Raw genomic sequence first — 140,811 nt, 5'->3', positions numbered from 1 at the left:
CTGTGAGCGAGGTATTATAATTACCATTGTACAGATAGGAATACTAACAGGTGAAGACATTACATTTTCCTAAGGTCACAAAGCTGGTAAGTAGCAAAGTCCAGATCTGAACCCAGATCTGTCCCTAGGTCTATCTTCCTCCAAAGCATAAGTGCATCTCAAGAGTCAGTAAACTTTTTCTGTAAAGGGCTAGATAATAAATATTTTATGCTTTGTGAGCCATAGGTTCTCTACTCAATTCTCTTATTCTACCATAGGTCACATCTACACAATTCTGCAATTGTAGCATGAAAAGAAGCCATAGTATGTCTGGGTTCCAATAAAACTTTATTTATAAAAACAGATGGCAGGCTAGATTTGGCCCATGAGTCATGCCGTGTTTCCCCGAATATAAGACCTGGCCAGACAATCAGCTCTAATGCATCTTTTGGAGCAAAAATTAATATAAGACCCAGTCTTGTATTACATTATATAATACCCGGTCTTATGTTATAGTAAAATAAGACTGGGTCTTATATTAACTTTTACTCCAAAAGATGCATTAGAGCCGATTGTCCGGCTAGGTCTTATTTTCGGGGAAACAGAGTAGTTTGTCAACCCCTGTGCTATTTCATAATGTATAATCTCCAACCAGTAACAATTTTGGGTTTTATACTTACCAGTTCTAAAACTGGCAGAACAATACTTGTTTGCAAAAGGACCTGAAAGCAATGATAACAGATCTTGCATACAGAACTTAGATCCATAAAAAATTAAAGAATTTGGAAACTCATGATGTTTTTATTTAGTACTGAGAAACCATCACTCTCAATGGGCTCCACCACATGGTATACATTTATGGTTTGTGTACTATATTTTTCTTTTCTTTTCCCCACTCCTATATATTTTTCTTTTTAACTTAATCTTAACTTCCAGAGGTTAGCCAGTTACTAACAGCTTGATGTGTATGGTCCTAGATGCTATGTGTGCATGAGGGTTTTCTGTTTTTATAAAAATGGGATTATGCCACATATTATTATTCTACAAATTTTTTATTTAAAAAAACAAAACCTTAATATGCCATGGATTCTTTTGGAATACATAATTAACTCTCTCTCTAATAGCTGTATACTGTTCCAGTGTATGAATATATCATAACTGACATATCCATTCCCCTGATAAATATTTAAATTGATTCCTATTTCACATGCTGATTTGTAAAGTTACTTGACTATAAGTATTTCATAAAGTACTTCGTTCAACAGATTTACATCTCCGAGGGTCCAACAAACATAGCCTACATATTTGGTAATTTGCTAGAAGGACTCACAGAACTCAGCATGATCACAGCTATGATTTATTATAGCAAGAGCAAGGACACACAGCCAGATCAGTAGGGGAAAAAAAGGTAGGTGGTGCCTGAAGAAATCCATGCGCAGGTTCCCTATGTTCTCCACTCCCAGTCCAGGAAGAGATAACACCCTGAATCCTTTCTCTAGTAGTGGAAATGCAGCCAATTGTGCAATGTTTCTGTCCAGGAAAGCTAATTTAAGGTTTAGAGTTTAGGGTTTTTACTGAGGGCTGATCATGTTGTCATTCTCTGCCTAGCAATTACCAAATTCCAAACTCCCAGAAGGAAAGTAGGTGTTCATCATAGATCCATTATTTGTACAGTCTCAGCACAGTGAAACAACTTATCAACTGGTAACTTTTCCTATTAGTGTAGGGAACAAGCCAAGTTTCTAGATGCCAGGCAAGGATGAACCTTGTAAGCAGACCCTTCCAAAGAGAGAAGCCTCAGATGTTTGTTAACTCTTTTCTGAACAATCTTTCTACCTTCTGAAGTAACAAGTCTTAAACAGGAAGAATAACTATAATATTTCTGACTCTCAGAGCAGAAATCAGAATGTGAAGGTAATCTTAGGAAGGGAGGAAAAACCCTTATGTTTTTCAAAGCCAGCTCACACTATATCTTCCAAGACAGGATTTTTTTTTCACCACTCTGGTTCATTCCTCTTTGTTCATACATACTCTTATGTTTCATAGAATGTTCTTTTTTTCTTTGTCTAGCAAATTCTTATCCATTATTCAAATCCATTGTTTCACCCCTTCAGAGTTAAATCGTTCACTCTGTGTTCTTGTTGCACTCATCTCCTATTGTCATTCAATTGTTTACTTGTATATCTTTCCCACAGAACTCTGAGTTCCCTGACAGAATGAAATTTCTGTCTCACCTTTGTACTCCTAAGGCCACATACATAGATGCTCCATTTAGTATGAATAGAATGGTAGGGATACACCATATGATACATTAGAGTCTCTTTAAAAAGATTTGGAAACAGTTTAACAGTAGGTTTATGGCCATATACTAAAAAAAACCCAAAAAACAAAAAACAAAAACAAAAAAAACCCTATCTTTTAAGATGGAATTATGACAGGATTAACAACAAAATCTAACTTCACATCTTTTATATAAAGAATTTTTAGTGATCAATGTTATATATTTTCTAAATCTCATTTCATAAAAGCAAAATAAGGTCTAAAGATCAAACAATGTGCAAAAGAACACACAAGAGTAACAATAAAACAAAATACAATAAGACATCAATGAGTTCAGAATCAACCAGTGTAATCCAGAGGCACTGGGGTCTCTGTGAAAGAAATTTATTCAGTAATGATTGATTTCTTATTTTGAATTAACCTACATCTCTTTTAAGCACAAACGATCTATATTTTTTATCTTTTAGAACTGTCTTCCTTTTAAATTTTGATCTGCCACAAGTAACTTTAAAGGTAGTTCATCATTAGTTAACAGTCTCCTGGTAATCATCCATTCCTGCTAGTAAATAACCATATATGAAGGTCATATATCTGAAAACAGAGCACACATTTCCTACCTGGGACCAACTCGTTTAAAGAAGGTTAGCAGAGCAGGCTCAAGTGACTGTGTTCACCAAGAATTTTATTTTGACTAATGGTTAACTAGCTCAATGTTTTGTTCATATGAGAAATAACTCTCTTGACTCTTTCTTGGATTTAGAAGGTTTAACAATTTTAGACACAAATTAGTAGGTCTGCATATTTGACAATTCTCTGTTCCATTAACATTTTGGTGAAATAATAATTTATGAACGTTACCAGCTACATAGTACCTGAATAGGAAAGAAATATTTACCCAGAGAAGCAAGAGCTGACTAGGAAAATTAAAGGTTAAAATAAGTTTTTTATCATTTTATTTCCAAAATGCTAAAAGCCTTGAATTCTATGATATGAGGAAAAAACAAACCCACAGTTTTACACAACAATACCAATTTAGAGCTTCGGTAACCAAAGCTCTAAATTTCTTAAAACACAAAATGTGAAACTTATAAATGGTAATTGTGCTCTGATCAACATCTAGCCACAGAGGATGTAATTAATCTACATCCTAGAGAAAACCCTCTTGGGTGTTACCTTAGTTATTCTATATAACCAGGTGCAAGTCTTGTGACTTCTGCTTTTAGAACCAAGAGACTATTATGGGATTATTCACAATTCTTTGTCCAGGAGTCTCTAAACAGCTATCTATTTTTAACCAAAAGACTAAGAATAACCTCAACTATGCTATGGCTACAAGGTGATAGATAAGTCATTAATAGTTTTCAGTTGCCATGAGATATAGCCAGCATGTCAAACTCAGTCGAAGTCACATTTCATTGGATTTAATGTATATTTAATATATATATCTACTACTGGCAGATATTGGTACTAAAAATACTAGCAAAATTTCAGCCAGCTTTAAAATATTAACTTAATCAATAGCAGAAAGCTATTTTAGATAAAAATTATTCATTAAGGGCAGCCGGTTAGCTCAGTTGGTTAGAGCGCGGTGCTCTTAACAACAAGGTTGCCAGTTCGATCCCCACATGGGCCACTGTGAGCTGCACCGTCAACTAGATTGAAACAACTACTTGACTTGGAGCTGATGGGTCCTAGAAAAACACACTTAAATAAATAAAAGTTAAAAAAAAACCAAAACAAAAACACCACACCAAATATAAAAAAAAAGAAAAAATTACTCTGAAATTTCACACATGAGGAGGAATAACAAAAATCTCTTTTATGCAAAATATATATTATGATTTTCCCCATGATGTAGATGACCATACTTAGATTATGAGAGTTTAAATAACCTATGCTAGGTCATGTGTTCAGTCAATTGTCATGTTTTGGCTCAGATGAATAGATGTTTGACTCTAATGATAGTGCAGCATTTGCTCTGGATGTCTTGGAGTAAAGCCCTAGTTTAATGCAACGCACCCTCACCTCTCAAATACCCACATTTCTTGTTAATTCCAGCTTAACTTCCAGTATCTGCCTGGAGCCTGCCATTAATTTTATATGTACCCAATAAGGCAGTATTAGCCTAAATAAAATATAAATTGTTGAAATTAAAAAAAACAACTCTTTTAAATATGACTAATGAAAAAGCAGAACTGTTAGGCTGGTGCAAAAGTAACTGTGGTTTTTGCAATTATTTTTAACCTTTTAAACCGCAATTACTTTTGCACCAACCTAATATATAAACGTGCATTTTCACTGGCCCACATTACTGAAACTAAGAGTAGATTTAGACTTTATGTTCAAAAATACATGAGGATTGAGGTTTTCATCTTACAACAAAAAACTATTATATAGCTAGAATGGGAGATCTTTTTCAATCCTTAAAAAAAAGGGGTCTACATTAGATAGATATTTGACTTTTCTAGGTGTCTTGTGATAGCTTGTTATACTTGAGCAATTTATAAATGCAAGGATGTCCTCTGAAGAGAAGTGGATGGATGATAGATAATCTCTTGCTCTACTACAAAAAAGGAATAGCTGGACCTTAGGCTCTAGAAGGTCTTTAATAGTTCTCATATCCTCAGCTTTTCTTTGACATCAGTAGATGGTCATCAGTGGCAGTGAAAAAGAGCAAGTCAAACGTGATTAAAGTTGGGGTGGGAGTCACTGTGTACCAATAGCACTTAGCATTTATAATATCTATAATATCATAAGACAAAAGCTACTGCATGAAATCCTAGAGTTCATTCTTTCTTTAATATACTTAAGGAAACCTCACAACTTCACCTGAACTTTTATATACATGTACTCTACCTGACAAGTTGGATCAAGATCCATTTTTCTTCTGAGGAATTTTTCTACATGCCCAACAGTTGCTTCTCCTGAAACTCGGACAAACTTCTTTTCCAATGGCTAAATAAATAAATAAACAAATATTTTCAGATGAAATATATAAAAAATGTATAAACCTTAAAGCAAATTTTATAGCCAAGACGATTCAACAGACTTATGAAAAATTACTATAAAATTTGAGTTAATTTACCTATCAAAGAAAAAAAATTCCTGCTTAGCTTCCCCTTTCTGAAAAGTATGTTAACAATTTTTTTACTAGAAAGGCTTACTGATTTATTTTAATATCTCATCAAAAATAAAACAGAGTAAATTTATTGACAGAGAAAGATTGCGGAAGATTAAATGTCTAAAACAACCTGGTTTCTTTAACAAAAAACTGCAAGAAAAAAAAATGACAGAGGAGGAAGTGTTAAACTAAAGAAAGATGTAAGGACTATAAAGAGATATATGAACCAATTACAATGTGTGATCTTATTTGGATCCTGATTTAAAGAAACGTATAAAACAATTTTCATGAGACAATCTAGGAAATTTAAATAGAATGTGAATATTTGATTAGGGTATTACTGTAAATTTTAAAAATTATAGTATTATTATTATGTTTGTAAAAAGTCCTTATCTTTTTTTTTTTTTTTTTTTTTTTTAATATACATAATTTTATTACAAAATCTTTTTAAAAAACAAAATGCAACAGTCTAAAAAAACCAAAAATTTGCTATTGATACTAATTTCTATAAGTTTGCTGTGCTACCATACACAAGAAATTAAGAAACCATTAAATATTTAGAAACATTTAACATCAGAAGCCTTAAAATCTAACTGTATGTAGTAGCCCCTCAAAAAGCTACAACCTGTATTTTTAAAAAAGTATTTTCTCTACAAAGAATCTTATCAGCTATACAAAAATCTGTACAGTTTTTATACTGAAGCTAATATTGAGCTGCACTTGAATTCACATTCTTAGCAAAACAATTGCCTGAGCGCGCACACACACACACACTCCACACATCATTACAGGACAGCCATTTATTCTTCATCTTCCTCCTCTTCCTCATCATCATCATCTTCATCGTCCTCCTCCTCATCTGGTTCATTCTTCTTCTTTGAGCCTGTTGGCCTGCCAGGGCCCTTCTTTCCCGCTTCACTTTTGCCCTTGGCACGGTATGCAGCAATATCCTTTTCGTATTTCTCCTTTAGCTTAGCTGCTTTCTGTTCATATGGCTGCTTATCTTTGGCTGACTGTTCAGACCACATTTCACCCAATTTTTTTGCAGTATCCCCAATGGATAAGCCAGGGTGTTCACTTTTGATCTTTGGGCGATGTTCAGAGCAAAACAGGAAGAAGGCAGATGGAGGCCTTTTAGGAGCATTGGGATCTTTTTTCTTTCCTTTCTTATCGCCTTTGGGAGGAACGTAATTTTTCATCTCCCTGTCATAGCGAGCTTTGTCACTTTTTGCCATATCTTCGAACTTTGACTTTTCCTTTGCAGACATGGTCTTCCATTTCTCCGAACATTTCTTGGAGAATTCGGCAAAATTGACGGAAGAATCTGGGTGTTTCTTCTTGTGCTCTTCCCGGCAGGTCTGCACGAAGAAGGCGTACGAGGACATCTTGCCCCTCGGCTTGTTGGGGTCTCCTTTACCCATGGTGACAGACGGCGTCTGGTGGTTTTCCTCGGTGTTCCGAAGAACGGCAGCACTCCACAGGCGCTGCCTTCGCTGGGCTCCGGTGTAAACTGGTTTATCCAAAAGTCCTTATCTTTTACAAATAAGTTCAATTTTTACTGACACACAGTCTGGGATTTGCTTCAAAATTATATGGGAGGAGAAGTGGTGAAGGCACAGATGAAATGAGATTGGCCATGAGTTTATAATTGAGTGATATGTACATGGGTGTACATTTTACTATTGTCTCCTTTTGAATGAGTTTGAAATTTTCCACAGTAAAAGACTTTCTTTTAAGTGGAAAATAAAAAGATTAACATCTAGATATATGTGGCTGGAATCTGAGCCAATGGTCTGAGGTAGCAGGTGGAGAGACCACAGGGATTTAAAGTAGAAACTAATGCTTGCTCAGCCACTCTCTGAGGCAATTTTAAGGAGGATACTGTCTAATGCAAATGAAAAGCTGAGGTAATTGGAACTAAAAGAATATCTTTCAGGAAAAGTTGAGCAGTGTTTTTCTAACTCTAGCAGAGAGGGAACCTAGAATTGTTACCAAGAGGATCTAGGAAGCTGAGGCACACATTTGTTCCATAATAGCACTCAGCTTTCTTATCTGTAGTTTGGTTTCTTAAGACCTTCCCTTAAGAAATATGGAAAGGAAGACATTTTGATGACATTCAAGACATCAAGGGTAATACAATGACAGTTCTGATGGCCATACCAGAAAAAGAGTTCCAAAATTGCTTTGAAGGGTAGATTAGGCACTGGCGTCCATGCATACATAGCTTCCCAAGGGGAGTACTCTGAAGGTGACCCTAGTGATATTTAGCAATGAGGTATGTAGCACTTTTTCTAGGATGAGTTTGTGAACTTAATTGTCCTTGTGAACTTAATTGTCTGATCTTGTGTGTGTTTGTGTGTGTGTCATATATATTAACATACATACATACATACTCTTAAAATATGTATTCCAAAACAAAACAAAACAAGACCTTTCCTGTCCTTTATTACCATAGGGTAGTAGATAGCATAGGTGTTAAGCACAGGTATTCCAGAGACAGACTGCCTGGTTTAAACCCTGGTTTTGCCACTTTTTCGCTGCAAGTCTTAGGGCAAGTTGTTGAACCTTTCTGTTTCTCCAGGTCCCTATTTGTGAAATGAAGATAATATAGCACCTACCTCACAGAATTACCATGAGGGAAGTGACATAATGTATAATATATGTAAACAATTATTAACAATCCTGGCACATAGTAAGCACTTAAGAGTTATTGCTGGTGTATTGTGATAATTTTGCTCTTTATGTGAAGGAATTTAACTCTTATAGAGAGCCTAGTTGTTACCATGGGATACCGATATAATCCAGGTAAAAATGGCAGTTTCCCTTTCTTTTAATGCAGATGTAGAAATCATCTCACATAGCTAAGGCCCTCTCAAACAGGAAATATAGCAGTGCCCCAGGTTGAGTCCCCAAGAAGATATCTCTTTGTAGATGGCACTGTCTGATTAGCATAAGAAACCAATCAGGTGCCCTGAGAAGCTGCTCTTCTGAATCATCTAGATAGATGTCAGTGCATTTCTGAAGGTCAATTTCCTGGGCTTACCATCTCAAGAGCAGGCTTCAGGAATACCAGCAAAAGACAGTCCAATTTCTCTCATTTCTAAATTCCTGGTGAGCACTTTACCCCAAGTGTTTGTTAAAATTAATCCAACTTAGCTAAAGTTATCACTACTGTACTTTTTAGATAACCTAGAACAGAATTATGAGGTCTGCCAATACTCAAAAGAAAAAAAATTGGTCTTGGCTTTCAAAGCTAGGGTTTCTCATGTGCTTAACCTTAGTCCTCAGACCCCAGATTTACAAGTTAACAGGATTTTCTTCCCCATACAAATCAGATCCAGCTTTTTTGCAAGACAATTTGTTTTTTGTTTTAAGGCTTCAAAACAAGTTCTCACCTAAAGAGTTAACTCATTATTTTTTCTACTACACCTAACAACCTCCTATCGTCTGCAAGTAAACAGGAAAAAAAAATTCACAGGATTATACTTCTTTGAAATGAAGCACAGCAATCTTCCCTGCCATCTATAACACAAGAGGTCATTTGATAAGTTAAAACAATAAGCTAGTTTAAGATCTTTAGGGAAATTTAAGACATTCAGGTATTTCCTGGCTTTAGATAATGCATACCACTAAAACGGTCTTTTGAAAAGATAGTATCAACCCATAATTATATTTTACCTAGAAAAAATTCCTACCTCTGTCAACTGAAAAGGCCTAGAAACAGTTATCAACCCAGTAGCAAAGGGAACCCGTAGCAAACATTGTGATTTTGAAATAGCACCAAAAGGAAATAGGACGCCTTGGAGAAAGGACTGATTTTGTCCATGTGTAGGGCAAGAGATGGACAAGTTGAGCATGAAACATCGTGTCACATCAGACAGCAAGGAAGCTATTATAGACTATGATGTCTATTATAGGACAATTTGAACATCAATAAGGATAATAGCCACATGTTTAAATCCATGAGTTCAGGGGCGGCTGGATGGCTCAGTTGGTTAGAGCACAAGCTCTGAACAGCAGGGTTGCCGGTTAGATTCCCACATGGTCCAGTAAGCTGCACCCACCACAACTAGACTGACAACAACGAGCTGCCGCTGAGCTTCCGGAGGGGCAGCCAGATGGCTCAGCTGGTTAGAGCGTGAGCTCTCAACAATAAGGTTGCCGGTTCAATTTCTGTATGGGATGGTGGGCTGCGCCCCTGCAACTAAAGACTGAAAACGGCGACTGAACTTGGAACTGAGCTGCGCCCTCCACAATTAAGATTGAAGGACAACAACGTGGAGGTGATGGGCCCTGGAGAAACACACTGTTCCCCAATATTCTCCAATAAAATTTCAAAAATAAATCCATGAGTTCATATTAAAGTAAAAACAAAAGCAATACCTAAGTCGGTTATGACTGGAGAATGTTAATGAACCAACTCATTTTGTTGAACTTGGTAAGTAAAGGGAAAGAACCAAGCATTTATCCTGCCTTTCCCATATGAACCGTACACTGGTTAACCAAACAGATGAAGGGAAGTTTCTTTCTTTAGAAGTTATTTCAACTAATAAAAGAAGGAATGATAGCAACATTTTTCAAACCCTAAAGTTAATGGACTTAGACATTGAGCACCGATGGCTACTAACATTACAAATAAACATGACAACCAGACATTATATGCCTTCAGATGGACAAAAACAACACTACCTATGAAGTATCCTTGCTCCCTTTCGAATTGTACCTGCTGATCAACACTCAGACTTAAGTACCAGTGTATGGGAAAGACAAGGGACAGAAGAACATGTTAAATTATACCACAGAGATGCAACATCAAAACCCAACCTGTCGGAAACTATAGGACAAATGACTTAGTTTTGTCAACAATGAATTGCGAGAAAAAAAGGAAAACTTACAGATTTAAAGACCTATCAACCAATCACAACGTGTAAACTTTACTTGGATCGTGACCTAAAAAATGTTAAAAAAAAAAAAAAAAAAAACGAAAAACACCCACCACAATTGAGACAATTAAAATTTTGAATACTGGCTAGATATGTGATAATAAATTGTTAATTTTTTTCATTCACCACCTTCAACCTTTAGAAAAATGATGAATTTACAAAGTTGTAGGAATAGCACAATGAAGACCCAGGTAATCTTCACCTATTTTATGAATTGTTAGTATGTTGCTGTATTTGCTTTATCTCTTCTAATGTATGTGTATATATGTATATATATGTATATATATACACATATACTTTTTCTTAGACTACTTCAGATTTATTTGCAGACACTGAGATATTTGACCCTTAAATAAATCAGCCGTTACCCTCTCAGGATAATGGGGTTCTCCAATATAACTACAATATAATTATCAGGAAATCTATGGAAGTATTCAGGAAATTTAACATTAATACAATGCAATTATCTAAGCAGATCCAAATTTAAATTTCTCCAATTGTCTCAATAATGTCCTTTATTTAAGTTGTCCTTATTTCAACCCAGGCTCTAATGAAGGATTACACATTGCATTTTATTGCCATGTTACTGTAATCTCCTTTAATCTAGAACAGTTCTGCCACTTTATTTTTATCTTTTATAATATTGACATTTTTGTAACTTTTTGGGGGGTAAGATACATGGTCATTAAAAAAAACTTCATCTTTTTAGAATACTGAAACATTTACAGATGAAGTAGCAAAATGATGGAATATACTTCAGAATAATACTAGAAGAAAGGTAAATGGATAGAGGTATAAAACAAATTAAATTGGCCATTAATTAATTGGTAAAACTGGGCAATGAATACATGGGGGTTCATTCTGTCTACCTTTCAGAATGTTTAAGTTTTAACAAATGACTCCCGAGAAAAATTTTCTGGACTATATCTCTGCTTTGTGAAACATTTTTAAATTGAATGTAGGTAGAAACAGGGTTTACGATTTTCATGCCACAGATTTACATGGTGAAAAGTTTAATAACCAGGAATCATCCTAGTCAGACATATTTATTTGAACTCAAAAATAAGGTATAATAAACACAGCTGTTTAAGGAGAGAATACTAAGCTATAATATCAAAGGCTGTAACTAGAACTCTATCATAAATACAGAATTAAAAGAAAAAACAATAAGCTTGCCAATTTGTTAACTAAGTATAAAAGACTGTTTCAGCAAAGTAAAAACAGTCACAAAATAAATTAATAGGATCAATTTGCTTCTGAAATAATACATTCCTCACCTCTCACAGACATAAATCCTGCAAATTAACATCTGTATCATCAGTTATATCTCAAAAACTGTGAAAGAATAGTATAATAAACTGCCACATACCTATCACCTAGCTTTATCTACTCAAGGCCAATCTTGTTTTAAATACAAGCCACCCCAACTATTTCTTGGCCCCCACGCCCCACATTTGTTTTCAAGCAAACCCCAGAGATATCATTTCATTTGTAAATACTTCAGTATGTATCTCTAAAAGAACTCTTTTAAAAATGTAACACCATTATCATACTTTAAAATTTCTTGATATCTAAAAATATCTAGCATATGTTGTTCAAATTTAACCAATTGTCTCAATTTTCTTACCTAGCAGAAAATGATTTTATTATTTTTAGAGCTGACATTACAGTGTCATTTAACATATTTCTTCGTGTCCTGGATTTTCTGTAAATTAGTAATTAAATCTAGGCATGTGATTAGCTTCACATTTTTTAGGGGGGCAAAAACACTTCATAGGTGGTATTGTCATCATGTTTTTGATGTGTAAGCATCAGAACTACATAAATATTCTAGGTGTACATGTGCTTTTGTGGAATTCAATAGGCTAATATTTCAATTTAATTTCTAGTTCTTTTTTCATGAGGTTTTAATCCTCTGTTGGCTTGTCTGGCATACTGTCCAAGTCTCTGGACAGACAGTTTCAGATAATTCTGGGAGCATATAACACTGTACTTGCCCCATATACGAACTTACATGCCACTTCCCCACCCACCACACTACTCTGAAAAAACTTCCTAAAGTTAATCACCTTACGTTTGATATTTTACAACTTAAAAGAGGTTTAAAGTCACCAAACTTAACACTGCATTTCCTCTATCACGCTGATGCCTGGGAAACATCTATAATACACTTCATCCATAGAAGTACCCATCTGTTCCTATGCTTTAATTCACGTCTCTAAACCACTGTATACACAAAACAGTATACCCAATCAAATGTAACTTACCCAAGTTTTAGTATAGACTGAGTCACTGAAAATCTAAACAGATCAAAGTCACCCATTTATATATATATATATATATATATATATATATATATATACACACACACACATACATATATATATACATATACACACATACATATATATATGTATATATATATATATCCCCAAGTAACTATAAGATCTGATTTATCTCTTTTAAAAAGTTACCTTTTCTGAATGACTAATGCTATAGAAGCTACAATGTGTACAATGGCACCTGTGATATTGGAGCTTTTAAGACAACTCTGAACTTAAGTATGTTACAAAGGAGTTCATTCATAGCTCTACAAGTTCAGTAAATGATTGAAGTAACAAGTTGAGGCAGGTTAACTTGAGACAAAAATGTTACATGCAAATAAAATTTTAAGTTCATACTTAACTCTAAAAGCCAACTACGCAAAACATGCTTTGAAACATTTTTTTGTCACAAAATTAACATAGCTTTTAGCTTTAGACTTTTGAAAGTTACTCACTCACTTATTTTCCCTTAGACCATTGTTCTGAATTAATAACAAATCCCTACGTAACTCTTTTCTCATAAACCTATTATGAGAACATTATTGAACGTACTTCATATTTCAACAACTTTTATTTATAAAACACTTATTATAGTTGAAAAAAATCTCCATGTGACTCTTAAATTTGTATGCTACAGGGTTATTTTGTAAAATAAATGAAAAATAAAAGTAAAATACCTTAAAATGTCCTGTGCCTTCATTAGCACTGAAATGTGAAAGCAAAATTAATCAATAAAATATTTTAAACTATATATTTAATCATATAACACAGAAAAATAACATTTATATATTAGAGGAACATCAATTTAATTTTAAAACATGGTCACCTAACCCTGTATTTAGGAAATAAACAAAAAGTAGTTACTTGTCATTTCTGCCACCTAGTGGTAAGCCAAAGACAGTGTTATTTAGTATTTTATACTATGTATATACTTCAAGAGATAAAAGGTATATTCTTAATATTTACATTTCCCCACATGTAGCATTCTAGTGTTTTCCAGTTTAAAGTAAACCTTCTTTTTGTTTTTTATTGTATCACAATTAATGTGTTTTTCTCTATAGTAACCTTCATAAGATAGATTTCCTACAAGAAGGTGGCTATACTTGTTGTTTTACTTGTAGCATAATCAACAGGCATGATTTACTCAGTTTGTCTTTCACCTAGAAGTGAAGAGATTTTTTGATTAAATCAATTACTTTTATATCATGTTGACCATTGACTATATACCAGGCCTTATATTAGGTCTTCATATATTATGCATGTTTTCATTTAGTCCTCACAATAGCTCTGCAAATTAGGCATTAGTGACCCCGTTCTACAGATTAAGCTCAGAGAGGTTAAATAACTTGCTTAAGGTCACAGATCTTGTAAGTGACAAAGCTGGGATTCAAACTCAGGTGCACCTAACCTCAAAGCCCATGTTCTTTCTTCCCTATCATGTTGTGAAGAATAGGTATCATCTACAGAGTATTCTTATAATACAAATATAATAGAGAAATACATTTAAATTTTTGTTCTATTATAAATGTATTTATATAAATACAAATATAAAATATAATTTACATGTACATATATATAAAAATAAATCTAAGATTATAACATAATCTTCTTAAAAGTTATAAAATAAAGTATCCTATCCATTACAAGAATTATCTCTATAGAATTCATGATGTATGGGCATGTGGCTTCTGCTTGAACACCTTAACAGACAGAGAGCTTCTTAACTGACAAATCAGTCGATTCTATTTGTGGGTACCTTTGTTAGACACTGCTTCCTTGCACAGAATCAAATATGTTTCTCCCTGTAACTTATAACTACTGGTCCTAGTTTTACCTTTTGGTACTCTTATGAAATAGATTCAATCTTTCTTTTATGTGGTAACACTAAAGATCTGAAATTAATTTGAGGGGCTTATAATTACTTTCTCTTTTTCAGACTAAATGTTTTTGTTCCTCTGCTACCACATGACACGGTTTTCAAACCTTTTACTATTCTAGTTACACTTCAGTTTACCAACATCTCTATTAAAATGTAGTGCCCAGAGCTGAACATATTCCAGTCAGACTAACAAAGCACACAGGCGGATTCCACCTCCCTGTTTACTAAACACCATCCATCGAGTTTAAGATTGCATTAAATTTTTGCCATATCACACTTATCTCATGTGAGTCCATTTTCTTTCCTAGGCAGATATTGTATATGCTACAGCACTATGAACTACTTTAACCTTTATTTTTGAATGATCCTATATTATTTTAATATTCATATAGTGATAATAGTTTAGACATGTTAGAAATACCATGTTGATTCTTACAACAATCCTGTGAGTTGCTCTTATAATCCCAATTTTAGATATATAGAAACTGATGATCAAAGAAGTTAGGCTACATCCCAAGGGTTACATACTTTGAGTTAGACTCTTCAAAGCCTATGCTCTTTCTATACACACTATACAGTCTGGCTGAGGTTGTTTCTTTTACAATCGTCTATTTTAAACATAGAAATGAAGAACAAAAAGGAGAAGTACAAGACTATCTTAAGATCACAAAACATGCATATCCAATTTAGGGGGGAAATCTAATTTCATATACCAGCGGTTAAAAAAAAAAATCAGTCCACCAGCTGACCTACCTCAGTTGTTTCGCTCCTCCAATTCAAGAATATGATAATATGGAAAAATCTGCAAACCACTTGTTCCCTTTCCTGAAAGAGCTTCCTTTGGGTTACCCTCAGTAGCCTGACTTTCGTAGAAACACAAAAGCTTCTCCATGCAGTGAAAATGTGGGGATTTAATTCTGGGGACTGGGGACTTCAAATGGACTCTGCCACTGGAAACTCTCTTTCAGAAGGACTCCCTGCCACACTGCCAACTTTCTTCCCCTTAACAGCTTGAAACCAGATAAAGGACTATCACATGAGGCAGACAGACCACTCATCATAATCATCAAGGTTCAATTCTCGTTTTACAGATAGGGAAGCTGAAGCTCTAAGACATTCACACTAAAGGGCCACGGTCATGGATGACTTACTCAACTGTATTCCCAGCAACTAGTAGAATGCTGTGCTGGTACATGGCGGGACTTGAATAAATACCTTATGAATAAACAAAAAGCAATCTAATTTTACAAAGCTAGATGACTGAGGAACTAGGACGTACATCTAGATCTCCTTATTCCAAATGAGGGCTCTTTTTTCTACAGCAGGGAAGATGTTATAATGTACAACTTTGGCAAGTGGTAATGACTGCCTTGAACACTGTGGTCAAGTCTCCCTCATTGGGAAAACTTGCCATGACTAATTATTGATTCCTGCTGTGGGCACAGAAAGAGAGAATAGCAGCATACCCATCACAGGTTTGCCATCTTTGCATTATTGCCATTTTTCAAAAGTGGCAATACTTTTTAAAAAAAAGTATAAAAATACTGATTGTCAGTTCCTACTGTGCATTAGGGGAAAGGTTACATTCCCCCAAAATAATTTTTTAGAAACATAAATCCTTTCAATTTTCAACTGTTAATTAACTAGATGTATTACATATCAAGTTACATGGTAAAAACTCAAATACAACGTAAGTAAAACTTTTCCCATCCCTGACTCAGACTTCAATGTCCTTTTCCAGAGACAACTGCCATTAACATTTCCCTGGTTGTCCTTTCAGGAATGTTCAGTGCATGTAAAAAACATGTATATGCACATATTTCCCACCACCATCTTTTTAGAAAAACATAAATGGGCACATGCTATATATTCTCTTCCGCATCTTGCTTTTTTCACTTAAGACAATTTGCAGATTTTTCCATATTATCATATGTTATTACATTAGGACATATTTATATGCTATATATCAGTTAACTAGTTCCCTTTTGGACATTTAAGTTGGAACACATTCTTTAATAACTGAAATTGCTGGCTTAAAGTTTGGTATTACATGGTTTCTTCTCATTCTTCCAAAGAGAGCTTTATTTCATTATCATCAGCCACTACTATGTGGGCTTTGAAGAGGCAGAAGAAAGATTTCACACCTCTTAGAAGTCCTGGATTTCATTTGAGAACACAGGATGAATGCATAAATTAGATAAATACAACATAGCACAAGCTAGGTATTAAACGATACAGGCAACCTAGAGTTATAAAGAGGAAGTGGCTGAGAAGTAAAAGTTATCCATCAGTGACATAAAATGGAAAATCTAGATTTTCCAAGAAAAGAATGTATTTTATTCTGCGAACTATGTAAGTATTTTGAAAACTACAGTTTGATAAGCGCCAACTTTGTGACCATGATAGGCTGTTTTTATGAATTAGAAAGATGCCCAACTACTTTGGAAAACAATTTGGCAAAACCAGCTAAAGTTGAAGACAAACATATCCTAAGACTCAGCAAATTTACATTCACTGTTAGAGAACTGTCTCACATATATACAAGGATATATGTACAAAAATATTTAAAGCAACATTGCATGTCACAGCAAAAAAAAAAAAAAGGGAAAAACTTAAATGTTCAACAGTACAGAAAAAGATAAATTATGGTCTATTTATTTTAAGGGACTACCAGGCAATGGTGAAATGAATGATCTAGAGCGATGCATTACAACATGGGTAACTCACACAATGTTAAGTGAAAAAAACAAGTTGGAAAACTCAGTATGATCATGTAAAGTTCTTAAACGGGCAAAAACAATTCTACTATGGCTTAGGAATAGATACACTTGTGGTAAACATAAAAAATGCAAAGGAATGACAATCATTACTTTAGGAGTGTGGTTATTAAACTCTAAGGGAAGGAAGAGTGAACGGGAATAGGTAGCCAAGTGGCTTCGGCCATATTAGCATGGTTTATTTCTTAAGTGAGATGATGAAGATATAAGTGGTTATTGTACTGACCTTCAGATCTTTTTCTAAGTCTTAACTATTTCATAAATAATTTTTAAAAGGATATCAGAAAATTTTGACTTTATCTGAGTTCAGAATGATTTCATAACAGTTGGGACTTTAAACATTCTTTATTTTAAGGGTAAGAGGTAGTGAGGTTTAGGGTACTCACCCAATGAACTCTAGTAATAAAGACGTGTCAAGTTCAGGTGGAATCCGAAACACTGATTCTAAGACTTTCTTAGATCTTCCTTTGCTTGAAGGGACGGGCTGTGGAACAGCTATTTGATAGCCAAACAAAAGAGTTGAGTTAGAACAAAAATTTCATAAACTGAGGTCTTTGAAAAATAATTACACAGATATCATAACTATGTAGACTATTTAAAAGGTCAGAAAGCACTCAATCTCCTTTTCTTTAGTAACATCAGCTAATCTGTCACAGCCAGTGAAATTAGAGGCAAGCCTAGGGACCACTCCGCAATGGAAGGCAGACAAGTGTGGCTGGTTTATCAGGGCCACAGAGAGAGCTCATCATAACAGCAACCACAAATAATCCTTAACAAGCGCTATGTGCCAGGGCTCGGGGCTATTGCTCAACACTTTACATGCACCACCTCATTTAATCCTTGTTATAATCCCACAGCATAAGTACTACTGCTACTTTCTTTTTTCTTAACTGCAAAGAAACTGAGGTTACAGTTTAGTGAGATTAGGCAATTTGCTTAAAGTCACCCACATAGTAAGTGGAAGAACCAGGATTTAAACCCAAATCTATCTAACTTCCATCCTGTGACACTACCATCATCAAAAATACTGATGTTTGAGCAGTTACTATGTTCCAGGCACTGTTTCAAGTGCTTCGTATTAATCAATGTATCCTTACAACAATTTTATGAAGCGATATCATTATCCCTACTTTATAGATGAGGAAACTGAGACATAGAATTTACCAAATTCGTACAGCTAGTAAAGTGGTAGAGCTAGGACCAAACTCAGATAATCTAGCTCCAAAGCCTGTACTCTTTAATTCTTATAAATAATTAAATTGGATTACACTACATCATTATCTTCAAAACCTTTCTCTCTTTGATCATAAAATAACCAGCTACCACCAAAAAAGAACCTCAAAGGGAGTAAATTTTATTGTTAGTATTCTTTAATCTATAAACACATTATGATATACACCCAAACTTACCAGGTTTAGGTACTTCTAGACCTCTTTCTTTATAGAAATCATGCATTTGCTTTTTTTCTCCTAAAAAATGATAAAACATAGACTAAATTACACTTAAAATGTAACTGGTAGAGTCAGCAGAGATTCTGGGATTCATAACTATGTAATAAAATAAACTTACTTTCCTCTAGATTGATCACTAATTTGTACACTATGTCTTGTAATTGTCGGTCCAACCTAATAAAAGGAAAGGATGGAGAATACCTCAGAATTCAGAAAAATGCATTTGGGTACAGAAAGACTAACGCTCTTTGTAAGTACTGTTTTTCCTTGGGAGTAGATATCTCCTTTCTCAGAGGTGAGTTACTTTTAGGTAGTAGCACTCATAGTTCACCTAAGAGAACCTCAAATAATTATATGTAATCATAATTATAAGTAATCAGAGACTCTTGAATGGTCTGCTAAATTATTTATGTCCTGATTCCCTTGATAAGAATGTGCGCTTAAAAGCAGATACTGTATTTTGAACTTCTGTGTATCATCGGCAAAGCACTCGTCTATGAAGGTAGTAAAAATAAAATAAATGAACAAATGAAAGCAATGCACTTTTAGTATTTTTCTTCCCTTAGGAAACTGAGCATGAACTGAAAATCTGATTAATAAGCCACAATGACCTATGAAAGATAAGCTTTTCTAAAGAGGCCAGTTGTTTCAGGTATTACTTTCAGAAAATAAAATTCTAAATATACTGAAAATGACAAGCTTAAACTGGCCTCATTAACTTGATGAAATTAAAATCCTCAGGAAAAAAGACCTGTGCCTCTTTTTTTTCTTTTTTTTTTAAATCCCCAGCAGATATCACAGTGCCTGGTACACAGTAAGTACTCTGTAAGTATTTCTTTAAAGAATATGTAGTTCCTTTTCTTCTAATTTTGAGATAGGTCAAGATTTTGGTTCCCAAAACACAACTTCAAGCTTTCAGAAAAAGTATACTTAAAATATAAATTTTACTTATATATTCCTCTTACCTTATATTGTAAAGAGGCTGTGTCTGATGGACTACTATGTTGCATTTTGGACATCTGTTGCTATAGTAAAAATGTCTTACAATGCAGCTTTTACAAACTGTTGAAAAAGAGAATGCTTAAATCAGGATGCTTTCGAGACATTTCAAAAATTGAATGTATTATTTGGAAATGTGCACTATATGCTTACATGTATGAAGACATTCTGTAATGGTAGTTGCGTCTATTAAGTAACCTTTGCAAATGGAACACAAGATGTATGGGGTCAGCTCAGAGAGATTAATCAGGCGCTGCAAATGCAATGGAAATGATTATAAAATACAAGTGCTTGCCTTGTCAAATTTTTAAGCCATAATCCCCAAATTTTACAACCAATATGTAATTTACTTTGCAACACAGAAACATGTTCCAGTACCTCCAACCCTTCAAAATACTGCTGCAAGTTACAACATGGAGGTGGGAGGGAAAAATAACAATGTTTCAAAAACATCTCATTGTTTTGGATATACTGTATATTGCCAGATGAGGGGCATTTCACTTTATGAATTACTTACGAAATGGGCAAACTTCCCAGATATTGGTGTTTAATACATGAACTCTGACCGGCCAGGTGTTTTACCTAACTTGATGAAGTATGCGCTAGCACAGTAAAAAACGAAACCCAACCGAACTTCCCAATTCGAGGCTGACTCGGTGGGAAAGCGTTTACCACGCTCTCAACACCGCGTGGAAACGGACAGCCTCCCCCTGCGACTGTCCGCTCCCGGAAGGCAGGAGCCCGGCACCCTCGGCGCCTACCCGCCTGGCACCCAGCTGCGTCAATAACTGCTGACAGAAGGAGTGAGTCAGACCCGGGGAGCCCGAGGGTCTGCGGGAGCCTCACGACATGAGTCGGCAAGGACGCGGGGCGGGACCGCAGGCCGGTCCCCGCCACCCGCCTCAGCGGACCCGGCGGGCGGGGCGGGGGTGGCCGCCGGGGGCGCCGCGGGGGCCGGGGCGGGGGAGGCCCGCGGGGGGGGCGGCGCCCGTACCTCCTCCTCGTCCTCGGATTCCGGCCGGCCCCCCTCCAGCCGCAGCGAGAAGTGGCTCATCTCTTCCTCCTCCTCCTCCTCGTCCTCCTCCAGCTCCTCATCCTCTTCCAACTCCTCGTCCTCGTCCTCGAAGCGCCCCCGCAAGCGGCCCAGGCTGCGCTCCGGCTCCAGCTCGGGGGGCCGGGAGCCCGAGCAGCCCGGAGCCCCCGCCTCGGGCAAAGGCAGCGGACCCTCCTCACCCGCTGCGGGCGCCGGGGTGAGGGCAGGCGGGGAGACGGGCGGCGGAGGCGGCCTGGCCGCGGCTCCCTCCGCCTTCGCCGCGCCCGCGTTGCCCGTCGTCACCACCGGGACCCCCTCCATGCCGGGGTCAGAGACAAGGCGAGGCGAGACCAGGCGGCTGGTTAGCGCGGGAGTTCGGCCAGCCTGCCTTCCCGGCCGATGCGCAGGCGCGGCAGGCCTGCAGGGCCCGCTGGGAAATGTGGTTCGCTGAGTCTCACCTAGGCCACGAGGCCGCGGGGCCGCTCAGGTGTGGGGGGCGGGGCTTGCGCGCCGCCGCTGGGCGGAGTCTCACCCGGTTTGTCCTTTGTAAGGGCGGACGCTCTCTTCGCTGCCTTATAAAAACTACAAAACTGGTACCGTTTCAGACAGCAATATTCTGTCTGCATCGATTGATGCGCAGGGCTCTGCAATAGGTGCTGTAATGATGATGTTGCGTTAAGAAGAATCATGCTTTCCATTTGAGTACCAGTTACGCGTGTCTTCCATCCAAGATTATATACGTTAGAAAGTATGAAGGTTCTATTTTGAAGTATGTCAGTTTATTTAGCTGGAGGAATTAAATCTATTTATTTGGAGGAATTAAAAATTTCCAGAGTGGAAATTTAGTCGCCATTTGAAGATCATCCATGATTCCCCAATACATAACGGAAAGTCAATTATATTTAATTCAACAAACATTTATCGAGGGTCTTCTGTAGCAGGAACTGAGACCTACCCACGTACCCCTCCCTCCCACACACAATTTTATTAGGAGAGAGATTTGGAGTTGGAGTACTTAATCCTTGCTGACTAAGATAGTGCCAGCTAATATCATGATGCTTGAAAGCCAGATTCAGGAAGGAGTCAAATGCTTCTTAACGAAATAGTGCTGGGGGGAGGGGCGGGGTCATATTTAAGAGACAATGTGTTGTCATTGAATAAAATGAATACTAATTTGGGTGTACATACTTCTTAGGGAACTGGTGAAGAAATCAAGTCACTGTGCTCATTTGGGCAAAACTGAACCAGATTTGGTGCACACCCATTCATTGCTCCTGGACTAGACCTCGCCTCTCCTCTGCAGTCTCTGAAGTCTGGTCAAGCCTCAGATAATAAAGTTTGCAACATCTAAGAAGAAATGAAAGGAAGGAAATGTGTAGATCCTCCCTAGGGGGATGGGAACTGGACTAAGATGATTGAAGAGAGAAAGAAATTGAAAGAGACAGACCTAGACACCTGACATACTCTCCTTAGAAAGGCCTAAAACTGTAAGTGGCTCTACATAATTACATTAGATAAAGTCATAGCTTCTAATCTCTCAACATTGTAAGAGCTACCTGACAAAAGAATTGCTTGTACTGTGCATTTTAATTACATAATTTTGAAATAGTATGATTTGAAAATAATATGAACAAAGTTCTATGTAGAGAATGTGGAATGTTGAAAATCCCCCCAAAATTTAAAAAACAATCAAGAATTGCATATTTTCAAAGCTGGCAAGCTAAGTGAATTATGAACTTGCATTACTGCCACTGGGTGGTGTCATTGTAATTAGTAAACAGGAATACCTACAGGTTTGTCAACCCTATGGTATGATGGTTAGTTTTAAGCATCCACTTGGCTATGCTATAGTACCCAGTTATTCAAGCACGTATTAGCTGTTGCTATGAAGGTATTTTGTAAATGTGATTAACATCTATAATCAGTTGACTTTAAGTAAAAGACATGATCCTCTATAATCTGAACGGATCTCATCCAATCAATTGAAAGGGCTTAGAAGCAAAACTGAGATTCCCCTGAGGAAAAAGAAATTCTTCCTGTGTATTGCAGCATCAGCTCCTGCCCAGCAGTTTCCATACCAGCCTGCTGGCCTGCCCTACAGGTTTCAGGCCTGCTATCTTATACTATTTTATAATAGATTATATATATCTCCTACTGGTTATGTCTCTGTAGTAGAATCCTGAGGTATATGTGGTGACATGGCTTAATTATGTGATATTTATAATATGCGATGACTTCCAGAATGTATCTTTCATAAAATGAGAATTTCTTGGATCTCCATTATGATCCAGGTGTGTTACCATATCCAACTTATATTTTGGGCACTTATCTGGGGTTTTTACATTTTGACAAGGCACCAGCCTTGAGTCATGATCTGGATTGAGCCAGACATTCACTCTCACCTTGGATGCTAACTTATTAGAATGATGTAAATGTAAAATAGCAGAAGTGGATCTAGCACAACTAGTAATTGTACTCTACATATCATGATTAGACTGAGAGAGATGCTGTAGAAAAGGTGAAACTTCAGGACTAGATGATTTTTGGGGGGGGTAGTTGCTTCAATATTTCAAACAGAAAGTCATATCTAAAAATTGTTATGTAAATTTCATACACTAATTCACTATCTACTTATAAGTGAATATAAAAGAAGACATAGCAGAGGCTGGTTGACTGCTATGAAGGATAGTAAGTCTCTGGGCACCACATTTTTAAAGCAGATCCATGACCAATATGGTGGGACCAGTTGGGGAATCAAGGCATCCATAAATGCTCACGGGACTTGGAAAGATTTCCTGGTACTCTTTGCTAATAAATAAATAATTCCCCAAAGACTTTAATTTTTAAAAGCAGATTGAAAACCAGAGAACGTTATGGTACCAATATTCATTTCAAAGAGTATTACTAAAACAATTTCAAACCATCAAATAAATATGCTATATAAATAATTACTAATATGTCTCTGACCCAAAATATAGATTTTTTAAAAAGATTTTATTGGGGAAGGGGAACAGGACTTTATTGGGGAACAGTGTGTACTTCCAGGACTTTTTTCTAAGTCAAGTTGTCCTTTCAGTCTTAGTTGTGGAGGGCGCAGCTCAGCTTCAGGTCCAGTTGCCGTTGCTGGTTGCTAGTTGCGGGGGGCGTAGCCCACCATCCCACCGGCAACCTTTGTGGTTAAGAGGACACGCTCCAACCCACTGAGCCATCTGGGAGCTCAGGGGCAGCTCAGCGTCAGCTCAAGGTGCCATGTTCAATATTAGTTGCAGGAGGCAGAGCCCACCATCCCTTGCGGGACTTGAGGAATTGAACTGGCAACCTTGTGGTTTAGAGCCCACTGGGCCCATGTGGGAATCGAACTGGCAGCCTTCGGAGTTAGGAGCATGGAGCTCTAACCGCCTGAGCCACCAGGCAGGCCCCCAAAATATAGATTTTAATCAAGGTCTAGGCTTGATTTCTAGAGAACTATTATTTACATCTATTCCTTATGTTGATTTGCTAACATAGCGAGGGCTCCTGAAATTCACAGCTTTGTCTTGATTTCAAAGATCATATGTTTTGCTTTGTGGGCCATGTAGTTTCTTTTGCAGCCACTCAACTCTGATGTAGCACAGAAGGAGCCATAGATAATACGCAAATAAATAACTCTGACTATGTACAAATTTTATTGGTAGATCAAATTCACAAGCCAGGGCCTCTAGAGGGAACACAGTTCTGTTGACACCTTGATTTCAGATTTCTGGCCTCCAGAACTGTGAGAGAATACATTTTCTGTTGTTTAAAGCTACCTACTAGTTTGTGATCATTTCTTACAGCAGCCCCAGGAAACTAATACAGGAGGTAAGAAAAGAATTTGGAGACCCCTTAGGAGCCGACTGCAATAATTCAGATGATAGATGTTAATGGTTTGGTCTAGGATAATGGCAGTGAAGAGGGACAGAGTTTGTCAGAATAGAGATCGATTTCATACGAGGACTTGGAGCAGATTGGATATGGGTTTGTGAGTACTGTGTTTCTGGCTTGAGAAACCTTGGTGTTGGCAATGCCAACTTCTGAGACAGGGAAGGAGCAGGTGTGGAGTTCAGTTTTAGATATGTTGTGCTTAAGATGCAAGAGCATCATCAAGAGAAAATGTAGAAAAAACAATTCGAGATAAATGAGAGAGGTACGGGCTAGAGATAAAAATTCGATAGTCCTTGGTATTTAAATCCCATGGAAATTGGTGAGATAACCTGGGAAGGAAATGCAGAGAAAGAGGAGAGTCCTCAATTTAGCCCTAAAGAACATCAATGCTTAAAAGCCAGATAGATGCAGCAATTTCAATTGTGGGCACATATACTCAAAATAATTGAAAATAGGATCTAGCAGAGATAGTCATACAACTATATTCATAACACCATTATTCATAATAGCCCAAAGGGGGAAGCAACCAAGTGTCCATTAATGGATGATGGGAACAAAATGTAGTATATACATGCAATAGAATATTACTCAGTCTCTCAAATATATGGTGATGAAAGGAGAACTGACTCTGGGTGGTGAACACACAACATGATACATAGATGATGTATTACAGAATTGTACACCTGAAACCTGTGTAACTTTACTAACCATTGTCACGCCAATAAACTTTAATTAAACGTTTTAAAAAAGTGATTAGAAAAAAAAGAAAAATTAAAAGTATTTATATATCACTCAGCCTCAAAAAGGAAGGAATGCTTTTTAAACATTGCTTCAACATGCTACACGTTAAACATGGATGAACTTTGAGGACATTATGCTAAGGGAAATAAGCAGATCACAAAAGGACAAATATCATATGACTCCACTAAGATGAGGTACCTAGAGTAGTCAAATTCCTAGAGGAAAGAAGTAGAAGAGTGGTTTCCAGGAGCTGGGGAGGAGAGAAGAATGGGGAGTTGTCATTTAATTGGGATGGAGTTTCATTTTGGGAAGATGAAAACAGTCTTGGAGATGGTTACACAACAATGTGAATGTACTAAATGCCACTGCACTGTACACTTTAAAATGGTAAATTTTATGTTATACATATTACCACAATAAAAAAGTAATATTACATACACATTACCACAATAGAAAAGTAAAAGTGCTCAATGTGAAGAATTAAATCAACACAGAAATGTATACGGTAAAATAGAGAACTCCTTCCCCATAATTACCTTCTGCATGGACTTTACCACACTTATGCTTATAAGGTACCTGGCATTGCACTGTCATATTCTTCAGGGGAAATCCTTGTACACTCACACCAGATGATTATTTCCATAATCCTAGCAGTGGAATAGATGGGTCAGAAGGTAAAAACATTTACATTTTGGTTACATGTTGAAATGGATTAGTTATTATTTTATTTTAAGCCATGGTATACAATAAAAGGATGCAGTGAAATGAGGCCCTTTTATTGTTGGTAACAGTTTAACACAATCTTAAAGAATTTATTAACATATACCAAGAGACTTTAAAATGTTCACACCTTTTACCTTATAGCAATTTCACTCTGAGAGTCTCTATTCCAAGTAAATAGATAAATTAAAAGTAATATTTAGCATTGTTTACAAGAGCCAAATTTGGGCATAACTTATTCTTCAGTAAGGGAATGATTAAATAGATCGTAAAAAAATTATGACCAACTGCCCATTGGAATATTATACAGCCATTAAAAATGATGATTATTAAGACTGTGATCATATGAAGGAAATATATTTACAATTGTGTAAAAAGAATCAGTCACAAAGTGATATCAATGGTTATGTTAGAATATTGAGATTAATGTGGTTTTTCTTTGTCATCCTTGATGTAATGAATGTTCTGTATTTTTATAGAAGAAAATACATTTGTTTAAAGATTGGAAAATAAATAAAATTTTATTTCCTTTATTAAATCAAAAAGAAAAAAGTTAGATATAAATAAGCTTCTTTATGGAAATAAACATATCAATACTAAACTTCATGTAGAAAAATAAACATGCAAGAATAGCCAGGAAAGCACTAGAAAAGAAAAGTTGCAGGGATGGACAAGCTCTACAAACATTAAACATACCATAAAGCCTTTTTAATGAAAACACTGTGTGTACTCCTGCAAGAATAAATAGAAAAACCATAAATAGGATAGAAAATCCAAAAATAGATATAATTACATAAAAAATTTCAGTATCTGATAAAAGTGGTTTCTCAAATCACTGGGGCAAAGATAAACTTTCATAAAGATGCCCAGGAAACTTGGTTAGTCATTTTGTAAAGAAAGAGTTAAAATAGCAGGTCTGGTTGCTTTTTCCTTTCTGTCTTCAAGGGAACTGAGAACCTGACTGACCCTTGGCCAACCCCTGGAAATATTGCCTTCAGAATGTCTTGTTTTGTTTAATGTCAGTGATTGATGATTTTGCTGTGTACACCTGGAGCATCGGACCATGCTGTCCCAGCTTGTCAGATTGCTTTGCACAAACATCAGGATGATATCTTTGCACCTGATTTCATTGTTGGGGACCTGAATTTAAGTCTCCATGGTTGGCTGTGTAGCAGGATATGCTGCCCATATGACCAGGCTTCCCATAAAAAACTCAGATCCTAAAAATCAAACAAGGTATTTTGGGCAGAGACATACCACATATGTCTCTGTAGTTTGATTCTAGAGAGAAAGCATATCCTGTATAGGAAAGATGCAAAAGTCTGTGTTTGGCCTCTCTGGACTCTGCCCATGTACATTTTCCGGCTGCTTTTGATCTTTATCCTTTGCTGTAATAATCTTTAGCCTTGCAATTGAGTCTTGTGAATACTTTTAGTGAACCGCCAAACTTGAGGTTGTGTGAATTCCGAGACACTTTTGAAAAAGATAAAGTTAGATCCATACCTCAGACCATTGCTGAAAAAACATCCAGCCTAAAAAAATGTCTTATAAGAGTTTATCTGAGCCAAACTGACAATTGCTGGGAAGCAAAATCTCAATGGATTGAGAAAATGCTCCGGAGAATGGCAGTTTTGCAGCTAATTTTATACATTAGAATCAAAGGAGGAGATATATAGAGGGTTACATGAAATTCATTGGTGGTAGATTAGGGAGGAAGGAGAAAGCAAAGAGGGGGAATCTCTGAGATAGAAAAAAAAGTATAACGCAGAGACCCATAGTTCTTTTACCTCGGTGGATACAGGATAGCTAACATCTACAGAACATAGAGATAGTATGTGGGTAACAAAACAATATGTTCTGCTCTGGTGCCAGTGGTTGTGCCTTTAAGGGGTCTGGAAAAGATTACTTTGACATTTCAAAGGTATGTTATCTTAGAGGCACAAAGACAATAGAAAATTTCAAAGTTAAAGATTGGCCTTTGTCAAGGAATCTACAGGCTTAGGATGCGATTGCTTATCAAAACTTGCTTCTAGTTAGGGATTTTGATGTTCAGACCACCCTGTGTGGTTACTTTGGTTTCTGGGTTTGTAAGGCCTGCTAGGCGGGACTCTCCTGAGATTGTCAGGACGAGCATGTGTTCTCTTTTTTGTCCATATCATATACCAGATTCAGTCCCAAACTGATTAGAGAGCTAATTGGAAACTATACAGACTTTATAGGCAAACATGGGTGAATTCTTCTTTAACCTGAGTGAAAGGCTTTCTATCTATGATTCAAAATCCAGATGCAATAAAATAAAGATTGGTTAGTTTGATTTTATAAAAACAACACTTCTGCATGGCCCCAAAATTATAAACAATGTTGAAAGACAATGCACAAACTGGGAGAAAATATTTGCAACACATACCTCAGATTAAGAACCTAACAGATAAAAAAATTCTTAAACATTAGGGAAAAAAGATAAAACTTAATGCCCCAAAGTAATATACAAACAGCTCCAAAATATGAACAGATGTTCAAATTCTCCAACAAGAGAATTTGAACAAGAAGCTCTTCGCTCTGTATTTCCCAATGAATACAGGTAAAGACCTGGACAGAATGCATGGAATAGCTAGCTGTCTGAAGACTCTAGAACGCAAATGGTAACAGGCAGGTAAGGGAAGGAAACAGAACTCAAAGTACCTCTGAACCATCACTGCGTTTCCCATTTTGTCTTTCCTCTGGTATTTCCTGGCCTGGTCCCCAAACAAGCTGAAACTCAGAACTATGCACCAGTTGTGGACAGATAGAATCTCAAGAGGTATCTTCTATTCTGGTCTGAGGGGCAGGAAAAGGGGCATCTGTAGGTGATAGAGAGTAAGGAAAATCCAAAATTTCCGTTGTATTTTCCCATTCTCTCTCACATAGTCCACAGGCAAATCCGTAGTGGCAATGGAAAGAATACTAGCAGTGGAAGCCAGGCAGGCACCTAAAAACTCTGAAAGGAGAACTCAGATCTCAAAAGCAAGAGAAGATCCCCACTGTTGTTTTCACTGCATATCCTCTTGCCTCTTTGCCCCAAAGCAGTTGCATTTGCAGGGAGTGCAGAGCAGAGCAAGGAAACTAAAGTTTACTCCCTTTTCAAGCCAGAGGACCAGAAAGGGAAGTCTGGGGAGGCTAAGGAGATAGATAAAATGGTCCCATAAAATTGTATATGAACTTCTGGGCTCATCCTCAAGCTGCATATACATGGATCTGAGCCTAAGCAATGTTCCATAGTTTTTGAGAACTGATATACAAGGTAGACCACTGGCCAAAAATTTTCTTAATTTGATAAAAGGCATTTACAAAAACCCATAGTAAATATCATACTTAATAGTAAAACAACTGAGTGCTTTCTCCCTAAGGAACAAAGTGAGCATGTGCATATCCACTTTTATCTCCCCATATTCAACACCATTTTGCAAGTCCTAGCCAGGGCAATAAGGCAAGAAAAGGAAATAAAAGGCATACAGATTTGAAAAAATATAATAAAACTGTGACATAATAAGAAATATGTACTTGGTCTTGTGGGGGGGGGCATCCTTTCCTGGTATACAGGAAATCTGTGAAGTGGTGTCTTTTTGTAGGATAATGAGATGACTAGTGGCTGGGGACTCCTGGATAGCCTCAATATGGGGTCTGGTTGCCAAGGGAACCAACCATGTGATAGAGGGTTGAAACTTTCAGCCCCACCCTGGTATATCTGGAGAGGGAAGAGGTGCTGGAGGTTGAGTTAATCACTAATGGTCAATGATTTAATCAATCATATCTACACAATGATGCCTCTATTATAAACCCTAACTGAAGGATACAGAGAGCTTCTGGGTTGGTGAACACATGGAGGTGCTGGGATGGTGGTACTCCTGGTTTGAGAATGGACACTCCACAGTCCCATACCTTGGGACTTGAGGAACCCGTAGCTTGCCCTACGCATCTCTTCCATCTGGATATTCCTGTGTTGTATCCTTTTATAATAAACCAGTAACCTACTAAGTAAACGATTTTTCGGAGTTCAGTGAGCTGTTCTAGTAAATTGTCAAAATTGAGGAGGGGGTCATGGGACCCCAACTTTATAATTAGTTCATCAGAAATATGGGAGACCTGGACTTGTGACTGGCATTTGAAGTTAGCAGGGGGAAGCAGTCTTGTGGAATTGGGCCCTTAACGTGTGGGATCTGATGCTAACTACAAATAGTGTCAGAATTGAATTGTAGGACCCCAGCTAGTGTTGGATAATTGGTCAGTGTGGGGGAAAAAACCCATACATCTGGTGTCAGAAGTGTTGCGAATAGAGAAGAAACAGTGTTTTCCCTCTTACTGTCCCCATTCACAGATGGCATGATTATCACTAAAGAACACACACAAAAAAACTTCTAGAACAATTAAGTGATTTAAGCAAGGTCACGGGATACCAAGACAACATGCAAAAATCACTATTTGTATATACTAGCAGTATACTAGCATACTGTTGCTGTATACTAGCATACTGTTGCTGTATACTAGCATATGAACAATTTGGCATTTAGTTTTGCCATCCCTAGGAAACCAATATACAACCCAAATATTCTTCACCAGGTGAAAAGATAAACTGTGGTACATCCATACAATGGAATACTATTTAGCAATTAAAAGAAATGAAACACTGAAACATGAAGCAACATAAATGAATCTCAGAGGCATTATGCCGAGTGAAACAAGCTGGTATCAAGAAGTTACATACTGCATAATTCCATTTATATGACATTCTGGAAAGGGTAAAACTATAGGAACAGAGAAGACATCAGAGAGGTTAGAGGTGGGGGAAGGATTTGACTACAGAAGGAGTTTTTAGAGTGATGGAATTGTTCTGTATCTTGAGTGTGATGGGGTTACACAAATCTATAAGATGTGTTGAAATTCACAGAACTATTAATATATGCAAAAAAGATTCAATTTTACTATACGTAAATTAAATAATAATGATGATAAACCATACTCAGATACCATTTCTTACCTATCAGAATGGCAAACAATTAAAAAGTGACAACACAATTCTATTCATGAGACTGCGAGGGAGCAGTCACTGTACATTGCTGATAGGATTGCTAATTGGTAGAAAAGTTATGGAACACAACTTAGCAACATCTGGGAAAACAACATTTGCATTTATATTTTGATCTACCAATCACTCTTCTAGGAATTTATTCTGAAGATATAATCCAATAATACAAAAAAATATATACAAAAGTTTATTCACTGCAGCAGTGTATGTAATTGCACAATATTGGAAACCAGCTAAATGCCCGCACACACAGGAGGGTGGCTGAATAAACAATTGAACATCCACAAGATGGCATACTATGCAGCTCTAGAAAAAGAAAAGAATGAGTAAGTTATCTAAAAACTGTGGTGGAGTGATTTCCAGGCCACACTGATAAGTGAAAAAAGCAAAGTACAAAAGGGTATCCATAGTATGCTACCTTTTGTTTAAGAAAGGAGAAAGAAGAAAATAGACATGTATCTGCATATTTGAGCAACAATTAACACAAGAAGGATAAACCAGTTACTAATAAAATTTGTGTAACCCCAGCCCACTTAGAGTATGGTTAGAACCTCTGGTGTAGTTGGAGCGGGGTGGAAAGGATAGAAGGAATGGATATGACATTTCTCTAAATGTAACTTTTTTGTATAGTTCTGACTTTCACATAAAAAAGAATCAACAAGGATGGGGAACCTTTTAAAACTGAATACAAAGATAAATAAATGAACCAAACCATATTTCCAGTGAATAAGATGACCACTGTGAAGGGTGTGGAAGGGGAAGAACTAACCCAAATTACTTTTGAGCACAAGATTTGGACTATATGTCCTCAGGCTACAAACAAAAGTATAGAAAGTCCTCCTTTGCTCAGTTCTGATATTCATGAATTTCAATTACCACCATTTAGTCAAATGACACTAGTCCCCTAATACCAATGTTCAAATTTCAGTTACCATAAGCAATTGCCTAAAGTATAAATTTTATTACCAGTCCTGGAGTCCACAAATCTCTAAGTAAACAACAGAGGCACATCAGGATAGATAACCATCACCTCACTACTTTAAAGTTGGCTGGTGATTGGTCACTGCACTTCTATTTTCAGTTGTAGGTGTCTTCTTCTCTGCCAGCGATAAATTTATGACAATTTACAAAAATGGGTAATTGAAAGAAGGAATTGGCCAACACAGATGAGACTGCAATAAAGAAAGGAAACAGGATAATGCTGAAAGTGAAAATCCAATCTATCACAAATGGAGTCAGCAAAGGCAAATTTATCAACACAAAGGAGGAAAATGGCTGTGATGAAAAGAATGAAGATGTATCAGAGGTGATGCCAGTGTAAAACTTGACATTAAAGAAACTGTCAGAGATATTTCACAACGTTGAAAGCACAAAAGGTAAAATGTTGGAAACTTATCCAAACTTAGAAAGGAGTATGACAATTTGCCAAGGCATAGAAAAAATGCTCTGTATACTAAGTTATACAAAAAGGCAAAAACTTGCAAACTATTCTCCATAAGTTTTTTTTACAAAGAAATAAAGCACTTTAACCTTCAGTCTTTCTAAAGTTTTAACTTAGTGTGCCAAATAACTATCAGTTTTCCTATGTTTTTCACTTCTCTATACGTTTATAGTCAACAAAGAGAGTGTTTCATATTTTCATGAAAAAGTTTTAAAGGTCATGAAACAATTATGTTTCCCATTGGTTAAGATTATTTTGCATGGTATCAAGTTGCAAAATTATTTTTATGGTCTTACACTACTGTGAAAAGTGAGAATTGCCAGTATTCCAAAAATTATTGAACTCTATTCAGTAGACTTCTTTTTCTCAGAGACATGGGTTAGCAATTCTGAAGTTACTTTCTGTACATTCTAAGATTGAGCAAATAAGTAAATATATTGTGAATAATAAAAGCCAGATTTATCACTATTGGAAAAGAGTGTTAGAACTATGGAAAAGAGACAGGAAAGGATAAACTCTGCTTTGTTGGATTGGAATTGGAGATATCCAAGGTGACCTTAGGTAAACGTATATAGGTAAATGTATATAGATGTGTGTAAGTAAACATACATACATACGTGTATTTCTCAGCTTTGTCCACTGAGAGGGCCTAGAAGAAATGACACACCTAGCATCCTACCCTTGGCTTCTAATGCCACTGAAAGAAACCAAGTTTCCGTGGAGGAATGGCTGATTCCAGGTTTGCAGCAGGAAAAAAAATAAGAGAGACCTATAACCTCTTATTGTGCTAGAAAGTAAGGAAGTGCTCAGAGAATACAGGGTCATGTCAAAAGAACACAGAAGCCAGTTTGAAGGAGCTCCTACTAGTTAAATCTGGGACAAATTGTACATCAAAATAAAAATTAGGACAGTAACAGATGGTAATTTATTGAATATATTCAGTCCATGCTGATATAACTAAATAAATGGAGAGAAGGGAAAGCTCCTCTTTAAATTAGAAAGCCAACTCATAGATGTAGAAGGAATAATAGAATTAGAAAATCACTGTTTGGTAACCATCATATAATTGATATAGGCCAAGAATCATCAATGGATGTTAAAACTGGTGAGCAAAAGTTTGAGAGGTAATAGGATATTTAAGTAGTTTCAAAATATCTGGCATTCACCACTTTAAGCAAATAATCAAAGTTTACATTGATAGTAATGGGTGTAATCCACAGCCACATGCTTCCTGATACGATGCACTGAGAACTCAGCATCACTTCTGTACTATTCCTGCCAAAGATGAGACAGATTAAACCTGAATCAATCCATGAGGAAACATGAGACAAATTCAAATTGAAGAACATTCTCTATAAATTAACTGGCCTGTACTCTTCAAAGATATGTAAGTTATAAAATACAAAAAAAGAGGGGGGGAACATTAAAAAAATACAAAAAAGGGATTCAAATTAGACTATAGAGATACGACAGCTGCATGCAATGAATAATCTTGGATTTTTCTTTGCTATAAAGGATATTGTTGAGACAGTTAGAAAAATCTGAGTAAGGTCTATAGACAATTATTGAGACAAGAGTATTGTATCAATGCTTATTTATTGACTTGGGTAACTGTCCCTTGGTTATGTAAGAAAATGTCATTTTGAGAAAATACATACTGAAGTATTTATTGGTAAAGGGACATCATGTCTGCAACTTACTACTCTTAGTAATGCAGAAAAAACATGTACATATACATTTTTTTCTGAACTACTAAGTTGAGTTGAATTAAGTCTGAACTCTATATCTGTATCTACATAGAGAGCTCTATAGCTGTGTACCCATCCATCCATCCATCCATCCATCCATCCATCCATCCATCCATGTATAGAGAGACAGAGATGGAGAGACAGAGAAGGATAAAGCATATGTAGTAAATGTATCGTTTGGGGAACGTGGATGATGGGTATCTGGGAATTCTTTGTACTATTCTTGCAACTTTCTTGTAAATCTGAAATTGTCAATTAAAAATTTTTAAAAAATAAATTAAACCTGGAAAGAATAATAAAAATGAAGTAGAGGAGGAGGTAGTGGCAATAGAAGAGTCAAGGAGTGGCCAGAGGTAGAAGGAAAACAAGGAAAAGTTTGGGTCCCAAGATTCAGGAGAAAAGGTAATTTCAAGAACATGTGAGCAAAGTGGTCCCTGGATTTGTCTTTAAATATGGATGTTCCTCAGAATTCTGTTCTAGATCTTCTTCATTTCTTGCTCTATGCAATATCTTGGGTAATCTTATTCACTCACATGACTTCAATTACCATCTATAAGCTGATTTCCAAATCAATGTCTCTGGCCCAGATTTTTCTCCTTACTAACCCATAAAATGCTTCTGCCTACTGGCCAGCAAAACTTGCATGACCTCTAGGGACCTCAAATTCAACATGTCAAAAACCAAATTCATAGTTTTCTTCCCTAATCAGGTTGTTCTCAGTCACCCGCGCCAAATGCCTAGAAATTATTCTCACAATAAACTTTGCCCTCCTCTCCCAAATTTAAATATGAAGTCCTGTGTCTCCAAAACCTGTATATTTTATGCATTTATTCACATGTCCTCCTCCAATTATACCTCTAATAATAATTACTCTAGTCTCGGGATTTCCAACTCCAGGTCAATTTAAAATTAATTAAACTAAAATCAAGCTACCAGTGTGAGTTTAAATTCAGAAACTAAACAAGATGGTAAACTCTCACTGGTGGCTGGTTCCTCCATCACACCCAACCCGAGAGATGGCACAGAAATTGATAGATCGGTAAAAACTTTGAAAACGCTGAAGGTGCGTGTGGGTTGGCAAAGAGGTAATGATGAAGCCCAGACGGTGATACCACAGGCTTTCCCCTTTTTGGGGCATCCCTCACCCTCTCCCTCTGGGTAAATGTATCAGCCAAGGTAAATGATACCTCCAGAGAAATACACATTAATGAAGAAAAGTAATGAGATATAGAAAAAAGTGCAACTCCCATTAAAGTAAGAAACACTGAACAACCTAAAGTAAATGTAACAGGTTAAATGCATCAGATGGAAAGTAATTTAAATAATACATATCCTCAAAGAAAAAAAAAGAGTTCATATTGTATACCTCAGGGTTTTTCACCCTTGGCATTATTGACTTTTTTTTCAAAAAGATTTTATTGGGGAAGGGGAACAGGACTTCATTGGGGAACAGTGTGTACTTCCAGGACTTTTTTCCAAGTCAAGCTGTTGTCCTTTCAATCTTAGTTGTGGAGGGCAGATCAGTTTCAAGTTCTTGTCCTTTCAGTCTTAGTTGTGGAGGGCACAGCTCAGCTCCAGGACCAGTTGCCAGTTGTTAGTTGCAGGGGGCGCATCCCACCATCCCCGGCGGGAGTCGAACCAGCAATCTTGTGGTTGAGAGGAAGTGCTCCAACCAACTGAGCCATCTGGGAACTCAGTGGCAGCTCAGCTCAAGGTGCCGTGTTGCAGGGGGCGGAGCCCACCATCCCTTGAGGGACTCGAAGAATCGAACTGGCAACCTTGTGGTTGAGAGCCCACTAACCCATGTAGCAATGGAACCAGCAGCCTTCGGAGTTAGGAGCATGGAGCTCTAACTGCCTGCGCCACCGGGCCGGCCCCGGCATTATTGACATTTTGAGACAGAAAATTCTTTGTTGTGGTGGGGCTGGGGCTGTCTTGTGCATTGTGGGAAGTTTAGCAGCACCCCTAGCTTCTACCCTCTAGATGCCAGTAGCACAACCCTGAGTTGTGACAACCAAAAGTGTGTCCAGACATTGCCAAATGTCCCTCCAGGATATGTGGGGGGACAAAAATCACCCAACTGGGTTACTTGAAGCAATAAATCATGAACCAGTTTAACATACTATGAAAAATATAATGGTTGAAGTAAATAACTCAATAAATGGGTTGAGTAGCAGTATGGATGTAGGCCAAGAATCAATTACTGCGCTGAAAAATCAGGTTGAGTAACTCTTCTAGGAGGTATCTGGGAAAGATAAACATGAAAATACTAAAGTTAACAGACCTAGAATATATAACTATAGTATCTACATCCTAAGAATCCAACACGAAGGGGAAAATGGAGGGGAGGAAATATTTGTAGATATAATACTTACTAAATGCCTAGCACTGAAAAAAAATATCTCAGATTGAAGGGGTACATAAAAGGCAAATCAGGACAGACAGAAAAAAAGTCTAATCTTGGATACACTAGCATGAAATAAAGAACATCAAAGAGAAACGCCCAGAAAAAGCATCTCTCCTATGAAGTAACGAGATACAGATCGACACTGGACCTCGTGAAACATCCCAAAAAGAAAGTAGGAGGAGAATGGGAAAGATCATAAAAGAAAGGGAAGAGAGAATCTAAAATTAATAGTGGACCTTACAGGCATTCAATAAATTTACCTCTATTGAGGTGTAACAGGAAAAACCACTGTACTTAGAGTAAATTACCTCTGCTGAAGTCCCAACCCAGATTTTTTGGAAAGAGAAAAAGCCCAGTAATAGGTGGCTCCCACAGAGGGAAAGCGAGTGGCTGTACTTTTGTGAGTCCAGTATCAGGGCTTCAGTTGTACAGGTGAATCCAGTTCCCAGGTTCTGATTTGAGAGACTAACGTATGCATCACAATATTAATAATGGGGTAAAACATCTTTCCAGGGAATAGTAAACAAACCTGGGCTTGTTATTCATGGTATCTCTTATCTATCTACTAAGTGCTCAGTTAATTACCAATTATCAACTACTGAATACTGAATCAGAAACAAATAATTGAATGATCCTGAGGAAAAGGATGAATTCTCCCCAGGGCATAAGCTTGTACCATCAGATTCAGGTTCTGTCAGTGCTAAGTAAATGCTAACCAGTTCTTGCTCATCTTTCCCCAACTCTCACCCCATGTTTCATCTTACTTAAGCTATCCAGTTAGTTTTATATTTCAGTCATGAGATTCCCTTGAATATCATGATTGGACTTTCATAACAAACATTTACAGAACATCTTTCAAGGTTAAGTAAGAACAACCAGTAGCTATTTATTACGTATTAGGTATTGTATGTACATTACATCATTTAATCCTCATACAACTTTTTGAGGTTAAGTACTATTATTATCCCTATTTTAGAAATTGGGCAACTGGGGTAGAGTTAAGTAACTTGCTCCAGGTCATTCGGCTAGTAATCAGGGTCAAAGAAAGCCAGTAAGACCTCAAAACTAATAACCTGAATAACTGTGCTAGATCTTCCCCATGTCCCAGGCTCACTTTTCTTGCCCTAACCCTATCCCACACAGTTGTGAGATTCAAGTGAGACAAAATATGCAGTAGGGTTTTTATAACCTATGAAGCATACTGCAAAATGGCATACACTATTTTAAAACATACAATTTTTAAATATATATACAATTAAAATGCAGAGATTTTACAATTTGTAATAATGGATAACACAGTATGAATACAGAACGTACACATTTCACAATCACAGAATTCAGATACTTAGAAACTTTTTATTGAAATATAGCATATATGCTGTTAAGTTCACAAAGCTTAAGCACGCAGCTCGATTAATGTTTACAAAAGCAAAAACTGCAACAACAAAAAAAGTGACCGCCATTTAGATCAAAATACAAAACATTACCAGTATCTCAGAAGCCTCCCTTTGGCTAATGGTATATGCTTTTGAGTTAAAGACCTGGATTCAAATCTTGAAACGTTCCCTTTCTTGTTGAGTGACTTGGCAAGTTATTTAACCTCTTTGGGTCTCCGTTGAGCCACCCGTGAAGTGAGGACAACAGTACCTTATAAAATCGTTGAATTAAAAGTCATATAATGTAAAACGTCTAGCACAGTGCCTGAATATAGCAGTTGGTTTGCAATAAGTGGTAATTATTTTCAGGCAAATGCAATAGGCGGTCGCCACCGTCGATTTCCTGCTTTTCTGTCACTCACTTTTGAAAGTTGCTTTCGCTCGTGTTCATTTTCTCCTCCTTCTCGCCCCTCCTACTGCCGTAAATCGCCTTCCGGAGCTGTCGTAAAATGCTCATCCCCGCCCTCCATGTGGCGAAAACGCAATCACACTTGACGGCGCGAGGTGGCTCAGCCGCAAGATGGCGGCGCTGGCGGAGGAGCAGACGGAGGTGGCGGTCAAGTTAGAGCCCGAGGGACCGCCGACGCTGCTACCTCCGCAGGCTGGGGACGGCGCTGGCGAGGGTGGCGGCAGCACGACCAACAACGGCCCCAACAGCGGCGGTGGGAACGTTGCGGCGTCGTCGTCGGCCGGCCGGGATGGTGGGACCCCCAAACCCTCGGTGGCTGTCTCCGCCGTTGCCCCGGCGGGGGCGACCCCGGTGCCCGCCACTGCTCCGGAGGCGGGCGCTTCCCACGACCGACAGACTCTGCTGGCCGTGCTGCAGTTCCTACGGCAGAGCAACCTCCGCGAGGCCGAAGAAGCTCTGCGCCGGGAGGCCCGGCTGCTGGAGGAGGCAGTGGCGGGCACCGGAGCCCCGGGAGAGGCGGACGGCGCCGGCACAGAGGCGGCTAGCGCGCTTCTCAGCCGGGTCACAGCCTCGGCTCCCGGTCCTGCCGCCCCAGACCCTCCGGGAACCGGCGCTTCGGGAGCTGCCGCCGTCTCGGGCTCAGCAACAGGTCCTGTGGCTCCGGGGAAAGGTGAGCCGCGAGGTCCCGGGAAGGCAGGGCCGGCACGGAGGGGAGCAAGCCGGGAATGCCGAGGCTGGCAGGCCTGCACCTCTGCGGGCTTGTTTTGAATTTCCTGGGCCCGCCTCTAGGACCACATGCCCGCCCCTTTCTCTGGTGCGCCGGCTGCGCAGTCAAACCCTGTTCCTAGAGCTGTCAGTTCCAGCCGGAGGCTGCGAGCTGCTGAGCGGAGGGGAGTATGCGGAAGGCGGGCGCGGACCCTCCGTGTTTCGGCCCCTTTTCTCTTATTTGGGTTCTTGAGCTTTGGACGGGTCTACATTAGCACTAACAATATTTCTACAGTTCTGTACAAATATTTTAGGTTTTTTTTTATCTTCTCACAATTCCCCTATTTTAGAGATGAGAAAACAGACCGAGAAAGGCCAAGGGACTTGCTCTGGACCACACAGCCACGGAGTGATGGAACGTAGTGTAGCCAGTATGTCTCAGGATGTGGGCTAACTACCACGAGTGTTGACGCTTTGGGGGGAATGCAGGTTCCTGGGCATCATTTCAGACTTAGTGAATCAGAGCCTTTAGAAGCTGAGCCTGGGGATCTGCATTTTTGAGTAAATGCTTCTGAGGGGTATTGAGGTATAGCCAAGTTTGAGAACCATTTGTTTAGGAATAAGCATTGGACAGACCTGGGTTCAGATTGTGTCTCTGTTGCTTTTACTTGTTTGATGCTGATTGTTATTCTTCCAAAATTGAGTTTTTTTTTCTCGATTAAATGGGTTATTGTGAGACTTAGATATAGTATATGTAAAATGACTGGCATTGAAAAGTTTATGCCTAGGTGTCCATTCCTGACACCTGAGCAGCCCCTTGACCCCCTTTTCCTAGCAACTGTTGTCACAAAGTCTGTGCATTAAAATTCATACACAATATAAGGTCTCAAAGGTGATCCTAAGCCAATAATGAATGTTTGTTGAATTAAATTATCCAGTACAGAGCCTCTAGCTAATCTGTATTTATGAGACCTAATCTTTGCAGCATTGCCAGAAGTGAAGAATAAATACATAGCGTTGTAACCCATACATAGAAGTGTGCGAAAATGTGATTGAGAGGAATCTTTCCTGAATGCTGAATTTTGTGAATGAACTAAAAGATGGGTGAAGTATATATGTTGGTCATTTTGTTATAATCCGTTCAGAAACCTGACCTATATTTTTGATCATATCTGAGAAACCAGTAAGGATGGAAAGAAAATGCCATCAGAGTAATCAAGAGAATTTGTATCATTTGTGCAGTAAGGAACATAACTACTTTAATTGCAACTTAAAAATTCCAACAGTAAAAGCCTGATTTGATTGATACATATAGCATTGTAATACTGCTATATTACAAATAAATACTTGTATTTTCTGAGTTGAAATGGTGGTTCTGGAAATTGTTTTAAGCATATCTTTTGGAAATATAAATAAGGCACAAATTTCCCACCCTTAAAATGCTTTCATTTTATAAGGAATGAGAGATGTATACAAATGAAGGTAATATAGGATAGGAGGTTACAGTAAAGTTACAAAGTACTTTGGTAGCTCAGAAAACTGGAAATGTTATTTCAGGGCATGGCTTGATGGTGGTGGTGGGTGCCGTTTGCATTGACCCTTGAGAGAAGATGGACATAGTTGTTTGATTTGTTCATCCATGTTTTGTAAAATTTGTCTTTAAAATAAGGTAGCTCCAGAAAAAATAAATGAATCTCTTGTTATTGATTTGAAAACTTTATTTTAAGATATGGACAAGATGAAGAGTTTTGGATGGGTCACGGAAACAAAGTGAAAATGCTATTAAAAGATTATGTGATTGTGTTGGGGAAGAAAGTTTGAGAGGAGAGGGACAAACATTTGAGAAACAATTCACCTCTGGACCTTAGCAAAACAGCCCTAGTCACTTGGTGCATGTCAGGTCATTTTCTTGAAAGTTGTTTTTCATTTTTTAAACAGTTGGGAGTGTAGCTGTGGAAGACCAGCCAGATGTCAGTGCTGTGCTGTCAGCTTACAACCAACAAGGAGACCCCACAATGTATGAAGAATACTATAGTGGACTGAAACACTTCATTGAATGTTCCTTGGACTGCCATCGGGCAGAGTTATCCCAACTCTTTTATCCTCTGTTTGTACACATGTACTTGGAACTAGTCTACAATCAACATGAGAATGAAGCAAAATCATTCTTTGAAAAGTATGTGAATTTTTATATATGTAATGTATGTACACATCTATGACCACACAATGTAAGATTGTAACTCAAAAAGTACTTTATGAAGGAGAGGTAGCTGGTGCTATGAGAACCTAAAATTGAGGGGTGGGGGAGGGGGGAGTGTGATCTAGTTGGAGAAGTCAGGGAAGGCTCCCAGAAGAAGTGATGCTTGATGTAAGATCTGAAGATTGGGTAGGAGTAACCAGATGAAGAGAAGAGAAAAAGCATGTATGAAAGCTAAGCTCTCTGGTGGTAGGGCTCATGGTAGGTACAGAGATGAAAGAACGGCAGTGTGGCTGGAGCAGAGTATTGGGGTGGGGTGGGGTTCAACGTGAAGCTGGACAATTGGTTAAGGGCTGGAGGTTCTTGGGCCAAGGCATTCAATGGCCCAAGGCAGGTTCTTGGGCCATGTTAAAGGTCTTTGTTATTCTAAGAACAGTAGGGGGTTGTATTGGGTAGGATTAGATTTAGCTGAGACTCACTGAAAACTATATCAATAACAGCATAAATAAAATAAAAGTTTATTTTTGCTTTTATTCCAAGAACAATAGGAAGCTGTTAGGATTAGATTAAACCGAGAGCGACTGAAAACCCAAATATTAGAGGCTGAAATATGATACAAGTTTCTTTTTTCCTCTCATGAAGTTAGGCAGTCCAGGACTGGTAAGGGGTCCTTGATTACCAGGGACCCTGGTGCTCTCAATCTTGTTGCTTTACCATCCCTGTCATGCAGCTTCTACCTGTGGCACAAGATGGTTCTCTGGTTCTAAGCAGTCACGTCAGTGTTATAGTCAGCAGGACAGGCACACATCCTTCCTGGAAGTTGCACACACTTCTTTTTTTATGTCATTGGTCAACGGCCACGTCTCCTTACAAGTGAGGTAGGAAGTGTACTATTTACCTACGTGCCATAGTGCTCAGCTTATATTCAGGTGTTCTACTGGAGAAAGAAAGCAAAAATGGATTTTGGGGGGCAGTGAGGCATCTCTGCTATAGAAATCATTTAAGGACCATGTCATTATTAGATTTGTATTTTGAAAGGACCTTCATACAGTGGGGAAAATAGGTGGTGGTGGTCGAGGGGTACAGAGTGACTATAGATTGACCAGTTTTGGAGGTTATTGTAGTTTTTGTCAACCGGGGTGGGGGTGATATTATTCCTCCTTCCCCTGAAAATGTGTGGAGGTGTTTTGGGTTGTCATAATGAGTAGGGTGGAAGAGCAGGTGGCTTAGGGATACGAAATGTTTTAATATGTGCAGGTAGTCCAACTTAGCAGAGAATTATTATGCCTGAAATGCCAGTGGCACCTTGTTGAGAAATACTGGGGTGTGGCAGTGTTGGTGAAAGGAAGAGGACATATTGGTGAGGCACTTGGCGATGGATTGGATATGGAGGTGACGGTGATGAAGCCATCATTGAACCCCTAGGTTTCTGGCTCCCACAGCTGGATAGGGGTGCCCCTCACTGAGATAGAAAACCCTGGAAGAGGACCTAGTTTATCAGGTTGTGGGAAAATCTTGAGTTCAGATTTGAATATGCCTTTGACTTACTTAAGAGATGTCAAGTTGATAGGTGGATGATATGTAAGGCTCCGGAGCTCAGAGGAGAGATAGGGACTGGAGGTACAAAGTGGAGTTGTGCAGTATTGATCTATTGGGTGGGATTCGTTGGGAGGGTTATGAAATGAATGAGAGGGCTAGGCCTGAGCCTTGAGCATCTCTAATAGGCAGTGCTTCACAGTTTGAATGAGAGCTTTTTAGTACAAGCAATAGACCCAAAAGCCAGAACTTGTACTGTAACACAGGTAGTAGTAATAGAGAAATAATAAAACTCTGGACTCTTGGCTTCTATGCCATTGCATTCATTTATTATTCTATGATACAATGCCTAATACAAGGCACATAGAGCAAAGGCTCTGTATCTCAGTATTTTGGGGGAAAAAATTAAGTAAGGCCGATGATGACAGAACTTCTGCCCTAAGCTAATTTCTCTTATTGTCCTCAATAAACCTGTTCCTTTTCCAGTCTCATGGCATTTACATAGGAAGCTGGATATCCTAGGGGACTCGGTCTCTTTGTTATGGACCGTCCCAGCCCTTGCCTGGACCCAGTGCTTACATGAGGTTATGGGCAGTGATGACACAAACACTAAAAGACTAAGATTTCTAATTTCATTCTGATCTTAGACAGAAACCCTTAGTTCAAGTCTTGAAGAGTCATAATAGGGCAACACAGGTAACAGTTTAGGTATTTGTGGGCTATGTGTCTATCAGAGGGAGGGCCCTAATACCTTTTTTTAAATTATTTATTTTTTTCAGTTACAGTTGACGTTCAGTATAATTTTCTATTAGTTTTAGGTGTACAGCATAGTGGTTAGACAATTATATAATTTATGCAGTGATCCCCCCATTAGTCTAGTGCCCACCTGGCACCATACACAGTTGTTGCAGCATTATTGACTATACTCTCTATGCTGTACTTTACATCCCCATGACTATTGTGTAACTACCAATTTGTATTTCTTAATCCCTTCACCTTTTTCACCCAGCTCCCCAACCCCTCTCCCCTCTGGCAACCATCAGTTTGTTCTCTATATCTGTGAGTCTGTTTCTGTTTTGTTTGTTTATTTTGTTCTTTAGATTCCACATATAAGTGAGATCATATGGTATTTGCCTTTCTCAGTCTGACTTATTTCACTTAGCATAATACCTTCTAGGTCCATCCATAGAGCCCTAATATCTTATGTTTAGTCATTGTTTTCTAAATGTTTTTGCATTGTTTGCTGCTCTTAGTGAGTGCCAAATATATGATCTTTAATTTTACTTTATTAAGATTTGTAGAAACAAAAGTACATGTAAATTTCCTAATTGTTATCAAGGCTGAATGAAAGCTTTATTTACTTGCCTTTGGTAATGGTGAGTAAACGGAAGTGCTCATTCTTTAGTATCAACATTTGTTCTTTAGTCATATTAAAGTACTCATGTTTTTAAAAGTATGTCTAGTATTAAGAACTTAAATTAAAAATGGTGGGTTTTATGAGAATGCCATGTATTGATTATTGTTGAGAGGCTGGGAGATAGGTACATGAAATTTATTATGCTAATTTCTACTTTTGTGTATGTTTGAAATTTTTTGTAAAAAAAGTTTTTAAAAGTAGGTTTAGAGAGAACATAAAATTTAGTAAAGCAAAGATTCTAACATTTTCAAGTCTACCAATGGTGGCATTCAAGAGAGACTGCTTACCAGTGGTGGACGTCTTGTCTTTCATTCACTTCTGATATTTATTTCAAATTCTCTTAAAATGTTTATTGTGTATTTTGTTAGAGATTTTTAGGATTCGTTGTAATTTTTAGGATGAATTCAGGAACTGAATTGTAATCATTTTGAAATGAATGATAACTTCTGATCCTACAGCATAGTCCAGGATTATTCAGACTACTGCGTTGAAAATATTCTGGTATGTTTATAAATATATGGGGGAGAGGCAGATCCCTGAATGATTACATTGAAAAATGACTTTTTAAAATCACTGAAACAGGTTCCATGGAGATCAGGAATGTTATTACCAAGATGACCTACGAGTATTATCTAGTCTTACCAAAAAGGAACACATGAAAGGGAATGAGACCATGTTGGATTTTCGAACAAGTAAATTTGTTCTGCGTATTTCCCGTGACTCGTACCAACTCTTGAAGAGGCATCTTCAGGAGAAACAGAACAATCAGATATGGAACATAGTTCAGGAGCACCTCTACATTGACATCTTTGATGGGATGCCGCGTAGTAAGCAACAGATAGATGCGATGGTGGGAAGTTTGGCAGGAGAGGCTAAACGAGAGGCAAACAAATCAAAGGTATGGGAATAAACCTAAGAACTATATGATGCAGATTATGAAAAATTGTAGCATTTCCATCTACATGATTTACACATTTTGCTTATAGCTAGTTTGGGAATAATTTTACACTGTATACTAAGTTTCATGTTCTAAGGATGGTGTATGTATCAGTGAGGATTTGGGAATGGTTGCATTTAACAGAACCCTGACTACAGTGGCTGAAACAAGTTTTTTTTCCTCACATTAAATGAATTACAGAGGAAAGTCCCCCTGGGTTGGCATAAGGGCTCTACAATGCCATCAAGGACCCTGGCTCCTTCCAGTTTCTGCTCTACCATCTTTAGAATGTGGCTCTTTTCTTTGGGCTCACAGATGGCTGTTGCAGCTCCAGCATTGCGACTGCATTCCAGGAAGGCAGAAGGGGGAGGACAAAAGGCATGTCCCTGCTAAATCTCTCCCTTTTTATCAGGAAAACAGTATTTTTTTCTAAAATCCTACTTTTTGTATTTGTGTGTACATCAGTTGGTGAGAATGCTATAACATGGCCATTCTTAGCTACAATGGAGCCCAGGAACAGAAATTACTTAACTGAGCATATTGCTGCTCCAATAAAATCAGGGTTCTGTTAGTAAGGAAGAAGGGGAGATTGGCTATTGGGTAGACAAGTACAGAATCTGCTTCAGGGTATAGATGACTATATTGTAATTGTGACTCATTCTGTCAAGATATGAAAAAGATGTATTACTGAACAAAAAAAAATTAATTAAAAAAATGTTGGCTCTTTTGTAGGTATTTTTTGGTTTATTAAAAGAGCCAGAAATTGAGGTGCCTTTGGATGATGAGGATGAAGAAGGAGAAAATGAAGAAGGAAAACCTAAAAAGAAGAAGCCTAAAAAAGATAGTATTGGATCCAAAAGCAAAAAACAAGATCCCAATGCTCCACCTCAAAACAGGTGAGTTAAAATCTCAGGAATGTGTGTGGAGGTGAAAGCTGATGTTTTACAGGGTTCAAGTTTCTTAATAGAGTAATTTCCAGTCTGTTTTTCTTTCACAGAATCCCTCTTCCTGAGTTGAAAGATTCAGATAAGTTGGATAAGATAATGAATATGAAAGAAACCACCAAACGAGTGCGCCTTGGGCCAGACTGTTTACCCTCCATTTGTTTCTATACATTCCTCAATGCTTACCAGGTTGGTAAAATAATCGGGCGATTTTTGCCTGGAGAATCCTAAAAATGGTGACTTAGCATTAAAATAAACTTAAAAGTGTTAACTAAAATGGAGTTTTCTTATTTAAACTCTTGCTATAAATGTAGCTTAATGATAGCCGTTAAGAAAGGAGAACTGGACACTACTAAGAATAAATAGAAGGCAATGTTTAAAAGAACTTTAACAACTTGTAAATACCAGAATCTCATGTACATGTGTCTGTCTCACAGATTAGAATTCTGCTAGCCTTTAAGGAGGAAACTGTACAGTTCATCTCTATTGAAGTTGGTTTAAGTACTTACATAAACTTAGTATTTCTTAGTAAGAATTCTATATGTCTTTATAGGTTGTTTATAATAGGCTGCTGAGGATATATTTACTGAAGTGCATAAGTGATTAACATTTGCTTCATATCCTGCACTCCAAATTTGGAGGGCAAAAAAGGGGTAAATGATGACATGTTCTCAAAGAAAGTGATTTCAAACAGTTGGTTTCATAGAAGAATGAAATCAGATGATCTTTTGTATGAGAAAAATAGCTATCAATATATGCATAATTTCTAAGGTGTGATTGTAATGTTCTCCCCTAAAACGGTATCGGTAGTATAAAGCTTCTTTTTTTTTTTTTTTTTTTGGCAGGGCCTCACTGCAGTGGATGTCACTGATGATTCTAGTTTGATTGCTGGAGGTTTTGCAGATTCAACTGTCAGAGTGTGGTCTGTAACACCCAAAAAGCTTCGTAGTGTGAAACAAGCAGCAGGTAACTGAGATGAACTGTCAGGATGTAAACTCATTAATTTACACCAATCCTGATTCCATGGAATATACACAAAAGAGATTGTCATCTTAGCTGATTTCACTAGATTTTACTTTAACTCAGAATGCTAACATTCCCAACAGTGAAAAGTGCATTGGAGTGGCAGTCAGGAGACTGGAGTGCTAGACTGGTTTAATTTCTCTAGGCCTCAGTTTTCTCATCTGTAGAGTGAGAGGGTTAGGATACAAAACTCATTAAGGTTAAAAATCTAACATTTTATAATTGTTTGCTTGTGAATTAAAAAAAAAATCTTTAAATAGTGGGAGTTTGTGAATTTTAAGAAACCTTTAAAGTAAATAGTGGGAGAATACTTTGTTTTAGCTGTAAAAATGACTAAAAAAGAATAAAGTCAGGATTTCATTATAAAGAGCTTATTTAAACAAGATAATACATTTTCAGTAATTTAATATTTCCATAGTTTTCATTTTTGTGAAACATTGTGATATAGTGGATAAACTTGAGTTGCAGTCGTAGTTCCGATGCTGAATAGTTGTATACACTCTGGCAAATTATTAACTGTTCCGAACCTCAGTTTCTTCTACACATTGGAAGAGTATCACTCAATTTAGTGGCATTAGCACAGTGGGTGGTATGTAGGAGGCACTGTTCAAATGTTAATTCTGAACCATGATGTAATTGCCTTAAAATGTTTCAATGGATATACTTTTAAAAATCAGTATTTCTGGATCATTTTAGATCTTAGCCTCATAGACAAAGAATCAGATGATGTCTTGGAGAGAATCATGGATGAGAAAACAGCAAGTGAATTGAAGATTTTGTATGGTCACAGTGGGCCTGTCTATGGAGCCAGCTTCAGTCCTGATAGGTAAAGTACAAACAATAAAAATTAAATACTGCTATGTTATATTGAGATTATATAATAGTTAACTACTGGAAACATTATGCAAATATTGGGGAAATTTCTGTTAGAAAAATCTCATGGTTGCCTATCATTCATTATCTTTTAGAATCATGCCATTTGCTAATTCATCTTGGGGTACTACAGCAACTTAATGTATACCCAAATTTACAGAATCAAGGTGCACAGTTTCAGGGTTTGCTGGTTTTAAAAACTAGCTTTAGTTTTGTAGAACCTTGGTAGGGGTTCAATTGCTGTTTTGTGGCTACTTCTATCATTTCCAAATTTACAACAAATTCCTGATATGAAAAGCATATTATCTATCAATTGAAGATTTATCTTATCAAAAGAACTAAGAGGATACTGAGGGAATTTGAAACCCATAAATAGGTTATTTCCTATTTTTCATGATCTCGAACATTCTGTAGAAATGGAAAGGTATTTTGTATTCATCGTACCATTTATACTTTACCTTTTTTTCTTAATTTGGGAATATTGGGGAACAGTGTGTTTCTCCAGGGCCCATCAGGTCCAAAGTTGTTGTCTTCAATCTAGTTGTGGAGGGCGCAGCTCACTGGCCCAGGTGGGAACAAACTGGCAACCCTGTTGTTCAGAGCTCACGCTCTAACCGACTGAGCCATCCGGCCACCCAGATAATAGCTTTTAATCCATCAAGATTTTCATCTTTATGAGCCTTTGAGAATGAGGTTTCTGTTGTTTGATGTTGTTTGATAGGGTTTAGCCAGGTGACACATTTTTACTGGAGAGTAACTTTTGATTTCAGTGAAGACCCTAATACTTTGGGTAATTGAGCTTTTGTATTTATCCCTGAAAAAGAGTATTATTTGTGTGTGTCAAGAAGACATTTCCCTTTAAATTCTTTTACAACTCATACAGGATAGGAAAATAGCATCTCCATTTTAATGTTAAACATTGTTGAGTTTTAAGTGACATATCACATTTCTTAGAAGCTTTTCTCAATTGACCTTACTTGACCATACTTTTTGTCATTATCCCTTGGTATTATTTTTTTTTTAAGAACTGTGATTTTCCCCATAATGTATTTTTAAAAATAATCTAAACTCATTCAGTAGCTGCTCAGTAGATGTAGAGTGTCTAACATTAGTTTGGGTAGTACTTTCAGCTCTTACCTACTGTGAATTCCAAGTATAAAAGTGAGATGTAGCATGTCAGCTAAATTTAATATATTCAAATGTGCAGAGAAAACTGGACAGGTAACTAAAAGTTATTCTGAGAATCAAATCTATTACCTTCTGTTCTCTCAGGAACTACCTGCTTTCCTCTTCAGAGGATGGAACTGTTAGATTGTGGAGTCTTCAAACATTTACTTGCTTGGTGGGATATAAAGGACACAACTATCCGGTTTGGGACACACAGTTTTCTCCATATGGATATTATTTTGTGTCAGGGGGCCATGACCGAGTAGCTCGGTAAGAACACTGTGATCTTACGACTGGGTCTATTGAAGGAACAGAATGGCTTCCTGTTGGGATAAAGAGTATTACTATGTCTCTGTGTCTATACCAAGAATCCCGAGTCTTGTTTTTCTTTCTTAAGTTAGATTAACACACCTTCTCTGCCTCCCATCAGCTGTTTAACCTCTTTCATTCATCTCCTTAAGTTTGGGATGAAGTAGCTCAGGTTAGAAACCATGTGGTGGCTAAAACTTTTCTATAGGTTAGACTAGGAGCTGGGATGGGCAGGGGCCTATACAGAGAACTCAAGAACTATAAAATTAAAAAATGTTTGTACCAGATCAACTTAGTTTTTCTTAAGAATGTTATTTAATCTCAATCATTCCTTCTCTCTCTCAGGCAAGTAGTGAGGGGGACCCATTTGGAGCTAACATTTCACATGGATGTTTAGGATACCATTTTCACATTTCATATTAATTACTAATTATTGTTTTTTGCTTTCAATAAATTTTTTCAAAGGCTGTGGGCTACAGACCACTATCAGCCTTTAAGGATATTTGCTGGTCATCTTGCTGATGTGAATTGTACCAGATTCCATCCAAATTCTAATTATGTTGCTACGGGCTCTGCAGACAGAACTGTACGGCTTTGGGATGTCCTGAATGGGAACTGTGTAAGGATCTTCACTGGACACAAGGTATTTTTACACCTTCATTATTCCAGCACACAAGGTTGCTTTTGAGATAAAAATATTTTAAAACTTAACCAGTGACACACAAATTTTAAAAATACCATTCATACCACTAAACTTAAAAATTCTAACTTTGTCTTATTTTCTGTTTTTAGCCTTACTTTTGACTCTTCCCATTGACTTCTTTTCTAGGGACCAATTCATTCCTTGACATTTTCTCCCAATGGGAGATTCCTGGCTACAGGAGCAACAGATGGCAGAGTACTTCTTTGGGATATTGGACATGGTTTGATGGTTGGAGAATTAAAAGGCCACACTGATACAGTTTGCTCACTTAGGTTTAGTAGAGATGGTGAAATTTTGGCATCAGGTAAATGACTAGAAATGGCTTTGTGGTAAACAGTGTGTTAAAAAGAAAACAGTGTTGACAATTGCAAAATAAGTCCTATTGTTTTAGGTTTTGCTTCTCTTTAGCCAGTGTCACCCTACTTGTATATTCATTTCTCAGGTAAAACTACTATTTGAAATGTTCCTTTAGGGGGAACAGAGTTGTTAATCAACACTTAACAAAATGTTAGAAGCTAAATATGGTGGATGCTACTAAATGGTTTCCTTTGACTTTCCCTTAGGTTCGATGGATAATACAGTCCGGTTATGGGATGCTATCAAAGCATTTGAAGATTTAGAGACTGATGACTTTACTACAGCCACTGGGCATATAAATTTACCTGAGAATTCACAGGAGTTATTGTTGGGAACGTATATGACCAAATCAACACCAGTTGTACACCTCCATTTTACTCGAAGAAACTTGGTTCTAGCTGCAGGAGCTTATAGTCCGCAATAAACCATTGGTATTAAAGACCTTTTGGAAGCTACTGTTTGAAAAAGGGAGACTAAAAGCAAATACCTCAGTGATTAATATTTAATCAAAGAATGTTTTGTCTATATGGATCTGGAAGTATGCTGCTTGGAAAATCTGAACAGGACAGTTCCACGTTTCTATAGCAACCACATTTAACTAATTTCCGTTAGTTGAATAAGAGGTATTATGTTTGTGGAGGGGACATTTATGGTGCTTTGGATTGTGTGGAAACTATGCATTTTTCTGTTCAAATGCTATTTTAATTTATTATGTTTAGGAAAAAACCAATTGATTTCAATAATTCATTTTGCTTCTAGATTCAAATTGAGTAATATAATACCATCTTGAATTTTAGCTGAAGAATTCTATGAGCATGTATGTTTCTGCTGTAAAAATGTAGTTACTGTATGGCACTCTGTTAAATGATCCACTAATATTTTTGCTTGGCCCATGACTAGTGGAATGTATGTAACTGGGTAGGATGAACTACAATTCCTTTCTAAGAATTAGATGAAGTACAACCATCAACTGACATCTGAATTTACACCTGAGTGCACCCAAATACTGTATAATCAGGTGAAGAAATTTAGCTTCCATGTTCTACTTCAGCTAAAATGGCTATACACAACCTAGTACACTTGAAGTCAGACGGACATTTCAGTTGCTTACCTCCAGTACTGAGCCTTGCTTTGGGAAACTAAAAGATTCAGACCAAGTCACTGCCAGTTCTTTGCCTTTGTTGCGTTTTGTACAGTTTTTATATTTTTGATATCTTGTAAATAAAGACAACCAGCTTTTCCAGGTTCATAATTTATTGTACAAATTGAGTATCACATGATGAGTTGACATTAGCTTCTCCAGGCATGAGAAATCAACAGATGAAGTACAGCTTAGAATCCTATAAACAAAGCAAAAATAGTTTAGACACAAATGTTTTTTAAGACATTCAGTAAATTACAGAACAGGATTATTCATGAACCCCCTGAAATTGAATGCAAACCCATCAGGTTCTCAAAAGAGTCAGAAGCCCCTCCCCACCAATTAAGGTATCTCTCAGCTTAAAAAAATTGAACTTCACACTCCACCTTTAACAAAAAGCTGCCAACAATTCAGTATGATCCTAAATGTACACTGTTGGAAAATTCGAGTATATAAAGTAACATTTTAAACAGTAGAAAACAGGGATGTATCTAGTTGTATCTATTTTAATATGAGGCACAATCTCTCCATTTGTATAATGGGGATACTACCACCCTCCCAAAGTTAGGTACCTAACATGGAAAATTGAGCAAAATACTATAGGTTTGTCAGGAATAAGCCATGGACCACTGCATTCTGGGATATGCAGTCCCCTAAGGATTGGAAAGCTGTTAAGAGCAGAGGGAAAATTGTGTCTGTGGAGAGCTATATTATATAAAGATCTGGGTTCTGGGTTTTCTGCACATCATCTATTGCCAACACAAATATTCACTCAACCATAGGTTGAAGGCACTATAAGAGGAAAATGAAGTCTATGGGGATTTAAGGAAAAGACAGAAATGCTTATATGGAAATTTGAAACTAGCAAACGAACAAAAAGCAAGATATATTTGCAACTGATTTAGAAGACTGGTTAATAGTTATTACATAAAGAGCTTATACCAGTAAAATAGGTCTTCACAAAGTCCCAATTGTTAGAAAAGCATATGAAGAGTGTTAATAAAAATACAAATGTTAAACAAATGCAAAAAAAATGTACAACTTCATCAAAAAGACACAAATTATTTTTACTAATCAACAAAAACCAGAAACATTCAACGTTGGCTGGGGCAAGAGAGACCGCCACTTACAAAGCTGGGCGCCCCACAACCCTTTGAGGAAGAACTTCAGCTTAAAAAAACAATCATAGATACAGACTTCACTTCATGTTCAAAAGCGTTCATTGTTATTTATATTAAAAAAGATCTAATAGAATTCCTCTGTAAAATGAATCATTATCTCCATGAGCACACATGCATTCAAATTACAGAGAACCTACTAGTTACAATACAAAATAGTCATGAATCACAGCCAATGGAAACCAAACAAAATACACACCCAGAGTTAAACCAAAATGTTAACTAAAATTGTCAGGGTAATGGGATATGCATAGTTTTATTTTTCTTGTATGTAATAAATTTTTCATAATGACAATTTTTATAGTCGGGGGAAAAAAAACCTGTAACATCAAAATGGCTAAGTTATAAACTTTTAAATGTCCACTCCCTACCTTTTATGTTGCTTTCACTGCTGGAGTTTTTTTAGACCTTAACTTGAAGTATAAGACCAGCAAAGCAATGCCTCCATATGTGGCCAGTACACACTGAAAAAGAAAGGGAAAATGTAAACAGGAGTTACTGTCATTTATATTATTCTAAAGTATAACAGCTTAAAGGTATCATTAATACTTACATTCATTCTACCTGTGAGCGTATATGAGTTGAAATATTTTTTGATACCAGTGAATTGGAATTGGGCGTCGGCTTCTGGACCTGCCATGATTTCAATCTTTTAAAGAAAGAAAGAAAGAAACAATAAATTCATTTGGATGCAATTTAAAAGACGTTTGTTTTTTAAAGTTTAGAAACTTGAAAAGCCATTGTATATAAATATTATAAATTTTTATGTATGTTTTGCCAAACACAGCAATAGCAAAGATGGTGGAAAAAGCCTTGCTGACAAGAGAACCTTTTGGAAGGAGGACTTTATACAACACTTGAGAATATACCATGTTTCCCCCAAAATAAGACCTAGCCGGACCATCAGCTCTAATGCGTCTTTTGGAGCAGAAATTAACATAAGACTGGGTCTTACATAATATAAGACTGGGTTTTATACAAGACAATATATAATAAACACAATACCAGGTCTTATATTAATTTTTGCTCCAAAATACGCATTAGAGCTGATGGTCCGGCAAGGTCTTATTTTCGGGGAGATACAGTATGTCAAACACTCAGCATTGGAAGGGAACAGTCTTTAAGTCCACCCTCTGACACAATATAGATTGATGTTTTCATTCCTGGTTCTATCTATACCCTCGTACAATATACATGAAATTAATCAGTTCTGAGATTAGTGGAAAACTGGAGACTGTGAAACTTCAAAGTTTCTCAGAGGGGTAACCACCAGCTAAACAGCTCAACCTGCAACCCCTCCTTTTACAGTTTGTCTTATAATTTAAGATCTCCATGGGAAGGCAGAGGAGAAATCATTTACTAAATGGAGCTGAGACACAGTAGCTATTAGTGAGGTGGGGAAGCTGGAATCCTTACTTCTTACACCAAAATAAAGGTTTAAATGCAAATAGTGAAACCAAAACATCCTGGAATAAAACATGAACAAATATTTTAACCATCTTAGGGAAGGGAAAATAAAAAGGACAAAAACAAAAGGGTGGGACATAAAAAGATAACCTCATGATCGAAAGAAATGTAAAACGAGAGCAATATTTAACCATCAGACTGGCAAAGATAAAATTATAATAAGCAGTAGTAGTAAGAACGTGGGAAAATAAGCATTCCCTGTTGCCTGGAGTATAAACTGGTACTTCCTAAAGTGCAATTTTGCAATATCTATCAAATTACAAAATTAGTATACTCTTTTACCTAGCTGGTTCATTTGTTTTCTAGGAATTTACCCTTATAGAAATATTACAAAGTGGAAACATGTTAAATGGTACAAGGATGGAGACTGAAATACTGTTTATGAAAGTAAACTGGAAAAACTAAAAGTCCATCTACAGGAGACTAATACATGATGGTTTCCATTGGAGGAAAACAATGTGTGTAAATCTTTATGTATAGACATGGAAAAGGTCCTCATGTAATGTTAAATTTTTTAAATTATTTCTGGACATTGTATTACAGAGCACATCAATGGTTCTCAAAGTCTGGTCCCTAGACCAGCATCAGTATCACTTGGAAACTTGTTAGAAATGCAAATTGTCAGGCCCTACACCTCAGGCATATTGAATGAGAAACTCTGGGGCCCAGCAATGTGTTTTAATAAGCCCTGTCGGTTTTTGACGAACGTTCAAATTTGAAAAACACTGCAGTAACAGAAAGTCCTGGAAGAACATACATGTATAGGAAACTCCTCAGAGGAGTTATTATCTATGGTACCTATGTATTTTACAAAGACATGTATTTCTTATAATAAAAAACGGCAACGGCACGTTCAAAGGTCACCAGAATAATGCTTGAGAATTCGTATGTATTACCGCCTATCTACCACGACCGACGCCACGCCGAGTCGATTGGCAAAACAGACGAGCCGGTCGAGGTCCGGTCGAGATTGGCAGGCGGTGGCAGCGGTATAGCTGGCTCTTGATGAAACGGGAAGAGGGAGAGATCAGGGAGGAAGTCACTGCTATGGAAACTGGCATGTCCCCGTTCATCCTTCAAAGGCCTTCAGAGGCATTCGCGTGCATGAAAAATTTGGACAAAGGACCTTAATTTTGAACATTTTTTCAAGAATGTTCTTGGAGCAATGAAGGAAATCCAAACGTTCCTAGGCCCTCTCAGTGGCCTTGGCCTATCCAGCCAAGCCGGAAAATAAGAAAATCTCCAGTAAAAGACATCTTTACGATGTAGCTTTTATAGCAACTGTTTCATTTTAATGAAGTTATTAAAGGCATACTTTCCCTCTCTATTCACCCTCATGATAATTTTTTTTTTAAATCAAAGTGTATTGGGGTAACAATTGTCAGTAAAGTTACATAAATTTCAGGCATTACATCCTCTCATGATACACTTTTGCATTCTTATAGTATCAAGTGGGTTTCTAAGAGAAACCCTATAGCAAACAAAGACAACGCTGTGAAATTATTAACTGATAACACCCACTACTTGTGCCTAACAAAAATTTTTAGGAGGAGGTGCTGTGCCACTGAAGCGATTTTAGGAGCTTTAAATTCCCTCTGCTTTACACAATATGGGAGGAAGGCTGCTGCTTGTGACAGAGGACTAATGCTGACTGAAGAGCATGGTGTAGGAGTTGCCACTTAGTTACGGGTCTTAAGGAAGCGTCTTGAGAGGCTGAGACGGGGCAGGGAGTGGAGAGAGGGAGGCTGCTGGTGAGATACACAACAGGAGTAAAAAGCCTGGAAACACTCGGGTCCACACTCTTCAGCAAACTGTCGGTTACGTTTAGGCAAAGGTCAGGAACCGCTGCGTTAGGATGACCCTTGTGTACTAAGGGACCTGTAACTTGCTTTCCTTTTGAGTCATACTTCAGTTTAGAAAGACATATTCGTGAAGGAGAAAATTACCCCCCAAATAACTGTACCAGTGGTTAAACGGTAGCCTGTGGGGCAGTCTAAGCAAGACACCGGGCCTTTGCTTTTGTTTCTAAGGCAGTGAGTAGCTCACACCTCTAACCAACCCTCCCAGGTCTCTGTTCGCCGGTAACGCGGGCATTTCAGAAAAGGCCCAAAGTGATCAGCGGCTCTAGCCGTCCTGTGCGACTGGCCACCTACCTGGAATGGTGGTATCACGAGGCAAAGACGAGCGAGGGCCGCTCAGGCACCAAACCCGGCCTCCTGCAAAGCACTTCAAGGCATTTACAGTTCTCGGGGCTGGCTGCCTCCCAGGAAAGGCCTCCCCGCACATCGTGAACCCAACCCGCACGCCGCGGGGCCTGGCGAACTGCAGGGGCCGGGCCACATCCCACTGTTTTGACACAGGCCGCAGCAAGCTAAACGACACCTGGCTGCACAGCTGCCTTCGCACAGCTCAGGGGAAACGAACTGCCACGGGCAGACAAAGGAAGAGGAGGTCCGGCCAGTGGAGGCAGAAGCCCAAGTTCTCATCCCACAGCACGTCACGGGGTGACCTTGGCGACTGCCTTCGCCGCCGGCCTCAGGTTTCTCCACTGAAAAACGCCACGTCAGGGCTTTCGGGAACACTGGGAGCCGTTAGGAAGGCCTATTCGCCTCGTCCGGAGGCTGCCCAGTCACCATCCGACCCCTCGAGCCCCAGCCCTTGTGACTCGAAGCCCTTTTCCATTCCCCAATGCTCTCATTCCCCCAAGCGACGACCTCAAGATGGTCCCGGATCAGGAATGGTCGGGTCCCAGGCCAGTGCCGCAAAGCAGAGGACCGAGGTCCCAGGCCGGGCTCCCCTCCACACCCACCTTGCAAAAAGCAAGAATTCCGCAGACAGTGCCCTTCAACGTACGAAGTTACCCCTCGGTCCAGCCGGAAGAAGCCGCCTCCCCCGCACGCGTTCAACCAGCCTCAGCGATTCAGCCTTAGGCGTCGATTGGCTATGGCTCGAAGTCCCGCCTTTCCGCTTCCGGTCTCTAAATTTACCCCGCCGAGCACTAGGACCCAGCATAATAACGGAAGTAGGGCATTGAGCCCGCCCACGCTTCCGGGAGAGCAGCATTGGTCCTTAGGGGTGCGGGTCTCCGCGTGTGTGGCTGGAGGGAGGGCTCGGCCTCCGAAGTTGCGAGGTGGTGGCATCGCGAGGCTGGTAAGTGAGGACGAAGGCAAGAAGGGAGGAAACCTTGTGGCTTCCAGTTCTGCCCCAGATATAGGTCCCCCAGGGCCCTGCCATGCATCCACAGTGCTGGATGAGTGGTTCGATCACCCCAACCCGGATCGGAAGCCGGCTCTGCTCGAGTGGCCCCTGTAACCTCAGGCTCTGTCCCCGGGAAGTAGCTGAGATCCTGTTTTGTCACTGGATCGCCTTACTCTTTGAAGCTCCAGTTTCCTCTTGTCTGAAATGAGATTAAGGATCAAATTCCCAGGAAACTAGACTCTTCGGCACTTGCCTGTTTCTACGAAGCATGCACCCATTGTGGATTCTAAATCTAGGCTCCCCTCGGTCGGCACCTCAACCGCAGTCTCAAGCCTTTGTCGATTCTTGTGCACAAGTCTCTCAGAACCGACCCCGCCTTCCATTCTCACTTATACCTAGTTGTGGTTCTCATGGTTTCTTGGTTGTGCTGCAGTTGTCTCCTCCCGGGCTTGCCTGCCTTCAGCCCTTGTCTCTTCCCGTCCAATCCATAACCTGCAGTATGTTTTTCTTGGTTACTGTTCTCTCTCTTTTAACTTTAGCAATCATTATAATTCTACCTCACTTAAGGCTCTGACTTCCCAAAGTAAATAGTGAACGACTCATATTTAATGCAAGATCTTCTGCTAAAAAAGCCTAACCTGTCTTCTAAAACGTGACTCCCGTTATGCTTTATTCACCCTGTGGTCTCGTTGAACGATTCTTCACAGAAAGGGATCAGCAGGCTTTTGAGCAATTGTTTGACAAATTGCTGGTGCTCGTGCTCATTGAAATAATTGGCTTTTCCTGTTTCCATGCTTTTTCTCACATGTCTTCTGCTTTTCCCTTTTCGCTTGTCAAATCTCGTTCATCTTTTAACATTCAGCCCCAAAGCATCTTTAGGAAGCTTGCCTTCTTTACTGAAGTTTCATCACTTCCTACCTCTTTGCTGATAGTTTATAATCTGACTTGTATTTTAAATTATTTGCATAATTGTTTTAAAAGTGTGTATGTTCTTTGAAGGTAGGGGGTTATATATTTGTGTATTTCTGATTTAATGGTAGCTGCTTAATGATATTACTACATTGCGTCTATAACTTCTTTTCTTGGAGGAAATGTGTGGACTTGTGATTTTGAAGCAGAGACCTTTGGAAAGATGAATTGTGGATTATCTGGGGCGGGCCTGGCTTCAAACCATCCATATCTTGGTCCTGAGTGCTACCTACAGCATTGGTGCCAGAAGGCTCTATCTCTTGCCCATTGATCACAGCCTTTAGGAAATCTGTCATCAAGGCTACATCTCACCTGTAACTCTTTGCATTGTTTTTAGGAGCCCCAAACATGGCAACAGTGGAAGAAAGCTTCCCCCGTGGGGGTACGAGAAAGACCCATAAATCAGAGAAAGCTTTACGGCAGCCTGTTGAACAAGACAACTTATTTGATGTAAGTGGTGTGCTTGTTTGGTTAAGACTCACTGAACACTTTCTCTCTACTGTCCTAATGAAGAACGAATGAACCCTGTTTGAGAATGTGTTGTTTTCCAGATTGCTTCTTTTTGAATTCTGTGTTTCTAAATTGAACTTTTAGAGAGTCCATACGACCACAAGGCTATATCTTTTTTGTGGGGTGGGGGAAACAGGACTTTATTGGGGAACAGTGTGTACTTCCAGGACTTTTTCCAAATCAAGGTGTTGTCCTTTCAGTCTTAGTTGTGGAGGGCGCAGCTCAGCTTCAGGTCCAGTTGCCATTGTTAGTTGCAGTTGCCATTGTTAGTTGCAGGGGGCGCAGCCCACCACCCCTTGCGGGAGTCAAACTGGCAACCTTGTGGTTGAGAGGACGTGCTCCAACCAACTGAGCCATCGGGGAGCTCAGCGGCAGCTCAGCTCAAGGTGCCGTGTTCAATCTTAGTTGCAGGGGGTGCAGCCCGCTATCCCTTGCGGGAGTCGAACCGGCAACCTTGTGGTTGAGAGCCCGCTGGCCCATGTGGGAATCGAACCGGCAGCCTTCAGCGTTAGTAGCATGGAACTCCAACGGTCTGAGCCATCGGGCCTGCCCAAGGCTGTATCTTTTGAAGCATGGCATTTAGTATTTGAATTTGCAGTGGTCTTGTTCCTTATTCTTAGGAACTTTGTGCCATGTTGTTAAGGATAGAGAGAAAGCATTCTGATGGCATTTTTAATGGGGTCCTTGCTGCCATGTATAATGGTTAGAATTTGTATCAGAATTCATAATCTTCACCTAGAATCAGCTGTGCTCTAAATGCTAGAGGGAAGGGAACTATCATTTGATTATATGGCTTTGTGTAATCTTCCCACTGTACTATGAAATAGAGATCGCCGTTCTATAATGAGGAATAGAGGCCAAGAGAGGTTATATACCATGTTTCCCCGAAAATAAGACCTACCCGGACCATCAGCTCTAATGCGTTTTTTGGAACAAAAATTAATATAAGACCCAGTGCTAGGTCTTATTTTCGGGGAAACACGGTACTTTAGCTGAAACCACACAGCTTGTTATGGTGGAACTGGGAGTTTAACTCAGGTTTTTGTGACTCCACCTTCCATTCACACACTATTCCAAATTGCCTCTGATACTGGGGAACCCCAGCGCCCATCCTAAGTCAAGGGAAGAAGGACACTAGAGGGAAGGGGCTTTTGAGAACATGAAAGGCAGATTTTGGGCAAAGGGAGCATTGGGTGCAGACTGGGAGAGTTGGGATTGAATAAGAATTAAAGAAACATTTGGGAGTGGGGTGGAGTGGAAGAGTAACAAAGCAACAGATGACCGGAAATTGGAATGAAAGACCAGGATTGCTTCTTTTCATTCTTTTGGATCTTACCCCCACCCCTCGTTAGATTTCTACTGAAGAGGATTCCACCAAAAGGAAAAAGAGCCAGAAGGAGCCAGCAAAAACAAAAAAGTTGAAAATTGAAAAAAGAGAAAGCAGCAAGTCTGTAAGAGAGAAGTTTGAAATCCTTAGTATTGAGGTTTGTTAAAGTTTGGTTTCGATTTAAACAAACTACCTTAGTTTAAATTTGTATATGTTCTTCCTTTTTTTTTTACCCCCTTTATTCCCTTCATTCATTCATTCATCCATACATATGGCTTGTGTCTATAGAGATTCTTGTAGTTTGTGTTCAGAATTGAGCATCATTTCTTTCTATTAACCAATGCCTGGGATTGTGTGTTGATTTTTGTTTGTTTGTTTTTAGCTTCTGAGACCCTCATTGGGCTGGTGTCCTTATGGAACTTCTGTTTTCGTAGATTTGTAGGTTAGAATTGGCAATAACTTGAGCAATCATTCTGATTCCATCCTTTCATTTCATAGGTGTAGAAACTCTCAGAGAAGTGAAGTGGTCTTATTCTGTTCCTTAAATTTTTAGATAACTACAATGTACAATAGTTGTAAAAAAGAAACAAAAATCAAATCATTCTGAAGGGAAAGATTCAGATTCAGTCTGCAGAAGGATTTTGTTTGTCCTGTGTGATACTTAAAAAAACAATTGTTTAACTTGGTGTCAACAATAAGAAACAGACGTGACATAAAGAGGTGATTCCTGGGTTCTCGCACAAATTTGAAAGTGCTGACAACACAAGCTCTCATTCTCTCGTGTTTGTAGTTAAATGGAGTTGAATGAGTGGTGGTTTCACCTTTACGCCCAGCCTGCAAAGTCCAGACTGCCATTAGCTCCACTGGTCTGCTTCCTTCATTTTACTGCCTGTGAGGCATTTGAGTTTGGGTTGCTTGGAATGTAAAGTAAAAGGTGAAAGTGCCCGCCCAAGTGCTGTTAACACTAGTATAATTTAGGCCGTTCACGGGTCTCAGTCAGATGTTTGATAAGTGCATGGACACATACACTTATTTGTTTCCTGTAGCTTTTATACGTCAAAGTTGAGACTCCTCATTCATTGTTCTCTTCCCTGTTGTACCTGTTTCACTTTTTCTCTTCTAGTCTCTGTGTGAGGGGATGCGGCTTTTGGGTTGTGTGAAAGAGGTAAATGAACTGGAACTGGTGATTAGTCTCCCCAATGGCCTCCAGGGCTTTGTGCAAGTGACTGAAATCTGTGATGCTTACACCAAAAAGCTGAATGAGCAGGTGGCACAAGAAGAACCTCTGAAGGTAAGGGAAACCTGGATGAAACCTGTAACTGGAAATAAATAGTACACAAATAAATGCAAAATTACAACTTTGTTAAGTGCTAAGAAGAAAAGGTAGAAGGTGCCATGAGAGCTTGTAATAGGGGATTTTATTTATGTACTTTGTAATAAGGGGATTTTGACGTATCCCAGGGAGCCCGTAAGACTTCTCGGGGAAGGGATGCTTGCGCTGAGATCTGAAGGATGAGGGTATACTAGATAAAGAACGGAGTTCAGGCAGAAGGAGCTTGGTATATAGCAGAGAGAAGGCTAGTGTGGCAAGAGCAAGGGAGGGTGGTGTGGGATGGGGCTGGAGAGCTGGGTGGAGGCCAGACCATGTTAAGGACTGATTTTTAATTCTAGAATCAATGACAAGCCCTTGAAATGTTCTCATTGGGGTGGGTGACATGTAGACAGAATAGAGAATAAATTGAAGAGGCATGAGTAGTTTCCTAGAGACCAATTAGAAGGCTGTTGTAGCCCAGGCTCTGAGATTGATGGCAGCTTGGGTTCAGGATTTATTGAGGACTGAGGAATAAAGTTAATGCTTAGTAATGGATTTGGTATGGGTGGTGAGGCAGGAGAAGTGCCAGGGATGAGTCCTAGGTTTCTGTTGTGCATGACTGGACAATTGGCCACGCCATTCTGAGATAAGACATCCTGAAAGGGGATCTGGATTGCGAGAGATGATCATGATTTGATTTTTTGCTATGTGGAGTTTTGAGGTACAGAAACAAAAATGTGTGAAACTTCTTTGTATAGGAGGTAATTGAAACTAAGAAGGGGGAAGAAGTTGCTTAGAGGGAGCAAATACAGTGAAAAGACTGAGCTGGGAGTAAATACTGTAGTTTAATTGCTGAATAAAAGGAGAGTTGCTGTCAGAAGAAGAAAGAGGGCCAGACAGAAAAACCAGTGAATAAAAAGTCTTGATAGTGAGGGAGGAAATGTTTAATGAAGGAAGGAGTGGTTTCCAGTATTAAATTCTTTTTAAAGGTCACCTAAGAGAAGGACTGCAATATGAACTGTTGGATTTGGCAACATGGAAGTCATTGGCAATTTTATTGGGAAATAAATTGGTGGAGTGAGTGGGCGGGGGATGCAGATTGCAGTGAGCTGAAGAACAATCAGGAGATGAAGAAGTAGAGACAGTGAATACGGACAACTCTTTTTTTTAAGTATAGTTGGTATACAATATAATATTTGTATCGGTTTCAGGTATACAATATAGTGACTCAATATTTTTATACCTTACAGTGTGATCACCCTATTAATTCTAGTAATCATCTATCACTGTGCAAACTTATCACAATGTTATTGACTATGTCCCCCTTCACGTTTTTCACCCATCCCCCTGCCCCATCCCCTCTAGCAAGCATCCCTTGGGTCTGTATAGACAGCTCTTTCGACAAATTGTTTTATATCTGCTATTGTGTGGAGATATTTGGAGGCTTTATGCTGACATTCAAGACTGACATGGTCACAGACCCATCTTCCTTTCTGGGCGAGTGGTTACTGTCTTCATTGTCTTTTGGGGTCTGTGGGGTCTGAGGATGAGAAGCCTCTGAGCCAGGGCCTGGCAGCAGATTCTTGGTTTGGGGGGATGTTAATGCATCAGGGCTTTCTCATTTGTATTATATAGGACCTGGTCCTCTTGCCTGAACTCTTTTCTCCTGGAATGCTGGTGAGATGTGTGGTGAGCAGTCTGGGCATCACAGAGAGGGGCAAAAAGAGTGTCAAGCTATCTCTGAACCCCAAAAGTGTCAACAAAGTGCTGAGTGCCGACGCCTTGAAGCCTGGAATGGTATGTGTCTGGGGTCAGGGAAGAGGAGCAGGCAGCATGCCTTCTTCCTGCCCTGCCTTGTCTCCTTTTACATTCAGCTAATTGTTGCACACAGGGGTGGGTCTTTTCCTGAGGGAGGAGGGTCTTCACGGTGCCTGGATATTTCATGGAAATTGAAGACTTGAACCTAATTACCTTAACTTGGAGGGGAGAAAGGGAAAGCAAGTCTAAGATTTGATGGTAGCAAAAAAAAGCCCCCAAGGAGCCTTAGCAGGGCACTTACTGATGGTGAGAAGGAGTTCCTTGAAGTGCCTTACTTACTCAGACTTCCTCATTGGTTAAGTTTTTTTGTTTTTGTTTTTGCTTTTTTTTAAGGAGGGCGCATCTCACAGTGGCCCATATGGGGATCGTTCTGGCAACCTTGGTGCTACCAGCACCGCGCTCTAACCAACTGAGCGAACCAGCCACCCCATAGGTTAAATTGTTTTTCAAAGGCTATCTGATATTTGTGGGGAACGCTCGAGGGCTGCTTTCTAAGAGCAAGGGACAAAGTAGACAGGGCAATAAGTCTGTCATCTGTTCATGGACAGCCAGCCCAGCACTGAATCTCCCGGTCCTGTGGTGCTTCAGGAGAGATTAGTCCTAGCTCAGAGCCTCCAGGTCCACTGGCTTCGTATAAACTTCATGAAAACGCTCATATAAACTACACTCTTCTAAGTACTCTTGTAATTAAGAGGAGGGAGATCAATATGCTCTTGTAAAATGTGGTAAGAAGCAATGGAGTTTGGGTCAGGTCCTGAAAGTTGGGTAGAAAAGGGAATAAAAATAAACCAAGGTGCAGGAAGTTGACAAGTGTTGAGAGCCTGCTGTCTGACAGGTGCTGTTTTAGACACTTTAGACACTATTTGCCCTGTGAGGCAAATAGATACCCTCTTGTAGATTTGAGAAAATGGAATGAGAGAGATTTAAATGACTTGCCAAAGACTAAATAGTAAGTGTCAGAGCCAACTTACAATGCCATACTGCTTCCTATGCAATGGGAAGTGTAATTTGGGAAATGGGAAGGTTGGCAATATTTTTTTTCAATTAGCAATAATCGCACCTCGGATAAACCTTATTGGCTACGATACTGCCACTGCGCAAAGCTAGCAATATTTTTTTTTAATGTCTTGGAGGTGCTTTGAAATGATATGATGACAGCTGGAAGGGCAGTTCTGGATTCTCAATAATCATAGCCCGAGGAGCGACCTTGCAGGGCCATCTGGATTATCCCCCTTTGCATTTCTTTTGGACAGAGAGACCCCTCTCTGTCATTCCATTATTCAACTGTGTTTAACACTTCTCATTGCCTGGAAACGATAAAATCCTTCCAGCTGTGGGAGAATTCAAGTTGGTATCTTGCCCTCTTCTGTCCTGTAGTCGGATTGAGGTTCAAAGTTAAAAGTGTATGTGTGTGGGGGTGGGATTATGAGATAATATGTTGAGAGTGACGGTAGGAACATGCACATTGTTAGTGGATGTTTGTTGTGTATGCCATTACCTTTGACTTTTGAACTTTTTTGGCATGCTTTCCCTTCTTCCAGCTGCTCACAGGCACTGTTTCCAGCCTGGAAGACCATGGCTACCTAGTGGACATTGGTGTTAGTGGAGCCAGAGCTTTTCTGCCAGTGCAGAAAACCCAGGAGTATATCAGACAGAAGAACAAAGGTGAGGGCAAGAAGAGGGGTCAGTGCATGGGCGTGAGATGGTACGTGTGGAGATTATATTTAAATTTACTCACCAAATGTGGTGCGTAAGTGACAGAATGGTGACTCTGAAGGCTCTTTGGCTTTGCTGAGATCAGCGGTTAGTCCTGGCTGATAAACAAGGGAATATGTGTAAAGGGCCAGGAAATGGCTGGGTCTCGCTAAGATCTGATGGGCCATTTTCACTGTTTCTTTCTCACCGAGAAGATTCCATTGAAATTTGGGCCCCGACCCCCAGGCCTCTGAACCAGTAATCTTCATATTTTTGTTGAAATCTTCGTATTTTTGTGGGTAGTTGATTCCAGATTGGGTAAGGTCACTTCACTCCCTTCGTGGTAACTCGACAAGTAGGCCGTGAATCATCTTAGGCATTGCTTGAGCCCAACATAAAGGTCCTTCTCATGGAGATATTTTTCCTTTTGGGGGCTGGGGCTGGGCTTGCAGGTGCTAAACTGAAGGTGGGTCAGTACCTGAACTGCATCATTGAAGAGGTGAAGGGCAATGGAGGAGTTGTTAGTCTGTCTGTTGATCATTCCGAAGTTTCTACTGCTGTCGCTACTGAGGAGCAAAACTGGACCCTTAATAACTTGCTACCAGGACTGGTGGTCAAAGCCCAGGTACAGAAGGTAAGCCATTTATTATTGATACTACTTTCAAAAATAAAAACAATTTTTATTAAAGTAGTTACATGCACACAATCTAAAATTGTGCTGTTCAATAGGGTAGCCACTGGTCATGTGTGGCTATTATGCACTTGAAATGTAGCCAGTGCCACATGTTGAAATGATAATATTTTGGATATATTGGGTTAAATAAACTATAATTAAAACAAAGTTCTTCTTTCTTTGTAGTTTTTAAAGTCTGACTGCTAGAAAACTTAAAATTACATATGTGCTTTACGCTATATTTCTACTGGACAGTGCTGATCAAAATAGTATTTAAAGACTTGGCAATGAAGAACTATCTTGTCTATCCCTCCTGACCCCCATCTTTAACTCTTTTAGCTTATCTTTTGAAATTTATCTTCATATTTTTTAAGTAGTAAATTTCTCTTGGTTTATTGATTTTAGGCACTGCGTTTTAACTTCTTATCAAGATAGATAAAGACTTGTCTCTTAATTTTCCCTTCCTTTCCCCCAACCTCCCAACAGAGATATAGTAAAATTTTGGTTAAATCATTATTCAGTGTTTAAATTATTATGACTATGTAAATACTGTTTACTGCTGAGCTAGGTAATAGACCATGACTGTTGAACAGCTTTATTTCCTGGAGTTGGTAATCAGCTTTGTTTTTGTCATTTGTAAAATTCTTGTCCTATCTGTCACTGTTTCTTCTGTACCCTGTAGTTATTTTTCTCTCACTACAGTTTTCCATGTTTTCAACCATTTAGGTAATCTCTTCGCTCCTTTTTTCCCCTCCACCTGGACCTTTTTTTACTGTCATCCTGGAACCTTCCCCTCTCTCCTGTATTGGAATTACCTTTGATTCCATGTTTTCCTCTTTTTTTGGTTTACTCCCTCAATTTTAGTGTGGCACATTTTCCAGTTTTTTTTTCGAAAAAGTACATGAGAGGCTAATTTCTCACTCGGTTAATTCCTAGTGTGTCTGGGATCCCCAAGAGCACTCATAGGTTCAGTGGGTGACTAGGAGTACTCCCAGGATTCAGTGTATAGTGATTCTATTACAGTGAAAGGGGGCAAAGCAAAACCAGCAAAGGGAAGAAGGCCCATGGAGTGAAGTCTGCAAGAACCAGGCACAAGCTTCCAAGAGTTCTCACTCAGTGGAGTCACAAAGGGTGTAGTTTGGCAACAAGTTATGACAACACACATGAAATGTTATCTATCAGGGAAGCTCGTTAGAGACTGAGTACCTGAGGATTTTTAATTGGGGCTGGTCATATAGGCACCTTCTGCCGGGCATGTATCAAAATTCAAGGCTCTCATAAGGAATGTGTGTGTTTAGTATAAATTATTGTGCGATCAGGTTAGGTGCAATGAGCCACTCAGTTCTGGGAGTGGTGGGAACCGTCCCCAAATCGAAGTTCCAAGATACCAGCCAAGGGCTACCGTTGGAAGCAGGCTTTTCTAAGACACGAGCCTCTTATGTTAACTCTTTTCTGCACACCTCCTGTATCTGAAAGCTTCATTATTCTACTCCCATATGTGATTGGTGTTAAGTTTAGTGTACTCACAAAGGTGTGCAGCCATCACCACTATTTAGTTCCAAACATTTTCGTCACCTCAATAAGACACCCTGTACCCATTAGTGGTCACTTTCCATCCCTCCTTCTCTCAAGCCCCTGACAACCACTTACCTACTTTGTGTCTCTAGATTTGCCTGTTCTGGAGATTTCATATAAATAGAATCATGCAATATGTAGGCTTTTGTGTCTGGCTTCTTTCACTTAGTATAATGTTTTCAAGGTTCAGCCATGTTGTAGCATGTATCAGTGGTTCATTCCTTTTTATGGCTGAATAATGTTCCATCATAGTGTTATAACACATTTTGTTTGTCCATTCATCAGTTAGTAGACATTTGGGTTGTTGCCACTTTGGGCTTTTATGAAATTCATGTACAAGTGTTTGTGTAGACATATGTTTTCATTTCTCTTAGGTATATGCTTAAGAATGGAATTGCTGGGTTACATGCTAACTATCTGTTTAACTTTTTGAGGAACTGCTAAAGTGGCTGCACAATTTTAAATTCCCACCAGACTTGTAAGGGTTCCAATTTCTCTATTCTCACAAGCACTTGTTATTATCCTTCTTTTTATTATAGCCATCCTGGTGATATGAAGTGGTATCTTCTTGTGGTTTTTGATTTGCATTTCTCTAATTGTTAATGAAGTTGAGCATCTTTGCATGTGCTTGTTGACCACTTGTATATCTTCCTTGAAGAAGTATCCATTCAAAAGTCTTTTGCCCATTTTAAAATTAGATTGTCTTTTTGGGGCCGGCCCGGTGGCTCAGGCGGTTAGAGCTCCGTGCTCCTAACTCCGAAGGCTGCCGGTTCGATTCCCACATGGGCCAGTGGGCTCTCAACAACCAAAAAAAAAATAAAAAAAAATAAAATAAAATAAAATAAAAATAAAAAAGATTAAAAAAAAAAAAAATTAGATTGTCTTTTTATTGTTAAGTTGTAAGCATTTATATATTCTGGATACTAGCCCCTTAGCAGATCTTGTTTTTGTTTATTTTAAAATATAATTTCCTCTTCTCTTTTTCTGGAACTCCTGTTAACATATTATTGGACTTCATTGATCACTTCTCTAATGTGCTTATCTTTTACTCTGTTCTTTGTTTTGGTATGTGCGTGTATTTATCTATGTCCTCCCTTCTGGGAGAGCCTCTCAACTTGAACTTCACGTTCTCTACTGAATTTTTATTTTGACGCCATACTACAAATGAGACACTAAAATTTTAGAAAGTGTGTGTGCCTGGGTGGGCCTGCTGACTGGCCGACTTCATGGTCCTGATGAGGAAGTAGCAGACTTTCTTTGGACAGCCTCTAAAAGTCATTGTTACAAGTCTTCTTGGGCATATTAGGTTTCTCTAGAAAGAATCTAACCTCCACCTAGGAGGGTATGAGCCTGGCTACCTGAGAGCTAAGTGGGAGAAAGGGGCTGGATGTCTCGTATCTATATCTATACGATATTCAGAATTTTTCTTGATCCACATTTCAGGGTTTGTACTCTTCCTGGATTTTGAGTCTGGTACAGTTTTCCCAGAGAATAACTATTCCATTTTCTGTGGAGATTCCAGATTTTAGGTATCTACCTTATTGCTCTCTTTTGAGGTGCTTCTCACCTTAATTCCTTAGCTTTTGCGGGACCCTATGGGATGAATCAGCTTGCTCATGGTCAGTGCTCCCTGTTGCAAGCATTTGGGTTTTACCTTCCTAGTCACCATGTTAGTAACAATTTGTCCAACTTGTCAGGCTGGCACTTCCTCAAGGATCTTGGTGCAAAGTGCCCGCCATCCCATTGGGAAATCCTGAGGGTGGGAGGATTGATATCCTCTCACTCCGGAAGGGAGGTGAGCTTAGTGAGTAAAGAAACAGCCAGTGCCAGTTGTCCTGCCACTCAGTTTTATAGGAAGAAAGATTGATAACTAGCTGGAGGAGGAGTGACACACAGTTATCCTGGAAAATGTGGAACTGAGTGTTTAGTGTGAACAGTAGTTGTCATACTCTTGGTTCCTTCAGAGAGCTATTTTTCATAACTTGTTCTGTTTATTTCTAGGCGACTCCACTTGGCCTTACGCTAAACTTCCTCTCATTGTTTACTGGCCTGGTTGACTTTATGCATTTGAATCCCAAGAAAGCTGGAACGTATTTCTCAAATCAAGCAGTAAGTACTGCTGCATGTTATCTTTTCTTGATTCCAGTTGTGTCCACATAGCTGTCCATTGTCACAGTTAGCTACAGGGGAGGTCCTAGGACTGTGTGTGCAGGTATGCAGAGAAGAGGTGAGGGGAATAAAAAGTGTTTTGGAAAGACCCTAATAAACTACCAGTGGTTATCTCTGGGGACTGAGATTAGAGAAAGAGACTGAGGAGGAGAATGCAGCTTTTAGTTTTTATTTCATATTCTTTCATATGGTTTGATTTTTTTTGCTAGTGAATCTTTTATAATTTAAAGTGCTTTAGAGGAGTATGTAACATAGGAGAACAAGGTATATATTTAAATAGAAAAATGTGGTTTAAAAGGTGCTATGTGTATTATACTTCAAAAAAATATCCAGTTTTGAAAAAAATTTTACAGTACACCTGGTTAAAATACTGAAAGATTATACAATCAGGTGTTGCTAGTGACTTGGGAAGAAAATCCCAATATACTGGGGTGCCAAAAAAATGTATACACATGAGTTGTATTCGTCTCTTGTTATTGGTATGTATGAAGTATTATAATTTTATTAGTTTTTTTCTTTTCTTAAAATGTTTATATTTTTTGGCACCCTCTGTATATTATTTAGAATTTTTTTAATCCTAAAATGATTTATTTTGTTTTTTTTTTTCCATTTTTAGCAATGATGTATGCTCATGGATGCTAGAGACATTTTTTAAAAAGTAAAAATGGGTTTTTTTTAAAAAGTAAAAATATCACCTAGTAATAATTAATATTTTGTCGAACTTCTTTCTCGTGATTTTTTTCTCCCTACAGTCATACTTGTGTTCAGAGTTGAGACGTTTTGCATGCCATAACCTTGTGATCGGAGCAGGCTGTCGTGGCCTAGTTTAGATGAGCCCCTGACGTATTGGTGCCAGCACATGGTTTCTGTTGCATGTGCCTTATTAGTTAGTCTCATGGTGTTGAGGGAACCCCGGTATATGTATTTCCTGGCCCGAGTAAGCCTTGATATAGTTGGGCATAGTTCCTCTGAAACACTTTGTTTGAATTTTCTGTATGCTGCTTGACTGCACAAGTCAATTTTAGTATTTGTACTGCTAACCTGGTCAGCACATGGAGAGTCTTGACCTTCGAAAGTCTGCTCCTAGATGCCTTATCTCCTGCGTGCCTCCTCCTGCTCATTATGTCCTTTCCCTTATCTAGGTGAAGGCCTGTATCCTCTGTGTCCATCCTCAGACCAGAACTGTGCGACTGAGCCTGCGCCCCGTCTTCCTGCAGCCTGGGCGCCCACTCACCCGGCTCTCTTCTCAGCACCTGGGAGCTGTCCTGGATGACGTTCCTGTCCAGGGCTTTTTCAACAAGGCCGGGGCCACTTTCAGGTTGAATGATGGGTCTCTGGCCTATGCCCGGGTAAGGAGTCTCTTTGTTTCATCAGGATCTTATCACTAGAAGGACTATTGAGACACATGGGTCCTTTTCTGCTTCCTTCATCCCTTGGTTAGTTTCAAAAATTAGTTTCCTATTTTTGAATATCCCCAAGTATGGCAGACTTTTCTTAGGGACTGAACAATACCTGTTTGTTATAAGAATGCCTTAGAATCAGTTTGACATGTAAGTATTCGATACCTACCGTGTTTCCCCGAAAATGAGACTCAGCTGGGCAATCAGCTCTAATGCATCTTTTGGAGCAAAAATTAATATAAGACCCAGTCTTATATTATAGTAAAATTTATATTATATTATAGTAAAATAAGACTGGGTCTTATATTAATTTTTGCTCCAAAAGATGTATTAGAGCTGATTGTCCGGCTCGCTCTTATTTTCAGGGAAACAGGATAGCAGGTGGTAAGAACAAGAGTGAATTAGGATCTACACCAGGGCTTGGCAGAGTTTTTCTTAAAGGTCCAGCTAGTAAATATTTTAGGCTTGTGAACCATATGGTCTCTATCCGAACTACTCAACTCTGTTTTTTTTTTTTTTTTTTTTTTAATAAAATTTATTTAAAACAGGTTTTATTTTGTGCAGATTCTTGCACAATATCAAAACAAGTTCCAGGCTGGGACTCACTGCTATGATCCCTTCTTTGTTTTTCTGCAAATTGATAAGATTCACTTTTGTTATATTTAAAAGTATTAAAAATTTATCCAGATTTTGTTGTCTCTTCATTCCAGGTATTTGTGTTAATATTTTGTAATAAAATCTTAAATTCAACTCTGTGCTTGTAGGCTGAAAGCAGCCATAGACAGATGTACATGAATGGGCATGGCTGTGTTCTGATAAAATTTTAGTTTACAGAAATAGTTACCAGCTTGTGAACTGTGGTTTGCTGACCCATGACCTAGACTGTTCTCTGACACAGAAATTCTGTGATGGTAAAGAGCAGTTGTTTAGTTAGAGGAATTTTTTTAACAGGTAGTCAGAGCACTGTTTTTATGGTAGGGGACACATGTGTTGTCATCTCTGTGTGCCTTAGTGTCTCATTGCCTCAGGTCTGTTGCCTCTGGCTTTCCTTAATCACTTGGCTCTTTGTAGCTCAGCCATCTCTCTGATTCTAAGAACGCCTTCAATCCTGAGGCCTTCAAGCCGGGGAACACTCACAAATGTAGAATCATCGACTACAGCCCGATGGATGAACTGGTTTTGCTCTCTCTGCAGACGTAAGTCTGTCATCAACACGTGGCCAGGTGGAGGTGTGCTTCTGGGTGGGTGTGCGTTTGGGTTCTCCTGGCCTGGCTTGGTCAAGGTTTCCTTTCCTGCCAACATGGTTTTGATAGCCCTGAATTTCAGGTAGGCTCTGCCCCCATTTATTTAATCTCATATCTTCCTTTTGTTCTAGGTCTATTATTGAAGCTCAGTACCTTAGATATCATGACATCAAACCTGGGGCATTGGTAAAGGTAAGACCTCTAGCATATAATTAGGTACTCCCCCAGCTTCAGACATTCTTTAGTTCACCATCTAACTGTCAGCTCATTAGTTTTCATGTGAACACATTTAAAATCTTTTTCCTTGCCTCTGCCTGCTAACTGGACTTTCTTTTCTTCCCTTTGATAACTTGTAATTAATTTCAAGGTAAGGTCTTACTAGCACCACTCAACTACAGAGGAAGTAGGTTATAAACCCTGGAATTTGATGGTGTTTAATAGACCAGGTCAAAATTTAGGTCTATGATAATTGAGCCACCTGGAATATTAGTAAGAAGCCAGTTCCACTTGCCTCTCCTGTCTATCCATTTAGTCCCAATTGAGCAGCTCCCCTTTATATATGTATATGTAGAGTTCATTTTTTCGGAGACATGGTCTCCTCCTTTAGAGAATGTGCTTGTAAGGCAGACAGAAAGAACGTGCTCATACAAAAAGATATGAAGGTTCCCACAAATAAACCTGACTGCACCCAGGTCAGTGTGGGTGTGTGCTTTACCCCTGTGAGATCTGGAATAATAGGAACCGTTAGCCCGGGAAACTGGGCTTCAAAAGAGAGGTGTGACGTGCTTTATTGTAAGAGATGGAGGAAAGACCGTCTTGCAGCATCATGGCGTCTTTTGTTGGGACTCCCTAGGGCACAGTGCTGACCATAAAGCCGTATGGGATTCTGGTGAAGGTGGCTGAGTACATCAGGGGCCTGGTACCTCCCATGCACCTGGCTGACATCCCAATGAAGAATCCAGAGAAGAAGTACCACATTGGGGATGAGGTCATGTGCCGGGTGAGCCTCCTAAAGGGTCTCTGTTGGGGTTTTGGCCAGATGGGAAGAGAGTACTGCTTCTTAGCTAAGTTTCTGCTCTTTCCCACAAAATAACCACGTAGTGTCTGCTGTGCTGTTCCTGGCATTGGGAAGAGAAAACTGGGTCCCTCCCCTCGAGAATTGTTTAGCATAATTGAGAGTTACAATGTCCATCCATGAAGAGAGCAGAGGCCAGTATGTGACCTTGCGCCACATGGTTTGGTGCAGGCTTCATGCTGTGGTCCTATCTCAGAAAGGGAAGGGCAGCCTGGGGTGCAGCCCCATGAGTCATCAATGGTATCAATAGCAACTGCCATGTAATATGTTCTATGCCAATTGCTGTGATAGGCACATGACATTCATTATTTCGTTTTATCTGTAAAACGACCCTGTAAAGTAAGTGTTGTTAACCTCATTTTGCAGGTGGGGATATTAAAGCATGGGAGGGCCACGTGTCATGCCCAAAGTCACACAGCTAATAAATGATGAAACCAGTTTTCAAATTCAGCTCTTTGTGCCAATAATGTCTTCTAGATTTCTGGCACAGGTAGGCTAGAAAGGATGGGTAGGATTGGGAAAGGTGAGGAGGAGCAAGGAGTGTGTTAGGCACAGATATAGGCCAAACAAAGCTGCCAAAATCGAGTGGTTTATAACAAACGTTTGAATCCCAAGAGAAGCTTCACAAAGTTGTGAGATTAGATATGATAATATACAATGCTTAGTATAGGGCCTGGTGTGTGCAGGCACCCAGAATGTTAGATTTTCTTATTTTTATTTTATTTCACTATTAGTGAGTCAACAAAGAGATTGATTTCTTATTGGCAAAATATTTTATAGTAGTGGGGTCAAGAGGTTAGAAGGAGAGGAATTTCTCTGCCCTCAAGGAGATGCCCTTCTGAGGGAGGAGAGACTGTTGGGTCTCTCAGTCTTAGTTTATAGCTAACATCCAGCAGTACTGAGGTGGTAATTTGGTTCAGTCATTCTTTCTGTTAGACAAGAGGTTGGTGGTCTAGGAAGGAGCTAAGGCAGTGTGGAAGCAAGACTTTGGAGGTACAGAGAGGGGATGAGTACTGTTGCAGGCCCCTGAGGGAGCTTATGGGAGGAGTACCTTTGAAATAGAGATGGATACTCCCTAGAGCGTCCAGCAGGAAGCAGGGAGCGTGTGGTTGAGATTATTCTTGGAGGGAAAGAGATAGTAGGTGCTTAGGGACTGGCCCTGGCCTTTGGGTTCAGGCGGGTCACAGAGACCAGCTCAGTGGCTCTCTTGATAATAGGGAGCTTGATGGCAGGTCTGATGATGATCCCCTTCCCCTAGGTTTTGCTTTGTGACCCTGAAGCCAAGAAACTGATGATGACCCTGAAGAAAACCCTGGTTGAGTCCAAACTGCCTGCCGTGACCTGCTATGAGGATGCCAAGCCCGGTCTGCAGACACATGGCTTCATCCTCAGGGTCAAGGACTATGGCTGCCTTGTGAAGTTCTACAATGACGTGCAAGGACTGGTGCCCAAGCACGAGCTCAGTGCCGAGTATGTCCCCGACCCAGAGAAGGTCTTTTACACTGGCCAGGTAACCTTCCCCCAGGCAGGGCCCTACCCGTGCTGACCCCATGAACACAGATCTGAAGGAGTCGTATGGAGGGCTGCTTTTTAAGGGATGAGGAAGAGAGCCTGAGCCAGCCACGTGGAGATGGGAACAGAACAGAGAAATCCTCAAGGGGATTCAATGGAAGCTGGCAAACTAGTGGACCTCAGGCCCACAGGCTTGAAGAAACTAATCTTTACCTGTAACAACGCTGCTGTCCTTCATATCAGAAGTTGTTCTGAGGCCACTGTCATGTCACCACCAGGGGGCAGTGCCATGAAACTAGTGAATCTGGGTCTTTCTGGGAAAAATAATTTTTTAAAACTTGGGGTTGTACCAAAAAATTGATTCATGTCTTTCTTTCACCCAAAGGCTGACTTGAGGAATTCTGTGTATCTCTCTGTACGTTTTTTTCCACTGCGTTCTGGTCTGATCCAGGGTCTGGGTGGATCTCCCAAGGCCTTTGCGGTGCTCGTGGAGGGCACCTTTCTCAGGCCCTACAGGCCTGCTGGGAGGAGGTAGCCAAGCAGGTGTGCTCTCTCGCCAGGTGGTGAAGGTTGTGGTGCTGAACTGTGAGCCATCCAAAGAGAGGATGCTCTTGTCCTTCAAGCTGTTGAGTGATCCAGAGAAAGAGCGTGTGGGACACACTCAGAAGAAAAGAAAAGCCGTTCACGTTGGGCAGGTACCTGGGCTGATCCAGACAAATTATTTTAGTTTACAGTGGCCAAGAGCAGAGTACCACTGACACTTGGGGTATGGAATCCATGCAGGGGAAGGATTGAGGTAGATTCTAAGATTCTGGGACCAGAGAGAGTTAAGGTTCTTCACATAGAACCTCATATTTTTTCCTGTGTGTCAGAGCAAGTGGAAGCTATCCAGGAAAGGAAAGTTCTGTCATGATGTGGCTTTTCAGCAGTGTACTGCTGCTCTTTCCTTCCTGGTCCCTAGGGCCGTTCTACAAGGCTGCCTGTCCTCTGAGACCCAGTGGAGGGACTTGGGAGAGGAGTGACGGGAATGCACAAATGGGTCCTGGTGTGTGCGTGTGTGTGCCTGCTAGGTCTTCGAAGTGGTGGTGTGGGCTGTGAAAGAAAGCTGCTTTTCCGATTTGACCTCTCTGATCCCTAGTGCTGGAATTTGATGCCTCTCATCTCCTCCCGACTCAGACGAGGTTGCTTTCTCTGCCCAAGACAAATGCTAATTTTTGTCTTTTTCTTCCCTGGGTAGTTGGTGGATGTGAAGGTTTTAGAAAAGTCCACAGATGGGCTGGAGGTGGCTGTCCTGCCCCACAACATCCCTGCTTTTCTCCCCACGTCTCATCTGTCGGACCACGTCGCCAATGGCCCACTGTTGTACCACTGGCTCCAGGCCGGTGACACCCTTCACCGAGTCCTGTGTCTGAGCCAGAGTGAAGGACATGTTGTATCCTTTACCGGTATTTGGGGAGCCACAGAAAGCAGGGGAACCATCAGCATTCTTGGGGGGAAAGTATGGATTGGGCTGTGCTCTTAGTTGGAAACTCCCTAGAAGAAAGTCGGCCGTGTGACTGTAGAAATACCTCCTCCATAAAACCTAACCAGTGAGCAAGCCTGAGCTTTCCTTCTAATTTCCTGGTGGAAAGTAAAAGTGAGATTGAAGTCCTGCCAGCAGATACTGGTAGTGAGGTTAGGGTGGGAGTCCAGGGTGTTGGGGAATAGGTGGTATGGCCTGCCAGACCCAGCGGATATTCCCAGTAGCACGTCTGGCCTTCTCGGATCACTCAGTGTTTGCCCCTTGAATTGAACTAATTATGAATTGAACTAATTACTTCTCTGCCCCCCACCAAGAGATACGGGGCTCACAATATTCCCTTTGGCTTTGGTGTGGGTGTTTTGAAGGGTGTTTTTCCTTTTGCCTCGTTTTCTCACAGGATATGAAATCTCCTTAGAGTGAAGATTGACGTAGGAGGTGAAATAGGGTTGGTGAACGGGAAGATTGTGGAGGAAGCATCATGGCCAGTCCAGCTGCCAAGCCACAGGGATGAGCCATTCCCTTTTTGGTCCCTTTCAGTAATCTGGAAATGAGTTAATAAGGAAAGGAATAAAACAGCGATCGTCCAACTTTAGTGCACATCAGAGTCACCTGGAGGGCCAGTTCAAACACAGCTTGCTGGGCCCCACCTCAGTTTCTAATTCATAGGTCTGGGGTGGTGCTTAAGAATTTGCATTTCTAACAAGTTCTGTGTGATGCTGCTGCTGCTATTGGTCTGCACATTGAGAGAATCACGGTAGTAGCGGAAGGTGTAGAGTGGACAAAGGAAATTTCATCTGCCCTTTCTGGAATATTCCTTGATGAAGTACCACTAGCTCCTTTGCAGGAAGCCAGCTTTGGTCTCCACAGTGGAGGGTGGCCAGGATCCCAAGGGCTTCTCAGAAATCCATCCTGGAATGCTGCTTATTGGTTTTGTGAAGAGCATCAAGGACTACGGTGTGTTCGTCCAGTTCCCCTCAGGTCTTAGTGGACTGGCCCCCAAAGCTGTAAGTTCACCTCTATGCACAAGGGCACAGGGTCGTGGAGCCTGAGGGTTGGTGGGAAGGAGCAAGATACTTAATCCCTTGAAAGATTTTTAGGGGCAAGACATAAAGGCAGCTGGCTGAGGCGTGTGGAGCTGAGATTCAGTCCACGCTCCTCTCACCCAGCTGTGTCTTGGCTCGGGACTGTGTCCTCCTGGAGGAAGGGGCACCTTTTCTACTTTAACTGTAGTGTTGATTAGGTGGATGGTGGCCCTGAGACTTCAGTCTCCTGTGAGGACACTGAACTTGTTTTTATCCTCAGCATGTTAGACATGGAAATTGATTTTCTTAAGCAGCTGATTACAGGTTTTCCAGCCTCCTGTGGTTTTTGAGGTGTTATGGTACCAAAATACCCTTGAAATTACTACCTCTACCCCTCCATCATTGAATTGCAAACTTTTCAGACTGGAGAAAATTCTAGTAATCCCATAGTAGAACCCTTCATTCCTGCTGAGTATACTGAGACCAGATCTGGGAGTAGACTTACCAAAAGTCAGTGTAAGACAGTTGTGAGCAAATGGCTTGTAGCTTATTCCTGCCATAGATAATTCATAAATATGTCTTCCCTTCTATACATTTGTCTCCCTGATGCTTTGCCGGGACAAATGTCATTTGCATCTTCTGCCAGAACAACTTTAAAAATGGGAGCAGAGGAGAGGGCCCCAGAAACATGCATAGTGAGAGGCAGAGAGTTGCCAGTGGGTGTTAGAGACATGTACAGCTTGGTGTCCCTCTGGCGTGCCAGTAACGTGTCTTCTTGGCTGGGTGCCTTCTAGAAGGCTGGGTTGGGCCACCAGGGCCTCTCCTGTGTTTTTATGGAAGGAGAGTAGAGCTGAACTTAGAGGGGGCTGGTGGGAACTTCCTGGGTCCCATTACCCTCTCCATAGCCCTTCCCAGGTACGTTAAGTGGCTTGTTTTAATACAGACTTCCTTTCCTTTCTTCATTTTCTGCTCATTCTTTCCTTTAGATCATGAGTGACAAGTTTGTGACCTCCACCAGGGACCACTTTGTTGAGGGGCAGACAGTAGTTGCGAAGGTGACCAACGTGGACGAGGAGAAGCAGCGCATGCTGCTGTCCCTGCGGCTGTCGGACTGCTGTGTGGGGGACTTGGCCAGCACCAGCCTCCTCCTCCTGAGCCAGTGCCTGGAGGAGCGGCAGGGCGTGCGCAGTCTCATGAGCAACCGAGGTAGGGACAGGAGGGCAGAGGATGAGGGCCGGGCTGGGCAGTGTGCCTTGTACCTTATGCCTTATGTTCCAAAGGGCTTCCCAGGTATTAAAAAAAAATTTGGCAAACTTTTAAAAATGGGAATATGACCTATAGACAATGCAAAAGTCATTTAGGGTACAGCTCAGTAAATGTTTATTTTATAAAATGAACACCCCTGTTTAACTACCACCCAGATTCAAGTAAAGGTCATGATTAGCATCCCGGAAGTCCCCCTGTGCTCCTGTCCATCCAGAGGCACAGTTTCCCTTAGTCCTGTGACCGCAGGTTTGCATTTGTTGTGAATCCAGTCACCTCTTCACTTTTTGTTCCTTTATTCAACAAATATGTAGTGGATGATAAAATGGAACAGGGACCTGCTGGAAGACTTCCTGAGGGACTGTTATTCTGACCCTCCTAAGTTTTGAAACGTGTAGGATTGTTGGAGTCCTGATGGGAATTGGGAATCAGAAGCTTGAGAGGGAAGATTCCAAACAGAAAGAATGAAAATTCAGAAACCAAAGGAAAGCATGTGTTTCTGGTGTTTGCTGGTTATTTTCTTGAATCATGGCCAGGTAGGGTTAGCAAGGGAGGCGTAGGTCTCTCTCTGTGATAGGAGTTTTCATGGCTATTGGACGTTTTGTCAAAAGTGATTTAATTTTCACAGTGGTTCCAGTGTTTCACTGCCCTCTGCGTGGCAGCACATTTCCAAAGGAAAAGGGTAAGAAGGTTGTTTCATCTTGCTCCTTCCTGTTTCCTTTGAATCTCTGGCAGACTCTGAGTTGATCCAGACACTGGCTGAAATGACCCCAGGGATGGTCCTTGACTTAGAAGTGCAGGAGGTGTTGGAAGATGGTTCTGTGGTGTTCTGTGCGGGCCCAGTGCCTGGCCTGGTCCTGAGAGCTAGCAAATATCATCGAGCAGGTGAGTGCACCGGTCTTGCCTATCATGGTTGGTGGGGGAAACTCTTTTCCCATTGCTCCCTCTTCCTGGATACAGAGTTTCCAAATATATAGAGTAAGTGAACTGATGCAGTAGACACGTTTGGCATGGGTATCTTATGTGAATGCAAATCAGGACAACTGACAACATTCTAAAGAAGATTTAGGTATGAATCCTGGATTATTATAATTGGGGAAATCAAGATTTTTATATATCAGGTTGCATAAATTAAGGCATACCTGAACTTGAATTACGGGAGCCAGACCCTTTGTTTCCCTAGTCCATATAGACTCGACTTGTGTCCTCTTTTGTTTTTGTGCCTAAGGGCTTACAGTGCTCTTGGAGAGAGGCTGTGTCCCTCCCCTAAGCTCCAGGGGGGTGAGCGTGTTATGTTTGGTTCTGCATTACAGGGCAGGAGGTGCAATCGGGCCAGAAAAAGAAGGTTGTGATCTTAAATGTTGACATGTTGAAGTTGGAAGTACATGTTTCCCTGTACCATGATTTGGTGAATAGAAAAACTAAAAAGGTAAGCTTGCCAATGGCTTCATTTCCATGGTTTGAAAGGCCTTACCCACTCCTTCAACCCACACACTTTGCCGGGGGTTCTAACACAAATGCCTGGGTGACCGTCTGCCTGGGTTCATATGCGTCATTCCCAGTTATGCCTTTTATCCTGGTGTAGCTATGAATAACACGAACGTTTACTCTGCTTCAGATGATACATTTTATGGTCACCCTGTCTTTGGGGCCTAGCAGGCCATGTAAATGAGTGAAGTGGACAGACGGGGTAGAGAGTAGCAGTAGCAGGCCTCTGACAGATTGCAGAGTGCATGCACTGCCCACCAAGGGGCAGACCATTCCTTTCCATCTATCATTGGTCGGAATATCTGGGTCTAGTGTTGCTAAGTATTTGATTTTTTAAAGAGAAAGCAGAACTTGGATTTTTATTTGAAATAAATGTGAGAAATGTTGGAAACTATTTTTTTTTAAACATCATATGAACCAAACATAACATGCCTGTGGGTAGTTCTGATCTCTACACTGCTCACTATACCCTCTCCTGAACACTTTGGTGTGAGAGAAGAATGGATATGAGGGAGATCTCAAAATTAGCAGTATTTTGCTCTGGATACCATATGTATTTGGTCATGGTCCAAAGTGCCATATTTTGCCAGGTGTACTGTGTACTTTTTTGCCCAAATTTGTGAGGGGAAAATAAAGATGCACATTATACACGGGTAGTACTAATTCCATATCTATATAAATGTTTTTAATTCTTTTATTTCTTTTAATTCTTTTATTTATGAGTTAAAAGTGTAACTCTAGGAATCAATAACAATATCCGTATGCAAAATAATACCCTGGAAAATGATAATGGGTTTTGTTGAACTTATGACAAACTTGCAACAACACAGAGTTCTTGGCCTTTTGTGATGCATAAATATTGTAAATTTGTTACCAGTACATGAAATTTTTTGTAACATAGTATGGTAAAAAATAAATGCTAAAATTCTTTTTTTTTTTTTTTTTTTTTTTTTTTTTAAGATTGTATTACTTGATTTTATTTTACACTAGGTGGTGGGCACAAAGAAATCTTCCTTAATAAAGTTGACAATTAGTTTCATTCAGAACATTTTTAATAATGAACATTAAAAAAAAGTATTCTTACAAATTCTTCTGCAATCCAAATATACAATAGCTTGGAAAACAACGTTTAGAAAACAAAAGCCAATGTAAAAAGACAGATTAAAACAACTAGAACAGTACAGGTTTTATATGGCTCTGATTTTACAGTTTTCTTACTGCATCATCAATGTCAGAAATCTGTTCCTTCAGCTGGCTCCACTGCTCAGGATTTAAAGAAATACCTTTTCTTCCTGGTTTCATTTCACCTTCTGGATCCATCCAATATTCTCTAATGTCAATTAGGACTTTCCCTTTAAAGTCTCGAACGCTGACGTACCTCATCTTTCCAATCTGAAACATGTTATCGTCTCTGCTGCTGCTACTCTGCTTAGAAGATGCCAGGGCTCTTGAAGTTTCACCAGTTTTTTGCTTCTTTACAGGTTTTTCTGGAGTAACTTGCTTTTTCCTCTTTAACTTTTTGTCAACTTCACTGTCAGAATCACTGCCAGAAGAGCTTGAAGAAACAAGTTCCTTTGATTTAGGCATTGCTCCGCTCCTGCAGTCTAACAATCTCTAAAATTCTTTTATAATACAAAAAAACAAGTACCTAAGTGTAAACAAATAAAACTGAATTAAAAATATTAAAATGAAAGACTTTTTCCCCCCCCCGGAAAGTTTGGGCCAAAAATGTGGGTGTACATTATACATAGGAGCGCATTATACATGGCAAAATACGGTATTAAGCACCTAATTGCATAGGGTATAGTACAGAACATTACATAGATATAATCCTTAATCTCTAGTTGCTTATAATTTTAAGACTTTGAAAGACAAAGAGAAATAGAAAACCCTCACTAAGTGTTCTAGCAGGTCCTTATTCCATTTCATCATCTAGGTGAAGCTGGTGCATATCAGGACGTGAGCAGTTTGGGGGAAGGTAGACTAAATGCCTTGCGCACAGTAAGCTTTCAGTAATAACTCTTATCTGTTGAATGAAAGTAAATAAATGGGCTGGAAAACTGCAGGACTAGAGTCAGGAGCCAGTGTCTTAAAGCTGGAGAACCATCAGAGGTCACCTGGCTGTGCATCAGAATCACCTAAGTAACTTAAAATTCTGATTTCACTAGTTCTGGGATAGGACCTCGGAATCTGAATTCAAAACAAAAGCTAACTCTAGGTGATTCTGATGTGGCACTTTGCATATAGTCAAGTCACCTCAATGTAGAGAAGGGGAAAGCTAGGTCGAGGGAGTGAAGGCTACTTTATTAAAACCCAGATGGGCATTGGGGCCCTTGGACTCCAAAGGGTTGCCCCAGTCCCACCCACTGTGACCGAGTGTGTGTGCTCTGTACAAAGTGGGGGTGTGGGTTTCCTCTGTTTTCCAGCTGAAGAAAGGCAATGAATACCAAGCGATTGTGCAGCACTTGGAGGAGTCCTTCGCAGTTGCCTCCTTGGTAGAGACTGGCCACCTGGCTGCTTTCTCCCTGACCTCTCACCTCAATGACACCTTCCGCTTTGACTCGGAGAAGTTGCAGGTGGGACAGGGTGTCTCCCTCACCCTCAAGACCACAGAACCGGGAGTGACCGGTCTTCTTTTGGCAGTTGAGGGGCCAGCTGCTAAGAGGACCATGAGACAGACCCGGAAGGACTCTGAGACGGTCGACGAGGACGACGAAGTGTATCCAGCAGTGTTTGTAGGGACTGTAAAGAAGCACACCCTGTCCATTGGGGACATGGTCACAGGGACCGTCAAGTCCATTAAGCCCACGCATGTGGTGGTGACCCTGGAAGACGGCATCATTGGCTGTATTCATGCCTCGCACATCCTCGATGACGTTCCAGAGGGCACGTCTCCTACTGCCAAACTGAAAGTTGGGAAGACGGTCACTGCCCGAGTGATTGGTGGGCGAGACATGAAGACATTCAAGTAAGGAGCCTTTAGGGGATGCGCAGCTTTGAAGGGAGATTGTTGTAATTGTGGGAGAAGGAATGGCAACCGAGGCAAATTTCACAAAGTTGCTCATCAATTAGGTTTTCTTTTAGTAACAAAAACATTCACCAAATAATCCTTTTATGTGTCTTTTTAAAAAATAGTGTTATTTGTGTTGTGGTTAAGAGCGTTGGTTTAGAGTCAGACCTGGGTTTGAGTTCCAGATTTGCCATTGAAGATTATGTGACCATGAGTTAAGTAGTTACTTAACTCTGAGATTCATTTTCCTAATGTGTAAAGTGAGAGTAATGGTAGTGACTACCTTTTAGGGCCTTTGTGAAGAGTGAGAGAACATCTAGGGTGTAACGTGCCTCACAGGTTGCCTGACAAATACTCAGTATGTATCGGGTTGTTAGAACTCGTTCTTCCCTGCATACCTTGATTATACTCATTTACTTTAATTCTCGTTACAATGTTATTGTAGTAAATACTCTTGCTATCCTAAGAAGAGAAAAAAAAAATATTAAAAGTCTAGTCAGTAATTTGCGTATTAATTTCAGTAACTGGAATCTTGAGTAAGTCATTTCTCTCAAGACCTCACTTTCCTAATTTGTAGAATGAAAGAGTTGGAATATATAGTCTGTAAGGACAGTGCCTTTCAGGGTTTTGTATGATAATCCTAAAAGATCAGGTGAGCCAGCTTTTTAACATGTGCCACAAAGGATGAGGGTGGGAACCCTCAGGCCTGACGTAGCACCAGTGGGCCACAGTATGGCAGTAGAGCAGGTGGCTTTTTAAAGCAGTTTGGTGTAGAGAAACTCTGATCGCCCGAATGTGGTATTACAGAGAATAAGAGAACTGATTTGACCTCATTTGTTTCTCCAGGTTTCTTCCAATAAGTCATCCCAGATTTATTCGAACCATCCCGGAGCTGAGTATTCGGCCAAGGTGAGGGGACCCCGATGAGCATGGTTAGTGAGGTCTTGTGGAAAGAGTACTGGGCTTTAGAGTCAGGAACCTGAGTTCTGGTCTTAATGGTCCCAGTGTTGTGACTTCCTTTGCCTCTCTGTCCTGGTTGACTTAATTTCTCTAGTAGGGCTATTTGGCTCTCAGAAGGCTAGTTAATGGGATTATGTGAAAATTAATGTGAAAGCTGTATTCAGGGCTTAAGTATTATTTAAAGGCTTGCTGGATAGCAGTTCTGTTTGTAGGCATGTAACAAAAGGAAACATTTCTGCTCTCAACCCAATTTTCTAGAACTCCATGATTCTCTTAAACAAATAGCATGTAGCCAAGAATACCTGTTCTCTGGAATTTTAGGTCATGCGTTAGTGGATTCTGCAGAGGGGTGTTCCAGGAGGGATTCTGAGTAGAGGAGAACTAGTAGTTCCATGTAGCAGTGGGTCCAGTTTGCCTGGGATCATTTTTTCAGAGGATCTTAAGCATTTTGATCTATGGGCCTATCTGCTGCTTCTTCCTCCATAAAACAAAAACAAAAACAAAACCTCAGCCTCTCAAAATTGATAAGTCATCAATGAATGAAGCTAGGCACACACGACTGTGAAAATGGCTTTGCAGGGATGGCCCTGGTATCCATCCAGATCGTAAGACTTATGCGCCTAGGGTTGTTGTGGAAGGGCCTCTTACGTAACTTTCAGGGGATAAGGTTTGGTCAGTGTCCTGAAGGGATTAGAATTGAAATGGAGTACTTTGGAGAAGCTGGTATCTGAGATAGGGAAATATTCCTGGAACATTGAGTTCCAAATGCTAACAACACTCTTGGAACTTCAAAGTAAGCCCTTTAGTTCCAGAATAATGAGATTTGGTGGAACACACATTTCTATTTGTTTAATCTGGTCTCCCTAGTTTTGTAGATTTCGATTGTGTCCCCCTCCAGTCTTGGTTGTGAAAACAGACATCATCATATAAGTCATTGTATTCTGCAGTATCTTCACCTCTGTCGAGTGGTGTCTTGATTAAGGGTTTAGGTCAAGTAGTTTATCGAAGCTAACGGTAGATATCTTAAATTAGTGAATAATGCAAGAGATAACCCACCTCGATTCTAAATGGTTCTTGACCCTCAGAGTGCTAGAACCTCTCATGAATTAACACTGCTGTTGCTGGTCCACCCTCTTGTCTCGGGAGACTGGTGTGAACCACAGTGGTGGTACTTGATTATAGCAGTGTGGGCCAGGCCTGGATATGGGTGCATATACTGAGTAGGTGTGCGATGGAGAATTATGATCACAGAGAGATGGACAGATAAACGTGAGCACATCTTCCACCTCTTCCACACACCTGTGTTGTATTATTGCTTATTTTAATCAAGGCCCCTGAGAAGCATAATATAAACATAATAGTGGAATTATTGCCATATTTCTCTAATGCTTGTGTTTTAAAATACATATTTTGAAGTCAGGAGGAAACACATTTATGTATTGAGGAAATGTAGTCATATTTTTATTCTCCACTTTGTGTTCTTGTCCACAAAGAGAATGCCACCTGTACTAGAGCTGAGTTCAGGGTTATGGAGGGTCACTGAACCTAGATAAGATGCTTTGAACTCAGTTACTCGTTTGGAGGTGCAGGAGTTAAGCGACTAGAGCAGTTCAAGAGTCTTAAAATGTGTCTCTGGACTTCTTGCTGGTCAGTGAGTTTTCTCTCAGCAGTTAATTCAGTTTTACCTATCCTCCTCTTTTTGTGGTTATTCTGTTCTGAGAGGCAGTTGAAAGTCATTTTGGGAAAAGAAACAAGGAGAACACATACCTATTGCGTGTGTGTGTTTTATTTTTTGTGGTTTTTTGGCTTAAGCAGCAGACATCTATTTTCTCACAATTTTGATGGCTAGAAATCTAAGATCAAGGTGTCAGCAGGGTTTGTCCTTCTGAGGTTTCTCTCTTTGAATTGTGGATGGCAGTCTTCTTTCTGTCCTCACATTGTCTTCTCGTTGTATATATCTGTCTTAATGTCCTCTCTTTTTTTTGTTTTATTGTGATATAAACAGAATATAAATTTACCCTTGATAGTATGTAAGTGTACATTACAGTGTTGTTAACCACATGCACATTGTTGTATAACAGCCTTTTGAAATTTTTTGTCTTCATCTTGCGTGTGCATGACTGACACTCTATACCCATTTTTTTTTTTTTTTTAGTTTCAACAGTATTAGTTATATTTTATATGTATTTTTTAAAAATTTATTTTAAGTGTATTTTCCCAGGACCCATCAGCTCCAAGTTACTTAGTTGTTTTCAATCTAGCTGTGGAGGGCACAGCTCACAGTGGCCCATGTGGGGATTGAACCAGCAACCTTGTTGTTAAGAGCACCACGCTCTGACCAACTGAGCTAACTGGCCACCTAATTTTTATAATTTTATTTTTTTATATTAGTTTCTGGTGCACAAAACAACATAATGATTACATTTACACCCCTCACAAAGTGATAACCCCACCCCAAGTCTGCTACCCCTCTGACATTGTATGTACTCGTGACTGTTACAGTACCATTGACTGTATCCCCTATGCTGTACTTTACATTCCGTGGCTATAAACACGTGTGTGTGCGTGTGTGTGTGTGTGTGTGTGTGTGTATGTATGGTTGACATTCAATATTAGATATTATTCTACATCAGCTTCAGGTGTAGAGCGCGGTGGTCAGGCATTACACAGTCTGTGAAATGATCCCCCTAAGTCCAGTGCCCATCTGACACCTACATAGTCTACAACATTATTGATTATATTCCCCATACTGTATTTCACATCCCCGTGACTATTTTGTGACTATTTTGTGTACACCAGTTTGTATTTTCTAATCCCTTTACCTTCTTCCCATCCCCGAACCCCTCTCCCATCTAGCAACCAGTTTTGTCTCTGTATCTCTGAGTCTGTTTCTGTGAAACTGTATACATTGATCAACTCTGTTTCCCCCTCCCCACCACCTCTGGCAACACCATTCTACATACTGTTTCTTTGAGTTCGATTAGGTACTTCATATAAATGGAGTCATGCCCAGTCCTTCTGTGACTGGCTTATTTCACTTAGCATTAACGTCCTCAAGGTTGATCCATGTTGTAGTGTAGCAGGATTTCCTTCTTTTTAAGGCTGGATAATATTCCATTTTATGTACACACCACACCTTCTTTATCCATTCATCCATCGGTGGACAGATGCTTCCACATCTTGGGTATTGTGAGTAATGCTGCAGTGAACGTAGGTGCACAGATACCTCTTTGAGATTTTCTTTTCTTTTTTTAATACAAATTTTTGTTGAATCACAGCTGACATTATTATATTAGTTTCAGGTGTACAACATAGTGATTCAATATTTTCAGGCATTATGAAATGGTACTATGAGAAGTCCAATTACTATCTGTCATCATACAGTTATTGCAGTGTGTTAACGACAGTCCCTATGCTGTACATTACATTGAGACCCTGTTTTTAATTCTTTGGGATATATGCCCAGAAGCAGGCATGATGGATCATATGGTGGTTACATTTTTAATCTTTTGAGGAAGTTCCTACTGTTTTTCGAAGTGGCTGCACGATTTTATAGCCCTACGAACAGTATACAAGGCAGGGTTCCCATTTCTTCCACATCCTCACCAACACTTCTGTTTTTTTGGTTTTTAATATAATGGCCATCCTTACAGATTGCGGTGCTGTCTCATTGTGGGTTTGATTTGTACCTCCTTGATGACTAGTGGTGTTGAGCACCTTTTCATATGCTTGTTGGCCATTTGTGTATCTTATTTGGAGAAATGTCCATTCAAGTCTTTTTTGTTGTTGTTAATTGAGTCGTAGCCTAAGCTCTTATAAGGAAACCAGACATGTTGGCGTAAGGCCTACCCTAATGACCTCATTTAATACCTCTTCAAACTCCCTGTCCCCAAAAACAGCCACATTCTGAGGTACCGGGGGTTAGTACTTTGACATATGCACTTGGTTGGTGGGAGGGGACACGATCTGCCCATAGTAGAGGCATCTGGTGTCAGCTATGGAGTGAGTACATTTCTTCATTCTCACTACATAAGCATTAGCTGGGCTGGGTTAGATGGGTAGGAGTTCTGCGACTCCTTTGAAATGATATGTGGGCTGATAACTTTCAGACCACATTCCCCTGTTGCTTTTCTGAGAAGAAAAAGAGAGTCAAGGAAGTGATAATGATAATAGCAAGCTGGCACAGGGGAGAGAGCCCTGACTTCACTTCCTGGGTCAGTAGCATAAAATGAGTTTAATGATATCTGGCCTGCCCAGTTCACACGAGAGTGTTTCCCATTCAGTGAGAGATTACTTGTGAAAGCACTTCTGCAAACTGTAAAGCAATAGCTGAAGTATTATGAAAGAAGTAAAACAATTGTGTTTGCAAATTTATAAAGGTTATCGTAGGCTACTTACTTTACAGCTTGTTCATACCGACATGAGTGAAATGGAAAAGATTAGCTCATGGGCAGGTATCGGGAAGATTCCCCTTTATGGAGGGAAATGGGGGCATAGAGGGTGTGTATGAGTTGGGGAGTCCTATGCAATCAGTCCATGGCCACTTGGGGAAGATCGTTTCAAGCAAGAAGCTTATCTAGAGTTTGGTTTACTCTTTTCATTGCCTTCCTACAAACAGTGAGCTGGAGAAGGATGGTCATACTGCTCTCAACACTCACTCTGTTAGCCCGTTGGAGAAGATGAAACAGTACCAGACTGGTCAGACTGTGACTTGCTTCTTGAAGAAGGTGAGTAATGCACACCTTGCAATGAGATCCATCCGTTTCTCAGAAGAAAATGAGAAGCTGGAAACAAGGGCCATTAGCACTAGATGTTGGTTCTGTGTTTCCTACAACGCTGGCCTATGGAAGGCAATTTATAAGGCCTCTGCTCCTAGAAAACTGCTGGTCTGATAGAGGAAATAAATTTATGGCTTATGAAGCAGTTAGCAAGCAACTCGCAATTCAACATGTTTATAGATTAATTGTACAAAATGGAAAGAAAAATACATCAGAGAAAGTTTTAAAATAAATGTAACGTTGGATTTTAGGTTCTTTCATAAAGTGCAGATGTGATGCAAAACAATGTGTAATCGGGTGCCAAATTGTGTGTTCTAACCCCAAGTAGAACAGGAGTTCAAAACAGGGAAGAGATCAGAGAGAATTGTACTGGTTGGGATATATCAGAGAGAAAGTTGGACTGGGCTTGACCTTGAAGAATGACCACTCTTCATTGCTGCCACATTCTTCTATAACTGTCTGTCTGAGCTTGTCAATGGTGCTTGATCTCTAGTGACTTGTCGTCTGTGGACGTTCATACACCCATACACCCTGGATGCCTTAGAGTGGTATGTAAGGCTCTTCACAATCTAACCTCACGCTGAAAACCTCTTTTTCCTTTCTTATCTTTATTTCTACTCCTGGAGTACCCTCTATTCCTATTGCCTACAATTCTTCAAGGTCCAGCACAGATAACCCTTATTACTAGTTCTCCTGTATGTTCTCATAGCAATATTGTACTTCCTGCATGTTGCTTGCTGCTCTAGCTATTTGCATACTCGCTTATTCTTTGTAGACTGTCACCTCCTGGAAGGCAGGGCCTGGCTTTTATTTATCATTATCATGCCATGTACATAATGGCTGCTTGGTAAATGTTTTGTTAAATTGACTTGAACATTGGGGTGTGTGTTTAGGGCAGAACATTGTGTAAATAGTGAAAGATCAAAATCTAAATTGGTCTAGAAATAAGATGTTGGCCACTGAAGCTGGTGAACAGTCTCTGGGCACGGCTGAGCTTGGCGGAGGCTGAGACGTAATGGTCCTGCTGCTTGAGGGCCTCGCAGGTCTTTTTTACCTGCTTAGCTGCTGAGGCACCAGGAAGGGTGCACGTTCTGCTGCCTAGGAAAGGCTGTGAGCTAGATTCTGTGTGAAACCTGAGAGAAGTAGAGTTGGGCAGGGGCAATGGGCTGTAGGGGTGGATTCCTGTCCCTTGGGAAAGTGTGGGATTAGGGCCCTTTAGGTCCTGGGATTTCAGGAAAGTCTATGTTTTAATGAAGGGAAAAGAAATGCTTGTATCTGTCCCATTCCATTTCTCCTCCTGTGTTTTTCCCTCCCAGTACAACGTGGTTAAGAAATGGCTTGAGGTGGAGATTGCTCCAGACATCCGGGGGAGAATTCCCATATTGCTCACGTCTCTTAGCTTCAAGGTCAGTGTGCTTGAGATCCCTGGAGAGGAAACCCAGGCTCCCTAAGCTCTGCTGTGTGTTCACAGTGGGTACAAGGAGCCGTGTGCTTATTCAGGGATTGGTTTGGGAAATACTTGCTATGGAGACTTAAATGCTGTATGGTTTGGATAAATGATAGACGTTTCTTCCAATGTCAGAGGACTTTTCTTGACCTTCCAGGTTCTGAAACATCCAGATAAGAAGTTCCGGATTGGCCAAGCTTTGAAGGCCACCGTGGTTGGCCGAGATCCCTCCAAGGCCTTCTTGTGTCTCTCACTCACAGGTGTGGGGATTCAACCTGTGGGGTATCTGGTCAGGGAAGGGAGGAGGGTAGGAAGCAGTGGGAAGGTGTCTTCATTTTTTGCCCAGGTTGAAGGATGCCTTCAGTATTGGAGTCCTCAAAAAGCCTCGTGTGCTTGGAACTTGCTTGAAACAAGTTTTCTGTTGGGGCCCTGCTCTCAGGCCTGTGTTACTCCACCACTGTCTGAGTCTCAGCCCTGGGATTCTTGACCACATGGCCTGGTCAACTGGGTCTTTGTGATCGTTCTCATCCACTCAGCCTAGACACCCCAGGTCTGGGCGGCCTCCACCTTCCCCAGCCTATGGTTGGCCAGCATTCCAGCTTCTTTCTTGGCTCATTTCCTCTTCCCTGAGTCAGGTTCATTCTCCTACCAGGTCCTCACAAGCTTGAGAAAGGGGAAGTGGCCATGGGCCGAGTGGTGAAGGTGACTCCCAAGAAGGGTCTGACTGTCTCCTTCCCCTTGGGGAAGATTGGAAGAGTCAGTGTATTTCACATGAGTGACTCCTACTCAGAGACGCCCCTGGAAGACTTTACTCTGCAGAAGATTGTCAGGTAGCCCAAGTTTTCTTCCTCTTTTCTGGGATTGTGGGGTTTTTTTTTGTTTTTCATTGTAAAGGTAATAACATGATTATGTACCAGAAAAAAATTGTATAGAAAATGGAAACTTCTGTTGCTCCTTTCTTTCTCCATAGTTTTTCACCACTATACACTTTGGTCTCTATCTTTCAAGACTTTAATGCGTATATATGTATAGTTTTTCTTTCTATAATAGAATTTCATTTTATATACTGTTCTGTAACTTGCTTTTTTCGTAGCAGTTTATCAGTATTCTGTCTTTTCCCATGCTTGTATATCTAAATTAACCACGTTTTTTTTTTTTTTTTTTTTAACATTTTTTTTTTAGAATTCCATTATGTATGTGTTTTTTTTTCATCATAATTCATTTGAAAATTCTGCTGATGGACAATAATGTTGAAGGGAATCTTTGCACATATGTTTCCATACTGGTACAAGTATATCTGTGAAATAAATCCCTAGAAGTAAAACTGGTCAACTGATGTTACTTTTTGCCAAAGTGCCCTTCAAACGGACTATGCTAATTTATACCCCTGTTAACACTGAATAGAACTGTCCATTTCTCACATCCCTGTCAACACTGGATATTCTTAACTTTTCATCTTAGCCATCGAATAGGCAAAAATTGATCTCTTATTGTAATTTGCATTTCTCATGTTTGCATGGTCATTTTTCATGTTTCTTGGCTGTTTGTTCTGTGCTTTGCTTGTCCAAGTTACTTAAACATTCATTGTTTTAATTTAAAAATAAAACTGATCTGTAGGTGTTCCCTGTAAAAGGAATGGTAGCCTTTTGCAGTTGAGAGGTGATTTATTTATGAACTTCTCAGATGCACAAAGTGCATCTCACAGTTTTAAAACCATTTTATAGCCTGAATAAACTAGCATTGTTGAGGTACATTCCAGCTTGACACAGTAAAGCCTTTCCTGAGAATTAGTTAACAATGGAGTGGACCCCTTCGGGAGGCAGAGATTGGAAAGTAGTCTCACCTCAAGTGGCCTAGCCACCAGCGCCTGCCTGAATTCTCAACCACTGATCAGAGCTCAACAGCACAAAAATGTCCAGGGCCTGGGAGAAGAAAAAGATGAGTCAGAGAGAAATCCAGGATTATTATCTCTGCTTTGGCTCTTGAGGCTTCTAAAATGCGGTGTGAATTTTAGCAAAATATTTACTTTAAACAGATTTTATGATACCCAAACGTGTGAGTAGCATTCACTTGTAATCCCTTCATCTGTTAAATGTGGTTAAGAAATTAATTGCCTAAAGGTAGATGTCCTTTGAGATCCTTTCCTGCTTTCGGGACTGTGATGTTGTGTCATAAAAGGCAGGTGCCTGTGATGGGGAATATTTGGACTGTACCATTGCTGAGCTCTTGTCTACTGCTAAGATTCTATACTCTGCGGGTTTGGGCTACTCATTGTTGTTTTAGATTAAGTTTGGAAACCCAACCAAAGAGTAAACCCTGTTTACCTCCTGGAAGACTTCCCTGCTCAGGCCTTACTGCTCGGCCCCCTCTGAACCGCTGCCGCGAGCCAGCAGTAGCTAGGTCATCCTCTGGTCACGGTGTCCTGTGGCCGCTCTGTCTCTCCACTGAGATCACACACTTCCAGGATCCGACATGGGCTGGACTCATCTCCTCAGCACTCACCACATGGCCCTGTGTTTGCCAGAGGGCTTTCACGTCTCTTATTTTCTTCTCCCAGTACCTTCTTGAGTAAGAAGAGCAGGTAGTACTGTTTTTACCTGACAGACTAGTAAACTGAGGCCCAGAGAGGTGACACAACTTGTCCTGAGACCCTCAGCAGGTTTGCAACAGAATAAAGAACAGAGCCCAGTACTCGTGTCTCCTTCTCCGGCCTGTTGGTCAGCCTTGTGAAGGTGAGGCCCTTTGCTGTGTCCTGAGATACTGAAAAGTCAGTGTTTCTTTCTCTTTTGCTGTCCTTCCAGGTGTTATGTCCTGTCCGCTGCAGGTCCCGTGTTGACTTTGTCGCTGCGATCATCCAGGTGGGTGTCTGTGTTGCTGAAACAAAAGGAGGAGGAGAACTGAGGAGAGGCTACATGGATCTGACATAGTCTTTGGGCCCCCCCTTTCCTATCTGTTAGGCCCTTATCCCCTGCCCCGTTTTTATCCAGAAAAGCTAAGGATTTTCAGATTGCTAGAAGAACCTGTGTGCTCAGGTTGGGACTTTGTTGTTGTGTTTATGACCACAGGACACTTGGCTCTCTGCTGTCAGCCTTGGCCCTTCAGTTGTGGGTTTGGCCCAGTACCCGCATGTCTCCCAGTACAGCCCATTGTTTCCCAGGAAAGGTTCAGCTATCCAAACGTGGGTGTTCAGGTTGCCCGATGGTGGCTCTGGTGAGGGGTTCCATAGCCCCCAGGGTTCCATAGTAGGGCTAAGTGTGTTGTGAAATGGATTGGCCTGGGGTCAGCTTGCTTCATGGTTAAAAATAGGTGTTTATAGGGCCAAGGCTTTAGGTTTGACCGCCCTCTGGCTTGGTCAGCCTCTCCCTTTTTCTTTATAGCTGTCTTATACACACGTGTCCCCAGCTGACAGGACTTCAGGGGAAAGCAGGGCTGGGCTCTGAAGGTTGTGTCTTATGGCAGGTCAAGAATCAGATTCTTACATATCAAGTTTGATTATCCCAGGTAAACTGGGGGTGAGAGTGGGGAAAAGAAGTTTACAGGTATGTGTATGTAAGCCTTTTATTCCTTTAGGACAAACCCGGAGACAAAAAGCAAAATAACGGATCCTGAGATTAACTCCGTACAGGATGTTCAGGAAGGGCAGCTCCTGAGGGGCTACGTGAAGTCCATCCAGCCACACGGTGTCCTCTTTGGGTGAGTGAGGTGGGGCCTGGGGCTGTGGGCCGGGCCTGAGTGTCCTCCCCGGGCTTGCCCTGGTCTGCAGTCCGCTGCGTTCCTCAGTCAGCTTCCCTGAAGGGAACAAGAAAGGAAGGACAATCAGTGAGTTCCCACTAGTTTTTTAAATTCCAGGTTGTTTTATACTTTTAAAAGAGTTTTGAATTAATCTGTTTTTTTTTGGTGTTTTGGACAAAGAATATGGTATGTCCAATTGCAGTTTTAAGTACATTTGGATTTTCTTTGATTTCGTGTTTGATTATGATTTGTAAATCTTCTGTGAAATATTTAATGTTCACAACCACCAGAATATTACAGCCTTCTCTGCTGTTATGTTTCCTCATTTTCTTCGTGTCTTTCTAGCAATTTGTGATTTCTATATTGTGATGCTGTGATGTGGGGTGAAAAACACCTTTCAGTGGTATCTTCATTGTGCTTGATCATTTTTTCCAGTTTACAAAGCCCTCTTTATCCTTTCGAATACCAGGAACTTACGTCTGTTGCTCATCCTAGTCACACTTGGGCCCCTGGGAAAGCGGGGCCTAGGACCAGGCTTGGCTGGGACTCTGTTGTTGTGTTTATGACTACAGGACACTTGTCTCTCTCTCCTGTCAGCCTTGGCCCTTCAGTTGTGGGTTTGGCCCAGTACCCGCATGTCTCCCAGTACAGCCCATCCCAGAAAGGCCTTTATAACAAATACCTCCCCGAAGGGAAGCTGCTCACTGCCAAGGTCCTAAGGTAGGTACCTTCTTCCCTCCCTAACCCCCTTACCCCTTTCTCTCGGAGGAGATTTAGAGGTAAACTTTATGCCTAACAGCTTGCGTAGTGGTGAGCGAGTGCAGTGGTCAGGTGAACAAAGCCCCGCTGTTTGGAGCCTTTTACCTCAGCTCCTCAAACAGATGTGGAGACTTTTCTCTGCATAGGCATCTATTGGGGACAAAGTAGGGGGACATCACCGCCGCCCTCCGTCTTTTACTACTAAGCCTTGAAAATGTGCAAATCGTTCCTAAGAATACTGAACAGATTCCATGGCGGGTGAGGCAGGGCCCAGGATGTCGTGGGCTGATGAGGAGAGGAAGGCCTGGACTGCCTGCCGTGCCTGTTGTACTTGGTGTGTCATCTTCATTGTCCACCCTTCCTCTCTCGCTGTCATAGTGTGAACCACCAAAGCAACCTGGTAGAGCTGTCGTTCCTCCCCGGTGACACGGGGAAGCCGGACGTGTTTCCTGCCTCCCTGGGACTGTCACTTCCAACACAAGAGGGGAGGCAAATAGAGCCAGAGGAGAGTGATCATAAAGGAGAAGAGGAGAAGGAGCAGAAGAAGAACCGGAAAAAGAAAGAGAAGAGCAACCAGAAGGGGCAAGAGCAGGTGCAGCTGCCCAGCAAGGAGAAGAAAGAACCCCAGAAACCACAAGAGAAGAAGCAGGGCAAGCGGCCATGCCTAGAGTCTAGAAGCGAGCAGGTACATACCCAGGGAGGAGGGCCCACCCTCACATGAAAAGGAGTGTGTTTTAAAACCCAGCCAGGTAGCTACCTCGCCTTCTTGTGGACTGAGAGCAGTGTGTGTTTGGAGGCCCGGCACTGGGTGGTACCAGGAGGGGCAGAGGGAGGGTCTTACCCTAGGCTGTCCAAGGGCTCTTGGGCAAGAAGGGTAGCTTGGCATTTTCTCACCCGTCATCTCAGGAACGAATGAACAAGAAGCAAAAGAAAGCTGCTCCGTCAGAGGAGGACGACAGTGGTGTTGAAGTGTATTATCGGGAAGGAGAAGAAGAGATAGAAGAGACGAGTGTGCTGCCCAAGGTGAGGGGCAGCTTTTACTGGGGGAGGAAAGGCTGCTCTGTGGAGGGGGCCCTTGACTGCTGCCTAAAAGCTGAGCTGTCTCGGGCACCATCCTCCTCTCTCACTTCCTGTAAGATGAAAAGTTGGGGCTGTTTGTTTCCTCAGCTGGTCATCAGCTCCCTGAGGACAGGAACCCTGTCTTACCTATAGAGTGGGTTGCATAAAGTAAATTATAATCAGAATTGAATTCCAATGTATTGAATGGAACTGAATTAAATTAGTGGGATGGGCAGGTAAAGAGGGGGCTTAGCCTTCCTGAGCCTGAGTTCCCCTCTGAAAAAATGACAACAGTGCTACATGAACTGAGGACTGGATATGGAGGGGCTTCCCAGACTTCAAGTATCATATCCCTACTACCCGCAGAACATTTGTCTTATCTCGGTCCTAGCTTGATTATTGTTTTATACTTATATGTGTATGTATATATACATGCATACATGTATGTTAAAAAGTTGTTACCTAAATGAATTTGTTTACAAAGAAAACATTTTTGTCACTACTATAAAGTTTCCCAGTTGACCAGGGCCTAATGTGGCCCTGGCAGGAGGGGCAAGTGCTCTGGGCATCCCTGCTCCTCCAAGTGGGATGGAACTGGTGTACAGGGAGCAGCCTGAGCCAAGTGCTTTCCTCACGTGCCTCTTTGATCCTCTAGCAGAAGCAGACCAGGCCAGCAGAAGTACCCCGGCTGCAACTGTCTTCCGGCTTCGTTTGGGACGTGGGGCTAGACTCTCTGACCCCGGCCTTGCCACCTCGAGGAGATAGCTCAGATAGCGAGGAGGACGAGAAGCCGCAGCAAGCCACGGTGTGTCATATTTTGCAGGGCTTTGTCCTTTTTGCAGGACCCCCTAAGGGTCTGTCTCCTGTGCTGTGAGAGTGTCACTTCTGGCTGGGTGGGGCGGTCTCAGGCCAAGGAGTATTTATAGGACTCTGGGGCTGCCCTGCCAATTCTTGGCTTCCACCACAGACCTCCCCAGGGTCAGAGAAGCAGATCATTCACTTATTTTTCTGCTTTTTACAATAGCAGAAGAAAAGCAAGAAGGAAAGGGAGTTGGAGAAGCAGAAGGCGGAGAAAGAGCTGTCCCGCCTTGAGGAGGCGCTGATGGATCCCAGGCGACAGCCAGAGTCAGCAGATGATTTTGACCGACTCGTGCTGAGCTCCCCCAACAGCTCCATCCTGTGGGTGCAATACATGGCCTTCCACCTGCAGGCCACGGAGATTGAGAAGGCCCGGGCTGTGGCCGAAAGGGCGCTCAAAACCATCTCCTTCAGGTCTCATCTTTGTTCCCCCCGCTTTAGGGAGGGGTCTTTTGGCAGGGAGTGTCATGTCTCCCCAGGTTGCAGGGCTTGCCACGTGTGGGTCATTTCCTCCTCAGCAGGCCGACAGCAGTTGGGGTGACAGACACCAGGGGCCCAGGGATTCTCTGACTCGCCCACAGATGTGCCATCTGTGAAATAGATCTGCCCATTTATATTTTATAGTCCTCATCACTGAAATAGCCAAGGGTCATTTACAGGAGTCCTGCCCGCTTAGAGCAGCAGTAGAATAGAGAATACAGCTCTCCGCATACCTAGATGAAAATCCTATAGGTGGCCATTTTCCAGGCAGAGAGTAAAGTGAGTTTCCTGAAGGCTAGTGAAGAGGGATGGCTATCCTTTGCTTCATTCTCTCAGTTTGGGGACGGAAACAGACCACAGATTCTGCTCCTTCCAGCTCAAACTCAGGCCAGTTTGAGATTCGGTAGGCTTCCTTCCTAGGAAAGGAGGTAGAGCCAATATCTGGGAGGCCCAGACTGGCAATCAGGAGTTTGGGGTTTCTGCTTCTGTGAGCTGCACTGGGGCCGGGGGCTCTCTGTGCCTGCATGTGGCCGTGGGAACTGAGGACATGGATGGAACCTGGGGAAGAGGATGGAGTTCTGGTTGACAACCCATGGGGGTGTGGGAGGCTCTTTGGGCTGTTATGACGGAGCTCACATGCTGACTGCTCTCCCTCCAGAGAGGAGCAGGAGAAGCTGAACGTGTGGGTGGCACTGCTGAACCTAGAAAACATGTATGGCTCTCAGGAGTCACTGAACAAGGTTTTCGAGCGGGCTGTGCAGTACAATGAGCCTCTCAAAGTCTTTCTTCAGCTGGCTGACATCTACACCAAGTCAGAGAAATTCCAGGTAGGAGTCTGGGCCAGGTGGCTCCCTGCCACAGGGTTCCCCGCCACTCAGAAGCTGACTCCTGGGAGTCACAGAGGCAGCCCGGAAGTCTCAAGGAAGAACCCCCACGTTCTGATCCAGTTCTCGTCGTAGGTCCTCCTTGCGGGCACAGGATTAGTAGGCAGACTGCCCATCATGTGAGGCCTCCACCTCTGGGAGCCTTCCCTCTCCCCTCAGAATCTAGAATTGAGCCTTCGTAGTGATTGGAGTCTCTGAGCCCGTCATCTTATGAGCAGAGCTGCCTGTCTTTACTGTAGACCCTTCTGTTGGATCCCACTTTCCTCAGCTTGCCTTGTCTTTCCCACAGGAAGCTGGTGAACTCTACAACCGGATGCTGAAGCGTTTCCGGCAGGAGAAAACTGTCTGGATCAAATATGGCGCCTTTCTTCTGCGCAGGGGCCAGGCAGGGGCCAGTCACCGTGCGATGCAGCGAGCCCTCGATTGCCTGCCTAGTAAAGAGCGTGAGTGCTCATTGCCGCCTACGGGCCTGATTTCTGAACACATTAGGCTCTCAGATATCTGGGCATGGGGATTGTGGGACTCCTCATCTGAGGGTGGTGGTAGGAAGCCTCGTGGAGGGTACTTAGCTATCTGTCTGTTGATTATATGCTCACGAACATAATGCATGTTGCATTTCAAATGCTAGACTGTGAAGATGGAGGAACAAAAAGCAATTAGCACTAATTCTGTTGCCCCGCCCCTGTCCTTTCTGGGCGCAGAGAATAGGGTGTCTGCAGTGGGAGCCAGAGGTCATTGCCCTCCCATCTGTGCAGTTGGCCCTAACCCCACTGCTCTGTCCCCATCACCCAGGTCCTGGGACCCAAGAGCAGGGAGTCAGGAGTCAGACTCTCCCTGCAGCACAGGGTGTGTAGTGAGGGGTCCGCTTTGTGTGTCTGAGCTGTTCTCTCCCTGCAGATGTGGATGTGATTGCCAAGTTTGCCCAGCTTGAGTTCCAGCTGGGGGATGCGGAGCGGGCCAGAGCCATTTTCGAGAACACGCTGAGCATCTACCCAAAGCGCACAGATGTCTGGTCGGTCTACATCGACATGACCATCAAGCATGGCAGCCAGAAGGAAGTCCGGTGAGAGGGGAAGCCAGATTGGGGCCGAATTCCCTATTGGGGGTTGGGGACATTGGCCAAGTGGATGAGTTTTAGCCCCAGAGCAGCTCCCAGCATCCATAGTTGTCTTATTCTATCTGGAAAAACAGCTTTACTCCAGGTCCTGTGGCATTTACTTTTACAACTTCTTTTTCTGTCTCGGGCCAGCCTCTGGTCTTTGGAACTTTGAGTGGGAGGTAGTCTGGCCACCGGCCAGGAGTCAGGAGGCTTGGGTTTCCCTCATAATAGCACTGTGCCTGCCTGGCTCTCATTGTAGAGAATGTTCGCAGGCACAATCTCACTGTTGTCTGCCAGCATCCCCACAGGGCAGGGAGGATTGGGCGTGGGTAGACTGAGGTCCAGAAAGAACTAGTGCTTCGCCCAAGCCCATCGGTGAGTTTTAAGCAGAGCTTTTCTCGCAGATCCATACCTCGTGCGTGTCCTCATCCCAGTAGCTCTGTCCTGATTCAGGCCAATAAGCCCTGTAACATCTCTGGGTGTGTGTCTGCTCGTCTGGAAAGGGAGCGTGGTGTTCTCTCTCTTCCAGCGGACATGAGGGGAGTTAATAATGGTGAAAATCAAGATAGAAGGGGGAGTGCTGGACAACAGAGGCCCAGGCTCCAGAGCCTGAGAACAGGTGGGGAAAGTTAGCCGGGAATCGTGTGGCCGGGGACCAAGAGGTAAATGCTGCCCTGCTCTTCTCACAGGGACATCTTCGAGCGGGTCATTCACCTGAGTCTGGCCCCCAAGCGAATGAAATTCTTCTTCAAGCGCTACCTGGACTATGAGAAGCAACACGGCACCGAGAAGGACGTGCAGGCAGTGAAGGCAAAGGCCCTGGAATATGTGGAGGCTAAGAGCTCTGTGTCGGAGGACTAGTGGCAGCCACTGTCCCCAGACGCCATTGTCCTCAGATACCACTGCACTCAGACACCGCTGTCCTCAGACAGCCAGTTGACAGGGGGCCAGCCCGCCAAACCTCAGGCCCCTGGGTGGTTGGAAATTGTTGCCTGAGGACTCTATTTAAAGTGCTGCTTTTTCTGCAGCACCTCTGGGGTAATCCTGTTACGATAAAAAAGAACTAGCAATTTCTTATAATTTCTTTTTGCTTATTTTGTTTCAGGTAGCAATTTCATGTTTTTCCTTTTCTGAGGCTGCTTATCCCACTTTGGCCCTGGCAGCCTCTTGGTCCAGCCAGAGGGGATCAGCAGGTTCGAGGGAGCAGGCTGTCTTTTTTAGAGCTTGGAGTCCTGGGCATTCCCTCAGCCTCAGCTCAGCTCCGTCTTGTGTCGTTTTGTGGAGGCTCTGAGGACAAAGGCAGAACCCAGAAGGAAAATTAGGGAACCTGGGCGCCTGATAGGAAAGCCACAGGCATTGATGTAAACCACGTCTCCTCCCAGGCCCACTAGGGCCAGATGACCCAACCTCTCCACATTAGTGCCTTGTGTGTGAAGTGAGGTTAAAAAGTCCGACTCTGCAGGGTGATTTCGTGGGTGAAGCGAGAGCATGCGTGTATGTTGTGTGCTGCCACAGGGCCTGGCAGGTAGGAGGCTCAGTGAGGGCCCATACTGACTTGTGGTTTTGGAGAGAGCCGCACGGTTTCTGTGTGTCTCTGGCGTTTGTTGACTTTATGGTTGTTCCTTGAGTCCTGAGGGAGAGAGGACATGACGGGCCTACCACACCCATACCTCCCTGTGACTCTTGTGAAATTCCTAGAAAGGCAACCCCCCGCCTCAGTAATAATCCTGCATGTTCCAGAGTTCTTGGAGGCCAGCACAGACCCAGCTGTTTGTTGAAGCCAGTCCTTTTTTGGCTTGGTCTTAAGAGAATTAAAATTTAAAATTCTTTGGCAGAGTTTTAAATGTCCTGAGAGCTGGAAAGCTTTTTCTATGGGAAATACCGAGGCATATGCCAGGAAGCAGGAAAGGGACCAGGGAGAGCATCAGAAGTTTTCGCGGTGGTGGAGGCCATCAGGCCAGAGTGGACATGGGAGGAAGGGACAAGCCAGGCTCGCCTGGTTCTTGGTTATTAGCACTAGTTATAAGAACTAGTGTGCTCTACTGAGTGTAGGATCTTCTAACTCAAGAAGTTGAAGCTGGGGTGGCTGGTTAGCTCACTTTGTTAGAGTGTGGTACTGATAACCGAGGGTGCTGGTTCGATCCCCCCACGGACCACTGTGAGCTGCACCCTCCCTTAAAAAAAAAAAAAAAGAAAGAAATTGAAGCTGAGCTTCCCTCTGAGAAAGATCAGGCTCCATTGGAACACCTGGCTGTCCCTGCTCCCCTGCTCCCCGTCCCACCCATTATATTAGCTTGGTGCAAAAGTAATTGCAGTTTAAAAGGTTAAAAACAATGACAAAAACTGCAGTTACTTTTGCACCAACTGCCCGGAGTCTATGTGTCCCCTTCCCTCCCACAGGGGACGGGATTTGGGCCTGTGCGCATGACCACCAGTCTGCTGTGTGTGGCCTACCCAATCATGCAGACACCACGCTAGTCCTTTATACTAAGAAAAGCTTTATCAAAAATAGAAATATATAAAATAAAGCCAGCGGCGCACATTGGAGGGCTGCTTCCCAGCTGAGCACCATGGAGCTGGGTGTCCATACACAATTACACAAATTAACTGCGTGGTAGCCTATACAGAGAGCCTGCTGGTGAGTTTCATTGTCACCTGGCTCTGCTGGCAATGGCTTCTTGGCCTCGGAGCCCCACCAGTCAAAGGTTATCCACATCTTAGTTAATTACGGACCACTTACGAGAGAGGGTCTTTCCTCCAAAGCTGTTGACCAAGTGGCTAGTGGCAACAGGAGAGGGGATTTCTTCAGGTCTGAGAGCCTTCCTGTCACAGCTGACCACATTGTCTACTAGCTCTCTCTCTACCCCAGGTTACTTTGTGTTCCTTTCTCTTGGTCTGTTTTTTCACAAAGCTATGGTTAAAAAAAAAAAAAATCCCCTTCTGATGCTGATGTGAGCAGGCTGCAGGCCAGTTTGGGGCCAAGGACTGGCATTTCCACAGTGAGAGCAGGACCCTCAGGAGGTGAGCAGGGCCATCTCCACGTTGTCTGGGGCTGTGCCGTTGCCCGTCAGGCCCTGGGCCCACTTGTGCAGGCGGCTATAGAGTGGGAGGCCCTGGTTCTCGCGGTACAGATAGACACCAGTGATGGCGTTCCACTGTGGCCGAGGCTGTGTGCCTTCCACTGGGAACTTGGCGACCAGCTCCTCGTCATCCTTGTTGAGCGCCACGAAGCCAAAGAAGCGGCGCACGTTGTTGGCGGCCAGTACCCGGGAGTGCACCTCGGCCGTGCGTTGGAAGAGCTGGTCCTCGCTATCGCGGTACTGTGCCCAGTAGGCCTCCTGGCGGTAGCTGAGTGGCGAGCAGTAATGCTTGAGGCACTTGGTCAGGAACACCAGGATGGCCACCACGCCGATGAGCATCCACCCGAAGAGCTGGCCAGAGGAAGGGCAGCATTGAGGAGGGGCGAGGATCTGCCTGGACCCCCCGCCACCCACGGTGAAATAGGAGCTGGTCAGAGTCCCCTGAGAGCTGGCTCTGTCACTTCTGTGGCTGAAGATTCTGCTTCGGTAAGGGAAGCAGGCCCTTCTGGCTATAATTTCACCACTTTGTCCTCACTCCCTTGAACTCACACCTCTGTTTTTAGACTTTGCCTCCCATATTTTCTGCTGCCATTCCTTCAGCCCCAAAGGCCCCCCTCCACATCATCTGAGCCCATCAAAATCCAGCTCAAACTGCCAGGCTCAGCCCAGATGCCACCTCCAGGAAGTCTTCAGAGGCCATTCTGGGAGCATCCTTCCCTTCCCTTCCCTTCCCTTCCCTGGCCTGGTTCCTCTTACATCATCACTCTCTGCCTTGTTTTGTCTCAAACACTCACTTGGGTGTGAACTTACTAAGGGCCAATTCAGATGAGGTCACCTTTGTTTCCCCACTTGATCCTGTACAGAGATTTGTGGGCATTTGATCATCAGATAAATATTTCTGTTTTCCAGGTTCCATCTCTTTTGGTGCTGTCTCCAGCCCTGCTCTTCTCTCTGCTTGTGTTTCTTACGTACTGGAGAGAAGCCCTTTAAAAAATCCTGTACTCCTTCCTGTCTCTCCCTCACCCCCTGCTTCTCTAAGTTAACGCTTCCAGCTCAGTTTGCCTGCTTTTGCCCAGCTCTCTGCTCTTGCCCTTTCTTCCCTGACCAACCTCCACTCTTTCAGAGCTAAGCCAAAGCTGAGGGCAGGATCAGGGCAGCACGTGCTGCTTTCTGACTCGATACCCCTTCCTGGCTCAAGGGACTCCCCTATGTCAGCCATGTTTGAGGACGACTCAGTGCTGGGCGCGGGCCCTTCTTGGGACAGCAACACTCCACTCTCAACTCATGGCTGACAGCAAATGTTTCATAGGCTTGCAAGGATTTGTGAGTAAGGGGCTGAATCTGTGACTGGAATGAAGGCTTTGTCTGAGCCAGAAGATCATTCCTTTAACATTTAAAACTCTTATTTGGGACCAGAATTGACCCTTGTCCCACCAGGCACTGACCCATAGGTTACCCAGCTCTGATACCTGATACTGATAATCAGGTGCTTTCCTGGAGACCTCGGCCACTGAGGACCAACTCCAGCTTTAACAGAAGGCCATGCTGGCCCGTCTCCACCACCCACCACCTGGGGAGGAAAGACGAGGAGCTTCCCTTCGCACAGCCTTACCTGGGACTCATACTTGAGCCTGCGGCTGACCTCCTCCCGTAAACTTGACAGGTTGGCAGGGCCCTCCCCACAAGGGAATCTGGCCAGGATTTCTGTGGCTTGGGCTGGTGGGAAGACTTCTTCCCCAGCTTTGAGAGAGGAGGGGTCCACGAACTCGCTGAGAGCGCAGACATAGGCCTCACCACGCAGTAGAGAGATGACAGACCAGGTGACGGGGGCCACAGCCGCGCGGCCCAGGATGGAGCTTAGAAGGAGGAAGGTGGGAGCAGCCGAGCAGTTCTTGGACCTCCGGTATTGGCATTCAGCAACTAGGTTCCAGGTGTGCTTGTTGAGGATGACGCCAATGAGAAAGAGTGCCAGGGCGGGCACACCGATGGCCGTCAGTCCGTACAGGTAGTTCCGGGCTGGCGAGCAAGGGCAGTGGAAAGCCACCACGGTGAACAGCTCCTGGCTGCCCACAGTGCCCAGTGCCACCAGCCCATTGAAAATCATCACGTCCTTGCTCTTAAAGAAGAGGGATAGGAAGCGGAAGTTCTCGGTGATCAGGGCTGCCATGGTGATAGGGCTGCTGGGGGACCGACTGCAGAGGTAGAGACGAGGTGACTGGGGCCGATGGAGCCCGATGGGACTAGGAAAGAGTGTGGGCTGCTGGGCACCTGAAGGCAGGACACAGTTTCGCCGTTTTATCCCCTGGAGTGGGCGGCCTGGTGCTTCCTGTGGAACAGTAGATGACGGATAAATGCATGCCTCTGAAAATGGCCAGGCTGGTGAGAAAGGAAGGAGATTCGGGGAGCCCTGGTCCCTGGGGAGAATGATGGTAGCCACTGCTCACTAAGCTCTTACTATGTGTCAGGGGCTGTACAGCCCTCGTTGCCCACCCCCATGATCCACATTGAGCTGTCGTAACCCCCAGTGCACACAGAGGAAGTGGGGGCTCCTGAAGGCGAGTGGCTTGGCGGAGTCACACATCAGTGACAGAGCTGAGATTCAAGCTCAGGTCTGTCTGCCAGACACGCAGGTTCATGTTGCTACCACAGGCCTCTCAACGTCATGTGGCGTTGGGGAAGGTGGCTTTCCCTGATTCCAGGCAGTGCTGATGTGCTGAGACCTAGGACTGTTTGGGAAGTGTGTCCTCGGGACCTGTGGGCCCAGGAGTAGAAAAACGAGTGGGTGTCCTGGTGGTTAGGGGACTTGGGCTTGACCCTGTGATGTGGGACGGGGTGGAAGAAGGGGGCCTCCCAGCATGGGTGAGCCTGGAGCAGCATCCCTGGAGTTCATACGGACCTTTTTGTGCTGGAGACCTCAGGCTCTGGCCTGGTTTAGGCAATCCAGACTCTCAACAACTTCATCACGTTTCTCTGGGCCTCAGTGTCCTCATCTGTGAGCAGAGCATAAATCACTCTGGTCCTTGCTCCCTCTTAGGGATGCTAGAAGGAAAAGAGAGGGAATACACGATGCCTGATCATTGTCCTATGTGTGACATAGGACAATATGTCCCTCCATCTCTCTCACCTCTTGAGTCTTCAGGGTGGTTCCCAGAAGTGAGGCAAGGTGGAACGATTTTTCCTTTCCACAAAGATCAGACAACTAAGGCCTAAAGAGAATAAAGTGCCTTGTTCAAGGCCATTCAAATGTGGAGATACAAAGGCAGGACTTTTGACCATGACCTAAGGAGGCCTGGAAAGTGGGCCAGGGTAAGTCAAGCTAAATGAGTCTTCCGTTGTTCAGTGCCCATCCATGAGAGCCCTGGCAAACCTCCCCTTCCCCACCCATTACCTCTTCCCTATCCAGCCGCATCCCAGCAGCCCTGTTCCATCCAGGTCCCTGGGCTCAGGGACTGCCCAGCCTGCCCGTAACAGGAAACCCTGATGAAGGCTAAGGCCCAGTTGGCCACTCCCAGGCTGCTCCCGCCTTGCTCTGTGCTAGCTCCCTTCCCAGGATCCACCCACACAAGCCAGAGGCTGGCCATGTCCTTCCCCCCTATATCGGAGATGAAAAAAGTCCGAAGGCCAGAGAAAGCCAGGGAGTGGAGGGCTGGGTGGGCAGGTAGCGAAACTGAGAAGACCTGCCTGTATTTCCTTCTGTGCCTCCTCTGTATACTACTACCCCTGCCAATCTCTGCCAAGGCTGCCAGACGGGCCAGGGCGGAGCTGGCCGGCCACGTGGGGTACCAGGAGATGGAGACAGAGGAGGTATCTGACTCTCCAACTCAGCCCCAGGCCTCCAGCCTAACTCCCTGGGAAAGGGAGTTTGCAATATTGCTGGGATGAATGAGTTAAAAGCAGCCCCCTGCCTCCTTCTCTCGGTTTCAAGGTTCCTAATGAGCCCCCTATGGGGTCCCGGGTTCATAAACCACACAAAGTGGGGTAAAAGATGTCTGACCACTGGTGGGGAGAGGAGGGACCAGGCCAGCTTCTGAGACTACACCCTTGCTTCGCCCTCCCCTCCCCTCCCCCAAGCCTCCCGCCAGGGAGGAGTCACACTCAGGCTGGGAGTGGGACCTCCAATAACAAGTCAGGACCGGAGACAGGCAGCTGGGGGAGGGGACAGGTCTGGCTCTTGCCCAGAGGGGGGAGGCAGAGCTAGGGGCTCCTCTCCCAGGACAATCCCTCTGGGCAGCCTCAGACTGGCCCTGCCATGCTTCCCTGTCACCTGGCATGTGCCAGGGAGGGGCCCTTCCTTACCTGGAGCCGGCCTCGGGTACCAGTGGCTTTGGCCTCTTCAGGGCTGGGCTCTCCCAGTGGTGTGCAGACATCAGAGTGTAGGCCTACAGGGCAGGCATCCGGTGGGGCAGCTACCCCACCCCCCTGAAGTGTCCTCCGCGGGCTCCCTCCTGTTTCTCTTCTGCACAGGCGCAGGGCCTGGGGCTGGTGGCGTCCTCAGAAAAGTTTAACTCCAGAAAAGAGGAGGGAACAGCGGGATGGAACTTGTGCGCTGGCGAGTGGAAAACATCCCCCCGCGCCAGGCAGAGAAGGGCGGGCGGCAGAGGGCGGTGCAAGAGGAGAGGAAGTTGGGGCGCCCGTTCAGCAGCCCGTGGCCAGCGTCCGTCTCTGCCTGCCTGCCTTCCAAAGCAGGGCTGCCTGGGAGCCAGCCTGAGGGTGCTCCACACCAGTGGGACCGGTTCAGGGGCCAGGCAGGGAGCCTTCAGGAGAGCTGGCCTGGGCCTGCCCTCTGGGCCAGTTTTAAAAGCAGCTCCCATGCTTGACACTCCCCTGGACAGAAGCTGCAGCGTTAGGGGAGATGCCCTCAGACTGATGCAGACCCATGGCAGGATATGCAGAGCTAAGCCCACTTCCCACCCCCATTTCCCGACTCTGTTCTGGCCCTTCTTCCTCAGCCATCCACCACTGCCTGGACAAAAATCCTCCCCGGACATAAGCTCTTCTATCCAGACTTCAGCTAATTCATCAAGTACTGCTTCAAATCTCAGAGGACTGACAAGTGAATTCTGGAGTATAGGGATTCTCTGAGGCCCTTTGGGCAGAGCTCTGACCGGTGGGTGGAAATTTCAAGGAGGTGGGTTTTGGAAGGAAGCTCTTTATAATGATCAAAGCTGCCCAGACTGTCCCAGAAAGTAGTCATGAGCTCCCCATCTGTGGGAGTGTGCAAGCTGAGGCTGAAAAGCCATAGGTCAGGAAATCTGAAGAAGAGAGTCTTGTCTGTTCAAGGATAGGCCAGATGATTCCTCGGATCAAGGGAGAGCCCTCCCCACCTGACACCCCCACCCCATCTCGGTCAGCTCTGTAATGCTTGTGGTTCTATAACAGTGGCACTGCTGAGTGACATGCTGGCCTCTCTGAGCTGGACTTGTCCATGTGCAGGAGTGAAGGGAAAAGGACCAGAGCTTATATTTCAGATCCTACCATGTGCCAAACATAGTTCCACATTCTTCCTCAAAAAGTTAACTCCCTTTATCGTCACCATAATCCTGAAAAGCAGATCTTTTAACACCCATTTTACAGACAGACACACTGAGGCTTGGACGGCTTGTCAGGGTCCTACAGTTCTAGTATAATATTTGACCCCAGATCTGCCTGACCCAAAGCTTTACTCCTTTTTTTTTTCACATTTGTACTTCCCAATACCTTTGGGTTGCCTTTTCTCACCGGAAGCCCAGCACACACCTGGTCTTTACTCACCTGATTCTTCCCTCTCATTCAGGGCCTCGATCAAGTCCCACCTCCTGGAGGAGCCCTGTAGCCCACCTTGGCTTACAGGGATCGCCCTTCTCCCAAATAATTAAAGAGAGGGAGAGCTGGTCTCAGATATGAGAATAGAGGAAATGGTACATATGGAAGAATGGAAATCATTAAAACAGTGTTGTAGGGATCAAGATCAAAATGAATTCTTAGATGAGTGGGATTACATCTCAAAGATATCTGAAGGGGTAAGCAGTCCATCTTCTTGGCCCTGCTTCCTCCTTGACAACGATAGCTCCAGTTCTTGATGTTCCCCTCCACCCCATCCCTATGTCCAGGGGGAGAAGGAATTTAAGCCCGCAGGTTCAGAAATCACGAAACATGTCAGCCACCACACACTGAGTTCCTCCATGTGCTGTGGGCTTTATACACGTTACTCATTTAATGCTCACAGCAACCCCGTGAGGTAGGTGCCCTCATCCCCATTGTATAGATGAAGAAACTGAGGCATAGAAAATGAGACAACTGGGGATGGTCTGATTTCCTCCTATGACCCGGATGTAAGGGAGGTGTTAGGGCGGTCAGTGAGAAGACCACTTCTCCCTGTCATGAGAGGTACTTTTGGTTTGAATGTGTCCACCCCCCTGAAACTCATATGTTGACCCTGACCCCCAAAGGTGATGATGTTAGGAGATGGAGTGTTTGGTAAGTACTTACGTCACAAGGGCAAAGCCCTCGTGAATGGGATTAGTGGCCTTATAACAGACGCTCCAGAGAGCTCCCCAGCCCCTTCCATTGTGTAAGGACAGCGAGAAGGCGTGGCTATGAATCAGGAAGAAGACCATCAGAAAATGACCGTGCCCCATGATCTTGGATTTCCAGCCTCCATCACTGAGAAATCGTTGTTTATAACCTCCCCACTCTGTGGTATTTTTGTGATAACAGCCTGAGTGGACGACGACAGAAGGCCTTTCATGCTTGGTGCTAAATCAATGTTCAGTCTGCCACGACAATTGTTGAGTGACTTCTATGGTGACCACACACGCTGGCTTCTCCTGGGTGGACCCAGCTTCTGGTATCTTGTCTTATCACTTGTCACCTCATGTGTGTCATACTAGGTGAGGCTGGGTGTCATGTCCTTATGGCCACCTTGGCCTACTCAGCCTCGCTCAGGAGACTGGCCAAAACCAGAGTACTCCTGCTTCAGGAGACGGCTGGATGCCCTCCCACTCCCTGAGCCTTGAGCATAAGGGAACAGAGATCGTAAAAAGTCACAGAGAACTGGACGCTGGGCAGGGATGTCCATAGAACCTGAGTGGAGATAGTGAACCAGAAATGAAGTGGCCTGGGAAGGGCTGAGCTGGTGGGAGCTTGTCCCCTAGGAGCCAGTTTTGAACCCTTCTGACTAATACTGCTTGTGGCTCAACTGCCCCAAGGCCACCTAAGGCAGTGGCACAGCTGGAGGGGAGGTCCAGCCTCACGTGGGCAGGTGAATGCCTGGGCATTCATGTGGGTCTGCTCCAGAGGTCTACTGCACATTACCTATAGCCTTCAATTTTCCATCTGAGCGAAGGGGGGCGAAGGGGCTGTGGGCTCAGACCACCATTCTTGCCTCTTCACCTGGCTATACAGCTCACACTTTGCTGAAGTAGGTGGCCACCTCCTTGCGTGGAGGCTGGGGCCCACCCCCAGCCCAGCCGTTGCCCATCAGTGGCTCCTCCTGGCCCAGCTTCAGGGGTGGCTTGCATTTGTGCCAGTTTGTGAGCAGCTTGTTCATGGCGCCTTGATCGGTGATACCTCGCAGTTTCTCCCTCTCCTCGGCACCATCGGTAGTAGCTGGGTCTGCTGAGCCAGCAGGGGCTGTGGCCAGTGCCCTGTGGGTGTGACCCAGCTCCAGGTCATGGTTCATGGCCTCAAAGAACTGCTGGATACAGACCTTGGCGAAGGCCTTGGCATGTTCTGTGCATGTCTCATCAAAGAGCTTGCGCTCGATGTCAATATAGTGGGACCAATACTTGCTTTTGAGGAAGGCAGCCTGTGTGAAGCAGGGCCGCACAGAGCGCACGACAAACGCCAGCAGTGTGGTCAGCAGCACGAAGGACCAGCCCAGTGCCTGCAGTGGAGAGAAGAGACAGTCAGCTTGGCACTGCCCTGCGATCTCCCAAGCCTGTCCAGACCCCCAAAGCACTCTCTCTGCCAGGGCTTTTAGGGAAAAAAGCACTGACTGGGCAAGTGACTTCACCTATTGGCCTCCATTTCCATGTCTGTAAAATGGGCATACATATACCCATTTCATGAAAATGAGATCACGTGAGTAAAATGCCCCGTGCGTAGTCCTGCACTCAGTTAACTGGACGGACCCTGGAGTTAGCTGCCTGGGTTTGGTCCCTGTCTCCACTACTTACTAGTTGACCAGGAGAGAGGTACCTGACTGCTCTGTGCTTCAGTTTCCCACATATAAAGTGGGGCTGGTGATAGTATCTAGCTCATAGGATCATTATGAGGACTAAATGTGATACTAAACTTAGCACAGTGCCTGGTACATAATTAGTGCTCAGTAATTGTTAGCCACTGTAATTATGCCAATAGGTCCTTGCTGAGCATGCCTCTTCCTTCAGGAAGCCTTCCTTGAGTTCCCTAAGCCATAGTGACCCTTTTTCCTGTGAGTTCTGTACCTCTCCATTGGCTCGTGGTATTGTCTGCCATTCAGTCACCAGCACTAACTGAGTGCCTCTTCTGTGTGGGTTCTGAGCTGGGCCTTTGGGGTCACAGAGACAAATTGGACAATCCCTCAAACTCTGTGCTAAAGAGCCCTGGACATTTAGGTGCTGGCTCTGTTCAGCCAGTAACTCCCTGTGGGGCACAGGGCGGGATGCTCTCCCAACCTCTGCTTCAGGTTCGGCCCCCAGCTGCACAGAGAAGCGTTAGGCCAGATCAGAAGAGGGGAGGCAGAGCAATCCCAAATGCCTGTAATGGGTCTGGCAGGTAATGGCAGAGAAGACATCACGTGGGGAGCTACAGAGCATGTGCTCCATCTCGGCAGGCTGCACCCCTTATGCTGCTCAATGAGGAAATGCGGTCCCTATGGGGTGGAGCTCCTGACGTTTCAAATACAGCGGGAAATCTGCTTTTCATGTGAAAATTTCTGGTTATAAATGATGTTAACTCGTTCTAAAATTGAATTTCTAATTCAACTCCTGAAGACCAAATGAAACATATCAGGCTGCCTGTCCTCTGGAGGCCCTTTTAGTTCATGATGTGATGGTTAAGATCAGGTGGAGGGACAGCCGCATCAGGCCCTGATGCCTGGCACGATGGGACAAGTGCCCAGAGGAGAGGAAGCACAGTTTGGGAGAGAAGCAGAGATTGGATCGGACTCTCAGAGTCTGAGATTCACGTGGGGTGTTTGGCGGTGTTGCAGGCCTCCAGGAGAGTGTTGCAGCCTGGAGCGAGGAGGTGCCGGCGTGTCTGGACTTGCCAGAGCAGAGCGTACATGTTTCTCTAGCCCTTGCAGGGCAGGCCCAGCCTCTGCCCCTCCCCTGACAGCCTCTGGTCCACGCGCTGCAAGGGCAGGCTGCCTGGGTCGTCCTCCCCATAGTGCAATGACTGCAGGGGCGGCCTGAGGGGCCTGGATGAGTGACACACAGAGGAGCAGAGGATGTGGCAGTGGGCCTGGAGGGACCCGAGCTCTGGATTTCCCATCAGTGGGCCCTTCCATTCTGCCTCTAGGGAACATCCCAACAGTGCATCCCCCTCATGCAAGCCCTTCCAGGAGTACCTTGACCCTCAGTTCCCACTCCAGGAGCAGGGAGGCACCAGCTGGGGGCATTTGCCAGTGAAATGTACTCAAATGGCCCAGCCACCCACTGGCCTCACCGCTCCTCTGGCTTGGAAGAAGAAAGGATGCAAATTCCCCCAGGCTTCCAATCGGAGCTCAGGACAGAGGATGTGGGGCTGGCTGAGCTGTTGTGTCTGCTCCTGGGACCTCAGAGAGGGGCACAGGCCTTTGGACTAAGGTAGCCATAGCACTTTCCCCCAGGTGGCCCCCGATCTGAATGAAAACATGACCTTCAGAAGCCTGTGCCTCAGTTGGGAAAATATGCCCCTGCCCCACAGAGCTCTGTCTGAGGGGGAGCCCCAGTCTGTTGGGGAAACATGACTATTCCTGAGGAAGCCCCATTTTGAGACGTGGTGGGATCGAACCCTTCCAGAAGGACTCCGGTCTGTGTGGGGAGACCAAAGCCTTTTGTCCCCCTCACCTGGGAGATGCAGCGCAGGTAACGCACGGCCACCTCTCGGGCCAGGAGCCAGTCTCCATCGTAGATCTCTGGGCAGGGCACCCGGGCGAGCAGGCGGGCAAGCTCGGGTGGAGCTAAGCCGAGCGCCAGGCTGCCGTTGCCCAGCACAGTCACAGGCACGGCTGTGCAGAAGGCACAGAGGAAGCACTTGCCATCGAGCAGCGTGACGGCCACCCAGACGACGGGCGCGATGAGGGCGCGCTGAGCCATGGAGCAGAACATGTAACGCAGCACGGCGGGGTCCTTGGCCCGGTGGCCAGGCGGCCGCTTCCACTCCTCAGCCAGCATGGACACATTGTTGTTCAGGACCAAGCCGAGCAGAAAAAGCACCAGGGGCGGTGCCAGCAGGATGCCCGCGCTGTAGGCTGCATTGTAGCCGGGCAGGCAGGGGCAGTTGAAGTCAAAGGCTGAGTATATCTGGGCACTGGCCAGGGCCATGATGCCACAGATGCCATTCATGAAAGACTCCTGGTTGGACTGCAGGAACTGGAAGACCATCCGGAACTTGTCCATCGCACTCCCCGGGGGGCCTGGTGGCCTCCTCCCACCTCACCGCTGCCTCACGGATGGTCCTTGTGGCCCACTCAGTGCCCACCTCATGGCTGACACTGGCAGAGCTCAGGGCAGCGGCTGAGGTCACTGTCTCTTTGAGGAACATACAAGTCATGTGCTAGCCAAGAGGCATAGGGTGGCCAATCCTGTGGGTGTAGCTGGAGTTCTGCCCCTCCCCTCTCCACCCCTTCTGGGCTTCGCTCACTCCACAGCCACCTCCGGCACTGGGAAACCACCAGGGCCACACCTGATGGGGACCAGTTTTCAGTGGGTGTGAAAGTAGGGCAAGGAGGCTCAGACAGGCTGGGAAGACATGGTCTCCAGCAGGGTTGGAATTTGGGAGAATCCTGGGCTGCTGCAGAGACCTGAGTTTCTGGACATTATCTCCTGGGCTGCTAGGAAGCATGTCACCTTCCTTCTGCCCTTCCCATGGGGTCTTTCTTCCATGCTGTGTCAGAATCCAAGAGGGCTCCTCCATCAGTTCAGACAATGATGGTACAATGATATAGAGATGGCAGTGATGGTTGTAATGGAGGTGATAATGGTGATGGTGTTGGTACTGGTGATGGCAGTGTTGGTGTTGGGGATGGTGCCGATGGAAGTGAAGGTGATGGTGGTGCTGATGGCGGTGATGGTGGTGACGGTGCTGAGGGTGGTGGTGATGGTGGTGCTGATGGCGGTGATGGTGGTGACGGTGCTGAGGGTGGTGGTGATGGTGGTGCTGATGGCGGTGATGGTGGTGACGGTGCTGAGGGTGGTGGTGATGGTGGTGCTGATGGCGGTGATGGTGGTGATGGTGCTGAGGATGGTGGTGATGGTGGTGCTGATGGCAGTGATGGTGGTGACGGTGCCGATGGAAGTGAAGGTGATGGTGGTGCTGATGGCGGTGATGGTGGTGACGGTGCTGAGGATGGTGGTGATGGTGGTGCTGATGGCGGTGATGGTGGTGACGGTGCTGAGGATGGTGGTGATGGTGGTGCTGATGGCGGTGATGGTGGTGACGGTGGTGATGAGGGCAGTAATGCTTTTGGTGGTGGTAGTGATAGCAGCAAATGACAGTGATAGTGGCAGCGACATTGGTCACAGTGGGTATGGTAGTGGCAGTGGTGGTGGTGGAGATAGTGTTAATGCAGCATGGCATTTGATCCTGAATTTCGATTTGGATTCAGATATGGATCTGAGAGATTGCTGTGTTCTCCTCTCCCACTCCCCCCGCACACACACACTGGGCAGGAGCTCTAGCCTATGAGCATAATGCAGATGCTTTTATGTGCAGTTTGCTTGTGTCTCTGTGGGTGTTTCTGTGTGTTTGTAGATTGTGGATGAAAAATCCTTTCCGGGCTCTACCTTCTTCCTCTATTTCCCCAGATCAAAAAATAAAGGGATAGAACAGTGGGGTTTCAAGCCTGGAGTTCAGGCCCCAGGATGTCTTTGGGAACCAGGCCAGGGCCCTCCTATCAAAGTGGGGAGTAGGTTAAAGCGCTCCCTTTGATGCCCACCTGTTCTCCCAGAAGAGCAGGGCAGACCCAGCTCCAATGAGATGGCTCCTGTCTGGGTTGAGAGGGTGGGGCTGACGCAAAGCAAGAGCCTGGCCGGAGTGGCTCCATGGGGCCCACAGATCTGTGTATCCCTGTAGGGGTCACCTATGGTCACTGTGGCTTTGGGCCTCGGTATCCGTGTATCTGCATGTGTGCGTGTAACCACATTAGTGGTGTGTGTGTCTCTGTAGGACCAACAAGAATGGGCATTGACCGAGGCTTCTGTGTCAGGCCCTATGCCAGCACTTTACCTGTCCCACCTCGTGTCATCTTCGTACAGTTCTATGGGATGGGTGCTATTGTCCCCATTTTACAGAGGGGAGACTGAGCCTCAGAGAGGTTAAGTTACACAGCTTGTAGGTGGAGGAGTGGGACGTGAACCCAGGCTAAGTACAAGTGGAGGGGGGGGGAGGGAGCAAGGAAGGGTTTTCCTGCTTTTCTCTTCCGGTTGAATCAGGTTCTTTTGCTCTTCTAGTCCAGGTGGCAACGCCAGTGCATCACAGGTAGGATGCAGGTGGAGAAAGTTATTGCTCCCTTCACTGTCAGGCTGTGCTTGGGGCAGGTGGAGCCTCTAGGCTGGTGCTTCTGGAGGACCATTGTTGGGGGCTTCCAAGAGGGCACCCACAGGTGGAGAGCAGGATGAGGGAGAGCCAACCAAGGACATCTATGGCAGCGTCGACGTGCGTGGCTGACAAGGGGTCTGGGCTGTGGCACAGCTTGGCACACAGTCCCAGATGCGGGGTAGTGGGGCAGGGTGGGCTGGTGCCGAAGCCCAGGAGGCGTGCAGCTCCGGGGGGCCGCCTGGAACCTCTGTCTTCTACAGTGGATACTGTTTGTAGCTGACGTGCCCTGCTAGTGGCACCCAAGCTGGCTGCATGGTGCCTGCTCCAGCTACATATACCCTCTGCAAATTCTAACTTCAATGTTATTTAAAAGTGCTTGATATAAAACAGCTTGATTGGATTCTAAACTTGTTATTCTCATATCACAAGAATTTTGGTTACAGTTTTTGAAAGTAAAGGATGAGCGCTGCAGTCTTTACATACCATTCAGACTGTTGTAAATTTTTGAGTGGTTGCATAAATTAGTTTTAAGTTTATCAACTTGGGCCAAGTCTTCTCTGGGTGGTATTTATCAAACATTTGAAGAGATCATCGTTAAAGAGCCTTGAAGGGATGGGTAAACATGATCAAAAGATACAAACTTCCAGTTATAAAATAAATGAGTTTGGGGGTGTAATGTACAGCATGGTAACTATAATTAATAATACTCTATTGTATATTTGAAAGTGCCAAGGGAGTGAATCTTAAAAAGTCTCCCAAAAAATATGTGTAACGATGTGAGGTGGTGGATGTTAACTAGACTTATTGTGGTGATTAATTTGCAATATAAACGTGTATCAAACAATTATATTGTACACCTGAAACATAATAGTATATGTCAATTACATCTCAATTGAAAAAAAAAGAGGCTTGAATAGAATCTGCCATCGTCATTTCAAATTCTGATGTTAAAAAGTTATGTTCACTGAAGCATGCTCAAGAAGTCGGGGAGATTTCATTTGGGTGTTTTATACCAATTCAGTATTGAATATCTTTCCTAATTTGTACTTTCCTAATTTCCTAATTTGTGCTACATCTTTCTAATCATAATTCTATAAGATAATGAAGATATAATCATTGTCCCACTGGGCTCTATATAGATGTCTCCAAATCCCCTTCGTTTGCCCAGATGTCACGTGTCAATCAATGTCTCCACGCACTGGGATGTGAAGCAGGTTAGGAACCTCTGTCTCTGAAGCATGAGGGCGAGGGGCAGGTGTCCTGTGAGGGAGGAGGTGGGGGTGGCCTCTTGAGCAGCAGCTGAAGCCAGAGCTGTGTCAGCCACCACAGAAAGGATACGAGGAACATGCCCCGCTCCTGAAACACCATCTGCCCACCCAAATCCTCCTCAGGCCCTGCCCATTCTCTCAGTGTTTCTTTCATTGAACAATCAAGTTTCGTCTTAGCAAGAAACCATTATACAGAGCACATAAGAACCCTCATCAGCAACCGGGGTTCACAGGTCAACCCAGCCACATACCAACCAGGGACCTTGAGCAAGTAAGTAATGTAACCTCTGGATGCCACAGAGTTTGCATCTGTGAAATGGGAGAATAAAAGAGCTTACCTTTCAGGCTGTCGTCATGAGGATTCAATGAGATGCTGCAGGTAGAGGTTAGCGCAGTGCTAGGCCCACAGTGAGCTCTCAGCCAACGATCGTTATAATTGCGTAACAGTAATAATTACCATCTCTTCAACTGAGCTTTTGTAGTGCACTTTGAAAATGTGTGCTAGTTTCCTATTGCTGCTGTAAAAAGTCACCACGAACAGAGGTTTAAAGCAACACAAATTTATTCTCTCACAGTTCTGTGGGTCAGGAGTCTGACGTGGCTTGCAGTGGGCTAAAAATCAAGGAGTTGGCAGCCTGGGTTTCTTCTGGAGGATCCAGGGGAGAATCTATTTCCTGGGCTTCTCCAGCTTCTAGAAGATACCTACATTTCCTGGCTCGTGGCCTCCCATCACTCCACCCTCTCCCGCCTCCCTCTTAGGAGGACTTGTGATTACACGGTGTCCACCTGGATCATCCAGGAGTCTCTCCATCTCCAGATCCTTCACGTAATCACTGCTGCATCTGGAGGGAACACATTCACAGGTGCCGGAGGTTAGGTGGTGGACCTTGGGGGCTCATGATTCTATCTACTACCGTAGGGGTCTTTTGGAGTGCATTTAGCAATGCTTTGTCTTCTCCACCTCTCCCCTCTGACTCCTAGAGCACATGACTGGGTGTAAATGGAAAGCAGGGTGCCATGACCCTGCACAAACTTTTCAATGTGTTGGCAGCAAACTCACCCACAGCTACACTGTGGAATGTACACTGGGCTGCCCCTAGAAGTGTTGTCCTGGCATGCACCCCAGTGCTAGAGGAGTTAAATGTCATGTAAAACAGCATGCAAAGAGGGCCTCTAGGGAACGGTTGCTGTACCTTTAGGAAAATGCCCACTTTACATAGGAGAGCACGAAGGTATGGTGCTCAAGCAGCACTGCCCTCAACCAGCAGTTGTGGCAGCACCTGGAAAACAGGGCGGTGGAGGAGGCAGCAGCCATCAGTGAGATGTGGCTGCCACAGCAGATCAAGTACTATCAGGCTGTATTACCAGAGGTATGAGGTCTTTACCTAAGGAGGATACAGTGCCATTCTCTTCTGCATTAGCCAAACTGTATTGGAGGTTGTATGTTGTGTCCAAAACCAGTAGTACTCGCTAAATATTCCATGTGCTTCCCCATAATTCCCAGCCTCTGTTCCAGGTAGGTTGAAGCCATGGGACTGAGTTGTGTCACTGAATCCCCCACCTCTTACCACTGTCCCTAGTCTTTGTCTTCCCTGCCTCATGGACCCTGGACATCAGGGTAACACCCACCACCGTCAGCACTCACCTCTACATTTCAAAGGCTGCTCACCACACCCGCACCCGGGAGACATTTGGCCCAAGACAAGCTGGCAGTGCCACAGTTAGTGCCCCAGTCAGGGACAGTCGGAGATTGGTAACAAACCCTTCACCTTCCTCCCTCCTGGGTTGGGATGCCTGGGGACGTGGGCACCCAGAGTGGCCCACAGCAGTGACTGGCTGGCTCCACAAACGTTACTGACTTTCTTCCCTTTCTGGTATCACTTCCCCTGTTCCCACTTTGTTTCCTGGGAGTGACTTCCACATAAACCACTCACTGACTTGCTTGTCTCAGAATCTGGGGAATAACATATGTCTTCATGTGGTATCCCAATATGGGGGAGTCCCCTGTCAGCTGGGTCCCCAAGTAACCAGAGGAGCTCCCCTCCTGCCCAACTTTCCTCCCCTGTTTATCTGCTTCAGACTTTGCCCGAGTGAGAAATGTATCTTTGTTGTGTTAGGGCACTGACATTTTGGTTTTATTTTTACATTTGGGTCTAACCTGACTAACACAGGATGGACTGCTCTACGGGTTACATTTGAAGCAGGACATTGACAAACATGAGCACCCGGAGTATATTCTATCTCTTAAATACCTTTAATCTTCTGCTTCTTTCCATCTCCACCCTAATCCAGGCCCCAATCCTACAGCCGCTCCTGCCCTCATCCTGTTAGAGCTGATCAAGCAGAGGCTAGAGAGGTCATTTCATCTAGTCTCAAAGCATTGGGCAAAGCTAGGCCCTCAGCAGAGAAGTCCCTCATCTTCTACGAGTCCCTCTAAGTGGAAGCATGTTAGTGTGGATATAATTACTCTACTCCCATCATAGCCTTTAGGTCCCAGTGCCCTTCCCCATACGGAGATACCGAAGCTCCCTCCATTATCAATATCCTAAATTGAAACAGGTGCCAAACCTCCCACACTGCCTTTATAACCCTGGGTAGAGCCCAGGAATGTATATGAATCCGACAAAAACTCACCAATCTGCTTGGCCTAGACCCCCCTGCCCCCCGCATGAGCAGTCCCCACATGGGCACTTACCAATAACCCATGATTTCCCCTCAGTCCTCTCCCTCCTGGCTCTCTCTGAAGGACTGGATTTATGGGTCATCCTTCCCCCATCCTGAAATTCACTCTTTCGTCCTTCTTCCTCCCACTCAAGTCTCTCTCTCTCTTGCTGGCCCTACCCATTCCTGCACCTCAGGCCATGTCGATGAACCCCAAGTATCAGTCCTCCTTCTGACCTTGTCTGCAAACACTGCCTCTCATCCCCAACTGCCTGCAGGGTAAAGGGAAAATCCTGAGCTAAACCCTTAAGCCTCCCACCTCCTGCCCGTCCTCATGCAGCTACCCAGGCTGCACAGGATAGGGGACTTACACAGACAAACCCCCCTGCCAGTACATTGCCGCCTTGCCCAGCTGCCCACTGTGTCTCCCAGAAGAGAGGCCCTATGTACAGGGTGGCGTCAGGAGGCCCATTACCCAGAGGTGGCTGAGGCCTGGGGAATGAACTTGGGCACCAAGGGTGGCAGCTCTCCTGGGAGGGAGGGTCTTCAGGAGCTGGTAGAAGCCTGCCACCTGTGTCCCTCTCCCAGATGGCGTGGTATACGCTGCTTCAGCCATCTCTCACGTGGGATGTAAACAAATGGTGGTGTGGAGGGACGATGGCAAGGACGATTTGGGGTTTGAAACCATGTCATTTGGGAGCTGAAGAGGGTGGGGATGTATTTGAGGGCCATCAAGGACAGCGCATCCCAAGAATGTGTCACTGGGTGTGGGGCTTGGGAGGCATCTCTTGATGGAACGGATTTGGAGTGGGGTCCTCTGCCCTCTGGCTAAGGTTCTTTAGCCTGGCAGGACTGCACATTCCTCCATCTGGCTGTTTGCTCACTAGCTCATGTTCTATCTCCCCTTCCAGACTGGAAGCTCCATTAAGATAGGCCTGCTCTCTGGCACTCTAGGCATTCCCTCAGTGTTTGATGAATGAGTAAATGACTCACGTGCTGCCTCTTTCCCAACTGTTTGCCTTTGTTTTCACTGTTTCCTCTCTTGAGGCCCTCTGGCCCCACCCCATCTCTTTCTCTGCTTGTCAAAACCCTCCCTATCCTTTGAGACCCATTCAAATGAAGCCTTCTCTGATCCCCTAGGTTGGAGCCATTATTCTCCATGCTAAATCCCCATGGCACTTATCTCTATCACATCCCTTACACTTTTTGCTTTGGATTATAATGGTTTCTGTACCCATCGCTGTCTCTGTATTAGACAGTGAGCTCCTTGAGGACAGGCCATATCATCTGTGTATTCTCTGTTCCCTATTCCCTGGCACAGTGCTGTCTATGCAGTTGGTGCTCAATAAGTGCTCAGTATAAGAAGGGAAGAGTATTGATGGCAGTCAGTGGCTTTTTGCTCATCCAGATGCTGCATTTTTGCAGCAATATGTGGGGTCTCTGAGCCTCCCTCCCCCAGGCTGGGAGCTCAGCTGTGCTGACTGGGCCATCTCCAAGCTCTCCTCCCTCCCTCCCCACCCAATCTCTGCAGTCACTTTGCCTAAATCTTGCCCCACCTCAGGGCCATTTCTGACATTTGCATGGCCTGTGCAACAACAGGGTAGGTGGGGGGAGGCTGAGTTGCAGGGATTGTCGGGTCCTACAAGGCCCCTTGGCAAGAGCCCAGGAGAGCAGAGATCGCCTCATATGGAGGGGGCTGGGCTCTAGGGGGTGCATCTAGGGGCCTCTGCACTGCTCCCAGGCCCTGAGAATCAGAAACCCTTGGGGTGAATACGGTTCTGCACCATTGGGGCTGATGGAGGCAGCAGCAGGATGTGAGTGTGTGTGTGTGTGTGTGTGTGTGTGTGTGTTTGTGTGCGTTTGTGTGGGGTGAATGAGTCATCAGGGAGGAACAGAGGCCCAGAAGAGATTACAGGGTAGATTTTTCCCCAACCCTTCCTGTTACGGCCACCAGAGACTGAGTGGCAGTTTTTTTCTTTTTCACCAAGCTCTAACCCTGGCGTTTCAAGGATTTTCACCACTCTTGGCCCAGAAATCCTTAAACATTGGAACTTAATCACCTGGGACGCTTGTTCAGTGTGGAGATGTCTAGGTCTGCTCCTACCCTGATTTGCAGAGCTGGTCCCAACACTGTATACTGGGGGAATCCTCAGCAGGTGCCAGCTTCTTGTTGAGGGTATTGGGTACATACTACTCTGAATGGCCAGAGGAGGAAGCAGCCTTGCAAAGAGATGCCGAGCTCAGGAGTAAGGCCACAGGTGGTAAGAAAGGCGGTGAGAGTGAGGGGTGAGGAAGGCAGCACCTGCTAACAGGAGGCAGGCAGAGGCGGGGCTGAGAAAGGAGCTGCATCTCAAAGGGGGCTGCACCACGTGGGGACTGCTCAGCCTTGGTCTGTTAGAAACAGAATCGATGGGACTTCGGGAAGTCGGGATCTGAAAGGGTCAGCCCCTTTGACACCCAACACTAGAAAAATCCCCTTGACAGGAAAAGATCAAACTGTTCATAGGCTGTCGCTCGCAAAAGGCACTAATCAGCAGTTTCAGGAGGAACTCAGCTAGCGGAGTTTGCTGGAGCTTACTCAGAGAACCCTGGCGGAAGTGGCAGGAAACCCAGCCAGAGCATTAAAAACAAATACACAACACTAGCCAGAGGGCTGACTAATGTGTAGCTCAGAGCCCACTCTGGAGTTAGGCCTCCTGCGATCACGTTTCAGCTCTTACGTGGGTGACCTCCCGCAGCTTAACCTCTTTAGGCCTCAGTTTTCTCTTCTAAAAAATGGTGCAATTAATTATCCCTCTGCATTAGGTTCTCATGAGGATTAAATGAGTTACTATACCTAAGGAGTTTAGAACAATGCCAGGCACATAGTAATCACCACATAAACGTGTGCCATTGTTGTTGTTGTTATTTAGAATCTGGACATCCAGGACCCAGATCCCATGGCAGATCTATTTAGACTCTTGCTACTCAGTTTGGTCCACTGACCAGAAGCAGCAGTATCATCTGGGAACTTGCTAGAAATGCGGTCTTGGAGCCAGTCCTGGAGACACTGCACCAGAATCACCATTTTACAAGAGCCGGGGGAGGGGGCGGATTATGAGTGTGTTCAAGTTTGTGAAGCACACTGCTTTAGAGAACCCCAGAGGCCACGCCCAGAAACCAGGCCACAGGTGGGGCTATTTTGGGGGAGGGGGCCAACAGGACTAGGCTGCCCTGCCTTGGAGCCCCCACAACCTGGAAAGTCCCCGGACCCTGGTCAGTGGGGCACTCCACGTGGGGACACTGCTGGGGTCCCTACACATGGGCGTGTTGGGACAGCCTGGTGCCGGGGGCGGCAGTAGGGGCACGGTGGCTGAGGCCAACCCCCCAGAGCCCGGGGGATGCCCGGATGTCCAGAGGCGGTTTGCTGGAGTACCACGAGCTCAGGAGATGATCCACCTGCTCCTGACTGGAGACTGCGCGCAGGTGAGCCTTCCCACTTCCGCCGTCCAGGGCGTCAGGGGGCTCGGGCGTCTCGGGAGGCGCAGCGCCCCTGCCCACCCTGTCCCGCCGCAGCCCCCGCATCTCGCTCTGCATACTGGCGAAGAAGTGCAGCACGCAGCGGTGCGCAAAGTCCCGCGCGTGCTCGCAGCACGTCTCGTCGAAGAGCTTCTGCTCCAGGTCCACATAGTTGCTCCAGTATCTGCGCTGCAGGAAGACTGTTTGGTCGAAGCAGGGCCTCAGGCAGCGGGCCAGGAAGGCCACAATGATCAGCAGCAGGGTGACACTCCAGCCGATGGCCTGGGGGTGGGAAGCAAGAGGTTGGGTGTGGGAGGGGGCTGTGGGAGGGACATAGGTGCTATACAGCCGTGTCGCAAGGGTGTTCCAGAGTCTCTCCCTTCATTTAGGCCTCTCATCCTTCCTCAGATCTATCCATCTTCCTATTTCGTCATCCATCCTACTGACCACCTCCATCCCTTCTCCCTTACATCTATTCTCTCATTCTTGCGTCCATTCATCCATCCAACCATCTCTCCACCCATCCATCCAGTCATCCATCCTCTCATCTGACTTTACATCTATTATCTACCTATCCAGCCATCCCTCCAACCATCCTTCCATCTGTCCATCATCCATCCTCCTATCCAGCCTTCTATCCTCCCATTCATTCATGTTCCGATACTCTGATCCTTCCTTCTATTCATCTATTTATCTATCCAACTATCCATGTTCCCACTACTCATTTTCCCAGCCTTCCTCTTACAGAAACCAAAATATGCTACCCCAAAGTATGCCTCTTTGATATAAATATTATTTTGAGCTAAAGACAATTAAGAAGTGTAAACATAGGAAAGTGCAAACACACTTTCCTTTTCTGTCTAAAGGCAGGATATAAATTCTCCTTTTACTGGAGACAGACTCTTAGCAGTCCAGAGACAGAGGAATGTGCAAACAAAACTTACTCTATTACTAAAGAGTAAGAAAGTCCATGTTTCCTTCTATTTATTTACCTTTCCACCGTTTCTGCCCTTGGAAGCTTAAAACTGCTTTCCTTTGTCCTGTCACTTCTCTACAAAGGTTTCGCTCTTGTTGAAGATGCTAATATAAGCTGGAATTCTAAGCCACTGTTTTGAGTTACTCTTTGGTCTAGGTTTCTCCTGTGTAATGTGCACTGCATGCATTAATAAACTCTTTGTTTTCCTCTTGTTAACCTTTTTGTTAGCATCTCAGCTGAAAATGTAAGGTGGGGAGAGGTAAAGTTTTGCCTTCTCTATTCTCCCATCTATTCACCATCTTTTCATCTTTTTATCCAATCCTCCATCTATCCTCACATATGTTTATCCATCCCATCTATGCATCCATTCATCCTGTATATGGAGGAGGCGCTGGAGGCCTCGTCTTTTCTTTCACAGAGCTCACACGTTAGTGGAGGGAACAATTAAATAGGTGATGAGTGGCTAAGTGCCGTGTTGAGGGATATACAGGGACTCATGGGGATCCATCCAACCTGAATTTGAGGGCTTAGGGAAGAGTGAGGTTTAGGCTGAGACCTGAAGGCTGAGCAACAGTTGTGCAGGATATGAACAGGAAACAGTGTTCCAGGCCAAGAGTGAGGAACAACTGGAAGTAGTTCTCTAGGGCTGGAGCCCACACATGGCCGACTCCTGTCCCTTCTCTCTTCTCATCCAAAGCCATAGTCTCTTCAAGCGCCCCCCTAAGACAACTGTGTGGACCTGGAGCAAAGAAGTCACTCCTCTAAACCATAAGCAAAGACATATTTGAATTCTTATCATTTGTAGATGTGATTTACCGTCTCTCATTTGGTCTCTCACAGGATTTCCCCCCACACACACCAATTTAAAATATTAGTGTGAGCATTTGACATGTGAGGAGAATTTAATGTTCCTGATGAACTGACAGCTAAGTCAGGACTCAAACCCTGGTCTGATTGGAAATTCCACATTCTTTCCACTGAGCTAGTGAGAGCCTAGAGTGTGTAAACCTGCAGGGACCACCAAGATGGAGGAGAACAAACTTCTTTTTATTTTGCAGAAGAAACCGAGGCTCACAGGGGGACTGACATGGCCCCAGTCACAATCTGAACCAGAATCAAGTGCACCTGAGTACCGGTCCTCTCTCCACTGCATGATGGGCCTGCATTTGCCACGAGCCTGTCTTGGATCCCCAAAGGGCTGGGTCATGTTTTTCTTCTCTGGAGCCCTACTGATACTCTGCATGTGTGGGTTCACGTAAAGACTTTTTAGGGGACACAACCCAGACCTGGGATCTGTGAGTGGTGGTGGTAGAATCTAGAGTCTGGACTGGGTTTTCCTCCAGGGTAATGTGATTGGTACCTTGTGGGAAGCAAGGCATTTGGGGAGAACCTGAATTGTAGGGAGATGGTTAAGGGGGTCAGGAGTTACGACATGTATATTCAGATCCCTGCCCTATCTTGTACAAGCTGTGTGAATTTGGCCTTGTGACCTAAACTCTCAGCGTCTCAGTTTCCTCATCTGTAGAATGGGATGATAATGGCTGCATTCACTTCATAGGGTTGTTCTGAGAATTAAATGAAGAAATGCATATGAAGTGCTGAACACAGTACCTGACATGTAAGTGCTCAATAAAGGGTGATTAGTTATTTCTGAGGCGTGCGAAGAATGTGTGCATGGGGTGGAGGGCAGGGCAGAGCAGTATATCTCCAGTGCTTTCCTGCCATCCAGGCTGCCTGAGGGTGGGCCTAGGAGGATATGGGTACCTGGTCTCTGCCCTGTGATGAGTCAGCATTGAAGGCCAAGTGCCCACTTTCTAAGGCCGAACACTGACTGTCCTGTCCAAGGGTCATGCTCCTAATCCCCCTGGGAAATACCTGCTCCTTGGTTGTGTCTCCAGCAGTGGGGAGGAGCGCCAGGAAGTCATTTGAATTTCCTCACCCCCCAGAACCCATGCAGGATATTTGTGAGGGTTGGGAGAGGACCTCCACAATTACCTGTGACAGGCACCGCAGGTAGCGAGACACTGCCTTTCGAGCAGGGCTGTTCCTGACCAGCTCATCTTCCTTGCAGGGCACCTTGGACAGGAAGAGCTGCACCTGGCTGGGGGTCATGTTGGCAAAATCCAGAAACTTCTCAGGGTCCACGGAGCTGCTGAAGGCACACACAAAGAACTTCCCATCAAGGAGGGCCAGCAGGATCCAGACCAGGGGGGCGGCCAGTGCTCTCTGCAGCACAGAGGAGCACATATACCTGGGAGCAGAGGAAAGAGGCGGCTCACAAACGGCAGCAGAATTCAGCCTTAGGAGGAAGGCTATAGGCGAGATGCGAGGATGGACTTCCCAGGAGGGCTGGGAAATACCAGTCATGATTACATCAAAAGAGTGGCTGCAGCTCCCGCTGCAGAGGTCCCAGCAGCGGAGGGCGGGGAGGAAGGAGGGCTGGGGGCCCGGGGGGCAGGCCGGGACTGGAGCACTGGGGGGGCTGATGTTCTTTCTGCTCCAGGCCTCCCAGCAGACACTGTTGGCACCCTGCCCTTCCAGAGGCATCTGTAGCTTTGGCAGATGGTTCCTATTCATGCAGAGGCCTGAGGGCTTCTGACGCCCACCACCACAACCACCTGTGGGGCTCTGCCTGAGGGCTTTGGTGGAGCTCTTCTCCCAGAGGCTGAAAACACTGGGGAGTTAACAACCCCCAAATCAACCTTCAACTCAAGAGGGACGGGGCCTGGTTCATTAATACCCCAGCTTCCTAGATCCTCAGTGGGACAATTCTGAGGTGTATTTTACCCACTCTCTCAGAGAGTCCGCAGAAGGACTGAGCCCCAATAACCCCCTCATTATCACAGTTTCCCCAGAGCCTGCTTCTGACAGGAGCCTAAACTAAGAGAGCTCTGCCCGATAATCCTCCCAGAGGTAACCCCTCAAACACTTGCCCCAGCGTCCAGGAAGCCCACCCTCTGACTGTCCCCAGGTGCCTCTCCTGGCCTCAAGTGGCATGGGTTGGGTGTTGGTCACAGGACAGGAACCCACTGGATCCCAGAGGAAAAGGCCAAGGGCACACCCAGTGCACGTGACCCCCCCCCCCCCCCGTGTGGCTGGATCATGGAGCACGGAGCCCCCAGGGAACACGAAACAGGCTGCTTGTGCATAGGACACAGATGTTTCTAACTTGCACTGTGTACAAACATAGTGGTGTGTGTGTGTGTGTGTGTGTGGACTGCCCAGCAGTGAATTATAAATACGCTGTAGGCAGGGGTGGCTCCAGCATTTTCTGTGGCGGCAATGTGGTTAGAAGGTAGAACTGAGGACGTGTCATGAAGGTACACTACGTATGTTTGAGAACACCTCAATTGTCCATGTGAAACGTTAAAGAGGAGAAGGAGCTCGTGAGTGGGCTAAATCCACCAGTCCCCTCCTGCCACTGCCCACGGGTCTAGAACACTTAGATATTTTGTCCAAAACACTAAGGGCAGCTGAGTCAGCCTGTGTTTGCATCTGAGCTGTGCCTCTTCCTAGCTGTGGGAGTTCAGCCAAGTTACTTAACCTCTCTGTGCCTCAGGTCCTTCATCCTTCAAAATGGGTCCAATGTAGGAGTAGACCCAGGGCCAAGGTGAGAATTCAGAGGGTGTGCACACATAGCACTTGGCACAGAGCTTGGTACCAAGTTGGTGCTCAGTGTCGCCAGGGAGCATTATGAGTTTCTAAATTCCATCAATTGATTTTGATGAGGGCACCCACCGATCTGAGGACAGAGTGGTACAAGCTGCCCTCGGGAGCTTATGGGAGAGGGAGGCAGCCTTTAACACAATCATGCCTCTTACAATACGCGGAACTGGCTAAGCATGTCATGGATTGGTCCTTCATGGGTGTGGGGAGGTATAACCCATGGCCAGCCTGACAGATGTGACCTGGGTGATTCTTGGGAATCCTGAATCATTCATGTGTTTCCAGCACCGGCCATGAAAAGGTGACAAATGACAGGAACAGAAATATCTGTTTCCGCAGCAGAAACTGCAAATGGGACTCTGTGAGCTGATAATGCCTTGGTTGGGGAAAGGAGGGGGTACATCTGAGTTTGACTGTGGGTGTGGGTGGCTTGCCCTGACAATACCCATGGGGGTCACTGGGGTTTGGGGGGGTCACCTGGCAGTGTCTGTGGGGTGAGTGGTTGGGGGAGCCCTTACAATGCCCACAGGGTTGGTTGGGGTTTAGGGTGCTCCTGGCAGTGCCTGTGCTGGTGGAGGAGCCCCGACAATGCCCACAGGGGAGGGTCAGGGTTTGGGGTGCCGCTGGCAGTGCCCACCGGTCGCTGAGTGGTGTGGTACCGCACCTGATGACGCCTGGGTCTTTCCTCCGGTGCCCTGTGGGCCGGCGCCACTCCTCCACCATCACCACGGACTGCCGGTTGGCGAGGAGGCCACAGAGGAAAAGGGCGAGTGGGGGTGTGAGCAGCAGGCCCAGGCCGTAGAGGGCATTGTAGTGTGCCAGGCAGGGGCAGCTGAAGTCAAAGGAGGAGTACAGCTTGACGGTGACCACGGCCAGCAGCAGGCAGATGCCATTCATCACCGACTCGGAGCTGGACTGGAAGTGCTGGAAGAGCATGCGAAACTTATCCATGGCTCCCGCCTGGTGGGGGCTGTGAGGCTTCTGCCGCCTTCCTACCACTGTCAGGCCTCCCCGGGGCCACAGGAGGGTCTTCTCTTTCAAGGGCCTGGGGGACAAGGAGGAGGCAGTGTCCTGTGCCCTGTTCAGCCTCCGGGGTCTTGCTCTCCACGAAGGCTTTCCTGTCCAGCCTGATTGTCCCCCAGTGTCACTCCCCTCCTCTCCAGGAGAATGAGTCACTGCTGTGACCAGCCAGCCCAAAGCACCTCTAGGCAAATGTGCCCTACCCTGTCACTTAATTCCCCCCAGAGCCCTAGCCCGTTCCCTTCTCTCTTTGGGGTTTGGATATTGAGGCCTGACAGCTGGTGGGGCTTCCCGTGAGGGACAGGCAAATTCTGGGTGTGGTCAGGCCAAGATGCTGATGGAGCCAATTATATTTTCTTGGTCAGCCCAGGGAGAGTTCATGTTGGCTTTCATGCTAGGAGGAACCAGGAAGGGTGCCTTAAGGTTTAAAGGCTTCCTGGAAAAGAAGAGCCTTGAAAGGAGTTAAGCCATGTTTCAGCATTCGCCAGTGAAAGGTGTGGAAGGGGAAGGCATTCCAGGTGAGGGTCCTGTATCGGCAAAGGTATGGAGTGAGAGTCAGGTTGGTGTAGCCAGCAGTTTGGGGGTTGCTAGAATGTAGTGTCAGACAGAGGGCTGGGGGTCAGTGGGTGCTGGCAACCCTCCCCTCCGTTTTTCCCCACTCCTTCCTAGATCTGGCCACTGGCACAATTTCCACTGCATTATTCCTCTGCTCAAGTGTCACTGGGGGGCTCCCTCAGCCCCCTTCGCTTGGCATTCAAGGCCCTTTTAACTGTACCAGAGGTGTCTTCCGTCCACACTTTTGCTGACGCCGTCCTTCCCACTGAAAATGCATGTCCCTTTCTCCCATCTGTTCTTCAAGAGGCAACTCAAATGCAGTCCTGCCACCAAGCCACCCCTGGTGACCTCAACTCTGTGGAGCCTCGACTTCCCATCGGCCCTGGGAAAGGCCACCTCAGCCTGTCAGTCATCTCCCCTAGGTGTGGGAGGGAGAAGTCCCCTCTAGGGCAGGAACCTGGACCTGCACCTTTTTGTTCCCTGCAGCATCCCTGCAGCATAGTGCTAAACACACGGTAAGTGACAGCAAGTGTTTGTTCTCTGTGATGCTGGCGTTCAGAGCCTCTTTATGTCGTCTCCAGCTCGGTCCTCTCTGCCCATCTCTTGACCTGTACCTGCCTCCCTGTCTGTAACTAGGAAGCAAATGAGTGGAATGTAGGTCCTGCCCTTAATTTCTCTCTCTGTGTCTCTCTCCCTTTGTCTCTTTCTCATTCTGTTCCTCTCTCTGTCTAACTACCTTTCTCTCTCTCTCTCTCTCTCTCTCTCTCTCTCTCTCTCTCTCTCTCTCTCTCTCTCTCTCTCTCTCTGTGTGTGTCTCACTCCTATGTCCCTCAGTGTGAGCTTCTGGGTCTTTTCATGTGTCTCTGTCTCTGTCCTCTCTCTGTTTTTCTGCCTCATCCTGTCTTTCTGTCTTTCCCTTCTCCTTGCCTGATGCCCACCCTGCAGCACCCCTGTCTTACTGATTGGCAGACCTGATCGGCAGCCTGGCTTGGGAAGGGGTGTGAAGGCAGCCACAGGAGTCCATGGGTCTGTTCCTGGGGCCACAGATCCATGGGCCTTGGCCTGGAGCATGGGCTGGGTGGGGGGGGGTATCCAGACTCCAACTACTCAGGCTCTTCCCCAGTCTTCATCCCTCTGGCTCCCTCACTGCCAACCTAGGGCCACTCCTGAGATAAGAAAAACCTCAGGGACTAGGATAGTCTTAACCTCACTGACCCCTGCTCCATCCAGCGTGAACCTGTTGGCATCCTGGCCCTGAAGTACTGGCCTGAGTTAAATTCTAATCTTAGTTAAATTCTAATCTTAGTTAAATTCTAATCTTAGTTAAATTCATGCATCAGCACTGTTGTCCTTTCCTCGGAATCTGGGTCCTTGGGGTCACAAAGGCAGCCTCCCACCAACCCTCCAGCGCCCGTGAGGAAAGCGTGCTTTTGAATCCTCCCATCCTCAGAGGCCCAGCTCTGACCTGCCGTCTCCATGGAGCTTGCCAGGACTACTGCAGCTGCACAGACTACTCTTGTTTCCATATTCTCAAACAACTTTTAGAAAATGTAAATATCTCCGTTTTTCACCATTAGGTAAAACGTAAAAATAGAGAACTTGGAAGTGTCTCATCACAGCAATCCTCCGACTGTCTCCGGGTCACTGCAAGGGTGTGTGTCCTTCCAGGTTTTTCCAGGGCACACAAGGACACATGCTGGCTGGCCTGCCTGGCATTCCCAGGGAGAATTGTTAACACCACTAATTAGCTACTGGGTCCCCATGGAGAGGTGGCTCAGCCTGCCTGTGTGACTTTCCATTTGAGGCATGTCTGTTCCTTCTCATCACACTGGGGCCACAGGTCTCTCATTGTTTCTTGGCTTGAGCTTTTCTTTTTTTTTTTTTTTTTTGCCTTTGTGTGTGTGTGTTTGTGTGTGTGTGTGTGTGTGTGTGTTGAGAGCCCACTGGCCCATGTGGGAATCGAACTGGCAGCCTTCGGAGTTAGGAGCATGGAGCTCTAACCGCCTGAGCCACCGGGCCGGCCCCTGGCTTGAGCTTTTCTGAAGGATGACAGCCCAGCTCTTTGAGGGGCTCTTGGGACCTGCAAAATGAATTTTGGGGAGGTCACTTAGTGTATACTTTAAGTCAGATCATCCCAAATATGTCATGCAAACTTCTTGTCTGTCTGTGCAGTATATACCTCTGATGAGGTAGCGACAGACAGAAACCTGGTTCTTACTATTTGTATTTTACCTAATTAGTGTGTCAGTCTGGGTCCTATGAGACAAGATTACCTGCATGAGTGAAAATGGAGAGGGAGCCAGAGAAGGCCAGGAGAGCCATCAGAGACATGCAGGTGTGACTCTGTGAAGGGGAGGGCGGGCCATTCAGGAGAAACCTGTTAAGCCCATTCATTCTCCTGGGCTCCTACTGCAGCAGAGAACCACCACCATCACATTCTTCGGGAAAGGCTGGGTCTTATGGCAGAGGTCACACAGCCTGGTGGGGACAGAGCCAGGAAGGTAGCTAGGATCGTCCGTCTGTTGCTTCCAGCCTTCGTCACCCATTGGGCTGCTGACAGGAAAGAGAACTGTCCCACCTCAATGCTACGCTTCTCAACCCGGAACCACAGGACTGGGCCCAAGCAGGGAGGGGAGAAAACTGGGCCGAGAGGGTCTGAGCATCCCTCCCTCCCATTCTAGTCTCAGGGGAGTTTCTAGAAAAGAATACACACTGCTTTTGGGAGAACACTGCAGGAAATTGGAACAAGGTCTCTTCTGTTCACAGCTCCAATCTCTGACAGGTGAGCTAGAGCTCCCAGGTCAGTCTGGGGCCCTGGGCCCCGAGGGGTGGTGTGCTGTGTGACCATACGGACTTTTGCTGCATATTTACCGTATTTACCGGAAAACATTCAAAGAAAAGAGCAAGAAGGAAGCCCACCACAACTCAAAGAAATCTTATCTCAGGATGAGGGGTGGCTTCACATGTAAAATTCTATATTCTCTAAATTGTCTACTTTTATAATAATGATTTGCTCAATTTCTCAATAAGAATCATAAAACATTTTCACTGGAAAAACTCGAAGGGATTAAGGAACAAAATAAAAGGGGGAGGGAGGATCATGTTTTGTAGCCTGGAGCCTGGACCAGCTGAACCAGGAGAGGTAGAAATAGAGGAAAGAAAAGGAGAAAGACTTACTTTACTTATGTGTGTGGCAAGATATTAACTTGTAGATCTGCTGCATAATAATACGTTAAGACAAAGTTTCTTAACCCCCTACCCCACCTCAGGGGTCTGCAGCTATGCTTTTCAGGGTCTTCTAATTCTGGGGGAAAAAATTTTTTTTTAATTCACATTTTGTTTTAATGATGACAAATCTTTTTAGCAGTTTTATTTTTTTTATTTATTTTTTTTAGCAGTTTTAAACATGTATTAATTTGCAATTGAAACATCTTTATAAAATAGGTCTTTGTTTTTTTCTCAAATCAGAGTCTTGCAGATACATTCTTGGGGGTTTTCTGGATTTCTTTTTCCCTTTAAAAGGAATCTGAATATTATTTGAGAAACATTGGCTTTACCATTCTTGGGAGTTCCTGTGATTGAGAGGGCTCTTTAGGACTGGGTGACCCCTACTGGAGAAACTCAGTGTATCTGATGTGTGAGTAGGGTGTGTGTGTGTGTGTGTGTGTGTGTGTGTGTGTACTTTGTGGGAGCACGTGTATACACACGTGTGTTATATGTGTGTGTAGTGTGTGTCTTCATAAATACAGGCGTGGTTGTGTCTCTTCTTTCTATATAGTGAGTACACTCTCCTCTGAGGTTTCTCTTTTTCTTTTTCTTTCCAAAGGAAGACATTGGATGCGTGTCCCACTTCTCTCCGGGACTGGGAGACTATTGTTCCCTCATGTCTAGCAGAGCAGTGGTTCCCTCTCTGTCTCTGCGAGACCTGACTCTCTTTTGATGACAGAGGCCTCTGGGTTCACGGGCCTTTCTGGTCTGTCTCTGGCAGATCTGGAGGAAAGTAATGTGACACTTATGGGGTCACTCTGGTGACCGTATAGAGCCATGTGGCCCATTAGGGACTGGGAAAATGATGAAAATGAAAGGGAGGCTATCTAACAAATGGCACTGGAACAGCGGGCTAACCATTTGGGGAAAACTTCGACTGAATCTCTACCTCATTCTTTATACCAAAGTAAATTCCAAGTGGCTCAAAGACATTAACATAAACATTTAAATCATAAAAATTCTACAAGAAAATATAGGTTAATTTATTCACAATCAATGGCTAAGGAAGGACTTTGTGAATAGAGCACAGAATTTAGTAGCTATGAAGAAGGTAGATAAGATAGGTTTTATAACTTCTGTGGGCAAAATACCGATAAACAAAGTAAAAATAAACTGGAAAAAGCTATTGAGTGCACATGCCACACTAAAGTCTGTTTTCCTTAATTTGTAGAGGGATCATATAAATCAATAGAAAGATAAATAACCCTACAGAAAAATAGGCAAACCATGTGAACAGGCTATTCATAGCAAAAGAAAGACAAGTGGCCAAAAATGCTGCAAAGAATCTAATCCTCAATCATAATTAAATACAATCTAGAAAACCAGGTGCCTTTTTAAACTCACCAGGTTGTTAGAAACAAAAAAATTGATAATACCCAGTATCTACAAAGGGTCAGGGCAACAGCCACTTTCATACACTGAAGGTTGGACTATAAATTTGTAGAGATTTCCTAGGACAATTTGGCAATATATTTAAAGCAAAACTTTAAATACACGTGCCCTTTGATTTAACAATTACATAGCTCTGAATTGGCCCTATGGATAGAATTACAGAAATAGCCAAGTAAAGAACAAGGATGGTCATTACAGATTTGTTTTAATGACAATAAAACTGGAAACAATCTACATTTCATCACCAGGGGACTGTTTAAATAAATTATGACACTGCCATACAAAGGGAGCTAACCACCAGAAGAATGAAGCAAATCTACAGGATTTCATATGGAAAAGACTTCTAGATTCTTAGTTAAAAAAACAGTATAGTACACTGTACATAGCACAATCCCTTGTAAGTAAAAAGGATATAAATATGTAAAAATTTTGGTATTATGCATACAATTTGAGAGAAGGACATGCAAGAAATGTGGACAGTTACTACCATTGGGTCATCGGGGAAGAGAGAGGACTTTTATTTTCTTTCCATTTTCTACCTTTCTGTGCTGTTTGACTTTGCAAACAATGTGTACACATAAGAATTTTATTTTTAAAAGATTAAAAATATGTTTCCATATATAAATAGATAAATGTTATTTAAAATAAGTTTAAAATATTAAAATATTATGACTGGCACAAAATAAAATAACCACATTCAACCCTGGACATTCTTCCAAACTTAAATTTTTGGCCTTCACCCCACAGGTTACAGAATGTGAAACAATTTCCTTGGTTCACAATACATTTCTAACTCCTTTCTCAGAAGAAGAAACAGGTAAACCTGGTTTGATATTATTTTCATCACTTGTTTGTTTGTTTTTTTTAACGTGTCTAACAAACTATAAACATGAATTTTCTAACCAAACCGAAATGAAGTTGTTTCCAGACCCTGCTGAGGAGGCTGATTTTCTGGCACAGAGATCCCTCTGGGGGGGCCATTGGACACTGATGTTGGGCCAAATGCAGAGACTTGGAGACAAAAACAGGTTAGTTGCTCTGGGGGAAGGGGCATCCATCCGGCTGGATTTTCTGAATTCCACTTCTGCTCCATAAATACCAAAGTCAGAGTGACGCGAGGGTCCCCTTTCCCCCATTGCCTAAGTGCACAAGCTAGTGAGAGTTTTCATACGGCCCATCATGGTAAAATAAATGCAGTGTTTGTGGGAGAGTGCGGAGCTGGCCGTGGCAAATCCCAGCTCTGAGGGTAAGCGGTGCACAGAGGGCCAAGCTAGCAAGTGCCTCTGTCACTGGCCACACATTCTGCAGTTCTGTCCACAGAGCAACAGATGTGCACTGGGCATCTGTAGATAGCCAGGGGCTGTGCTAGTACTGGGCCCACATCAGGTACCAGGGGCAGACAGCAGGGCCTCTCCGTGTGAACTGGAGTGTTCTGAAGAGCACCTCGACTTGGCTTCAGTTTGGGGAAGCAGCTCATGAAAGCTCTAATCACTCTTTCCACTTTGTGAAAAGAAAAGAGCAACCTATCCACATTTTGACTGACTTACGGCCCTTAAAACCATTTGCCAGAGACAGAGGAGATCCTAGTGGAGTTCTAGCGCTACCCAGTGTTGGCTGGAGAGAAAATTTGAGAGGGCGGCGGAGAGACGAGGAGGGGAGGGACGGACACACAGGTTTGCTCTCTCTGCTGAGAGAAAACTTTCCACAAGCTACCCTCACTGGGAAGAGAGGATTCCTGAGGCGCCTTTGGGTGAAGGTCAGACCAAGCGAGTGCCTCTGGGACCTTGCTTGGGGAAGGTGGATAGAAGCAAGATGTTACGCTGCCAGCAGTAACAGAAATGTTTGTTTCCTATTCTGGGACTAGGAATGAAGGGTATTTGAAGTGACTGAAGGCTGTTGGCTTATTGGAGATATGCCTCCTGACGCTTATTTGTCTTTCAACTTTTGCCATGAAGGAATTTTAAATTTTTATGTGGTCATATTTATCGTACTTTTCCTTTATGATTCTCTGGTCTTTGTGACATTCTTAGAAAGGCTTTCCTGCCCAGTAAAAGGTCATTTAAAATATCTACAAGAGAAAAAGGATGCTGGGGTATTACCACCACTTTGAGTATTTTTATTTGATTTCAGATTTTTTTTTTTTTAATTTTAAAACTATGTCATGGTCATTAGTGGCCGTGTGCTCCCTGGCTAACTTCCAGAGAGCTGAGCCAAAGCTCCTGGGAGTCTTAAAGGTCTCTCAGATAGGAGAGGCTGGTTCAGGAACTCAGTGAGGACACCTCGCCAGCACCAGGAGTCTTCCTCAAGCTGGGCACTTGAAGGAATCTCATTCTGGGGCAGGTGCAGTATTGCAGAGATTTGGACCCACAGAATCCTAGCGCTGCACTTCAGTGCTCTCCTTATCAGCTCCGAGACAAGTGTCTTAGCTTCTCTAAACTTCAGGATTTTCATTTGTAAAATAGGGATAATAATAATAATAACAACAACAACTACCTCATAGGGCTGTTACCAGATTTAAATGAATGAATATAGATAAAGTACTTAGACGAAAGGCCTGGTACATGTAACTAAGGGCTGTGTAAGCATCACCTATCACAGTGGTTGCCAGACGCTGGGAGGCGAGAAGGACGAATAGGCAGAGCACAGAGGATTCTTAAGTCTGTAAAACTATGATATCACAATAGTGGACACATGACATTATATATGTACATAGAATGTACACCAAGAGTGAACCCTAATGTAAACTATGGACTTCGGGTGATAAGAAGTATCAGCGTAGGTTCATCCGTTGTAACAAATGTCCCCCTCTGGTGGGGGAGAGTGACAATTGGGTAGACTATACATGTGTGGGGACAGGGGGTGTATGAGAAATCTCTGTACCTTCCACTCGATTTTGCTGTGAACCTAAAACATAAAGTCTATTTTTTTTAAAAAGATTCACCTTGCCCTCCCCCTAGGGTGCACACACACTCAAGACTAGATTCTCAAACTTAGCACGCATCAGAATCATCTGCGGGAGGAAGGACAGGGGAGATGGTCAACAAAATGCAGATTTCCAGGCCTCCCCCGTAGGGATTCTGGTGCAGTGGAATCTGATGAAGGTCATTAATTGATCACACTTTGGGAAACTGCTCCATATGAGCATGCGTTCTAGTTGAGAGGGTGTTTGAAGAATGCCTGCAGGCTTTCCCGGGGGAAAGCTGGACATCACACGGGGCCAGGCCATTGCAGGCTGCTACCTAAGCAGCGTAATCACATTGGAAGGTAGGGCAGGCGATGGCTGTGCAGGGAGGGGCAACCCCAGCCCTTCCTCTGCTTCACAGAAAGACTTACCCGCAGGGAGGCAGCCCCTAGGGCCAAGACCAAGTATAAGATCTTCACAGACCCACAAACTCTTATCTTTGGAGCTCAACCCTATCAGGTCAAACATACTAAAATATACAACACCCCGCATTAAACAATTTTCTTGCCTTAAACATTTTGAAAGGATTTTTTTAATAAATGTGGCTTTTCAATCATTGGACTCCAAGGAACTCATTGAATTTATAACTGCTTTTATTTCTAAGCAGTCATGCCTGTGTTGGATTTCTTGCCAAGTGAGAAAAACCTACAATTGTCTTTAAATATAATGAAATCTTTATGAGTACTCATTTAATGATTAATGATATTGACACAACATTAAGTTTTGTAGGCAAGCAAGTGACATTTATTAATTTTGATTTTAAAATTTCCTATCATTATTTCGAGCCATTATTCTTTTTTTTAGTCCTAAGCAGACCTTTAGAAAGACCATAGGCCTATGTCCCGGGCCTATAGTGCTCATGGATAAACTTCCAGACCTGAGGCCCAGCATTACTAAGGTTGCCTCTAAAAGGACAGATGGAGGTGCCTACAAGAAGCAGAAAGGAAAATTCCCAACACCAGAAAAAGGACCATGGGTACCCCTGCCTGGGAAACTTGTGTAGTGCCTTCAAAGGAGTCCAGCATTCCTTGTCCCAAGCCAGGGCCGCTTGCTTTCTCAATCATCCTGTGTCTCCATAGTTCTGCCTTTTCCAGAATGTCATGTAGTTGGAATCATACAGTAAGTAGCCTTTTCAGATTGTTTTTTTCACTTAGCAATATGCATTTAAGGTTCCTCTGTGTCTTTTCACCGCTTGATAGCTCATTTCTTTTCAACACCAAACACTATTCCACTGCATGGAGGTACCACAGTCTATCCATTCACCCACTAAAGAACATGCTGGTTGCTTCCAAGTTTGGAAATTATATTTTTTAAAAGCTGCTGTAAATATCCATGTGCAAGTTTTTATGGGGATATACGTTTTCAACTGCTTTGGGTAAATACCAAGGAATGCAATTGCTGGATCTTATGGTAAGTTTTGTAAAAAACCACCAGACTATCTTCCAAAGTGGCTGTACCATTTTGTATGCCGACCAGCAATGAATGGATTCCTTTTGCTCCACATCTTCACCAGCATTTGGTGGTGCTGTCAGTGATCTGGATTTTGGCCATTTTAATAGGTGTGTGGTGGTATCTCGTTGTTTTGATTCTCAGTTTCCCGATGACATAGGATGTGGAACTTCTGCTCATTTGCTTATTTTCCATCTGCATATCTTCTTTAGTGAAGTGTCTATTAAGGTCTTTGGCTCATTTTAAAAATTGGGTTGTTTGCTTTCTCATTGCTGAGTTTTAAGAGTTCTTTGTATATTTTGGATAACAGTCTTCTATCAGACATACCTCTTGTAAACATTTTCTCCCAGTTTGTGATTTGTCTTTTTATTCTCTAAGTGTCATTTGCAGAGCAGAAAACTGATTTTCATGAAGTCCAGTTTATCAGTTCTTTCTTTCATGGTTCATGCCTTTGGTGTCGTATCTAAAGATTCATCACCTAACCCAAGACCGTCTAGATTTTCTCCTGTTAGCTTCTAGGAGTTTTATAGTTTTGCATTTTACATTTCAGTTTGTGACACATTTTGAGTTAATTTTTATGAAAGGTGTAATGTCTGTATCTAGATTCATTTTTTTTGCATGTGGATGTCCGGATGGTCATGACCAATTGTTGAAGAGACTACGTCATTGCTCCAATGCAGCGCCTTTGCTCCTTTGTCAAAGATCAGTTGAACTCTTTTTAGGTGGGTTTATTTCTGGGCTCTCTATTCTGTTCTATTGATCTATATTTGTCTATTCTTTCAGCAATCCCACACAGCCTGGATTATTATAGTTTTATAATACATCTTGAAGTTGGGTTGTGTCAGTCCTACAAGTTTGTTTTTCTCCAACATCGTGTTGGCTATTCTGAGTCTTTTGCCTCTCCAAGCATACTTTAGAATCAATGGTTTGTTTTTAATATCCACAAAAAATCCTGCTGGAATTTTGAATGGATGCATTGAATCTATAGGTCAAGGTAAGAAGAACCGACATCTTGACAATAATGAGACCTATTTTGTGTTCAGTCCTAAACTTAGCCCTGGCTGGTAGGGAACTGGACTGGACTACACAAAAGCACAAGACAAGCTCCCTCGTGGTGCTAGCAAGGCAACCCTACCTCACACAGTGCCAGACAGGCAGGTAGTTCTCAATAAATCGTCACTGGGACGACTGATACCAAATTCCAACGCACCTGGGAATAAGGCAGTATGGTGCCTGTTTCATGCTAAGTAGTGTAGTACGGACTCCCATTCTTCAGAGCAAAGGCCTCGCCTCAGGGAAGTTTTTTGAGAAAGGTACTAGTATTGAGAAGGGAAGTGGCCAGATGAGCTGGTCTGAGCAAGCCTCCCTAGCTGACTGAGTGGGTATACTGATAAATTCACTGATTTATTTAGTCATTGAATAAATATTTATTGAATATCAGGCGCTCAGGAATCTCCCCCCTACCATGTCCAGCTCCTGCAATTCAGGTAGGACAACCCTGTGTAGGCCTGATAACTATGGGCTGGGCCTTGGCGATGCCAGGGGCCCCCTGGATCCTGGCTAGGGATGGTTTTGGCTATTTGCTATTTTAAGGTTAGTTTCTCGACATCGACGTCATGCTATTGACTAGGGTGGTCTCAAGTTTAGGGGAGTCCAGCTTGGCCTAGATGTACCCACTCTTGCCTGCCTGGTGGGGGATCATTATTGTGGCTGGTTCTGGGCTCCGCATCCAGCAGCTCAGGGAAGGAAGAAAAGAGACTCTCGATAAAATGTTTTATAATTTTATCAACATGGAGACGCTTCAAGATTTGAACTGATCTGGGAGCTGTGGAGCATGAGGAAGAAGTGAAGCTGTGGAGCGTGAGGAGAGGTGAACCAGCAGGAGGAGACAGAGCAAGGAACAGAAAGAGGGAGGGAGGGAAGGAAGGAGAGAAAGAGAAGACGGAGCCAGCCAGAAGGGAGAGAAGAGAGAGAGAAGGAAGAGTGGGGATCAAAGCTGCTGCTGAAGGAGCCCTGGTTCGGCCCTGGGTCCTTGCAGGGATCCTCCCTCCCCCACGCGCTGGTGTGAGCACTCACACAGTCACAAACCAGGACACACATACAAACACATATGCACTCACACTCACCCTCTTGGGCACCGCCTTCAGACTCTACACTGCTGGGGAGGCGGGGTTGCCACCATGACAGGTGCTGGAGCCCCACCTTAAGGTATTAATAGCTTCCATTGAAGCCAGCAAAACAGTGACTTCATCCAGCCCCAGTCTCCCTGGCAGGCTCCTTCTCCCTCCTCCTTTACGGGATGGGGCTGCGAAGGTCCTTCAGGGCCATGCAGGCCACTTCCCTGCCTGCTGGCAGCCAAGGGTGACTTGAAGGATGACCGGAAGGCCTCGGGAATTCTGCCCAGTGTCGGGGCAGGAGGGCTGGGTACTGGAGTTGTTCTACCCTCTGAGCTGGGTCTAACCACAGCCCTTGCTAGGAAGGGGTTTCTGAGGCACAGACTTCTCTAGGTTCCGGCCTGGCCAGAGCTTGCACCCAGTTGACCCTTGATAGTGGTGCCCCCTCCCACAGTACAGAGCTTTCCAGAAGTGCTAGGGCCAGGCTGGGAGGTGGCCTAATGTGCAAAATTTCAGAGGCACTCACTCTCAGGCCCAAGCAAGTGCAGGGTTGGCACTGCCTGACCCTAAGAGCCTGTGCCTCCTTGCATTTTACACCAGAGGTGCCTCACTTGCCTTACCCTCATCCTGGCCCCGTGGATACTCCCATTATCTCCTCAACCCTCTTGGGTCAGGGGAAGTTCCTGTCCTGCCCTTAGGTCCCTGCCTTGGTCCTTAATGCCTCTCTCACCTTCCTGTGGGGCCCCTGGCATCAGG

The 140,811-nt window shown here is 43.5% G+C and overlaps 9 protein-coding genes across 17 annotated transcripts in view; 2 read left to right on the top strand and 7 right to left on the bottom strand.

Annotated features, from left to right (window-relative positions):
• Positions 1–21,178, bottom strand: part of PCGF6 (polycomb group ring finger 6) — a 25,994-nt gene extending 4,816 nt beyond the window's left edge. Inside the window, exons 1-8 of one of the 2 annotated variants that reach the window (XM_081075182.1) lie at positions 20,748–21,178; positions 19,907–20,006; positions 19,720–19,816; positions 18,873–18,928; positions 18,713–18,772; positions 17,690–17,798; positions 13,325–13,352; positions 5,116–5,214 (exon numbers count right to left, since the gene is read on the bottom strand). In XM_081075182.1, coding sequence (XP_080931308.1) covers positions 5,116–5,214; positions 13,325–13,352; positions 17,690–17,798; positions 18,713–18,772; positions 18,873–18,928; positions 19,720–19,816; positions 19,907–20,006; positions 20,748–21,107 — 909 coding nt within the window. In that variant the 5' untranslated portion in view covers positions 21,108–21,178. The remainder of the gene's footprint in view (positions 1–5,115; positions 5,215–13,324; positions 13,353–17,689; positions 17,799–18,712; positions 18,773–18,872; positions 18,929–19,719; positions 19,817–19,906; positions 20,007–20,747) is intronic. The other variant, XM_081075183.1, reaches the window with a different exon arrangement.
• Positions 5,804–9,032, bottom strand: LOC308508473 (high mobility group protein B2-like). The gene has a single exon (XM_081075187.1). It carries the CDS (start codon positions 6,799–6,801, stop codon positions 6,181–6,183), a length of 621 nt encoding a protein of 206 aa, XP_080931313.1. The 5' UTR covers positions 6,802–9,032; the 3' UTR covers positions 5,804–6,180.
• A 17,559-nt stretch (positions 21,179–38,737) lies between the features above and the next one.
• TAF5 (TATA-box binding protein associated factor 5) lies at positions 38,738–53,838 on the top strand. Of its 2 annotated transcripts, none has more exons than XM_081074200.1 (11): positions 38,738–39,323; positions 41,297–41,534; positions 45,091–45,406; positions 46,178–46,341; positions 46,425–46,578; positions 47,235–47,355; positions 48,109–48,238; positions 49,558–49,722; positions 50,227–50,404; positions 50,591–50,768; positions 51,028–53,838. In XM_081074200.1, the coding sequence occupies exons 1-11, from the start codon at positions 38,765–38,767 to the stop codon at positions 51,243–51,245; spliced, it is 2,421 nt and encodes an 806-aa protein (XP_080930326.1). In that variant the 5' UTR covers positions 38,738–38,764; the 3' UTR covers positions 51,246–53,838. The 2 variants fall into 2 exon arrangements, with proteins under 2 accessions (XP_080930326.1, XP_080930327.1); XM_081074201.1 differs by having other exon boundaries at positions 38,744–39,323; positions 46,443–46,578.
• ATP5MK (ATP synthase membrane subunit k) lies at positions 52,058–57,549 on the bottom strand. Of its 2 annotated transcripts, none has more exons than XM_081074204.1 (4): positions 57,417–57,549; positions 53,694–53,789; positions 53,512–53,604; positions 52,058–52,161 (listed from the first exon to the last, which is right to left on the bottom strand). In XM_081074204.1, exons 2-3 carry the CDS (start codon positions 53,778–53,780, stop codon positions 53,515–53,517), a joined length of 177 nt encoding a protein of 58 aa, XP_080930330.1. In that variant the 5' UTR covers positions 53,781–53,789; positions 57,417–57,549; the 3' UTR covers positions 52,058–52,161; positions 53,512–53,514. The 2 variants fall into 2 exon arrangements, with proteins under 2 accessions (XP_080930330.1, XP_080930331.1); XM_081074205.1 differs by lacking the exon at positions 57,417–57,549 and adding an exon at positions 56,761–56,896.
• Positions 57,550–57,622: 73 nt separating this feature from the next.
• PDCD11 (programmed cell death 11) lies at positions 57,623–100,519 on the top strand. 4 transcript variants are annotated; one of them, XM_081075106.1, is made up of 36 exons: positions 57,623–57,757; positions 59,112–59,224; positions 60,637–60,768; positions 61,735–61,902; positions 63,559–63,720; positions 65,283–65,406; positions 65,889–66,070; positions 69,686–69,793; positions 70,996–71,202; positions 72,325–72,449; positions 72,629–72,689; positions 73,351–73,497; positions 74,831–75,082; positions 75,645–75,779; positions 76,322–76,516; positions 77,440–77,610; positions 78,615–78,834; positions 79,627–79,776; positions 80,205–80,320; positions 82,806–83,347; positions 84,236–84,298; positions 88,968–89,076; positions 90,444–90,533; positions 90,732–90,834; positions 91,227–91,404; positions 93,376–93,432; positions 94,145–94,267; positions 94,904–95,026; positions 95,444–95,750; positions 95,972–96,088; positions 96,783–96,929; positions 97,152–97,396; positions 98,121–98,289; positions 98,636–98,789; positions 99,244–99,409; positions 100,135–100,519. In XM_081075106.1, exons 2-36 carry the CDS (start codon positions 59,123–59,125, stop codon positions 100,304–100,306), a joined length of 5,622 nt encoding a protein of 1,873 aa, XP_080931232.1. In that variant the 5' UTR covers positions 57,623–57,757; positions 59,112–59,122; the 3' UTR covers positions 100,307–100,519. The 4 variants fall into 4 exon arrangements, with proteins under 4 accessions (XP_080931232.1, XP_080931230.1, XP_080931231.1 ...); XM_081075104.1 differs by having other exon boundaries at positions 97,149–97,396; XM_081075105.1 differs by having other exon boundaries at positions 96,780–96,929.
• Positions 81,341–81,987, bottom strand: LOC308508450 (activated RNA polymerase II transcriptional coactivator p15). The gene has a single exon (XM_081075110.1). The coding sequence runs from the start codon at positions 81,964–81,966 to the stop codon at positions 81,583–81,585; it is 384 nt and encodes a 127-aa protein (XP_080931236.1). The 5' UTR covers positions 81,967–81,987; the 3' UTR covers positions 81,341–81,582.
• A 1,403-nt stretch (positions 100,520–101,922) lies between the features above and the next one.
• CALHM2 (calcium homeostasis modulator family member 2) lies at positions 101,923–107,574 on the bottom strand. Of its 3 annotated transcripts, XM_081075107.1 has the most exons (5): positions 106,822–107,574; positions 105,650–105,731; positions 105,422–105,564; positions 104,138–104,851; positions 101,925–102,876 (listed from the first exon to the last, which is right to left on the bottom strand). In XM_081075107.1, exons 4-5 carry the CDS (start codon positions 104,690–104,692, stop codon positions 102,460–102,462), a joined length of 972 nt encoding a protein of 323 aa, XP_080931233.1. In that variant the 5' UTR covers positions 104,693–104,851; positions 105,422–105,564; positions 105,650–105,731; positions 106,822–107,574; the 3' UTR covers positions 101,925–102,459. The 3 variants fall into 3 exon arrangements, with proteins under 3 accessions (XP_080931234.1, XP_080931233.1, XP_080931235.1); XM_081075108.1 differs by lacking the exon at positions 105,650–105,731 and having other exon boundaries at positions 101,923–102,876; positions 106,822–107,100; XM_081075109.1 differs by lacking the exons at positions 105,422–105,564; positions 105,650–105,731 and having other exon boundaries at positions 106,822–107,100.
• A 627-nt stretch (positions 107,575–108,201) lies between these two features.
• Positions 108,202–113,217, bottom strand: CALHM1 (calcium homeostasis modulator 1). Its single transcript, XM_081073587.1, has 2 exons — positions 112,536–113,217; positions 108,202–110,389 (listed from the first exon to the last, which is right to left on the bottom strand). Exons 1-2 carry the CDS (start codon positions 113,085–113,087, stop codon positions 109,910–109,912), a joined length of 1,032 nt encoding a protein of 343 aa, XP_080929713.1. The 5' UTR covers positions 113,088–113,217; the 3' UTR covers positions 108,202–109,909.
• An 8,827-nt stretch (positions 113,218–122,044) lies between these two features.
• On the bottom strand, positions 122,045–128,247 carry CALHM3 (calcium homeostasis modulator 3; the record flags this gene model as incomplete). The annotated part of the gene is made up of 3 exons (XM_081074078.1): positions 122,045–122,936; positions 125,626–125,881; positions 127,961–128,247. 3 exons carry the CDS (start codon positions 128,245–128,247, stop codon positions 122,451–122,453), a joined length of 1,029 nt encoding a protein of 342 aa, XP_080930204.1. The 3' UTR covers positions 122,045–122,450.
• Between the last annotated feature and the right edge of the window lie 12,564 nt (positions 128,248–140,811).

This window comes from Rhinolophus hipposideros (genome assembly GCF_964194185.1).
Source record: "Rhinolophus hipposideros genome assembly, chromosome: 15".
Classification (NCBI taxonomy): domain Eukaryota; kingdom Metazoa; phylum Chordata; class Mammalia; order Chiroptera; family Rhinolophidae; genus Rhinolophus; species Rhinolophus hipposideros.
Note: the sequence above shows the minus strand (reverse complement) of the source record. Positions and strands in the feature narration are given on the sequence as shown.

Bases quoted from the DNA above. Each gene is read 5' to 3' on its own strand.
- LOC308508473 (XM_081075187.1), bottom strand. From the start codon at position 6,801: ATGGGTAAAGGAGACCCCAACAAGCCGAGGGGCAAGATGTCCTCGTAC.
- TAF5 (XM_081074200.1), top strand. From the start codon at position 38,765: ATGGCGGCGCTGGCGGAGGAGCAGACGGAGGTGGCGGTCAAGTTAGAG. The intron at 47,356-48,108 runs GTAACTGAGATG...GGATCATTTTAG, and splicing joins TAGTGTGAAACAAGCAGCAG to ATCTTAGCCTCATAGACAAA. The intron at 49,723-50,226 runs GTAAGAACACTG...ATTTTTTCAAAG, and splicing joins GGCCATGACCGAGTAGCTCG to GCTGTGGGCTACAGACCACT.
- ATP5MK (XM_081074204.1), bottom strand. From the start codon at position 53,780: ATGGCAGGTCCAGAAGCCGACGCCCAATTCCAATTCACTGGTATCAAA. The intron at 53,605-53,693 runs GTAAGTATTAAT...TTTCTTTTTCAG, and splicing joins CGCTCACAGGTAGAATGAAT to TGTGTACTGGCCACATATGG.
- PDCD11 (XM_081075103.1), top strand. From the start codon at position 59,123: ATGGCAACAGTGGAAGAAAGCTTCCCCCGTGGGGGTACGAGAAAGACC. The intron at 72,690-73,350 runs GTAAGACCTCTA...GGGACTCCCTAG, and splicing joins AACCTGGGGCATTGGTAAAG to GGCACAGTGCTGACCATAAA. The intron at 79,777-80,204 runs GTGAGTGCACCG...TCTGCATTACAG, and splicing joins TAGCAAATATCATCGAGCAG to GGCAGGAGGTGCAATCGGGC.
- LOC308508450 (XM_081075110.1), bottom strand. From the start codon at position 81,966: ATGCCTAAATCAAAGGAACTTGTTTCTTCAAGCTCTTCTGGCAGTGAT.
- CALHM2 (XM_081075107.1), bottom strand. From the start codon at position 104,692: ATGGCAGCCCTGATCACCGAGAACTTCCGCTTCCTATCCCTCTTCTTT. The intron at 102,877-104,137 runs GTAAGGCTGTGC...TCCTCTGGCCAG, and splicing joins GGCTCAAGTATGAGTCCCAG to CTCTTCGGGTGGATGCTCAT.
- CALHM1 (XM_081073587.1), bottom strand. From the start codon at position 113,087: ATGGACAAGTTCCGGATGGTCTTCCAGTTCCTGCAGTCCAACCAGGAG. The intron at 110,390-112,535 runs GTGAGGGGGACA...TCTCCACTGCAG, and splicing joins ACCTGCGCTGCATCTCCCAG to GCACTGGGCTGGTCCTTCGT.